Here is a 124,926-nt window from a genome sequence, read left to right as displayed (position 1 = left end):
GTGGAATTTGCACATTCTCCCCGTGTCTGAGTGGGTCTCACCCCCACAACCCAAAAAGATGTGCAGGGTAGGTGAATTGGCCATGCTAAATTGAAAAAAAGACTTGGGTACTCTGAATTTATTTTTTAAAATGATTACACAACATTCAAAATTGCTGTAAAGGTAACAGTTTTTTTCAAAGGTTAGTCCCTGTTGGGTGAGGGAAGTAATTGTCAGAAGGATTACAGGGGGGTAGGAGAAATGCAGGGGTGTTGGAACTTATTGCCTGAAAGAATATGTATATATATATTATATATGTTTGTATGATAGAGGAAAAAGATTTCCTTGCAATTAAAAGTTGCTTAGAAATGCACTTTAAGTGCTGTAATCTACAGGGTACAGAACAAGAACCCGAGAGTTGGATTAGGCTGAATATCTCTTCTTTTTGCTTGCTCAGATACGATGGCCCACAGGGCGCCTGCTGTGACCTGCTTTTCTTATTTTTATAACATAAAGAAACAAACTTCATTCAGTCATCTTAAAGCAGTGATCTTGTATTCAGCAGGCTGGATTAGCAATTGATTCAGATGCTATCTCTACCAGGAGAAGAACTAAAATTACAGAGCTTTCTATAGGTGCTTTTCAAGTTTTTCCGGTCTTGCAATTTTGCAGACATGGAAGTAAACTAGTGTGTCGACAAAGGATGAACTTCCAAAGGCTATGTTTCTTAGGTTGAGTGTGGGAGAGTAGGTGTATCCTGAATGAGAGGTACTGGTGGTGGTGGTTGGGTGTGTGTGTGTGGGATGGGGGGTTGCGGTGAATGTGAATGTGTTCCCAGGACATCTTACCAAGAACAATATCCTAGAGTGGATGTCCTGGGGTGTGGGAAATTGGGTGTCCCAGGGGTGGGATTTTTTGGGTGGGGAATAGAGTTTTTAGGTTGGGGATTTTTTAGTGACGGGGGTCAGGAAGTTAATATGTGGGTACCGCAGCGGTGACGGATTTTGAGGGTGGGTTTTGATAGTGGGGCTGAGGATGGGATTTTTGGGAGAATATTTAGGGGGGGGGGGTTTGAGTGGGGTTTTGGAGTGATGTAAATGTTCTGGGAGTGGGGATTTCAGGGTTGGGGGGGATGATGTGGATACTTTGGGGAAGGGGTGATTTGGATATTTTTGTGGGGTGTTTATCGAGTGGTAGCTTTGTGGGTGAGGTTTCGGGAAATAGATGTGTATCCTGGGGTGAGGGGTTTTGGGTGATGCATGTGGTAATGTGAATACTGGGGACTAGAGATTTGGGGGGGGTGCTTTTGGGATGATTGTGGGTTTTGGCAGGGTTGGAGGTTTTGGGGTGGGGTTTAGGGTATTGGAGTGAGATATTGGGTGATGGGTTGGCTGTCTGATTTGGGGAGATAGAGTGTTGGGATGTCCATGGGTCATTCGGACTCAAAACATTAGCTCTTTTCTCTCCCTACAGATGTTGCCAGACCTGCTGAGATTTTCTAGCGTTTTCTCTTTGGTTTCAGATTCCAGCATCCGCAGTAATTTGCTTTTATTGGGATGTGGGTGTCCTGGGCAGTGGAGATGTTCAGGTTGGTGGATTTTTCTGGTGAAGTTTTTTTTGGGGGTGGGGGGGGGGTGAGCTTTTGGGGTTTTCGGATGAAGGTGTTTGGTGAGATAATTTGTGGACTGAGATTTTGGTTTTTTTTTGAGTGAGGTTTTCGTTTTTTTCGTGGGGAAGGTTTTGTTTATTGGGGGGTGATGTTTTGGGGGGCTGAGGTTGTTTTTTTTTGGGGGGGGGGGGTTATCCGTTCATGGGACGTGGGCGTCGCAGGCTGTGCCAGCATTTATTGCCCATCTGTGAGGGCTGTGGATGTGGGACTGGAGACAGATGTGGGCCAGACAGTGGATTTCCTTCCCTAAGGGACATTAATGAACCAGATAGGTTTTATGACAATCAACATCATTAGACGTTTTAATTCAAAATATTTTATTGAGTTTAAATTCCATCACTTGTCCTGGTGAGAATCAAACCCAGGTCCCCAGATCTTTGTCCTGGGTCTCTAGATTACTTGCAACAACACCATTATGCCACTGCCTTTTTTGGAGAGTGATGTTTGGATTCTGGGGATTGAGGTTTTGAGGTGTTTTTTTTAAGAGGGAGTTTTGGAAATTTGGGCGGGGTGAGGTTTTGAGGGTGAGGTTTTGGGGTTTAGGGGAGGCTGGGGCTGAGGTGTTGGGGTTTAAGGAGGCTGGGGTTTTGGGGGTGAGGTGTTGGAGTTTAGGGAGGCTGGGGTTTTGGTGGTGAGGTGTTGGAGTTTAGGGAGGCTGGGGTTTGGGGGTGAGGTGTTGGGGTTTAAGGAGGCTGGGGTTTTGGGGGTGAGGTGTTGGGTTTTAGGAAGCTGGGGTTTTGGGGATGAGGTGTTGGGGATTAGGGACGCTGGGGTTTTGGGGGTGAGGTGTTGGGGTTTAGGGAGGCTGGAGTTTTGGGGGTGAGGTGTTGGAGTTTAGGGAGGCTGGGGTTTTGGGGGTGAGGTGTTGGAGTTTAGGGAGGCTGGGGTTTTGGCGGTGAGGTGTTGGGTTTTAGGAAGCTGGGGTTTTGGGGATGAGGTGTTGGGGATTAGGGACGCTGGGGTTTTGGGGGTGAGGTGTTGGGGTTTAGGGAGGCTGGAGTTTTGGGGGTGAGGTGTTGGGGTTCAGGGAGGCTGGGGTTTTGGGGGGAGGTGTTGGGGTTTAGGGAGGCTGGGGTTTTGGGGGTGAGGTGTTGGGTTTAGGGAGGCTGGGGTTTTGGTGTTGTGGTTTAGGAAGCTGGGGTTTTGGGGATAGGAGTTGGGGTTTAGGAAGGCTGGGGTTTGGGGGTGAGGTGTTGGGGTTCAGGGAGGCTGGGGTTTTGGGGGTGAGGTGTTGGGGTTTAGGGAGGCTGGGGTTTTGGGGGTGAGGTGTTGGGTTTAGGGAGGCTGGGGTTTTGGTGTTGTGGTTTAGGAAGCTGGGGTTTTGGGGATAGGAGTTGGGGTTTAGGAAGGCTGGGGTTTGGGGGTGAGGTGTTGGGGTTCAGGGAGGCTGGGGTTTTGGGGGTGAGGTGTTGGGGTTTAGGGAGGCTGGGATTTTGGGGGTGAGGTGTTGGGGTTTAGGGAGGCTGGGGTTTTGGGGGTGAGGTGTTGGGGTTTAGGGAGGCTGGGGTTTTGGAGGTGAGGTGTTGGGGTTCAGGGAGGTTGGGGTTTAGGGAGGCTGGGGTTTTGGGGCTTAGGAGGGTGGGGTTTTGGTGGTGAGGTGTTGGGGTTCAGGGAGGCTGGGGTTTTGGGGGTGAGGTGTTGGGGTTCATGGAGGCTGGGGTTTTGGGGGCGAGGTGTTGGGGTTCAGGGAGGTTGGGGTTCAGGGAGGCTGGGGTTTTGGGGGTGAGGTGGGTGTTGGGGTTTAGGGAGGCTGGGGTTTTGGGGGTGAGGTGTTGGGGTTCAGGGAGGCTGGGGTTTTGGGGGTGAGGTGGGTGTTGGTGTTTAGGGAGGCTGGGGTTTTGGGGGTGAGGTGTTGGGGTTCAGGGAGGCTGGGGTTTTGGGGGTGAGGTGGGTGTTGGTGTTTAGGGAGGCTGGGGTTTTGGGGGTGAGGTGTTGGGGTTCATGGAGGCTGGGGTTTTGGGGGCGAGGTGTTGGGGTTCAGGGAGGCTGGGGTTTTGGGGGTGAGGTGGGTGTTGGTGTTTAGGGAGGCTGGGGTTTTGGGGGTGAGGTGTTGGGGTTCAGGGAGGCTGGGGTTTTGGGGGTGAGGTGTTGGGGTTCATGGAGGCTGGGGTTTTGGGGGCGAGGTGTTGGGGTTCAGGGAGGCTGGGGTTTTGGGGGTGAGGTGGGTGTTGGGGTTTAGGGAGGCTGGGGTTTTGGGGGTGAGGTGGGTGTTGGGGTTTAGGGAGGCTGGGGTTTTGGGGGTGAGGTGTTGGAGTTTAGGGAGGCTGGGGTTTTGGGGGCGAGGTGTTGGGGTTCAGGGAGGCTGGGGTTTTGGGGGTGAGGTGGGTGTTGGGGTTTAGGGAGGCTGGGGTTTTGGTGGTGAGGTGTTGGGGTTCAGGGAGGCTGGGGTTTTGGGGATGAGGTTCGGGTTTTTGTTGCGACTTGGCAAACTGTGACGTCATTTCAGCCAGCGAGCATTCTGGGTAGGATTGGCATCCGGTCCTTCTATTGGTGGACAGGCCGGGAACGTGAACTCTGATTGGCTGTCCGACCCTTCCGGCTGCGGTTGCGCTGGGCAGTGAGCTGCGGAAAGATGATCGGCGATTTCCTGCTGTTCAGGTAATGGGCGGGAGATAGGACCCGGGGAGGGAGAGGGGTGCGCCAGAGGAGGGAGGGAGGGGAGGGGGCGTGCGCCAGAGGAGGGAGGGGAGGGGAGGGGGCGTGCGCCAGAGGAGGGAGGGGAGGGGGCGTGCGCCAGAGGAGGGAGGGGAGGGGAGGGGGCGTGCGCCAGAGGAGGGAGGGGAGGGGGCGTGCGCCAGAGGAGGGAGGGGGGGGAGGGGGCGTGCGCCAGAGGAGGGAGGGAGGGGAGGGGGCGTGCGCCAGAGGAGGGAGGGAGGGGAGGGGGCGTGCGCCAGAGGAGGGAGGGAGGGGAGGGGGCGTGCGCCAGAGGAGGGAGGGAGGGGAGGGGGCGTGCGCCAGAGGAGGGAGGGAGGGGAGGGGGCGTGCGCCAGAGGAGGGAGGGAGGGGAGGGGGCGTGCGCCAGAGGAGGGAGGGAGGGGAGGGGGCGTGCGCCAGAGGAGGGAGGGAGGGGAGGGGGCGTGCGCCAGAGGAGGGAGGGAGGGGAGGGGGCGTGCGCCAGAGGAGGGAGGGAGGGGAGGGGGCGTGCGCCAGAGGAGGGAGGGAGGGGAGGGGGCGTGCGCCAGAGGAGGGAGGGAGGGGAGGGGGCGTGCGCCAGAGGAGGGAGGGAGGGGAGGGGGCGTGCGCCAGAGGAGGGAGGGAGGGGAGGGGGCGTGCGCCAGAGGAGGGAGGGAGGGGAGGGGGCGTGCGCCAGAGGAGGGAGGGAGGGGAGGGGGCGTGCGCCAGAGGAGGGAGGGAGGGGAGGGGGCGTGCGCCAGAGGAGGGAGGGAGGGGAGGGGGCGTGCGCCAGAGGAGGGCGGGAGGGGAGGGGGCGTGCGCCAGAGGAGGGAGGGAGGGGAGGGGGCGTGCGCCAGAGGAGGGAGGGAGGGGAGGGGGCGTGCGCCAGGGGAGGGAGGGAGGGGAGGGGGCGTGCGCCAGGGGAGGGAGGGAGGGGAGGGGGCGTGCGCCAGGGGAGGGAGGGAGGGGAGGGGGCGTGCGCCAGGGGAGGGAGGGAGGGGAGGGGGCGTGCGCCAGGGGAGGGAGGGAGGGGAGGGGGCGTGCGCCAGGGGAGGGAGGGAGGGGAGGGGGCGTGCGCCAGGGGAGGGAGGGAGGGGAGGGGGCGTGCGCCAGGGGAGGGAGGGAGGGGAGGGGGCGTGCGCCAGGGGAGGGGAGGGGGCGTGCGCCAGGGGAGGGGAGGGGGCGTGCGCCAGGGGAGGGGAGGGGGCGTGCGCCAGGGGAGGGGAGGGGGCGTGCGCCAGGGGAGGGGAGGGGGCGTGCGCCAGAGGAGGGAGGGAGGGGGCGTGCGCCAGAGGAGGGAGGGAGGGGAGGGGAGGGGGCGTGCGCCAGAGGAGGGAGGGAGGGGAGGGGGCGTGCGCCAGAGGAGGGAGGGGAGGGGAGGGGGCGTGCGCCAGGGGAGGGAGGGGAGGGGGCGTGCGCCAGAGGAGGGAGGGGAGGGGAGGGGGCGTGCGCCAGAGGAGGGAGGGGAGGGGAGGGGAGGGGAGGGGGCGTGCGCCAGAGGAGGGAGGGGAGGGGAGGGGGCGTGCGCCAGAGGAGGGAGGGGAGGGGAGGGGGCGTGCGCCAGAGGAGGGAGGGGAGGGGAGGGGGCGTGCGCCAGAGGAGGGAGGGGAGGGGGCGTGCGCCAGAGGAGGGAGGGGAGGGGGCGTGCGCCAGAGGAGGGAGGGAGGGAGGGGAGGGGGCGTGCGCCAGAGGAGGGAGGGAGGGAGGGGAGGGGGCGTGCGCCAGAGGAGGGAGGGAGGGAGGGGAGGGGGCGTGCGCCAGAGGAGGGAGGGAGGGAGGGGAGGGGGCGTGCGCCAGAGGAGGGAGGGAGGGAGGGAGGGGAGGGGGCGTGCGCCAGAGGAGGGAGGGAGGGAGGGGAGGGGGCGTGCGCCAGAGGAGGGAGGGAGGGAGGGGAGGGGGCGTGCGCCAGAGGAGGGAGGGAGGGAGGGGAGGGGGCGTGCGCCAGAGGAGGGAGGGAGGGAGGGGAGGGGGCGTGCGCCAGAGGAGGGAGGGAGGGAGGGGAGGGGGCGTGCGCCAGAGGAGGGAGGGAGGGAGGGGAGGGGGCGTGCGCCAGTGGAGGGAGGGAGGGAGGGGAGGGGGCGTGCGCCAGAGGAGGGAGGGAGGGAGGGGAGGGGGCGTGCGCCAGAGGAGGGAGGGAGGGAGGGGAGGGGGCGTGCGCCAGAGGAGGGAGGGAGGGAGGGGAGGGGGCGTGCGCCAGAGGAGGGAGGGAGGGAGGGGAGGGGGCGTGCGCCAGAGGAGGGAGGGAGGGAGGGGAGGGGGCGTGCGCCAGAGGAGGGAGGGAGGGAGGGGAGGGGGCGTGCGCCAGAGGAGGGAGGGAGGGGAGGGGGCGTGCGCCAGAGGAGGGAGGGAGGGAGGGGAGGGGGCGTGCGCCAGAGGAGGGAGGGAGGGGAGGGGGCGTGCGCCAGAGGAGGGAGGGAGGGAGGGAGGGGAGGGGGCGTGCGCCAGAGGAGGGAGGGAGGGAGGGGAGGGGGCGTGCGCCAGAGGAGGGAGGGAGGGAGGGGAGGGGGCGTGCGCCAGAGGAGGGAGGGAGGGAGGGGAGGGGGCGTGCGCCAGAGGAGGGAGGGAGGGAGGGGAGGGGGCGTGCGCCAGAGGAGGGAGGGAGGGAGGGGAGGGGGCGTGCGCCAGAGGAGGGAGGGGAGGGGGGCGTGCGCCAGAGGAGGGAGGGGAGGGGGGCGTGCGCCAGAGGAGGGAGGGGAGGGGGCGTGCGCCAGAGGAGGGAGGGAGGGGAGGGGGCGTGCGCCAGAGGGAGGGAGGGAGGGAGGGGAGGGGGCGTGCGCCAGAGGAGGGAGGGAGGGGGCGTGCGCCAGAGGAGGGAGGGAGGGAGGGGAGGGGGCGTGCGCCAGTAGAGGTGAGTGGAGGGGGCGCGCGCCAGAGGAGGTGAGGGGAGGGGGCGTGCGTCAGAGGAGGTGAGGGGAGGGGACGCGCACCAGAGGAGGGAGGGGAGGGGGTGCGCGCGCACCAGAGGAGGGAGGGGAGGGGGTGCGCGCGCACCAGAGGAGGGGAGGGGCCGTGCGCCAGAGGAGGGGAGTGGAGGGGTCGCGCGCCAGAGGAGGGAGGGGAGCGGGCGCGCACCAGAGGAGGGAGGGGAGGGGGCGCGCGTCAGAGGAGGGAGGGGAGGGGGCGCGCGCCAGAGGAGGGAGGGGAGGGGGCGCTCGCCAGAGGAGGGAGGGGAGGGGGCGAGCGCCAGAGGAGGGAGGGGAGGGGGCGAGCGCCAGAGGAGGGAGGGGAGGGGGCGAGAGTGCCCCAGGGGAGAGGGGGGCGAGAGTGCGCCCGAGGGGGGGGGCGAGAGTGCGCCCGAGGGGGGGCGGGAGTGCGCCCGAGGGGTGAGGGGGGGGGCGAGAGTGCGCCAGTGGAGGGAGGGGAGGGGGCTAGAGTGCCCCAGCGGTGATGGGGGGGCCGAGAGTGCCCCAGGGGGAGGGGGGGCGAGAGTGCCCCAGGGGGGAGGGGGGGGCGAGAGTGCGCCCGAGGGGGGGGCGAGAGTGCGCCCGAGGGGGTGGGGGGGGCGAGAGTGCGCCCGAGGGGTGAGGGGGGGGGGCGAGAGTGCGCCAGTGGAGGGAGGGGAGGGGGCGAGAGTGCCCCAGCGGTGATGGGGGGGCCGAGAGTGCCCCAGGGGGAGGGGGGGCGAGAGTGCCCCAGGGGGGAGGGGGGGGCGAGAGTGCGCCCGAGGGGGGGGGGGAGAGTGCGCCCGAGGGGGGGTGGGGGGGCGAGAGTGCACCCGAGGGGGGAGGGGGGGCGAGAGTGCGCCCGAGGGGGGAGCGAGAGTGCGCCCGAGGGGGGTGGGCGAGAGTGCGCCCGAGGTGGGGGGGGGGGGGCGAGAGTGCACCCGAGGGGGGAGGGGGCGGGCGAGAGTGCGCCCGAGGGGGAGGGGTCGGGCGAGAGTGCGCCCGAGGGGGGAGGGAGGGGCGAGAGTGCGCCCGGGGGGGGCGAGAGTGCGCCCGAGGGGGGATGGGGGGCGAGAGTGCGCCCGAGGGGGGGCGAGAGTGCGCCCGAGGGTGGAGGGGGGGGCGAGAGTGCGCCCGAGGGGGGGGGGCGAGAGTGCGCCCGAGGGGGGGGCGAGAGTGCGCCCGAGGGGGGGGGCGAGAGTGCGCCCGAGGGGGGGCGAGAGTGCGCCCGAGGGGGGGGCGAGAGTGCGCCCGAGTTGGGGGGGGGGGGGCGAGAGTGCGCCCGAGTTGGGGGGGCGAGAGTGCACCCGAGTGGGGGGGGGGGGAAAGAGTGCGCCCGAGGGGGGAGAAAGAGTGCGCCCGAGGGGGGAGAAAGAGTGCGCCCGAGGGGGGGGAAGAGTGCGCCCGATTGGGGGGGCGGGAGGAAGAATGCGCCAGAGGGGGCGAGGGGGGAGTGCGCCAGAGGGGACGAGGGGGGAGTGCGCCAGAAGGGGCGAGGGGAGAATGCGCCAGAGGGGGCAAGGAGGGAGTGCGCCAGAGGGGGCGTGGGCACCAGCGGGGGCGAAGGCGCCAGAGAGGGGGAGGGGGGATTGCGCCAGAGGGAGTGAGGGTGGAGGGCGCGAGGGGAAGGGGGGTGGAGGGCGCGAGGGGGGGGGCGAGAGTGCGCCCGAGGGGGGGCGAGAGTGCGCCCGAGGGGGGGCGAGAGTGCGCCCGAGGGGGGGGGCGAGAGTGCGCCCGAGTTGGGGGGGGGGCGAGAGTGCGCCCGAGGAGGGAGAAAGAGTGCGCCCGAGGGGGGAGAAAGAGTGCGCCCGAGGGGGGAGAAAGAGTGCGCCCGAGGGGGGGGGGAAGAGTGCGCCCGATTGGGGGGGCGGGGGAGGAAGAATGCGCCAGAGGGGGCGAGGGGGGAGTGCGCCAGAGGGGGCGAGGGGGGAGTGCGCCAGAGGGGACGAGGGGGGAGTGCGCCAGAAGGGGCGAGGGGAGAATGCGCCAGAGGGGGCGAGGGGGGAGTGCGCCAGAGGGGGCGAGGGGGGAATGCGCCAGAGGGGGCAAGGGGGGAGTGCGCCAGAGGGGGCGAGGGCACCAGTGGGGGCGAAGGCGCCAGAGAGGGGGAGGGGGGATTGCGCCAGAGGGAGTGAGGGTGGAGGGCGCGAGGGGAAGGGGGATGGAGGGCGCGAGGGGGGGGAGAGTTCGTCAGAGGGGGGGGGCGTGTGCCAGAGTGGGGGGGCGGGGGAGTGTGCCAGAGGGGGCAAAGGGGTGGTGCGCCAAAGGGGGAACAGTGCGCCAGAGGGCGGGGGGGGGGTGAAGTGCGCCAGAGGGGGGGGGCGAGAGAGTGCGCCCAAGGGGGGGTGGGAGTGTGCCCGAGTGGGAGGGGGGCGAGAGTGCGCCCGAGGGGGGAGGGGGGCGAGAGTGCGCCCGAGGGGGGGGGGGGGAGAGAGTGCGCCCGAGGGGGGGGGGGGGGGGAGAGAGTGCGCCCGAGGGGGGGGGGGAAGAGTGCGCCCGAGGGGGGGAGGGGGGGGAAGAGTGCGCCCATGGGGGGGGGCTGGGAGAGTGCGCCCGAGGGGGCGAGGGGGGGAGTGCGCCAGAGGGGGCGAGTGCGCCAGAGGGGGAGAGGGGGGAGTGCGCCAGAGGGGGAGAGGGGGGAGTGCGCCAGAGGGGGAGAGGGGGGAGTGCGCCAGAGGGGGCGAGGGGGGAGTGCGCCAGAGGGGGCGAGGGGGGAGTGCGCCAGAGGGGGCGAGGGGGGAGTGCGCCAGAGGGGGCGAGGGGGGAGTGCGCCAGAGGGGGCGAGGGGGGAGTGCGCCAGAGGGGGAGCAGTGCGCCAGGGGTGGGGGTGGGGTGCGCCAGAGGGGGAGCAGTGCGCCAGGGGTGGAGGTAGAGAGATAGAGGAACAGATTGGGCGTCAGATCTTGGAAAAGTACAGAAGTAACAGAGTTGTCATGGGTGACTTCAACTTCCCTAATATTGACTGGAACCTCCTTTGTGCAAATGGTTTGATGGAGCAGATTTTGTCAGGTGTGTCCAGGAAGGATCCCTGACTCAATATGTAGACAGGCCGACTAAGGGGGAGGCCATATTGGACTTGGTGCTCGGCAACAACCAGGCCAGGTGTCAGATGTCTCGGTGGGAGAGCATTTCAGTGACAGTGACCACAACTCCTTGACCTTTACAATAGTCATGGAGAGGGATAGGGACAGACAGTATGGGAAGGTATTTAATTGTGGGAGGGGAAATTATACTGCTATTAGACAGGAGCTGAGGAGCATAAAGTGGGAACAATTGTTCTTGGGGAAATGCACAACAGTAATGTGGGGGTTGTTTAAGGAGCACTTGCTGCGAGTGCTGGATAGTTTTGTCTCACTGAGCCGAGGAAGGAATGGTAAGGTGAAGGAGCCTTGGATGACAAGAGAAGGGGAGCTTCTAGTCAAGAGGAAGCAGGAAGCTTACATAAGGTTGAGGAAGCAAGGATCTGACTCGGCTCTAGAGGGTTACAAGGTAGCCAGGAAGGAACTCAAAAATGGACTGAAGAGCTAGAAGGGGGCATGAAAACGTCCTGGCGGGAAGGACTAGGGAAAACCCCAAGGCTTCTACACTTACGTGAGAAATAAGAGGATGATCAGAGTGAGAGTAGGGCCGATCAGGGATAGTGGAGGGAACTTGTGCCTAGAGTCTGAGGAGATGGGAGGCCCAAAATGAATATTTTGCTTCAGTATTCACTAGAGAGAGGAACCTTGTTGCCCATAAGAACAGTGTGAACCAGGTTAATAGACTCGAACGGGTTGATATTAAGAAGGAGGATGTGCTGGAAATTTTGAAAAGCATCAGGATAGATAAGTCCCCTGGGCCTGACTGGATATACCCAAGGTTACTACGGGAAGCGAGGGAGGAGATTGCTGCGCCGTTGCCGATGATCTTTGCGTCCTCCCTCTCCAATGGAGTAGTACCGGATGATTGGAGGGAGGCAAATGTTGTTCCCCTATTCAAGAAAGGGAATAGGGAAATCCCTGGGAATTACAGACCCATCAGTCTTACGTCTGTGGTGAGCAAAATATTGGAAAGGATTCTGAGAGACAGGATTTATGATTATTTGGAAAAACAGTTTGATTAAAGATAGTCAGCATGGCTTTGTGAGGGGCAGATCATGCCTCACAAGACTCATTGAATTCTTTGAGGATGTGACGAGACACATTGATGAAGGTCGGGCAGTGGATGTGGTGCATTTGGATTTCAGTAAGGCATTTGATAAGGTTCCCCATGGTAGGCTCATTCAGAAAGTTAGGGGGCATGGGATACAGGGACATTTGGCTGTCTGGATACAATTGGCTGGCCGAAAGAAGATAGCGAGTGGCAGTGGATGGAAAGTATTCTGCCTGGAGGTCGGTGACCAGTGGTGTCCCGCAAGGATCTGTTCTGGGACCTCTGCTCTTTGTGGTTTTTATAAATGACTTGGATGAGGAAGTGGAAGGGTGGGTTAGCAAGTTTGCCGATGACACGAAGGTTGGTGGAGTTGTAGATAGTGTTGAGGATTGTTGCAGGTTACAACAGGACATTGACAGGATGCAGAGCTGGGCTGAGAAGTGGCAGATGGAGTTCAACCTTGATAAATATGAAGTGATTCATTTTGGAAGGTTGAATTTGAATGCTGAATACAGGGTTAAAGGCAGGATTCTTGGAAGTGTGGAGGAACAGAGGGATCTTGGGGTCCACATACATAGATCCCTCAAAGTTGCCACCCAGGTTGATAGGGTTGTTAAGAAGGCGTATGGTGTGTTGTCTTTCATTAACAGGGGGATTGAGTTTAAGAGCTGCGAGGTTTTGCTGCAGCTTTATAAAACTCTAGTTAGACCACACTTGGAATATTGTGTCCAGTTCTGGTCGCCTCATTATAGGAAGGATGTGGGTGATTTGGAGAGGGTACAGAGGCGATTTACCAGGATGCTGCCTGGACTGGAGGGCACGTCTTATGAAGAAAGGTTGAGGGAGCTAGGGCTTTTCTCACTGGAGCGAAGAAGGAAGAGAGGTGACTTGATAGAGGTGTACATGGTGATGAGAGGCATGGATAGAGTGGATAGCCAGAGACTCGTCCCCTGGTTTGGAAATGGCTGTCACAAGGGGACATAATTTTAAGGTGATTGGAGGAAGGTATAGGGGAGGTGTCAGAGGTAGGTTCTTTACATAGAGAGTGGTGGGTGTGTGGAATGCACTGCCAGCAGAGGTGGTGGAGTCAGAGTCATTAGAGACATTTAAGCGACTCTTAGACAGGCACATGGACAGCAGTAAATTGAAGGGGTGTTGGGTCGGTTGATCTTAGATTAGGATAAATGGTCGGCTCAACATCGTGGGCTGAAGGGCCTGTACTGTGCTGTACTGTTCTATGTTCTTAATACAGCCTGCAAAATGCATTGACCATGTGTTGGGTGGGTTTAAGTTCGGCTGCAGAGATTTGAGCATGTCACCTAGGCCCACACGGTAATGTCGCTCTCTCTCTCTCTCTCCTCCCCCGCACACAGTTGGGTGTGAAGGATGTCGTGATACAATTTCAAAGAACAGTGGAGAAGTACTTTCCAGCTTCCCGACCCATATTTAACCCTCAGCCGTCATTAAAAGCACGGATTATCTGGTGATGATACGCTGGGTAATTGGCTGCTGCTTTTGTTACATTATAACAGAGACTACACTTCATCAGGATTTAATTGGATCCTAAAACCCTGAACATTTTGGGATTGTGAAAGGTGCTTTATCAAGACAGTTCTTTTTAAAATTGCATCTGTGGTATTTACATTTTTGTTATATTTTTCACGAAAAATGTTATCCCATTGAAGTTTTGATATTTTGAGTAATTGTTTTAGCCTGAATGAATGCAGTCACTAAAAACCCTTGAATTATGTGACTGGAAAAACTTAAATCAATTAAAAATATGACACAAAGGTGCGATGCCCTCAGTGCAGAAGGAGGCCCTTTGGACCATCGAGGCTGCACCAACCAGCCGAAAGAACACGCTACCGAGGCACACGTCCCCATCCTATCTCAGTAACCCTACCTCACGTTTTGGGTCACTTAAGGGGCAATTTAGCATGTCCAATCCATCTAACCTGGACATCTTTGGACTGTGGGAGGAAACCGGAGCACCCAGAGGAAACCCATGCAGACACTAGGAGAAAGTGCACACTCCATGCAGACAGTCACCCAAGACCGCAATTGATCCCGGGTCTCTGGCGCTGTGGGGCAACAGTGCTAACCACTGCCATCGTGCCGGCAATGACAAACATTTAAGGAATTGATTCTTCATTTGTGATGATTATGCATTCCCTTCTTAAATTTAAAAAACTCAAGTACAGTGGTCCAATGTGACTAACGAGAAGTGAAAGATAATATTAGCTAGAGGGAAGAGGCTTATCATGTTGCTAAAAAGAGTAGTATGCTTGAGGATTGGGAGGATTTTAAAATTCAGTGAATGATGACCAGGAAATTGATGATGAAAGAGAAGATAGAATATGAGAGTAAACTAGTGCGGGACATGAGAATAGATTGTAAAATTGTACGTATTTAAGAAAGGAGATGAACTGGATTAAATGTGGGTCTCTTGGAGGCAGAGACAGGAGACGTTACAATGGGAAATCAGGAATTGGCAGAGACATTAAATGACTACTTTGTAAATGTCTTCACGATAGAAAACACAAAAATTCCAGAATTATTAGGGAACTGAGGGTCTAGTGAAAATGAGATGAGGAATATTATTAGCATTAGTGAAGAAATAACATTGGAAGGAATTAATTGGACTAAAATTAACATCCCCCGGAGCTGATGGCCGACATTCTAGAGTTTTGAGATCTGTATATGGAGATGATGGAGGCATTAGTGTTGGGACCTTTGTTTTTCCTGATATTTGTTAATGATCTAGAATTTGTGTACAGGGCACAATTTCAAATTTGTGGATGATACGAAACTCGGAGGCCCATTGTCAACTGTGAGGAGAAGTGGCAGATGAAGTTCAATGTGAAGAAATGTGAAGTAACTTATTTTGTCAGGAAGAACATGGAGACAATATGAAATAAAGGGGACCATTCCAAAGGAGGTGCTGGAACAGAGGACCCTGGGTTCATATGGGCATAAGTCATCAAAGTTGACAGGACACGTTGAGAGAGCAGTTGATAAAACATACAGCATCCTTGCACGGTTTTATTAATTGAGACACTAGTTTGGCCTCACCTGGAGTTGTGATCAGTTCCGAACACCGCATTTTAGAAAGGATGTGAAGGCATTGGCGATAGCGCAGAGAAGATTCACAGGAACGATTCCAGAGATGAGGAACTTCAGTTATAATAATCTTTTATTGTCACCAGTATGAAGTTACTGTGAAAAGCCTCTAGTTGCCACATTCCGGTGCCTGTTTGAGTAAGCTGGTACGGGAATTGAACACGCGCTGCTGGCCTTGTTCTGCATCACAAACCAGCTATCTAGCCCACTGAGCTAACCAGCCCTTTTGTTGTGAAGATAGATTGGAGAAGTTGGGACTATTTTTTTGGGAGAACATGGGAATGGAGACCTTGAGCTATTGAGGATACATTGTGCTCGTTGTCCTGTGGAGCTGTTAACAGTGGCTGTTAAAATACTCCCTAGAATACCCACGTCTGGGTCCCATTCAATTAGGTTGTTTATACACCAAGCACACTTAACCCAGCACACTATTCCTACAAATTGCCTCTTATACAGGCATCTAAGCCAATGAACAAAAACAAAATTTTCCCACAACAGGAATTAAGAGCAGAAGTAGGCAATTTAGCACTCGAGCCTGCTCCACCACACAATCAGATCATGGCTGATCTCTTCCTGGTCTCAAAGCCACCTCCCTACCTGTTCCCCATATCCCTTTAACCTGTTTCTTATCAGAAATATATCTCATCTCTTTCTTGAAACCATTTAATGATTCGGACTCCGCCGCACGATAGGGCAGTGAGTTCCCCAAATTCACCACCCCTGCGAGAAGTAGTTCCTCCTCATCTCAGTTTGAAATCTACCGTCTGTCAACCTATATCTGTGACATCTTGTTCTAGATTTCCCCACAAGGGGGAACATTTTGTCTACATTTACTTTTTCAATCCCTTTTAGTAATTTATATGCCTTGATCAGATCCTCTCTCATCCTTCGAAACTCCAGTGAGTACAAACTCAAACTGTTTAATCTCACCTCATGCCTCATCCCCGGAAGACCTGAGAGGAGATTTGACCGAGGGATTGAAAATCATGAGGGGTCTAGACAGAGTAGATAGAAAGAAACTGTTTTCACTCGTGAAAGGATCGAGAACGAAAGTGCACAGATTTAAAGATATTTGCAAAGAAGCAAATGAGAATCTTTTTCACCATGAGTGGTAGGGATCTGGAATGCACTGCCGGAGAGTATGGTGGCGGCAGGTTCAATCGAGGCTTTCAAAGGGGAATTAAACTGTTACTTGAAATGGAACAATGTGCAGGGTTATGGGGAGAAGGCAGCAGAATGGCACAAAGTAAATTGCTCATTCTGTGAGCCAGTGCAAACACGATGGCCAAATGTCCTCCTGCACTGTGAAATTCTGTGATTCTGTATTAGCACGGATGGGGAGAGAAAACTGAATCAGTTTATTTTCAGTTTGTCAAGCTAGAACTAGTAAAATACAGCAATGATCAGTACCTGGGCGGCAGCTATTTATAATCTGTATTAATGACCTGGATTAGGGGACCAAGGGTAATCTATCTTGAGTTTGCTGGCGATACATAGTTAATGGAGAAGTAAACAGATGCAAATTGGCTGCAAAAGGATTTAGAGATGTTAAGTGAATGGAGAAGAATATGGCAGATGGAAGAAAATGTGGAGAAATTTGCCACTTTGGAAAATTAGGAAAAGAGAATTTTAAAAAAAATGTGAGAGACTGAAAAATTTGGAGGGACGACGGAGAAGCAAAACTCGCAGGGTGTCAATGTGCAAGTGGCGTAACAATTAGGAAAGCAAACGGTATGTTAGCCTTTATTACAAAAGGATCAGAGAGCAAGTTGCAACTCAGATTCTGAAGGTTTTGATGTTCAGATGCAGCAAGATCTGGACAACATTCAGGTTTGGGCTGATAAATGGCAAGAGACATTTGCACTAGACAAGTGCCAGACAATGACCATCTGCAATGAGAGAATCTAACCAATTCCCCATGACATTCAATGGCATTACCATTGCTGAATCCCCCACTCTCAACATCCTGGGGATTACCATTGACGAGAAACTCAACTGGACTAGCTCCATAAATACAGGAGCAGATTGGAGGTTGGGAATTCTGTGGAGAGTAACTCATCTGACTCCCAAAGCCTGTCCGCCGTCTACAAGGCACAAGTCAGGAGTCTGATGGAATACTTTCCACATGCTGGATGCGTGCAGCTCCAACAATACTCGGGAAGATTGACACCATCCAGGCCAAAGCAGCCTGCTTGATCGGCACACTATCCACCAACCTCAATATTCACATCCTCTACTACCAACGCCCAGCGGCAGTGTGTACCATATATAAGATGCACTGCAGCAACTCCTTCGCTCCTTACTCCAAAGTTCCTACGACAGCAACTTCCAAACCCACAACCTTCATTACCTAGAAGGACACATATGAACACCACCACCTGCATGTTCCTCTCCCCAAGCCACAAGCCTTCCTCAGTTGGAACTATATCACCATTCCTTCACTGTCACTAGGCCAAAATCCTGGAACTACCTATCGGCACTATGGATGCACTTACACCAGATGGACTAGTGGTTCTAGAAGGTGGCCCACCACTACCTTCTCCAGGGTAATTAGGGATGGGCAGCAAATGTTGGTCTTGCCAGTGATGAAAAAACAAAATAAAGGGTAAAGTATTACTGCGATTGTATTGGGGGTAGGCGCGCCATACTTGGAGTAAGGAAGACTATATTTACCAAGACTCTCTAAGATTCACTACCCTGATTTCTGGGATGAGGGTGTTATTGCCTTATGAGGCTTACATTCTTCAGAGTTTAGAAGATTGAGAAGTGATCTCATTGCAGCATATTACATTTCTGAGAAGACACTTCACAGGACAGCTGCTGGGAGGATGCTTCCTCAGTGGGTAACACTCTTGGAATAGGAATAAAGGGTGTTTTGGACTTTGAAGGAAATGTCTTCACTGAGTGAGAGGGTTGTAAACTTTTGGGATTCTCTATCCCAGAAAGTGGAGGATGTTTGGTTGTTGAATATATTGAAGCCAGAGGATAAAGGTTTGCCTTGAGAGGGGTTCTACAGGCGGTGGCAACCGTCCCTAGACTATCCCGCGGAGCGTTAGATGAAGGTCGGACAGCAGCAGCAGCAACCCAGAGGGGGGATATCTTTTGGGGTGGGGGGGAGGTTTCTTTTTCTGGGGGGGTATCTGAGCAAGAAAATACATGAATGATCCGGAAAACTGAAATGTACGGGAGGAATCCAATGTACAAAGTTCTGTACCATATTGACTTGCCAAGTTCATGTCTTACCAAGCAAACTTTCTTTCTTTTGTGTTACGGGAGGGGGGGTTATTTGTAAGGTTGAAAATTTTGTTGAAAAATTCTTAATAAATATATATTTTTTTAAAAAGAATATATTGAAGCCAGAGGGATAATAAGGGAATGAAGGGATGTATGGATAGGGTGGGAAGGCATAGCCAAAGTAAAAGGTAGTGGGAAGGAAGGGGTCAAGCTACGTACTCTCCTGTCTATTTCTTATGTCCCCATTGTCATAACCGGCTGCTCACTGCTGGTAAAGGGAACACCAAACCGAAATAACATGTTTCACACTTCTGAATGTTTGGGAAAAGGGTATTTAAAAAATTTAGCTGCAACATTGGAACTCCCTGAACTAGCCGCTTCCCTCTTCCAGAAATGTTGCTCAGTTTTCTGTCAGAAGAAACTAACTAGAAGATGGGAAGATATGTGTCCCAGCAAATACATGCAATGCAAAAGGCAACCTGCAAGGGTGGCAAAATTACAAGATAAAATTATTCCTTCTTGTGTTCACTTTGTTTAATCTCTTGCAGCACCTTGCTGATGAATGCAGGAGCAGTGCTGAACTTCAAACTGTGAGTATGCAGGTCTGAATCAGGCTTCAAAATGTGTATTTGTCCTCTTTAAAGGTGACTTTGTTTCTAAATTTGTAAGATTTGGCAATTTCTAGAGAATTTCAACATTACATTAAAGCAGTGAGTACACTTTTTTAAACAATGTTTATTCTATGAACTCAAGTTAACCTTTTAAAAACAAACATTGAATATCTTAACACCCATTACTTCAAAGATAACCCCAAAAGACTACAACACTAAATAATCTTTCAAACTGTTCCTTTAAACATGCAAAAGACTTCAAACCTTCAAAAATAGGAGCACATTAGGTTACATTCAATATATTTATAGTCTTTGGATTGCAGAAATCAACAGACCAGCTCTGTGTTTCTTCATGCAGCTCACAGAAAACACACAGACACTCCCAGCTGCCTTCTCAAAAAGCAGAAGTGAGCTCAGCTCCCCCCACCCTCTGACATCACTTCAGTAATATGATCAGCTCCATTTCCTATAGGTACATTGCTTAAACATCCATTTCTTAAAGGTAGTCTCACATGGCCCCGCCCCCAAAGAAAAAAAAAACCCCCATCAACTTCAAGATGGTTTCATTTTTCACCTTTGCATCATCAATTAAGAAATGCACACAGTAAAAACAGTTGACCTGTTCAAAAAAAACAACACGCGCAAGCAGGTGTAATAATATAGTCCATTTCTTTTCCCGTTCTTCTTCCTCCAACCAAAATCCTTCTCAATTGACAGTCTCTTTGAACAAGAAAGTCTCTGCACAGAAATCTATCCATTTCTCTATGCCTTGGCATTTCTCTTTAAAGTTAGATACTTCAGTTCAATCTGATCACAGAGTCCCTTGCAATTCTCCAATACAGGAGCATCGGTTACCACAGCTTTCAGGCAGTCAAATGCATGTTGAAACTCCGCTGTCCATTGAAATTGTTTTAATACGTTTCTTCAGCAAGTCCATCAGTGGAGCAATCACACTACAAAACTCTTGCCAAGAAATCGCATTATTTCCCGTCGTGTCGAGGGTATCAGAAACTCCCCAATAACTTTTGTTTTCACATCCCGTGGGACCATTCGACCCCGTCCGATTGTATGGCCAAGGAAAGTGACTTGGGCTTTTCCAAATTCACTTTTGGCTAGGTTTGTCACCAAACCCGCCTCCTGACGCCGATCGATTGTCCATCAGATGTTTTAAATGTTCTTTCCATTTCTGGCTGAAAACTACCAGATCGTCGATATATACCGCACAATTGGGTAATCCTGAAACGACTGTATTAGTTAACCGTTGAAATGTGGCTAGGGCGTTTTTCATGCCAAATGGCATAACTTTGAATTGGTATATACCATCTGGAGTCACAAAAGCTGAAATCTCCTTTGCCCTTTCGGATAAAGGTACCTGCCAGTAACCTTTAAGTAAATCCGATTTGGAAATAAAAGCGGATTGTCCCACTTTCTCAATGCAATCCTCCAAACGTGGGATAGGAAAGGAGTCAATTCTTGTAACTGCATTAACCTTTCTATAGTCCACACACAACCGTTGGGAACCGTCTGGTTTAGGTACCATCACTATGGGTGAGCTCCATTGGCCGCAACCCACTTCAATTATGCCATTTCTAAGCATACCCTCAATCTCTTTGTTAACCTGTGCCAATTTTAAAGGATTAAGTCTATATGGATGTTGTTTGATTGGAACAGCATTTCCCACATCTACATCATGTATCGCCATTTTAGTACGTCTCAATTTATCTCTACAAACTTGCCCATGTGATATCAAGAACTCTTTCAGGTCAGTCCGTTTTTCCCCTGGAAGATAACTTAACAATTCATCCCAATTTTTAAGAACATCCTCATTTTCCAATTTAATTTGAGGCATGTCAAATTCACAGTCATCTGGATTTGGTTCGTCACTTTGAGTTAGAATCATTAAAACCTCCTTTTTCTCTCCTTCCCTTTCAAAGTACCTTTTAAGCATATTCACATGACACACTCGGTGAGTCTTCCTTCTATCTGGTCTTTTTACCACATAATTCACCTCACTTAATTTCTTTTCAATCTGATACGGTCCACAAAACCTAGCTTTTAAAGGTTCACCTACCACTGGTAACAACACTAAAACTTTATCCCCACTGCCAAAACTACGAACATTGGATTTCTTGTCCGCTACCCGTTTCATGACATTTTCTGCAACTTTCAAATGTTGTCTAGCCAATTCACCTGCCCCATTTAATCGTTTTCTAAAATTTGACACACAATCCAACAGTGTAATTTCCGATTTCTCACCCACCAATTTTTCTTTAACCAATTTAAATGGTCCTCTTACCTCATGACCAAAAAATTAGTTCAAAAGGACTAAATTTGGTTGATTCATTAGGTGCATCCCTAATTGCAAACGGTACAAATGGAATTCCTTTATCCCAATCCTCTGGATAATCTTGACAATAAGCCCTCAACATTGTCTTTAATGCCTGATGCCACCTTTGTAACGCTCCCTGCGATTCTGGATGGTACGCAGTTGATTTAAATTGTTTTATTCGTAAACTATCCATAACTTCTTTGAATAACTTTGGGGTAAAATTTGATCCTTGATCCAATTGAATTTCTGTGGGTAGTTCGTATCTAGTAAAGAATTTAAGTAACTCCTCCACAATCTTTTTAGCTGTAATATTGGGTACTGGAATGGCCTCTGGAAACCTTGTAGACACATCCATTATAGTCAAAAGATATTGATTCCCACTTTTTGGAAGCGGTCCTACACAATCAATTAGGACCCTTGTAAAATGTTCCTCAAATGCTGGAATGGGTATTTAGGGCGCTGGTTTTATCACTGCTTGAGGTTTCCCTATCACTTGATGAGTGACATGATTGACAACATTTAACTACATCTTTATGTAGTCCAGGCCAATAGAAATGTTTCTGGATTTTAGCTTGAGTTTTCCTTATCCCCAAATGACCTCCCACTGGTACCTCATGTGCCACTTGCAACGCCTCCTTTCTATACCTACCGGCAATACTACTTGATGAACTTCTGCCCACTTTTCATCCACTGCATATGTACAGGTCTCCATTTTCTCATCAAGAGATCACTTTTACGGTAATAACACTCTGGTATACTCTCAGATTCCTCTTCCGTATATGCTTTCTGATATATCCGTTTTATTTCTACATCTTTCTGTTGTAACTCCGCCAATTTTCCTGAACTAAACATGTCCGCCTCATCCTCCACCTGTTCTTGTTCTTTTTCAACTATTTGATCAAAAATCATTTCTGATAATTGCACTTCCACTTCATCTTCACTCTTTGATTTCTCCTCTTATCTGAACCTGTGACTTTGCGACCTTGTTACTACACAATCCGGAAAAATCCCAGGATATTCGTCTTTCAACACTGTCTGATTTTCCACTGGCTTATTAACCACAGTAGGCATCACTCCGACCTGCGATCCAGCTATATCATTACCCAAGATAAACTGCATTCTGGACAAGATAGTTTCTTCATTACTCCTACTACCACTTCACCACTCTTCACTGGACTTTCTAACCTCACTTTATATAATGGAACGCTACTCCTCTCACCCTGAATTCCACATATTATCACCTTTTCTGGCAACATTCTTCCCAAACTACATAATTCCTCATCTCTTACCATTAAAGATTGACTAGCTCCTGTATCTCTTAAAATTGTGACTTCTTTACCTGCTCCTCCTGATACACATGAGTAAACTTCACCCACACAAGTAAATTCTTTAAAGACATCTGGCACCTTCTTATCAATTACTTCTTGAACAGGCTGTACAATCATTTGCACCTCCTTTGCTTTCCAAGGGCTTTCCTTTACCACTCTAACAAACCCCACTGTCTTATCCTGTTTTACCACATCAGCCTTCCCAGTGCTTTTCTTCAACCACCAACACTGTGACTTTACATGGCCTAGTTTATCACAGTGAAAACATTTGAAACTTTTCATTTCTCTTCCACCCTCCTGGATTTCTTTTTTAATCTGAGGTACACTCTCTTTATTATCTCCCATCAGATCACCTTTACCTTTACCACTTGAGTATTTCTCATGTCCCCAGTTTCTATCCCTCACAGGCTGAAACAGATGTCGGAAACCAAGCTTTGATTTATGAATTAATTCATAATCATCTATCATTTCTGCTGCTAATCTCGCAGTTTTTACTCTCTGCTCTTCCACATGAGTTCTCACTACATCAGGAATTGAATTTTTAAACTCCTCCAAAAGTATAATTTCTCTGAGAGCTCCATATGTTTGGTCTATTTTCAAAGCCCTTATCCACCTATCCCAATTACTCTGTTTGAGCCTTTCAAACTCCATGTATGTTTGACCAAATTCTTTCCTTAAAGTTCTAAATCTTTGTCTGTAAGCTTCAGGCACTAGCTCATATGCACCTAAGATGGATTTTTTCACCTCCTCATACGTTCCAGATACCTCCTCCGGTAGTGTTGCAAACACTTCACTAGCTCTACCTACCAGCTTTGTTTGAATCAGTAACACCCACATGTCCTGTGGCCATTTCATTTGTTTAGCTACCTTCTCAAATGAAATGAAAAAGCCTTCTACCTCCTTCTCGTCAAACCTTGGCAATGCTTGGACATATTTAAATAGATCCCCACCACGTCTTTGACTATGACTCTCTTGCTCACTATCCTCATCAATCTCATCCAACTGTATGTTTCCCTTTGTGTCTGCCAATTTTAACTGATTTTCATGTTTCATAGCCATTTTATGAAGTTCAAACTCTCACTCTTTTTCCCTTTCCTCTATCTCTTTTTTTTGTTTCTTCTCTCTCCTTTTCTTTTTCCTCTCTATCTCTATCTCTTTGTTTCTTCTCTCTCCTTTTCTTTTTCTCTCATTGCATATTCAAGTTGCTTTTATTCTTTATCATTTTTGTGAGGGCCACGAAGAATCCAGCACGAGTTTTAAGGATACAAAGTAATAACATTTATTTACAATAACATATATATATAACAGCAGCAGCAACTTCCCTTGCTGCACACTCCTTCCTGCTGGTTCCTAAACTGGCCAGCTTTATTTATACTAGGAGTTTACTAATGGTTTCTCCGCCCCCCCTCATTGGGGAAGCTCATACTCCCACGGGATTGTGGGATTGTCATTAGTCCCCAGCCAATGGTAAGTAGGCAGGTTATAACATTTCCTCCCCCCCCCCCCCCCCCCCCAAGTCCAAGAAATCCACCGAAGACCCTGGCGAAGGAGGGCGTCAGACTCTTTTTGCCGCAGGCCGAACACCATTTGCACGCGGCGCTGGATCAGGCGGCGTGTAACGAGACGGAGACCGCCGCTTCTGTGATGAACGGCGCAACGGTTGTACATCCACGGCCCATGGACCCGCGGATTCCCCCTCTGATGCATCCTGTGTCTCCATCTCGGAGTCAGAATCTGCTGCCTCCGTCATGTCAGCGTCTCTATCTCCATTCGGTTCTGTAACGACCTGCGCAGGCTTCAAGTGAGGCACCAGTGTAAGATTGTGAGGACTACCTTCCCTTGTCTCTGGTCTCTGCGGCTGTAGAAATGAGCTCCGGGGGCGGGGAATCTTTTGAGGGGATAGTCTTCTGGACCGAACGTGGTCTACATGTTTGCGCTGGAGACGACCCTGGGCTTGCACCTGGTAAGATATAGGGCCCGTTTGGCGAAAGATTACACCAGGAACCCACTGGGCACCACCAGCAAAATTCCGAACAAACACTGTGTCACCGGGTGCAAACTGCCGAATCGGCCAATGCCGGGAAAATCCCTGTCCCTGCCGTTCTTGTGTGCGGCGTACTTTTGCGCCAATGTCCGGGAAAACCATACTAAAGCGGGTGCGAAATCTCAGGCCCATTAGGAGTTCTGCAGCAGCTACCCCAGTCACCGCATGGGGGGGTGGTCCTATACGTAAACAAAAAGCGAGCCAGTCTCGTGTCCATTGATCCGGAAGACTGCTTCTTTAGGCCTCTTTTGAATGTCTGCACTGTGCGTTCTGCCAACCCATTTGAAGCCGGGTGGTATGGGGCAGTGCGGATATGGCGAATGCCGTTCATCTTCGTGAACCTCGCAAACTCTGTTATCCGTGACCAGCACCTCGGGGAGGCCATGCGTACTAAACGGCAAACGCATCTTTTCAATTGTTGCGCAGGACGTTGTCCCCTGCATCTTATGCACCTCTAGCCATTTAGACTGGGCGTCAATTAATAGAAGGAACATGGATCCTTGAAAAGGGCCTGCGAAATCTGCATGCAAGCGTGCCCAAGGCCGCCCTAGCCATTCCCAGTGATGTAGGGGCGCGGCCAGCGGAAGCTTCTGATGCTCCTGGCAAATGGAGCAGTTTTGGGCCACCTTCTCAATGTCGGTGTCGAGGCCTGGCCACCAGACATAACTCCGGGCCAACATTTTCATTTTGGTCACACCTGGATGTCCATTGTGCAAGTCTGTTAGTATCAGCTCCTGGCCTTTTTCCGGAAAAATCACACGCGTCCCCCACAAGAGGATGCCGTCTTCCACGCTGAATTCTGACAGCTTGGAGGAAATCAAATGATTTTCCAAATGTTCCTGCAGGTTATAACAATCATGTTCAAATTGCTTAATCTGCAACTGGAGCTTTGCCATTTCTAATAAGAATGTATCTCAGGCAAATTTAATTGCTCAGCTACCTCATCTTTTCGCATTTTGCCAGGCAATGTTAACTGCAATGCTTTTACTAAATCTTAACAGTCTGCTTTTAGTCTCTGTCCGTAAGGTATTGCGTGTTACTGTGTCTACTCCCAAAAACTCCTGAGCCCCTGAAAGAGCCATTATCCACAACACACTCCCCACTTAAACTAAAATTCCACACCTGAATAGCAATCACAATGTGCTCACACCTCACTGTCTTTAAGTTCGTTAAGCCAATCCAATCGATAGACCTTTATCCCGGACGAGCCCCCAATTGTTATGGGTCCGTGTTTACAGAACCCCAAAGTGTTTCATGGAGTTCAACCGACCCAAAACCTTTAATAGATTGTGGTGTGGGAAGCACACGGCATACTCTCCAGGTGTGATACAGCAGAAATGGACAGGTGGTTTTTAAAACAAAACAATGTTTATTCTATGAACTCAAATTAACCTTTTAAAAACAAACATTGAATATCTTAACACCCATTACTTCAAAGATAACCCCAAAAGACTACAACACTAAATAATCCTTCAAACTGTTCCTTTAAACATGCAAAAGACTTCAAACCTTCAAAAATAGGAGCACATTAGGCTACATTCAATATATCTATAGTCTTTGGATTGCAGAAATCAGCTCTGTGTTTCTTCATGCAGCTCACAGAAAACACACAGACACTCCCAGCTGCCTTCTCAAAACTGAAACTCAAAAAGCAGAAGTGAGCTCAGCTCCCCCCACCCTCTGACATCACTTCAGTAATATGATCAGCTCCATTTCTTAACGGTACATTGGGGCAGCACGGTAGCATGGTGGTTAGCACAATTGCTTCACAGCTCCAGGGTCCCAGGTTCGATTCCGGCTTGGGTCACTGTCTGTGCGGAGTCTGCACATCCTCCCTGTGTGTGCATGGGTTTCCTCCGGGTGCTCCGGTTTCCTCCCACAGTCCAAAGATGTGCAGGTTAGGTGGATTGGCCATGCTAAATTGCCCTTAGAGTCCACAATTGCCCTTAGTGTTGGGTGGGGTTACTGGGTTATGGGGATAGGGTGGAGGTGTGGGCTTGGGTGGGGTGCTCTTTCCAAGAGCCGGTGCAGACTCGATGGGCCGAATGGCCTCCTTCTGCACTGTAAATTCTATGATTAAACATCCATTTCTTAAAGGTACTCTCACATGACAGCACAGTGGTTAGCACTGCTGCCTCACAGCGCCAGGTGCCTGTGTTCGATTTCAACTTCCGGTAACTCTGTGAGAAGTGTGCACATTCTCCCTCTGTCTGAATAGGTTTCTTCTGGTGTTCTGGTTTCCTCCCACAGTCCAAAGATGTGCCCACCCCAGTCCAACGCCGGCATCTCCACATCAGTCCAAAGATGCGCAGGTTCCTCTCTCCATTTGACATAACTAATGTAAGGGTTTCTCCGGCACCCAAATGTATATTATCCTCCCCAGCTTTCCCCCCCCCCTCCCCCACAAACAGATGCCTACTTATGTGTTAAAATAATACTGCTAACTGTACTGAGTTGCTGTTGTTGAGCTAGTGCATAATATCCTACCAGTTTCTTTTTGTGTTTTCTTCTATATATGTATGTATAATATATATTTTATTCTGTGTACATAACTGTAAATATAATTTGTTCAAAAACCCAATAAAAAACGTTTATATAAAAAGAAAAAGATGTGCAGGTTAGGTGGATTGGCCATGCTAAATTTCTACCTTACATTGTGGGTGCAGGAATAGGGTGGGGGATTGGGTCTGGGTGGAGTGGTCTTTCGATGGGTTGGTGCAGACTTGATGGGCTGAATGGCCTCCTGCACTGTAGAGAGTCAATGAATGTCATTCTAATTAAAGGTTGGGTTATTTTGATAACTATCCAGGTCTGAACTGTCATAGCATGTTTTTTTGCAGGGATTGGTTTCAGGCATTCATTCCCTTGGTTCCTGTACCTTAGCTTTTTAATGTTTAAAACAGCATTTATGGAAAGAAACAGAGTTAATGGGCTGGATTCTTCTGCCCGCTTGCCGTTAGATCACCACGGGCGAGATGGAGATAATGGAAAGTCCATTGACCTTGGGCGGGATTCTCCGGTTGCCGGACGGGAGCGGCCAGAGAATCCCGCCCAATGTTTCAGGTCGATGACCTTTCACCAGAACTGGAGGTAGATAGAAATGTAATGTAAGAGTTTTTGAGGCAGTAGAGAAGGGAGATGACAGAAAGAACAAAAGGGAAGCTCTGTGTTAGGGTGGAGAGCAGACAAAACTAAATAACATATTTCATGATGCAGAAGCCAAAGAAAATGGGAATGGGTATAGTAAAGAAATAAAGGTTGTGTCCAGATGAGGCGTGAATGGTTTTATAGAAACATCTGAATGCAAAATGAAAGGCAAGAACTCAACAAAACAAACACAACATAATGGCGGCAGAGGTTTGATCTAAAGTGGTTGGACTCCATATTGAGTCCAGATGTTCGTAGATTTGAGACATTGAGCTTCATTGCAACACACTAGCAGGCCGTTGACAAGTTAGATTGAGAACAAGATAGAGAATTGAAATGGCAAGCGACAGGAAACTCAGGGTCATGCTCGCGGATTGAACAGAGGTGCTCCACAAAGAGGCCATCCAGCTTGGTGTAGAGGAGAGGGTGAATACGGTATACTAAATTGATAAAAGTACAAGTAAGTGTTTCACTTGAAAGGAATGTTTGGGGTGTTGGCTTGTAAGAACGGAGGAGACGCAAGGACAGGCGTTGTGGAGGATTGCTCTCTTCGGAATGCTGAAAAGGGAGGGTAGGGGAGGATGGGCTTTGTAGTGGCATCACACAGGAGCTGGCGAAAACGGCAGAGGATGATTTGTTGAATACCGAGGCTATTGGGCTGGAAGGTTCCTATCGTGGTTCTGGGAAGGAAGGGAAGGGGTGAGAGTAGAATTGCAAGAAGTGTTTTTGATCTGGTGGAGAACCCTGTCAACTACAGTGGGAGGAATGAAACCATAGAGAAAATGCTGGAAAATCTCAGCAGGTCTGGCAGCATCTGTAGGGAGAGAAAAGAGCTAACGTTTTGAGTCCAGATGACCCTTTGTCAAAGCCGAAAGGTGAAATCCAGTGGGAGGAATCCTCAGTTGTGGAGAAAGGAAAACATGTGAGAAGTGTGAATGGGGAAGGTCATATATGGGTATCGAGAAACGGAATTTCCTGGCCCCTAACTTTTTCCTCTTCACGATGGATGACTCCATCACCAAATTTCACCTTTCTGCTTGAGCCACTGCTGAAACTCATCCATGCTTTTGTTTCCCCTGGACTCAGCTATTCCAATGCTATTCTAGCTGACCATCTACGTCCAATTTCCTTAAGCTTGACTTCATCCTAAATTCTAATGTCTGTATTTTGGTTCATCCCACTTCCCCTTCACCGATCATACCTGTACTTGCTGAATGGCTCCCATTCTGGCAACCTCGCCGTCCCTTTACTTCTCCCCTTCTTTGAGATGCTTCTTAAAGCATAGCTTTTCCCAAATTTTGAGTGACCTGCTCTAATATTTCTTCACGTGGCACATTGTCACACTTTGTTTAACTTTCCATTTTACTTTGTTAAAGGCATTACACCAATCCAAGTTGTTTAAATCTCTCCACTGCCTTGCCCCTCCAATCTCTCAAACATCCTCTAATCCTCTGAGATCTGTGTGCTCTTTTAATTCTGCCTTCTTGTGCATATCTAATTTCATTGCTCCAGTATTGATGCCAGTGTCTTCAGCTGCCTATTTCCTAAACTCTGGAGTTAGCTCCCTGAATGTCGTCTCCTCTTTCTTTATCTCATTCCTTCTTTAAGGAGACGGTGGTGGCCGTGGGAGAGGGGGTGTGCAAGCAGGAAAGTGAAGATACATTCGCAATCAGATTGTCCTTGATCTTATAGAATGACAGAACAGGCGGAATGGTCTACTCCTCCTGTTTCTTATGATCTTAAGATGCTCCTCAAAAACCAACTTTAACCAAGCTTTCGGATCATTTCATGTGCTTCGGAATCACCTTGTTTGGTGATGTTCATTGGATCATATTATAGGTTAAAGATGCTATGAATGTACAAGCTGTTAACAAAAGAGCCAATGTATTTCCTACTGCATTCCTCTGATCTAAAACCTGAGGATTACAAACAGTTGCAAATGTAATCTGAGATTTACAAGCAGAATGTTTGACAGGCATTGTCCGTTCAAACTACTACCCCAAGGGAGTGTTTGAGCAAAAGAGCCAGGCCAGGTTTAGCTCTGTTCCATCTCAGCAGCTAAACATCAGGTGGACTCAGACCATTAGTGAGCAATGCCACAGGTGATCCATGAGTACTGTACATTTACATTGAGTTGTTAAATAAGTGTCTATTTGAGTGCTGTGCTTGGATCATGGGAGTCATGTGACTGGATCCTGATGAGAACCTGACAAGGGGTGGCATGGTGACAGTGGTTAGCACTGCTGCCTCACAGCGGCAGGGACCCAGGTTCAATTCTGGCCTTGGGTGACTGTGTGGAGTTTGAACATTTTCCACGTGTCTGCGTGGGTTTCCTCTGGATGCTCTGGTTTCCTCCCAAAGATGTGCAGGTTAGGTGGATTGGCCATGCTAAAATTGCCCCTTAGTGTCCAAAAAGTTAGGTGGGTTACAGGAATGGGGCAGGGCAGTTGGCCTAGGGTTAGGGTGCTCTTTCGGAGGGCTGGTGCCGAATGGCCTCTTTCTGTCCTGTTGGGATTCTATGATTCGAAGTTTAGGGTAGAAACTACTGGTGACAAATGGCTTATCCAGTCATTGGAAGTGTAGGGTTTTCTCCAGGAGAAGTCTTCTATTAGCCAATCCTATTAGCACAGTTGATTATCTTTATAAGTTGGTCCTGGATGGTGGAGAAGGGTTTTTCAGTCTAACCGGACAGAGTTTGAGAAGAAGGCACATTGACTAAAAGTAGAGTCAGCTTTTTTCTGGAATGATTCTGAAGCACTTCAGGTGTTCTCTACACTATAGCAATGGAAAGATAGTCCATCTTTATATAGATGGAAGAGAACAGGTGGATGTGAGTGGTTGGACCTGATAGAGGGAAATAGAGAGAGATGATGGAACAAAAGGAGGAGAGAGGGATAGAAAGAAGGGGGAGGAGAGAAGATGAGGAAAGGGAGATATGAAAGTTGGGGGGACTGAAGCGAGAGGTTTTCTCACTAACTTGTACATAATCTTTAATATGTTTATATATTTCTATGATTAGCAAAAAAATCTCCCAGTATAATTACAAAATTCATTTTGTTCTTGCCACACTTTCTTTAAAAATAATGTAGTTGCCTGTCGAATACTCTGCTGCTCCCTGCGTATTGCACAGTTCCAGACAGAAGCCACAACTCTCCCACAAGTTACGGCATTAAGTAGATTGGTACTGCTGGATGCAAATAATGATTCCATTGAGCTATTCTGCATGCATTGGGCATGTGACCAGCCGCCAGCTCCCTCCCTTGTGCCACCCTTGAACTAGCTGCTCAATCAAGTTTTCTTTATGATGGCCTGATTTCAATCTGGGGTAATCCAGAACACAGCATCTTGCGTCATATCTCTGGTACCACTGCCTATTTCACCCATGTACCTTCCTTGATGATACATTCTTTTAGACTTCCTTATTTATACTAATCTCCCTTGTTTGTACTATAAGTGCTTTGTTTGTATTCCAGAAAGAGAAGAGAACTGCAGGGTTTTGGAGAAGATGGCCATGAACTGACGACAGGTAAAAAATGTTTTCAACCCTGTCAAACCTCCTGGTTTAGAGTTTCTCTATGCAATCTGGTTCTCCCGGTGTGTTTCGCGGTTTAATACCTCATTATCGTAACTTTGTCATTCATGGGGGAATGGTTGTCACTCTTTTTCCCCAGTCTCTTCATTCCATGTTCTTTGTTACATGTTCTTTCCCTGCACTCACTCGTGCTGTTTGTGTCGATGTTGCACAACAGTTAATGCACAGGTTTGCAAAATTATCATCATTCTGGTTTGACTTGTGGTGAAGCAGTTCTGACTCACTGCATTGTTTAGTTCTGGATGACTGGGTGTTAAGTGTGTTGTTCACTCAACTTTGAGCAGTATCACAGCTGAATTTTGTACACTTGGAGGAAAATTATTTTCATTGGGGAATCAAAAATTCACAACACCGGATAGTTTATCTGAGAGTAAAAAATGAGTTGATCTTTTTTTTTTTAAAGGGGACATTCCGAGATTGGAGATTCACAATTATGTATTGTGGGAACTATATCAACATGAATAATAAATAGTTTGAGTGCAGAATGATTTGATGAGAATAAAGAGTAAGTAATCAGCAAGGATAAACAACTCCTCCTCCACGATGGGGCCCCACAAAGCTGCTTACTTAGCCCCCTACTATACCCTAAACACATAACTGTGGCAAAATTTGGCTCCAAACACAACTACAAGTTTGCTGATGACACAAACGTAGTGGGTCGGATCTTGAACAGTGATGAATCAGGGCACAGGAGAGAGATAGAGAACCTAGTGGCATGGTGTAACAACAACAATCTCTCCCTCAACATCAGCAAAACTAAAGAGTTGGTTATTGACTTCAAGAAGCAAAGTACTGTACACACCCCTGTCCGCATCAATGATGCCGAGGTGGGGATGGTTGACAGCTTCAAATTCCTGGATGTGCACCTCACCAACAATCTGACCTGGTCTACCCAATTTGACGTTACGACCAAGAAAGCACAACAGCGCCTAAACTTCCTCAGGGAACCAAGGGAATTCGGCATGTCCACATTGACTCTTACTAATTTTTACAGATGCACCACAGAAAGCATCCTATCTGGCTGCATCACAGCCTGGTATGGCAACTGTTTGGCCCAAGACCATAAGAAACTACAGAGAATCGTGAACACAGCCCAGTCCATCACGCGAACCGCCTCCCATCCATTGACTCTGCACATCCTGCTGCCTTGGGAAAGCGGGCAGCATAATCAAAGACCCCTCATACCCGGGTTATTCACTCTTCCAATTTTTTCCATCGGGCAGGAGATACTGAGAACACGCACTAGCAAGTTCAAAAACAGCTTCTTCCCCGCTGTTACCAGACTCCCGAATGACTCTTATGGATTGATCTGATCTCTTCACACATCTTCTCTACTGAGTAGTACTGCACTCCGTATGCTTCCCTGTTGCCTGTGCCTGAGTATTTACTTGGTGTATTTATGTATGTCCTATGTTATTTTTTCATGCATGGAATGATCTGCCTGGACTGTACACAGAACAATACCTTTCACTGTACCTCCGTATACGATACAAAACAAATCCAAATCCAAAGAGAGATGTAAATTGTTTCTGCAACCTTCAATGTTGAGTGATATGACGTACAAAATGGGGCACTCTTCTCCACCTAGCCACCAGGTGGCATGCCTGGCCATGTTTCGGAAGCTCTTGCTCCATCATATTTTGTGTCTGGCTTTGCCACAGCCAAGCTTCTCATCAGGTCGGAAAAAGTAAACCGCGGGGTGCACCACGGAGATTGCATTTTCTGATTAAAGAGCGGATAACAGGAGAAAGGCTAAATTGAGGGGGCGAGGGTTGTCTAGGCGAGTACTTTTTTTTCCGTGCACTCTTTTTGAATGTGTTTTTTCAAGAACATCCACTTGTTCCTAATGTGAAGATCCCTCCAGGAGGTCCCAGTTTGCATGATTCCTACTTTGATTGGCGAGGGTTTAGTTTTTGTGAAGCATATGAGGCAGATTTAAAGTCACATTTCTGAATTTTGCAGTGACTCCATGGTAGATTGTACATAATAGATGATAGGGTAGGTGGGGGCTAGTGTGGAGTGTAAACATTGGCATGGACCGGTTTGACTGAACGACATGTTTCCATCCTGTAAACACTATGAAATATTGTGGTACCCGCATGGACAGAGTATGGCATACACCCAACTGTCGTCTTAGTTTGTAACTATTAACAGGCATGTTGTGTTCTGGCTGCCTTCATAATGACATTAGTCTGCCTTTGTCTCCAACTCTCTCTTCCTGCTTCACTAGTCCAAGATTTAATGGCTGTGGCAATGGTTAGGAACTGCACTTTACTCAGTTTGTCTATTTTGGAGTTTATAGTTTTGTCTTGTGCTCCATAGAGTGTTTCTGTCCTACATGAGCGCTCCCATTTTTGGTTTGACAGCCGAAAGGAATCGCATCCCTGTGGAATCCATGGGAAAGTAGGAATTGCTCAGTGAAGAACATGCTCCCATCTGGTTCGCCATTCTGGTAGTGGTAGAATACAGTAACAATGGAGTTGTTAACTAATCATAACAATTAATCTTTATATTAATTAGTCTGCACCAAAGGTAGACATGAGTTGAGAGAAACCCCCAGTGGTGGAGAACCTTGGGACTGACGGGGGCCAAAGTCACTTGTTCCTCACAAACATGCTACCCTTACCACACGTCATCTCTCAAATTGTTCACTTGAGAACAAATGTGCCGCCTAGCCCAAGATGGAGCAGGGGCCCAGGGGATCAGATTTGTCATGGCTGGTGTGCTTCATTGAAGTAAATGTTGTTCCAATCTCACTTTTTGAGTTGCATTTTAAAAACTGGCACCTTTCTTGCACCTTTCTGAATCCGTGTATTTATCTGAATGTTATATTCCAGTTTTGTCCGTCCGTCCACACACACACACACTTTTTCCATTGTGTAAAACTTACTGTCAAGTAGCCATCCTCATTTCTTTCTTCCCAATTTTGTTTCTGTAAATCTCTGACTTGCTCTTTCTCGCGACTTCTTTCCTTCTCCCGCCCCTCCTGAGACTTACCGGAGAGTCTGTACTCCAGCTGCTGTTATATTGGCTGCTCATTGAACAGTATGGGGATAGGGGGGGAGGTGAATAATTTACCTGACAACCGTTGGTTCCCTGGTGGCCTCTGATAAAAAGAGGAGCATTTGCAGACTGTTTAATGTCTTCACTTTGGATTTATTGTTGTCTTTAGCTAAGTGATCAATTACTTAAGCTTCCTTAACATGTGTTAGTGGTGTTCAGTACAGCCCTTCTGTTTCTGTTAATTTATTGAGACAGCACCTTGCAGAGACCATCAACTATCTGTGTTGGGTGCTTCTCGTCTAAATCTATCTTTAATCTGTTCCCCTCAGAAACCCGCCAAGCGCCTACCTGTACTTTCCCGCCCCACCCCTGTCCTTTGCTTTTCTCTGTATTAGAAATATTTCATTTTGCATTGTTGGATTCTTCCTCTTCCTAAATGTTTTCTGTTAATACACACATTTCAGTTTAATTTCCCGACATGTTTCCAGAATAGGAAGCTTTACTTCCTTGCCCCAATTTTCTGTGTGTGTTTCCAACATTTCTCTTTGAATGCTGAATAGGAGGGACAGCGCTGACTTGACGGATTTTGAGTTTTGATGTCGGGTTATCTCCAAATTGGCATCCAGCACGAGTCCAGGTTCCCATCCCAGCTGCTTGCTGGCAGGCAATCCTCATCACTGAGGAGGTATGGAACATCTGAAGTGACCTGAAAAGTATATGTTTCATGCCCCTGACTGGAACTTGAACCTGTGATTTTCAGGCAACCCCGCTCAACATTCTATACATTTCACATGTAAGAAGAAAGACTTGTGTTTATAAAGTGCCTTTGGGATATCCTGTAGTGCTTTATATCCAATTAAGCAATTTTTGACTTGAGTTATTGAGCCGTTGTTGTAATGTAGGAACCAACAACTGATTTTGATATTCATAGAATCGTAGAATTTACAGTGCAGAAGGAGGCCATTCGGCCCATCGAGTCTGCACTGGCCCTTACAAAGAGCACCCTACTGAAGCCCACATATCTACCCTATCCCAGTAACGCCCACTTACCATGTTTTGGACACTAAGGGCAATTTAGCAAGGCCAATCCACCTAACCTGCACATCTTTGGACTGGGAGGAAACCGGACCACCCGGAAGAAACCCACGCAGACACGGAGAGGATGTGCATACTCCGCACAGACAGTGAGCCAGCCAGGAATCGAACCTGGGACCCTGGAGCTGTGAAGCAACTGTGCTAACTACTATGCTACTGTACTGAGAGAGTCTACCAAGAAGCAATATGATGATGATGTTGGGGGTTGTTTGACTTCCAACTGAGACAACGGATGGGGCTTAATGTAATGTCAAATCTGAAGGACGGTACCTCTAATAGTGCAGCACCCCTTCAGTACTGCACTGGAGATTAAATTAGATTATATGCTCAAGTTTTAGGACAGGGACTTCTGACTCCGATGAGGGCACTACAACTGAGCTAAAGGCTGCACATTGATTCTTAAAAACAACTTAATTTGGTATCTTTAACATGGTAAAACATCACAAGGAGCTTCTCAGTGTGGTTGGCCATTTTGAGTGCCATTATTTTTCACTTCCATGCCTCTTTTTACCCCCCTCACCCCGCTAACTCAATTTTCCTTGAAGAAGTCGTTGAACGGCTGCCCCTCCAAGCGAGCCCCTGTAATGAACCCCTTAAGGCGAACTTAATCTTCTCTAACCTAAGAAACCCTGCCATGTCGCTGACCCACACCCTGACTTTGGAGGCTCCGAGTCCCTCCATCCCAGAAAAATCTATCTCCGGGCCACCAGGGAGGCAAAGACTAAAACGTGGGCCTCTCTCCCCCCTGGGCTCCCAGATCTTCTGACACTCCATATATTGCCATCTCTGGTCTCAAGAGTCACCCTCCCGTCCAGGACCTCTGACATGACATATGGAAATCCCTGCCAGAATCCCCTCAGCCTCCGACACGCCCAAAACATATGTACATGGTTCACAGGACTTCCCCCACACCTCCCACACCTGTCCTCCACCTCCTCAAAAAGCCTACTCATCCGGGCCACAGTCATATGAGCCCTTAAACTAAGCCTGGCACACGACGAGGATTCATTTTTTAAAAAAAAATGTTATTAAAGGTTTTCATAAAATATCAATAACAAAATGAAATAAAGAACCCAACAGGGTTAAGCACAGAACACAATCTAGAAAGGCAACCCCCCATACCCCCTCCCCTGTACATAAATAATAAATTAACATTAACACCGCGACTTAAGACAACAGGTATGTACACCCCCTCAGACCCTTCAGTGTAAATAACAAAAACAATAATAAAGTAAACCCCCCCCCCCCCCCCGAGCTGCTGCTGCCATTGACCAATGTCTATCGTTCTGCCAGGAAGTCTAAGAACGGTTGCCACCGCCTAAAGAACCCTTGTACCGACCCTCTCGAGGTGAATTTCACCCTCTCCAACTTAATAAACCCCGCCATATCGCTGATCCAGGATTCCACGCTTGGGGGCCTCGCATCTTTCCACTGAAGGAGAATCGTTCGCCGGGCTACCAGGGACGCAAAGGCCAGAATTCCGGCTTCTTTTGCCTCCTGCACTCCCGGCTCCTCTGCCACCCCAAATATTCGGTCACCTCAGCACTTCGCTTTACCGCAAACCCACGGATAACCTCATGATGCTCCACTTCTCCAGCTTCCACCCTAAACACATTAAAGAAGCCAGCCCCTATGGACAAGCGCTCCATATACACAGGATCTGCTCAGACGAGGAGGAGCGTAACAGACATCTACAGACGTTAAAAGATGCCCTCGTACGAACGGGATATGGCACTCGACTCATCGATCGACAGTTCCAACGCGCCACAGCGAAAAACCGGACCAACCTCCTCAGAAGACAAACATGGGACACAACCGACAGAATACCCTTCGTCGTCCAGTACTTCCCCGGAGCGGAGAAACTACATCATCATCTTCACAGCCTTCAACACGTCATTGATGACGATGAACATCTTGCCAAGGTCATCCCCACACCCCCACTACTTGCCTTCAAACAACCGCGCAACCTCAAACGAACCATTGTTTGCAGCAAACTACCCAGTCTTCAGAACAGTGACCACGACACCACACAACCCTGTCATGGCAATCTCTGCAAGACGTGCCAGATCATCGACATGGATACCACTATTACACGTGAGAACACCACCCACCAGGTACGCGGTACATACTCGTGCGACTCGTCCAACGTTGTCTACCTCATACGCTGCAGGAAAGGATGTCCCGAAGCGTGGTACATTGGCGAGACCATGCAGACGCTGCGACAACGAATGAACGGACATCGCGCAACAATCACCAGGCAGGAATGTTCCCTTCCAGTCGGGGAACACTTCAGCAGTCAAGGGCATTCAGCCTCTGATCTCCGGGTAAGCGTTCTCCAAGGCGGCCTTCAGGACCCGCGACAACGCAGAATCGCTGAGCAGAAACTTATAACCAAGTTCCGCACACGTGAGTGCGGCCTCAACCGGGACCTGGGATTCATGTCACATTACATTCATCCCCCACCATCTGGCCTGCGAAATCCTACCAACTGTCCTGGCTTGATACAATTCACACCTCTTTAACCTGGAGTTACCCCATCTCTGGATCTGTAAAGATTTAATCACCTGCTAATGCTCGCATTCCTAGCATTGTTTGGCATCTTTGAATTTGTCTATATATGTGTTTCTGGAACAGACCTCTTCATTCACCTGAGGAAGGAGCAGCGCTCTGAAAGCTAGTGACATCGAAACAAACCTGTTGGACTTTAACCTGGTGTTGTAAGACTTCGTACTGTGCTCACCCCAAATATTGTGAGCCCCCAGCCCGGTCTGACCCTGGATCCTACCACCCTCGACACCATCCTCGCTACGTCCTTCCAAAATTCCTCCAGCGCTGGGCATGCCCAGAACATATGGGTGTGATTTGCTGGGCTCCCTGAGCACCTAACACACCTGTCCTCACCCCCCAAAGAACCGGCTCAACCTTGTCCCGGTCATGTGTGCCCTGTGCAGCACCTTAAACTGTATGAGGCTGAGCCTCGCGAACGAAGAGGAAGAATTCACCCTCCCTCGGGCATCTGCCCACGTCCCCTCTTCGATCTTCTCTCCAAAGTCGTCCTCGTACTTACCTTTCAACTCCAACACCGAGGCCTCCTCTTCCTCCTCCTGCATCACCTGGTAAGTTTCCGAGATCTTCCCCACTCCCACCCACCCCCCCGAGAGCACCCTGTCCTGTACTGTGTGTGGCAGTAGCCGCGGGAATTCCACCACCTGCCGTCTGGCAAACGCCCTTACCTGTAAGTACCTGAAGGTGTTCCCCGGGGGGGAGCCCGTACTTCTCCTCCAGCTCACCCAAGCTCGCGAACTACCCGTCCCCAAACAGGTCCCCCAACTTTCGTATCCCTGCCCTGTGCCACCCCGAAAACCCTCCACCTGTTCTTCCTGGGGCGAACCGGTGGTTCCCCCGTAATGGGGTCCACGCCGAGGACCCAACTTCCCCCCTGTGCCGCCTCCACTGCCCCCAAAGTTTGAGGGCCGCCACCACCACCGGGCTCGTGGTATACCTCCTTGGAGGGAGCGGCAGCAGCGCCGTTGCCAGCGCCCGCAGATTCGTACCCACACAGGACGCCGTCTCCAGCCTCTTCCATGCAGCCCCCTCCATCAACCACTTGCGCACCATCGTCGCATTGGCGGCCCAGTAGTACCCACAGAGGTTGGACAGCGCCAGCCCCCCCCCCCTATCTCTACTCCGCTCCAGGAACACCCTTCTCACCCTCTGAGTCCCTCGCTCCCATGCAAACCCCATTATACTCCTGTTAACCCGCCTGAAAAAAGCCTTCGGGATAAACACGGGGAGGCACTGGAACAGGAACAAAAACCTTGGGAGCACCGTCATTTTGATTGACTGCACCCTACCCGCCAGGGACAGCGGCAACGCGTCCCACCTCTTGAACTCCTCCTCCATTTGCTCCACCAGCCTTGTAAAGTTAAGCAGGGCCCCCCAGCTCCTGGCCACCTGGACCCCCAAATATCTGAAGCTCCTCTCCACCCTTTTTAGTGGGAGCTCGCCAATCCCCCTCTCCTGGTCCCCTAGCTGAACTACGAACAGCTCGCTCTTCCCCATATTGAGCTTGTACCCCGAAAAGTCCCCGAATTCCCTAAGGATCCTCATTACCTCTGGCATTCCTCCCACCGGTCAAAGCACATTTATTATACACAGTAATCACTACTGTGGGCCGAAGGGCCTGTACTGCGCTGTATCGTTCTATGTTCATGCATAAATTCTACTTCTAAGCTACTTCTACAACTAACAGGCCTATACTTAGCTTCGGCTGGCCCGCCTGGTCAGGGGAACTTTTGTTCGGTTCTGAGTCTGCGGGATTCAAAGTTAGTACGGACTGGTAGCTAGGAGCGCCTATCTCGTAGCGAGCGTTGACTTAAGACTTATGGTCTTTTGGCGGCAGCTGCACCGGTCACTGTCAAGGGTTGGTTCGCGTTGCTGAGTGAGCCAGTCAAGAAGGACGATTTGAACTTGGGGGCTTTACTTTATAGTCCCCAGGGGCTTCCCGCCTATCAGGGCGGACCCTGTACCTGGTTTCAATAATTGGACTTCGTTCCAATCGCTTGGTTTGATTTCTCCAATACTGGAGCGGTTCCCTGCTCGATGGGCGGTCTTGAGGTGTCCGTTGACCTCTTTTGTGTCGGCTCCTGCTGGCGCCGAGGAGTCTGGCTTGGCCATGTTTATCTCAAATGTTTCGATTGTTCCCGGGGATCGCTCATTAGTATGTAGATGGCTGCTACATTATTATGCAGATGGCTGCTATATTATTATGCAGATGGCTGCTTGTATCGATGCTGTCTGGGCTTTTGCAGAGTTTAATACACAGTAAACTTGCACCTGCTAGTTTCTGCCTGTGTTGGTTGAATTTCCCTGCAGCTTTTGCTGTTCTCCATTTTATGTCGGGAGTTGGCCAACCCAGGTGGCTACAAAAAGCAATGCCCATTTATTTACACACAGTCAAATATGCTCATGCATAAAACTCTACAACCTAAACTATCACTATTACTAAAACCTATACTTAGCTTCGGGTGCTCACTCAGTCAGAGGAACAATGGCCGTTGCTCAGTTCTGAGGCTGCTGGGTTAAGCTGTTTACAGGGTAGCAACTAGGAGCGTCTATCTCGTAGCGTGCGTTGACTTGGAACTTACTTGGTCTGGAGCAGCTTTGGCGGGTCTCTCCTCGCTGAGATTCAAGGCCAGGAGAGCGATTCTCTCTTGAGGAATCCTTTTTATACCCAAAAGGGGCTTTCCACGCTTTTGGACGGGCCTTGAACTTGGCCCCAATTAATTGGGCCGTTTCCCAATCGCTCTTATCGATTCTCCTCCAATAGCGGGGTGGGTTCCCTGGTTGCTGGGTGTTGGTTTGCTTTGTTTTAGTCTCCTCTGGCGCCGGGGTGTCTGTCTTAGCATTGTTTACCTAAATGTTGCCTTTTGTTCCTGGGGAAGGCTTATTAGTATGTAGATGGTTCTGCAGTATCGGTCTTGTCTGAGAGCTACAGCTCTAATCAACAGACAGACCTTGCACCTGCTTGCTTTTTCGGTATTGTCCAATTTTCCCTGCATTCTTTGCAAAGTGTCCATTTTGTAATCGGGAAGTGGCCATCCCAGATGGCTGCACTCCCTCCTTGTGATCCTCAACGCGAAGCGTGAAGGATCACATTACTGCGTCGTCTTCGTCTTCTGACCAAACAGAGCACCCATAATCAAACTCTACTCTGCCCTATCCTATGAAACACAATTTTACCTAAATCTTTTTAAATACATACATTATTATAAAACTCTACGGGGCGCTATGACATTAATGCATGCATTACAGAAAAATAAAAAAACTGGAACCTCTAACTATCCTCAATAGACTATCCTTACTCAAAGAATCCCAAAAATCTACAACATTTTAAATGTACAAATTAGCAGCACACAAATTTCTCTGGCCTGGCAGTCAGGCACAGAGGTTTACATTTCTTTATTTAACAGAATACATAAAGAGAAAAGGATGCACTTTAATTCATGTCAAGGGTTTCAGGGGTTTGGTGGAATCCGAAAATGGGGGACCTAAACCTGTATACCGGGGTGCGAGAGCTGTAGGCTCTCTTTCGCCATTTCCCTGCACGACACTGCAAAGTATCGCCAGTACTAAGAGGGCTTCTACTACATACAATAGTGAGTACCAGGTGATAAACCTATCGCACCAGGTCGGGGTATTGTTAGCTGTCGCGGGGCTAGCTATCTCAGGGTTCTGTGTATTGCGGGGGTGGGAATCATTCACGGCTTGTGTGGTAGGGGGTCGGGGTAGCGTCCACGCGCAACTGAAGGGATCCCGCTGAGATCCAGGTGAACAAGATGGAGGTCGTCTTCATCTTTCCATCTTTCTGTCGTCTTCTTTGTCTTCCTCTGGGGTTCCTGAGGTTCCGGAGTTCTGCGAACACAAGCATAATATCTGTTATTAGCTTGCTTAAGATCTCGTATGTCTGTCTGTCTGTCCTTTGTTACCAATTACCCATTACAATTGGTCACCATCTGTGACTCACTCATTTTTTTTAAAAACCAAATATTTGAGACAAGATATCCGAGAAAAATACTGACACAGTGCGTGCCGTCTCGCAGCCTGTGCGATCTACCAGCCTAGTGTTTTAGGATGTAAAAAGCATACGGAAGCAACCTAAGGCTTGCCAAAACAAAACAAAAGAATTTCGAACTGAAAGTGCCAAAATGGGGTGCATATTTAACGGGTAAGAAATAGGTGGAACCCCCAGGTAGGACGGTGATCAATGCCGTTTGTGTTCTACCCGAGCGTAGCTGACAAGCGGGGGGTCCTCAGGCAAGGCAGGGACCAGTGCCGTTTCTCCACTGCCTGAGCAACCGGCAAGAACGGGTAAGAATGTGGTCGTCGTGGGAGTTGCCTTGTCTGCTGACAAACGTGTACCTCTGAACTGGTTTCTGTTGACAGACTAGTTCCTCTGAACTGTTGTCGGGGAAAAACTTGTTCCATTAACAGGCATTGGGCGTCAAAGGAGTGGTGACGTGGGGCTGTGAAAAACTTTCAAGTTTACAAACAACACTTAACATTAACACTTAACGAACAAACATACAACAAACATGTTGCAGGTTCCATCAGAAAGGACACCGTATCTCTCCATCGGTTCCTTTTTTCCATCATCTGGACACCTCACTGCTCAATAGCGAACAGGGTCGCAAAGGGATTTGTTTGGTGGGAATCAGACTCTATGTCATCATCTTCTCCCGGCTGCCAAACTCTTGTCTGTAGTAACCGTGCTAAAGCTGCTTGGGGCGAATTGGGGTCCATTATCATCATTCCGGATGAGCCTGAACGAATTGTCTCGGTGTCAGAATCGTGTGTCGAGGTTGGAGCTACTAAGTTTCAATCCGTAATCGTCGGGCGGTGGGTCTGGGCCAGGGGCTTTGATATATGTAATCTCAAAGGGCTCAGTGGAATCATGCTCGGATTTGCTGGGAGTGGGGCCTGGTACAGGGGGATAATCGTAACGTGGTGTGCTGTGGCCATCGTCATTGTGATTGCTATCACTGTCGCTGCTGGTTGAAGGAAGGGAGAGGCGGAGTCGTGCCTCTGGGGGTGGAGTTGAAGTCGTGTCTGAGGATGGGCTGGACTGGTTGGGGGAGGGTAGGAAAACGTCATCTGTGGGCAGGGCGTGCTCGTCTGCTGCTGCGAGCAGGATGTGGTGTGTGGCTATTCTGCGAGCCATAAGCTTGGGCTGGTTTATGTGAATCCACGCAGACTTGCCATTGGGATATGTGATCTTGTGTACCGAGGGGCTGACTTTGTCCGAAATGGAGTACGGTCCGGAGAATTTAGGGGAAAGGAATGAACTGCGGTTGTATAGGGAAAGCATCACTTGCTGCCCTACTGCAAACTCAGTGGCATGTACTGTTTTATCGAAACAAGCCTTGCTCTGTTTCTTCCTGGTCCCAAGTCTCACAGCTGCTGCGAGTTGGGCTGCCTTTATGTTCTCTATCAATTGTTGTACAACATTTTCATGTGTGAGGGCTGGCCAAATCCTGTCCTAATAAATACTCTGTCCCTTTCATGGGGCGTCCGGTCATGAGGGTGTGGGGGGTGTATCCTGTGGACGTGGATACCATGTTCCTTAGAAACATTAAAGCAAATGGGAGAACTGAATCCCAGGTGCTATTGTTCTGTTGCACCACTATCCTGAGTGGCGTTTAGAGTTCTGTTCATCCTCTCTACAATGCCGCTTGACAGGGGGTAGTATGCTATGTGAAATTTCTGCTTAATTCTGAAAATTGAGAGGACGTACTTCATTACTCGCCCTGTAAAATGGGAGCCTTGATCGGGCTTTATACTGCGTGGGAGCCCCATCTTACGAAGATGTGCTGTGTTAGTATTTTAGCTGTTGTCTTGGCCGTATTAGTTCTCGATGGATATGCTTCCACCCATTTTGTGAAGGTGTCGATGACCACCAACACATACTTATAACCATTTCTGCAGGGGGGTAGGGGTCCTATACAGTCTATCTGTAGATTTGTTTACCGTCGGTAAACAAATCCCTACCCCGGTAGGTGTTTACCGTCCGCGGAAACAAATCTTCTCATTTCCCACAGGGGTAGGAGTTCCGTCAAACTATTGCAGACGTACAAGCTGTCCGAATAGATGTCTGCTGGGGTTGGGAACAAGTCGGGATGATCTACAATGTAAGCGATCGCTGCTAGTTCTGCTACCTGCGAGCCTAAGTGTCCTGGCAACTTCAGTGAAATCTCATCTAGGGCGCGTCCCTGCGCGTCCTCTACGTAAATACCGCAACCGATACTTCTCTTTCCATTTAGCACTGTGGAGGAGCCATCCACATAAATCTTCAGGGGTGCGCACGTGTCTGTGGGCTGGGAGCTCTGGGATGTACTACCTGTTTTCCTGGGAGGTGTTTTGGGTATAAATGGGCCTGTGTTCTGTTTCGTGATGATGATCTCACATTTGTGAGGGGTGCCTGCATACTGCAGATTATCGGCAAGGAAGGTGTGGGTCTTGGTTCATTTTACTGTGGTGTCCCGTCCCTGTAAAGGAAGGGTCCAATGGACTGCGCGGATTTGGCTGACTGTGCCATACTTAAGTCGGCCGTCTAACTTGAGGGGTTGAGTCCTGTAATGTAGGCGAAGTATTGTACTGTCCAAAAAACTGCGAGCAGGTGCCTTTCACAGGCAGAAAATCCTTGCTCTACAGGGTCTAACACGCGTGAGGCGTATGCTGCGGGGCGTAATTGGTCATGGGGTTCCTGGAGGAGCACGGCTGAAAGGGTTCAGTCGGTGCTTGCTACTTCGATAGCGTACGGGGAAAGTGGATCTGGAACCTGTAGTGCGGGGGCTGTGCTGAGTGCTCTTTTTAAAGCATCCACGCCATCTGTATGCTGTGGAAGCCATTCCCAAGTTGCCTTTTTCTTGAGAAGGTTGGATAGGGGCGCTGCTTTAGTGTCAAAACCGTCATTATAGTTTCGGCAGTAGCCAACCAATCCAAAAAATGACCGGAGGGCTGAGACATTGTGGGGAAGGGGCAATTTGACGATCGAGACAATTCTCTTTTGCGCAATCTCGCGTTTACCATGTGTGATCACTGTTCCCAAGTAAATCACTTTCTCTTTCAAAATCTGGGCCTTCTTGGGGTTGACTTTACAACCAATTTCCTTTAGAAGTCCTAGGAGTTCGGCGAGAAGCAAAATGTGCTCTCCCTTTGTGTCTGTCTGTAGTAACAAGTCGTCTACGTACTGGACCAGACAATCGAGGCGGGAAAATTTTGCTAATCCATTTGCCAGCTGTCGGTGGAAAATGGAGGGGGAGTTGTGGAAGGCACGTCCACATATATTGTTGTCCCTGGAATGTGAAGGTGAATTTGTACTGGTACGCTTTAGCCAATGGAATGGACCAAAAGCTGTTGCTAATGTCTGGTAGTATGTATTAGGGGTCATGTGGGACTGTGAAGCCGTGATGCTATTGGCTGACAGATCCCGGGTCCTGGTTGGCTGTTGACTCCTGGCTCCACCCTGAAGGCGGAGTATAAGAACCCGAGCTCCCCGCCGCCGCTCCATTCTGTTGCTGAACTGCTGGGGACAAGTCTCGCTTAATAAAGCCTAATCGACTTCATCTCTACTCGTCTCTCTCGTAAGTCATTGTGCGCTACAATTTATTAAGCGAGCTTAAAGGACTATGGAGCTCCGGATCGCCCCGGAATGCCTGCGGATCAGCCCCCACGCAGCGAACTCGGCAGCAGTTTTTAAACACTGGCAAGCTTGTTTTGAAGGCTACCTCCGAACGGTCCCCGGCCGGATCACAGAAGACCAGAAAATGCAGGTCCTGCATTCGAGGGTAAGCCCGGAAATTTACCCTCTCATAGAAGACGCAGAGGATTTCCCGACGGCGCTCGCAGCACTGAAGAGCATCTACGTTCGCCCCGTGAACCAGGTCTACGCACGCTACCAACTCGCAACGAGACGGCAAAGTCCCGGAGAATCGTTAGAGGAATTCTACGCCGCGCTGCTAATTTTGGGACGGGGCTGCAGCTGCCCGCCGGTGAACGCGATTGAACACACGGACATGCTAATTCGCGATGCGTTTGTGGCAGGTATGAACTCTCCCCAAATCCGCCAAAGACTTTTAGAAAAAGAGTCGCGAGGACTCTCAGAGGCACGGGCCATTGCAGCTTCCCTAGATGTGGCCTCACAAAACGCCCGCGCCTACGGCCCCGACCGCGCGGCAGCCCCTTGGGCTCCGTGGACCCTCGTCGCGACAAACGCCCCCCCCCCCCCGCCTCACAGGCTTGCGCGGTTAAAGCGCCAGATCATCCCGGGGGGGCCCGCTGCTATTTCTGCGGGCAAGCGAAACACCCCCGGCAGCGCTGCCCAGCCCGCGCAGCTATTTGCAAAAGCTGCGGCAAGAAGGGCCATTACGCGGTTATGTGCCGGTCCCGGGGGGTCGCCGCAATGCCCGGAGAAGAACGAGCCCAGCGCATTCCAAACGCTCCCCAAACCCCCCAGCGCCCCATGTGCGACCCGCGGGCGCTGCCATTTTGGGTCCCGGCCACCACGAGGGGAGGATGGGCGCCGCCGTCTTGTGACTCCCCAGCCACGTGCGATTCATGGGGGTGGCCATTTTGTCCACCCCGACCACGTGCGATCCATGGGGGCGGCCATTTTGTCCACCCCCGGCCGCGTGCGATTCATGGACGCCGCCATCTTGGATGACAACAAAGGACCCCAGCATCGACGGCTCCACGGGGTCCGAAGAAGACGCCGAGACACTACGATCACGACTGGCTTCGGTGACGCTGGATCAATCACGGCCCCGGACGCTCCAGACGACGACAACAACGGTGCTGATCAACGGACACGAGACATCATGCCTGATCGACTCCGGGAGCACCGAAAGTTTCATTCACCCAGACACGGTAAGACGCTGTTTTCTGACCATCCATCCAAGTACGCAAAAGATTTCCCTAGCTGCAGGATCCCACTCCGCAGAGATCAAAGGGTTCTGCATCGCGAACCTAACGGTGCAAGGGAGGGAGTTTAAAAACTACAGGCTCTACGTCCTTCCCCAACTCTGCGCGCCCACATTACTGGGATTAGATTTCCAGTGTAACCTGCAGAGCCTAACATTTCAATTCGGCGGCCCAATACCCCCACTCACTATCTGCGGCCTCGCAACTCAAGATTGAACCGCCGTCCTTGTTTGCAAACCTCACCCCGGATTGCAAACCCGTCGCCACTAGGAGCAGATGGTACAGCGCCCAGGACCGGATATTTATTCGGTCTGAAGTCCAGCGGTTGCTGAAGGAAGGCATAATCCAGGCCAGCAATAGTCCCTGGAGAGCCCAGGTGGTAATAGTAAAGACCGGGGAAAAGCAAAGGATGGTCATAGACTATAGCCAGACCATCAACAGGTACACACAGCTAGATGCGTACCCTCTCCCCCGCATATCCGACATGGTAAATCGGATTGCCCAATATAAGGTTTTCTCCACCGTGGACCTCAAGTCCGCCTACCACCAGCTCCCCATCCGCCCAGGTGACCGCAAGTACAAAGCCTTCGAGGCAGACGGGCGTCTATACCACTTCCTAAGGGTCCCCTTTGGCGTCACGAACGGGGTCTCGGTCTTCCAACGGGAGATGGACCGAATGGTTGACCAGCACGGGTTGCAGGCCACGTTCCCGTATCTCGACAACGTAACCATCTGCGGCCACGATCAGCAGGACCACGACGCCAACCTCCAAAAATTCCTCCAGACTGCTAACGCCTTGAACCTCACATACAACGAGGAAAAGTGCGTTTTTAGCACAAACCGGCTGGCCATCCTGGGATACGTAGTGCGCAATGGGATAATAGGCTCCGACCCCGAACGCATGTGCCCCCTCATGGAATTTCCCCTCCCCCACTGCTCCAAAGCCCTGAAACATTGCCTGGGGTTCTTTTCATATTACGCCCAGTGGGTCCCCCAGTATGCAGACAAGGCCCGCCCGCTAATACAGACCACTACCTTCCCCCTGTCGACAGAGGCTCGCCAGGCCTTCAGCCGCATCAAAGCAGATATCGCAAAGGCCACGATGCGTGCCATCGACGAGTCCCTCCCCTTCCAGGTCGAGAGCGACGCCTCCGACGTAGCTCTGGCGGCCACCCTTAACCAAGCGGGCAGACCCGTGGCCTTTTTCTCCTGAACCCTCCACGCCTCAGAAATCCGCCACTTCTCAGTGGAAAAGGAAGCCCAAGCCATAGTAGAAGCTATGCGACATTGGAGGCATTACCTGGCCGGCAGGAGATTCACTCTCCTCACCGACCAACGGTCGGTAGCCTTCATGTTCGACAATGCACAGCGGGGCAAAATTAAAAATGACAAGATCTTAAGGTGGAGGATCGAGCTCTCCACCTTCAACTACGAGATCTTGTACCGTCCCGGAAAGCTGAACGAGCCGTCCGATGCCCTATCCCGCGGCACATGTGCCAACGCACAAATAGACCGTCTCCAAGCCCTCCACGAGGACCTCTGCCACCCGGGGGTCACTCGGTTCTACCATTTTATAAAGTCCCGCAACCTCCCCTACTCTGTGGAGGAGGTCCGTACAGTCACCAGGAACTGCCACATCTGCGCGGAGTGCAAACCGCACTTTTTCAGGCCGGATAGAGCGCACCTGATCAAGGCTTCCCGCCCCTTTGAACGCCTCAGTCTGGATTTCAAAGGGCCCCTCCCCTCCACCGACCGCAACACATACTTCCTGAACATGGTGGACGAGTACTCCCGTTTCCCCTTCGCCATCCCCTGCCCCGACATGACAGAGGCCACAGTCATTAAAGCCCTTGGCACCATATTCACACTGTTCGGCTGCCCCGCATATATCCATAGCGACAAGGGGTCCTCCTTCATGAGTGACGAGCTGCGCCAGTTCCTGCTCAGCAAGGGCATAGCCTCGAGCAGGACGACCAGCTACAACCCCCGGGGGAACGGGCAAGTAGAGAGGGAGAACGGCACGGTCTGGAAGACCGTCCTACTGGCCCTACGGTCCAGGGATCTCCCAGTTTCCCGGTGGCAGGAGGTCCTCCCGGACGCTCGCCACTCCATCCGGTCGCTGCTGTGTACCACCACTAACCAAACTCCCCATGAGCGCCTCCTTGTCTTCCCCAGGAAGTCCTCCTCCGGAACATCGCTGCCGACCTGGCTGGCGGCCCCAGGACCCATCTTGCTCCGGAAACATGTGCGGGCGCACAAGTCGGACCCGTTGGTCGAGAGGGTTCACCACCTCCACGCAAACCCGCAGTACGCCTACGTGGCGTACCCCGACGGCCGACAGGACACGGTCTCCCTGCGAGACCTGGCGCCCGCCGGCAACACACACCCCCCCCCGACACCGATCATCCCTCCCTGCCACCGGCGCACCCTGCGACCGCCCCCTTCCCGGGAGGATCGGTCCTCCTCTCGTGTCTGCCCAGGAGTGAAACAGGAACAAACACCGAAACGCTCCCGGAGACGACAACGCCGGAACAAGCACCTGCACCACCACCGGGGCTGAGGCGATCGACGAGGAAGACCAGACCGCCCGCTCGACTCGTGGCATCGGCGTGACACCAAGAATGTTGTTGGACTGTAACAAAAAAATTTTCTCTTACTAATATTGTAAATAGATTCACAAACCTTGTACATAGCCCAGTGTAGGGCTAAAACTGTAATGATATGCCCAAAATTATCCTCCCAGGACCAGCCTTGTAAACCCCTACCACCATGCGAACCACCACCCCGCCGGGTTCATTTTTAACAAGGGGTGAATGTGGTAGTATGTATTAGGGGTCATGTGGGACTGTGAAGCCGTGATGCTATTGGCTGATAGATCCCGGGTCCTGGTTGGCTGTTGACTCCTGGCTCCGCCCTGAAGGCGGAGTATAAGAACCCTAGCTTCTCCCCGCCGCTCCATTCTGTTGCTGAACTGCTGGGGACAAGTCTCGCTTAATAAAGCCTCATCGACTTCATCTCTACTCGTCTCTCTCGTAAGTCATTGTGCGCTACAATGTCCAAAACCGAAATGTTTTTTGACTGGAGTCCCTGTTTGAGCATGGTCTCGGGACTCGTGGCTACGGTGGGGGCTGCTGCTGGGGTTACTTTGTTCAGTTCCCGGTAATCAATGGTCAGTCGCCATGATCCATCCGGTTTCCTGACGTGCCAAATTGGTGCGTTGTTTGTGGAGGCTACCAATCTGAGTACGCCTTGATCCAACAAACTCCCTATTACTTTGGAGATTCCTCCCTCTGCTTCCTGGGGAAATCCGTAATGCTTCTGGGGTTTAGGGTCGGGACCTGTAATGTTCACAAAGCCAGCCAATTTGCCACAGTCGTGCCTGTGTTGTGCAAATGCTGCTTTATGTTCCTGCAGATAATATGGCCAATTGCACTGTTTCTGCAATTTCTCAATTTGTTGCTCGGTCTCTTGTCTTACCAAGACCGCACGTTGCGTGTCCTGGTAGGCCTTATCGTATTGCGTTTGGAAACTACTCAAATGCGCGAGACAAGACTGGTGTGCCCACTTGGCATCATCCACCTCTCTGTCCTTTGCTGCTAACTGCTCTCTCAAATCTCTATTCTCCTTCTCTACTTCGCTCACGTCTACCTCACTACTTCTGTCTCTCTCCTCTATCTCTCTACGGAGCGTCCTAACGACCTCCTCTGTGCCTCGCAATTGTGCCAAAAAGGACACTATTGCCATCGGCTTGCGAGCTTTCCCTAAGCTCTTCTTGTGTATCTCTGACAGGTTCTTCCACCAAGTATGTCCTATACTCCCGGGACCTGTTTCATCATTGGCGCAGAATTCACTCCAAAGGGGCCATCCTTTCCCTTTGGGATGTTTCCTGATCTCATCTTCCCAAACGGGACACTGTCCTACTCTACTGGTCGCTTCGACCTCGAATTCCTGGGGGTTCATAAGGCGTTCCATTGCCTTCATTGCCATTTTCTCTATCTAGGATCTCTACTGAATTTGGAACAGGGGGTGATTAAGTGGTGATGTAAACACGGGTACGGCTTATGCTAATTTCTGACCTACAAAACTCCCGACAGTTTTAGGCAACAATATCTCTCAGGTTTACCTTATATCCCTGTTAGTACGCATGCATTAACACACTTCCGAATCTCGGAGGCTTGATCAGTACTGTTCTTACGCTTGTGGTTTTTCTGTTTCCAATTCGATTTTCAATTCAAGTTTTGGGTTCTCTGAGTGGTTAGGCCACTTCTAAGTCGAGTCCCGTCAGATGTCGCCAGTAAATGTTGCTAACTTGCTGTTGTCTTTTAATGTGGCTCTGTTTAATTACGTTTGCTTAAAAGTCGCCAGGTATCTTTTGATACCGCCACAAGGTTCAAAACCGAATACTGATCAAAGACTTGATACACCAGTTAGTAAGTTCAAAAGCAATGCTCATTTATTTACACCAGTCAAATATACTTATGCATAAAACTCTACAACCTAAACTATCACTATTACTAAAAGCCTATACTTAGCTTCGGGTGCCCACTCAGTCAGAGGAACAATGGCCGTTGCTCGGTTCTGAGGCTGCTGGGTTGAACTGTTTACAGGGTAGCAACTAGGAGCGTCTATCTCGTGGCGTGCGTTGACTTGGAACTTAGTTGGTCTGGAGCAGCTTTGGCGGGTCTCTCCTCGCTGAGAGCCAAGGCCAAGAGAGTGATTCTCTCTTGGGGAATCCTTTTTATACCCAAAAGGGGCTTTGCACGCTTTTGGATGGGCCTTGAACTTGGCCCCAATTAATTGGGCCGTTTCCCAATCGTTCTTATCGATTCTCCTCCAATAGAGGGGGGGGGGGGGGTTCCCTGGTTGCTGGGCGTATCCCAGGTGGCCGTTGGTTTGCTTTGTTTTAGTCTCCTCTGGCGCCGGGATGTCTGTCTTAGCATTGTTTACCTAAATGTTGCTATTTGTTCCCGGGGATGGCTCATTAGTATGTGGTTCTGCAGTATCGGTCTTGTCTGAGAGCTACAGCTCTAATCAACAGACAGACCTTGCACCCGCTTGCTTTTTCGGTATTGTCCAATTTTCCCTGCATTCTTTGCAAAGTGTCCATTTTGTAATCGGGAAGTGGCCATCCCAGATGGCTACAAAGGACAACCTGAAACAGGGAACCCATAGTGAGGTGGGATGGGGGGAGGGGGGACTGTGGTGACTGTAAACGGATCGATGGAAGAAATGAAAATAAATTGATGGAAATAAAAATGGGGTGATGGTGGCGGAGACCGTTCACAGTCTGACTCAATGTTGAATCCAGAAGGCTGTAACATGTCTAATATGCTGTTCCTTCAATTTGAATTGGGCTTCTCTGGAACATTGCAGCAGGCCAAGGACTGATATGAGGGCAGGACTGTGAGCTGAAATGGCAAGCGACAGGAAGATCTGGGTCCAGCTTGCGGACAGACCAAAGGTGTTCTGACAAACAGTCTATGTTTAGTCTCTCCAATGTAGAGTAGACCGAATTGGGAGTAGTGAATGCAATAGACCAGATTGAAGGAGGTGCACGGGAAGTGCTGCATCACCTGAAGCAAGTGTTTAGGCCCTTGGATGTGAACAGGAAGGAGCTAAAGGGGCAAGTGTTGCACCTTCTGGGATTTGTTTATTTGTTTTTATCACTAGAAATTGATAATTCTATTAATAAATTAATGATTAAGTGTTGTCTCTAACTTGTTCTGAACTATTTGGCATTTGTTAAAAGTATTTAATCTTATTCAAGGGCCATAGTTAATGACCACGCCTGATTTCCATCTTGCAGCCCACTGAGATGAAAAGGGAGCCACTGGTACAGCTTACTCACTAGCCTAGGTTGCCCATCACTGCATTACAGAAACATGGCTGAAGGATGCCAAAGGCTGGGACCTGAATATGCAAAGGTGCATGACATCTCCGAAGGACAGGAAGCTCGGAAACAGAGGAGGAGTAGCTCTCTTAATTAAGGTTGACAGTACAATAGAGTGAGATGACAGTTCTAAAGATGAAAACGTAGAATGAGTTTGGGTAGAGACCAGGGGTAGCCAATAATAGAACTAACTATTATTGGTAGAAATAATGGCGGATTAGGAAAAAGGTATGGCGATAATCATGGGTGATCTTAATTTACATTAAGATTGGGCAAATCAGATTGAGAAACGTCGCCTGGAATATGAGTCCGTTGCGTGTTTTCAGGACAGTTTCTTAGAGCAGCAAGGTCTAGAGCCAATCGGGCAGGAATCTATAACAGATTGGTAATGTGCGATTGATGAAACTATATTGATTAATTAATGACCTCATAGTAAATGGGCCTTTAGGTAGCAGTGATCTAAAATGATTGAATTCTGTTTGAGGGTGACACGAGTGGGTCTGAGACTAGTGTTTTAAACTTAAGGGAAATTATGTGGGTATGAAGATAGAGCTGCCCAAAGTGAAGTAAGAAGTTAGGTTAAAGGATAGGTCTATAGAGATGCAGAGGCAGACATTTAAGGAGATATTTCATAACACTCAGCAAAGACGCATTCCAGTGAGAATAACTAATTGTGGCTAACTAAGGAAGTTGAAGATAGTATCAGGTTGAAAGGAAAAGCATACAATTCCATGAAGATTTGTGGCAGATCAGAAGATTGGACAAAATAAAAATAAAAAAGCAAAGAATGACTATAAATAAATTAGAGTATGAGAGGAAGCAAACTAGAAATATTGAAACATTGTCTTTCCATGTGTTTATAAAGGAAAAGAGTAACTAAAGTGAGCGCTGGTCCTACAGAAAGTAAATCTGGGGAATTAATAATGGGAAGTAAAGAAATGGTAGATTAATTGAACATACATTTAGTATCTTCACTGTCGCAGAATCAAATAACGTGCCAGAAATAATAATGAATCAGGAGATGAAAGGGAAAGAGGAACTTTAAATAATTACAATCACCAGGGAAAGGGTACTGAGAAAATAATTAGAACGAATAGCTGACGGACCCCAGGTCCTGATGGACTTTATCCTCGATTCTTAAAAAGAAAAGTGGCTGCTGAGATAGTAGACACATTGGTTTTAATTTTTCAAAAGTCTAGATTCTGGAAAGGTCCCGTCAGATTGGAAAATAGTGAATCTAACATCTTTATTCAAGGAGGGAGGCTAAAAGCAGGAAACTATAGGCCAGTTAGCTTAATATCTGACATGGGGAGAATGCTAGAATCTATTAAGGAGGTTTATAGCAGGGCAGTCAGAAACTCTTAATGTGATCCAATAGAGTCATCATGGTTTTGTGCATATTGGTTGGCTAACTTGAAACAGATAGGCATAAATGGGTCATTTTTGGGTTGGCAATATGCATCAAGTGGAGAGCCAAAGGGATCAGTGCTGCGGCCTGAGCTGTATACAGTCTCTTTCAGTGTTTTTCAAACCTTTTTGCCTGGGCCATCCAACTGGCCATCCTTCCCGGCCCACGCCAGCCGGCCTTTCAATGCGACAGGTGAGTCTGCTTGGCACTCACGATCTCACTTGCTTTGTCGTTCAATGTTACATATCTGCTGCAGACTTCAGCTGATGATTTAAGTTCTCGCTGCATCCTTTGAAAAAAAAATCAAGAGATTGTCCTCGAACTCGCCCTGCTTGGTCTTCAAATGCCTTTGAAGTTTTAAGGGTTTAAAAAAAATATTTTTATTCACGGCATTTTACATACATACTTAAAGACCAAACATTCTGTGGAGGGAAGACCTTCAGAGGGGGAGAGGTTAATCATAGTCGTGGAGACAATGGCGGCTTGATGTTTGGTGGGGGGGGTCATCATCCAGAGGGAGAAGTGTCTGAGAGTTGGTGCTCAAACTCTGCAAGGCAGAGGTCCGTACATCAAACAACAACAGCACCACTGTTGTCAGCAAGTTTAATAATAAGGATGAGGTTTGACCTGAGAGAAGGGAGTGCAGCAAATTCAGAGGGAGATGGTTAGAGTGAATGCATGAGGGGGAGCAGAGAAATTGAGATGGCCGATGCCATGCTGTCAATTTTCAGTGAGAAGATCAAGAGAAGGAAAGTGGCCAGAAGCAGAGGTCCAAGTGGAGGGAGAATACTGGAGGCGGGTGAAATGGTCAGGAGGAGGACTCCTGCTCAATGGGGACAAAGGTGACGGAAGACCACAATGTCACTCCAAGCCCGTAATCCATTGAGGTGGGGACGTAATGAGCACAGATCATTCAGCATCAGAGAGTGGAAGGTCAGAAGATACAGCGAATACATGGCAATAGGGAAAGTTAGAAGGGATGGGGACAGAGCAAAGGGAGGGGAATGGGAGGAAGGATCTGGAAGGGCACCAGAACACAAGGAATGCAAGCTCCAACAACTTGTTAGAGTGGGTCTGGAATTGTGCTGGAGGCAGTTTCAATCGAGGCATTCAAGAGGGCATTAGATGATTACTTGAGTAGAAGCAATATTCAGGGGTATGGGGAAAAGGCAAAGGAGTGGCACTGAGTCATGATGCTAGTTTGGAAAGCCGGTACAGCCACGATGGGCCAAAGGGCCTCCTTCTGCGCATAACAATTGTGATTGAACTTAACATTTGAAAGGAAGAATAAAGGACGGTTGAAGCATTGGATGAGATTAAATTAAACGTGGCAGGACAGCTTTAGTTGGGGACTTCTCTGGCTCAATTTCTGGGAAAAGACTGTCTATTAATATTCACTGCCGATTTCCAGATACCTTGACGACACTTCCTCACACCATTCCTGCAAGGACTCCACTCCATTCTCTCAGTTGCATCTCTGCTGATGATGCCACCTTCTACAACACTGCTTCTGACTTGTTTTCCTTTTTTCCCCCCCGCCTCTTCTCTGCAAGTGTGGTTGACAGGGTCGCTCAACCACGTCTGTCACATTTCTGCTCTTGCCTTCGCCTTTCCCTCCAGAACTCCAATAAAGTTCCCTTTGTCCTCCCTTTCCACACCACCAGTCTCCACATTTAAAGCATCACCCTGTGCCATTTTCGCCACCTCCAACATGATGCCACCACCAGACACATCCTCCCTTCTCCTGTGCATTCTGTAAGGATATTTCTCTCTATGCTACCCTGGCCCACTCCTCCATCACTTCCAACAGCACCTTCCCATGCAATGGCAGGAGCTGTAACACTTGTCCTTTTAGCACCCCTCTCTTCACCACCCAAGACCCCAGGCATTCTTTCCGGGTGAACCAGTGATTGACTTGTACTTTCTTCATTTTAGTATACTCTATTCACTGATCGCAATGTGTTCTCCTCTACATTGTGGGGACCGCATGGAGACTGGGTGACATCTCTACGCTGTCTGCAAGCATGATCCTGACCTTCGGTTGCTTGTTATTTTAATTTGCCACCTTGCTCACATTTCTGCTGCGATGTTACATTGAAAGTCTATGCAAGCCAGCACCTCAACATCTTATTCCGGTCTCTGGACTCAGCGTTGAGGTCAACAATTTCAGGCCATGAACTCTGTCCCCATTTTGATTCTTTTGTTAGTGTGATGCCAGGCTCCTGTCTGTGTCTTGTTCTCATGTTTTTGCTTTCAGTCAGAGATAATCTTTATTCTGCCATTCACACCTATTCTGGGCCAATGCTTTATTTGTACTACAACCGTTACCAGTCCCTTTGTCTTTTGTTCTATGACATCTTTGTTTTTTAATCTAACCCTAACCCTCTAACCTGCCCCAGATAATCTCTAACTTTCCCTTTTGTTCTATTTGCTCTGTATCCTTTTGAAACATTCGAGCGAATACTCTGATATAAAACCTCGACTCTCAGGAGTCCAGATGCAGTGTTCAAGTGGTTTTATTACGCATGTGGGGACTCAACGGTGAGCAATCCAGGTGCTTCTCACCTAGTTTCAGAATGAGCATAGTTTATCTATGTTTTATTACCAGTTACAATTAACAGCATTAGGTAGACAAAGATCATAGCACAATGGCCTCCGGTGGGCTGATAATTATGTTACTGTACAATCCTATTCTGGTAATTGCATTACAGAGACTTGGTATTGTTTTTCCAGAGACAGCAAAGAATATGTGTTTATTTTGTGTGAAATATTTAGAGGTAAATGTATGTCGCTTGGGGCCATCAGGCTGTGTGATGGTGGCCTCCATTTCTTAATGAGGTTATCCAGTTTCATTATTTGTGCTGTTGGAATGCATGAGATTAACCCCTGCCACATCCTGTCTATCCATTTGTTTTGAATATGGGATATAGTAGGTTACTTTGAACGAGCGTCAATTTGTTATTTGCAATTTTTTAGTTGAGCTCTTTGCAAAATTCGAGCTCTCCAGTAAGGCTGTGGTTGTCCACGAATATTTTGGCACCCTAGCTGCTGGTCCTAACTAACACTCTAAAACTACTCTGCACCTTCACTTTCAAGAGCATAAAACCCATCACATTTCTATTTCCCATCAGCTCTGAAATAGTCAATTAACTTGAAATGTTAACTCTGTTTCTTTCTCCATAGATGGTGGCAGAGTTTTTTCAGAACTTTTTGTTTTTTCTCACCGATTGATTTTGGTTGTTTGATAGTTGAGAACTGAGTTTCGCTGAAAAAAGGTACATTGAATATTTTCACCTTGCATTCATCAGGACATTCGCAAGAATACCAAACGTAAAGGTAACAACAATTTACACTGCATGCGAAGAGTGTGCTGATCGATTGGCTGACAAGTAGACTCTATTAGAGGCATTTCCATGGCGAAAGCACCAGTGAACTGATGACTGACATTTAACTGCAAAGCTTTGACCGGTACAGGCTTGGAGGGCTGAAGGGCCTGTTCCTGTGCTGTATTGTTCTTTGTTTCAATTGAAAACCAGGCAGACTAATTCTGATTGCTTAAAGCATTGCCCTGGGGAATGAACCAGAGAATGGCGGTTACCTATTTTCTTTCGTTGAACTAGGCGTAATGTGTGTACACGTTCTTTCTGTTTGCAAAGAACAGGGCCCTGTGTATTAATATATAGCTTCTGGCACATGTAAGTGTGCCACACTATTAACTGGACAACTTAATTCTTAGCACACCCAGGATTGTTCAACAATTGTTGTCCAGTTGTGGAATCACATCTAATGTTGGACTTTGTGTTTTGAGGTTTGCAAGCATGGGCTACTTCAGTATGGCCAGTACCTTGCCTGTTGTGAACAGCTGAAGGGACATGATGTTTGATATGATCTTCTAATGTTTGGGATATAGGTCCAAAACGTTAGGTGGGGTTACGGGGATAGGTTTGGGGCGTGGGCTTAGGCAGGGTATGCTTTCCAAGGGACAATGCAAATAGCCTCCTTCTGCACTGTAGAGATTCTATGATTCTATCTGGCCTACATATCTAGCATCACACCAGCACTGAAATTCATATATCCATTACTCATTTGTGTGATAGGCAGAAGGTCTTTTTGGCTTCATGGCAGCATCCACTTAGTGGTGAACTTCACTTCTGTTGCTGCTGCATAGTCGCAGCGTAAAACGGCTGCTTTGATCAATTGGAGTCAACCTACTTGGTTTGAATTTAAACAAAGCTTGGCAGTTAGCTGTCGGTCATTAGTCAACTAGTGCATTCTCCAATGCAATGCCTCTACCAATCAGAGTTCACTTTTCAACCATTTAGCACTCTCTTCTCATGCAGTATAAATTGTGCCTTTTGCATTTGGCATTCTTTTATATATTTTATTCAAGTTTTTTGGCCAAACATAACAATACGTAGTGTTTCTTTTACACAACAATAAAGCAATATAAATAACCGTGGCCAGTTTTAAACAAATAAATAAGTAATATATAAACAAAAAAAAAAAAAAAACTAAATGGCAACTGCCTTGTCCAAAATAAATACTCTCCAAAAATACAATCCAACAATCCAATATACAATTACATATACCAAATACCTATACATATACAATAACATTCCTGAGAGTCCGTCCGATTCCTCCCACCCCCTCCCCCCTGGGTTGCTGCTGTTATCTACTTCTTTTCCATTCCCTCTATCTTTCTGTGAGATAGTCGACGAACGGTTGCCACCGCCTGGTGAACCCCTGAGCCGAACCCCTTAACACGAACTTAATCCGTTCTAACTTTATGAATCCTGCCATATCGTTTATCCAGGTCTCCACCCCCGGGGGTTTGGCTTCCTTCCACATTAACAATATCCTGTGCCGGGCTACAAGGGACGCAAAGGCCAACACGTCAGCCTCTCTCGCCTCCTGCACTCCTGGCTCTTCTGCAACCCCAAATATAGCCAACCCCCAACTTGGTTCGACTCGGACCCCCACCACCTTCGAAAGCACCTTTGCCACCCCCACCCAGAACCCCTGTAGTGCCGGGCATGACCAGAACATGTGGGTGTGATTCGCTGGGCCTCTCGAGCATCTCGCACACCTGTCATCTACCCCAAAAAATTTACTAATCCGTGCTCCAGTCATATGCGCCCTGTGTAGCACCTTAAATTGTATCAGGCTTAGCCTGGCACACGAGGACGATGAGTTTACCCTACGTAGGGCATCAGCCCACAGCCCCTCCTCAATCTCCTCCCCCAGTTCTTCTTCCCATTTCCCTTTCAGCTCATCTACCATGATCTCCCCCTCGTCCCTCATCTCCCTGTATATGTCCGCCACCTTACCGTCCCCCACCCATGTCTCTGAGATCACTCTATCCTGCACTTCCTGCGTCGGGAGCTGCGGGAATTCCCTCACCTGTTGCCTCGCAAAAGCCCTCAATTGCATATACCGAAATGCATTCCCTTGGGGCAACCCATATTTCTCCGTCAGCGCTCCCAGACTCGCAAACGTTCCATCTACAAATAGATCTCTTAATTGTACTACCCCAGCTCTTTGCCATGCTCCAAATCCCCCATCCATTCTCCCCGGAACGAACCTATGATTGTTTCTTATCGGGGACCGCACCGAAGCTCCCATCCCTCCCCTATGCCGTCTCCACTGCCCCCAAATGTTCAATGTAGCCACCACCACCGGGCTTGTGGTGTATTTCTTTGGTGAGAACGGCAACGGCGCCGTCACCATTGCTTGCAGGCTCGTCCCCCTGCAGGACGCCCTCTCCAATCTCTTCCACGCCGCTCCCTCCCCTTCTCCCATCCACTTACACACCATTGAAACATTGGTGGCCTAGTAGTACTCACTTAGGCTCGGTAGTGCCAGCCCCCCCCTGTCCCTACTACGCTGCAAGAATCCCCGCCTCACTCTCTGGGTCTTCCCAGCCCACACAAAACTCATAATGCTCTTCTCAATTCTTTTGAAAAAAGCCTTCGTGATCACCACCGGGAGGCACTGAAACACAAAAAAGAATCTCGGGAGGACCACCATTTTAACCGCCTGCACCCTACCTGCCAATGACAGGGACACCATGTCCCATCTCTTGAAATCCTCCTCCATCTGTTCCACCAACCGTGTTAAATTAAGCCTATGTAATGTACCCCAATTCTTGGCTATCTGGATCCCCAGGTACCGGAAGTCCCTTGTTACCTTCCTCAACGGTAAATCCTCTATCTCTCTGCTCTGCTCCCCCGGATGCACCACAAATAGCTCACTTTTCCCCATGTTCAGTTTATACCCTGAAAAATCCCCAAACTCCCCTAGTATCCGCATTATCTCTGGCATCCCCTCCGCCGGGTCCGCCACATATATAGCAACAAATCATCCGCATACAGAGATGCCCGGTGTTCTTCTCCCCCCCCCCTAAGTACTCCCCTCCACTTCCTGGAACCCCTCAGTGCCATGGCCAGGGGTTCAATCGCCAGTGCAAACAATAACTGGGACAGAGGACATCCCTGCCTCGTCCCTCTATGGAGCCTAAAATAGTCAGACCCCCGTCCATTTGTGACCACGCTCGCCATCGGGGCCCTATACAGCAACTGTACCCACCTGACATACCCGTCCCCAAAGCCAAATCTCCTCAACACCTCCCACAAATAATCCCACTCCACTCTATCAAATGCTTTCTCGGCATCCATCGCCACCACTATCTCCGCTTCCCCTTCTGGTGGGGGCATCATCATTACCCCTAGCAGCCTCCGTATATTTGTATTTAGCTGTCTCCCCTTCACAAACCCAGTTTGGTCCTCATGGACCACCCCCGGGACACAATCCTCTATCCTCACTGCAATTACCTTGGCCAGAATCTTAGCATCCACATTCAGGAGGGAAATGGGCCTGTATGACCCGCATTGCAGCGGGTCTGCATTTGGCATTCTTGATGAGTACAAGATGAAAAGCTTTAACATGTGTCTTTTTTTCAATGCTTAATTATTGATTTATTTTAAATTTATCTTTTGGATGAGATGCTGAGCCAAAGCTGCCTCATCTTTCTATGGTGGATGTAAAAGACATAGCAATAATTTGAAGATGAGCAGGGTAGTTATCCCCAGTGTACAGGCCAATATTTATCCCTCAAAAACAAAATTTCAAGAAATTTTATTTGGTCATTGTTCATGGAATCTTGCTGAGCAAATTTTCTATATTCCCACAGTTATTATAATTCAGAACTATTTCATTGGATGTGAAGCGCTTTGGGACATTCTGAGGCCATTAAAGGCATTATACAAATGCAATTTTTTTTCCCCCTCAGGTGATAACGTCAAAGAGTTTCTACTGAGTCTACGCTACTTCCGGGTCTTCATTGCCCTGTGGAATATCTTCATGATGTTCTGTATGATTGTGTAAGTTGAGAAACTACAATAAACTAATTAATATAGCAATCTATACCATATTATCAGTTGCCCTTGAAAATCTTGTTTGGATTTCACATTTCAGGGTTCAAATATGTTCACATCTTTTTTTTTCTTTAAAAAAAATTTTGAAGTGCCCAATTCTTATTTTTTTCCAATTAAGGGGCAATTTATCATGGCCAATCTTCCTATCCTGCACATCTTTGTGTTTGTGGGGGTGAGACCCACACAGACACTGGGAGAATGTACAAGCTCCACACGGACAGTGACCTGGGGCTGGGATCAAACCCAGGTCCTCAGTGCTGTGAGGCAGCAGTGCTAACCACTATGCTACGTGCCGCCCCTTAAAATATGTTCAAATCTAACAGCACTTGACTGCAAGCGAGTTTCTGTTGTATTGTTATTGATCTTGGTCCTCCTGTATTTCATTAGGGGGAGTATTTAGGAGGATGGCGGTGGAATACTACTTGTGTCACAGGCCCTGCCCCGGTGGAATTTAAATTCAATTGTACAAAAGCTAGTCTCAGTAATAGTATTTACTCCCTCCGCCACTGGCACACAATGGCAGCAGTCCGTACCATTTACAAAAGGCCTTGCAGCAACTTAAACTCCTTTGGCAACACCATCACAACAGATGACCTCGATACGGGCATCTGCTGCAAGACCAGGAAACACCAAGACTGGTTCAATGAGTACTACGACACCATCGAACATTTCGCTGACTAGCACCACACCTTTTTCAGTCCCACCAAGGCAATATATGGATCCAGTACCCTTGGCCTCAAGCCAGTGCAGAATAAGGAAGGAACCCTCTTGAGAAATAGAGAAAACGTCAGGCTTCGATGGAGAGAACACGTGACTGAGTCAAAAGCCTTTGTCAAATCAATGAAGGCCATATAGAATGGTTGATGTTGTTCCTAGCATTTCTCTTGAAGTTGCTGAGCTGTGAAAATCATTTCCACTGTTCCACGGTTTGGTCGGAAACCACACTGGCTTTGCTGAAGGATTCCTTCAGAGACTGGGAGAAGGCAGTTAAAGAGGATTTGGGTGATGATCTTCCCGGCGATGCAGAGTAGGGAGATTCCCTGTAGTTCCCACAATCTGCTTTGTTTCCTCTCTTGAAGATGGTGGTGATGGCAGCATCCCCGAGACTGGCAGGAATTTCTTCTTCATCCCAGATTTTCAGCAACAACTGCTGGGGATGACGGGTGATCTCTTCTCCCATCCCGTCCACTCCTGCACATTTTCCATTTTTTAACTGTTTAATGGTGGCTTTGACTTCATCCATGCTTGCTGGGAGTCCAAGATCATCTTTGATGGGGAGTTGGGGTATTTTCTCAAACACGTCCTGATCTATGGTTGTATACCCGGTTTAGGAGTTCTTTGAAGTGTTCTCTCATAGATGTAAACCCTCAAGAGAAATGCTAGGAACAACATCAACCATTCTATATGGCCTTCATTGATTTGACAAAGGCTTTTGACTCAGTTAATTGGGAAGTGCTATGTCACAGGCTGGCTTTCCAGAGAAATTCATCAACATCCTCCAACTCTCCACAACAAGATGTCAGCGAACATCCACGCCAATGGAAATAAGACAAATGTATGAGGTGAAGACTGGAGTCAAACAAGGATGTGCCATTGCCCCCGCCCTTTTCTCCATCTTCAATGCCACCATCCTTCACCTTATCAAGAACAAGCTTCCCAGTGGAGCGGATGTCGTCTACAGGATAGGCAGAACTTTTCAACCTCCAGGTTGAAATCCAAGAAGAAAACGACACTGACATCGCTCGTTGAACCAGTATGCGGATTACATCACCATCTCCACTCATAAGAGAATCTCCAAGCCGTGCTTGACATCTTCGTGGAAGCATACCAAAGAATCAATCACAGCCTCAAAAAGTCTTCAGTCCTTTTCCAAGCCGTCCCAGGGCAAGATCCTGGTTTCTTCCGCCATCAAGATCAATGGAAAAACCCTATCAAACATGGAACATTTCCCATACCTGGGGAGCCACCTCTCCTCTAAGGCTGACATCGAGGTGGAGACCCAACATGGTATTCAATCCGCAAGTGCCTCCTTCGGATGCCTAAGAGTCTTTGACCGCACCATCTGTGCTGATACCAAGATCCTCATGTAGAAGGCCTACGTCTTCCCAACTCTTCTATACAGCTCAGAAATTTAGACTACGTACAGATGCCACCTCAGGGCCCTGGAGAGGTACCATCAACTCTTGAGACGCATTCTCTGCATCAGTTGAGAGGACAGGTTTACAAACATCAGTGGTCCTTGATGGACCAAGAGCACCAGCAATCAAGGACATGATCACCCAAAACCAAATCCACTGGACTGGCCATATATTTAGGATGTCCGAATCCCAACTGCCAAAACAAATCTCTTTGCCCAGCTGAAGGACGGCTTCAGAACAAGAAGAGGACAAAGGAAGTGTTTCAAAGACACCCTGAAGGCTTGCCTCAAGAAATGCAACATAGACATCAATGCCTGGGAGACTCTTGCTCAGGAGAGACCTACTTGGAGCAACCTCCTGATTGAAGGGACACAATTCTTCGAGGACACCCGACGGCAAGAGAGAGCCCGGAAAAGTATCCTGAGAAAGGAATACCAGTGATCTCACGTCCAAGGATCGATCCCACCTCCCGGAAACAACTGCCATATTTGCGGTCGAAGATGCAGCTCCAGGATCGGGCTCATCAGCCTTGCAAGGACTCTCAGAACCAATGACCAGTAACACAGAATTTCTTAGGTGGACAATCACACTCGTTAGCGAGTGATTGCCGACGAAGAAGAGAAGAATACATGACCTCGAACAGCTAGAAAGATGACGGCAGCAGATGCATGGGAACACCACCAGCTGCAAGTTCCCGTTCAAACCACTCACTATTGGCACTGCATCACCATTCGTTCACAATCATTGGTTCAAAATACCTTTCCTAACAGCATTGTGGGGGTACCTACACCACATGGCTGCAGCAGTTCAAGAAGGCGGCTCGCCACCACCTTCTCGAGGGCAGTTCGGGAAAGACAATAGATGCTGGCCAAGTCTGTGATGTGTATATCCCATCACAAATTAATCATTTTTGAAAATTGAAAAGCTGAGATCCACTTTGCTGCAGCTGGTGAGGAGCCTTTAACAGTCTCCTCCGCTGACGGCTATGACTTCAGCTTTCAAGGCTTCAACTTCTGGAATTCCCTCCTTGAAGCTCCCTATCTCTCACTGCCATTCGCCTCTTATAAGCTCTTTAAAACCTAGCTCTTTGACCAAGCTTTAGGTTACCTGTCCAAATATTCCCTTGTGTGGCCTGGTGTCAAATCTTGTTTGATAAGATACCTGTGAAGTGCTTCAGTTTTATAATATTCAAGTCTCTAGTGACATAGGAAAGCAGGCGTAGGCCATTTATCCCACCGAGCGTGCTCTACCGTTCAAACAGATCATCTACCTCCAACACCATTTTTCTCCACTATCTCCATATCCTTTGTAAATAGTATCCAGAAATCTATACATTTTGAACATGCTCAATAATTTAGCTTCCAGTTTACACAGTCCTCAGGTAGAGAATTCAAAGACTCACCACCCTCTGAGTGAAGAAATTTATAAGAACTAGGAGCAGGAGGAGGCCATCTGGCCCCTCGAGCCTGCTCCGCCATTCAGTAAGACCATGGCTGATCTTTTTGTGGACTCGGCTTCACTTACCCGCCTGCTCACCATCACCCGTAATTGCTTTACTGTTCAAAAATCTATCTAGCTTTGCCTTAGAAATATTCAACGAGGCAGCCTCAACTGCTTCACTGGACAGGGAATTCCATAGATTCACAACCCTTTGGGTTGAATCCTCGGCTCAGTCCTAAATCTGCTGCCCATTATTTTGTGGCTTTGCCCCCGAGTTCCAGTTTCTCTCACCAGTTGAAACAACCTCGCTGCTTCTATCTTATCTATTCCCTTCGTAATTTTCTATATTTCTATAAGATCCCCCCTCATTCTTCTAAATTCCAATGAGTATAGTCCCAGTCTACTCCGTCTCTCCTCATAAGCCAATCCTCTCAACTCCGGAAGCAACCGAGTGAATCTCCTCTGCACCCCCTCCTGTGCCAGTACATCCTTTCTTAAGTAAGGAGATCAAAACTGTCCACAGTACTCCAGGAGTACCCTATACAGCTGCAACATAACCTTTTTAAACTCCATTCCTCTGGCAATGAAGGACAACATTTCATTTGCTGATTTAATTACTTGCTGCATCTGCAAACCAACGTTTTGCGATTCATGCACCATGACACCCAGGTCCCTCTGCACAGCAGCATACTGCAATTTTTTACCATTTAAATAATAGTCCATTTTGCTATTATTCCTTCCAAAATGGATGACCTCACATTTACCAACATTGTACTCCCATCTGCCAGACCCTCATCCACTCAGTTCAACTATCTATATCTCTCTCAGAACTTTGATACATTACACTTGGTCCTCAACTCCAAATCATCTATGTAAATTGTAAACAATTGCGGTCCCAATACTGATCCCTGAGGCACTAGCCACTGATCGCCAACCAGAAAAACACCCATTTATCCCCACTCATTGCTTTCTGTTAGTTAACCAATCCTCTATCCATGCTAATACATTACCTGTCATGTCTTGCACTTGGTATCTTGTGCGGCAGTCTTTTGTGCGGCACCTTATCGAATGCCTTCTGGAAATCTAGATACACCACATCCACCGGGTCCCCATTATCCACCGTGCTCATAATCCTCAAAGAATTCCAGTAAATTAGTTAAATATGACCTGCCTTTCATGAGCCCATGCTGCATCTGCCCAATGGGACAATTTCTATCCACATGTCTCCCTATTCCTTCCTTGATGATAGATTCAAGCATTTTCCCCACTACAGAAGTTAAGTTAACTGGCCTATATTTACTCGCTTTTTTTGTCCAATTCCTTTTTAAAAATTTGGCGTCACATTTGCTGTTTTCCAATCTGTCGCAACTGCCCCAGATTCCAGCATTTTTCGCCATACAAAGAAATAAACCAACAACAAAACAACCCCAACAATATAAAACCTAAAACATGGACTCTTAAATCAAAAATTAAAAACAACCCCTCCCCTCCCTCTCCCCCTTAGCATTCAACGACAACCAACTCCCGAAAGTGCATGATAAACAAACGCCAAGTATTGTAGAACTCCTCCTTTGCCCCCAACGCCCCTGCTCAAACTTCACTGACTCCAGGGTCAAAACTCCAGCAAGGTACCCCCGCCATGCCGAGGCACAGGGTGGAGAAGCTGACCTGCACCCCAACAAGACCCTACCGCCTACGAGCGATAAGTGAGGCGAAGGCTAAAACATCTGCCCCTGCACCCGACTGCAACTCGGGCCGGTCCGACACCTCAAAAATGGCTTCTTTAAAAAAAAAAAAAATTCAGAGTACTCAATTCATTTTTTTTCCCAAGTAAGGGACAATTTAGCGTGGCCAATCCACCTACCCTGCGCATCTTTGGGTTGTGGTGGTGAGACCCACGTAGACATGGGGAAAATGTGCAAATTCCACACGGACAATGACCCAGGATCCTCAGCGTCGTGAGACAGCAGTGCTAACCACTGTGCCACCCCAACCGAAAATGGCTTCTAGGAGACCAGGCTGCACATCCATGTGCAACCCGAGACAATGCTAAACATCTTTCCAACTTCGGGCAGGACCAAAACATAGGAACATGGTTTGCGGGGCTCGCAAATGTCCTCCACCAGCTCAAACAGATGGCACATCTTTGATTTAGTGAGATGTGTCCTATACTCGCTTCGCAGCACCTCACACCACAGACCCTCTTCCAGCTCCTCCACCCATTTCACCGTAACCCCCTCCATGGGCACCCTACCCTCCTCCAGGATGCTCCCATAAATCGCTGATGCCACCCCCTTCTCCAACCCCCCACCAACAGCACCGCCTCCAACAGCTAGGAGCCAGGCATTATCGGGAAGGTCGGGAAAACCTTCCTTGCAAAATCTCAAACCTGCAGGTACCTAAATCCGTCCCCCTGCAGCAAGCCATGCTTCTCTCCCATCACCTCCATGCTCGCAAATCGTCTCCCAAGAAACAATCTTAATTTCCTTAATCTCCCTCTCATCCCATCTTCGAAACCTCCTATCCATCCTCCCTGCCTCGAACCCATGATTCCCCCTAATCGGCATTCCCCCCTGACCTAGCCCCCAGCTTAAAGTGCTGCCTAAAGTGCCTTCAGATCTTCAAACGCGGACTCCCCGAATACTTATCGGTGCCGTCCGGAGCGGTGCCGAATCCCAAGCTCCTTAGCGCATTGAACAAAGACTTTATAGCCAATGCAAACAGCAGGGGTACGTAGGACACCCCTGCCTCATACCCTGGTGCAGAGCAAAGTAACCTGAATTCGTATTATTAGTGCAAACACTCTCCATCGGCTCCCTTACAGCAGCCATACCCATGCCGCGAACCTCGGCCTGATTCTAAATCTTCCTAATAGCGCCGTCAAATAACTCCATTCTACCCAATCAAACGCGTTCTCTGCATCCAGTGCCACCATCACCTCCATCTCCTTTCCCTCCACCGGTGACATGATCACATTTAACAACCTTCTCACATTCGAAAACAGCTACCTTCCCTTCACAAACCCTGTCTGATCCCCTCCCATCACCTTCAGGAGACACCCCTCCAAACTTGCCACCAGCACCTTTGCCAATATCTTGGCATCTACATTCAGTAGGGATATGGGCTTATACGATCCACACGCCATCGGGTCCTTATCCTCCTTTAACAGCAGGAAAATCGAAGACTGCCCTAATGTCTGGGGCAAGACCCCTCTACCTATAGCCACCTCAAAACATTCCCACCATCAACGGCGCCAACTTGTCCTTAAACTTCTTATAATATTCCACAAGGAACCCACCTGGTCCCACCGCCTTCCCTTTTAAAAAAAAAAAAAAAAAATTAAAATATTTTATTACAAACATGTATCAATACAGGTTACAGCGAATAAACACCCCGGGAAACATACTACCCAACATTCAACTATACAGTCTGTACAGGTTTTTCCCCTTTTTCACCACCCCCTCCCCAGCGACAGACATCTCCCCAAACACGTTCACCTTTCCTCAAACCCCCCTGAAGAGCCCCTTAACTCATACTTTATCTTCTCTAATCGCAGCAAGTCGTACAGGTCACCCAACCATGCTGCTACCCCCGGTGACAATGCTGACCGCCACTCCAGCAAGATTCGCCACAGTGCAATCAGAGAGGCGAAGGCCAAGTCATTGGCCTCCTTCCTCTCCATGAGCTCCAACTTCTCTGAAACCCCAAATATCGCCACCAAAGGGTCCGCGTCCACCTCCTCCTCCACTATCCAGGCTAAGACTGCGAACACTCCCGCGCAGAATCTTCCCAATTTTTCGCAACCCCAAAACATGTGCGCGTGATTCACTGGCCCCTGCCCACACCTCTCACACTCATCTGCTACCCTCTGAAAGAACCCACTCATTCTCGCCCGAGTCATATGCACCCTGTGCACCACCTTAAACTATATCAGGCTCATCCTTGCACAAGAGGAGGTCCCGTTTACCATACGCAGTGCCTCAGTCCATACTCTCCAATTGATCTCCCCTCCCAACTCCGCTTCCCATTTCTCCTTGATCTTCACCATCCGTTCGCCTCCCTGCTCCCCCAACCCCTTGTATATATCCCCAATTCTTCCCTCCCCATCCACACCCGGAAGCAGCATTCGCTCCAGCAGAGTGTATCCCAGCAACTTGGGGAACCCCCTCCAGACCTTTCGTGCAAAGTCCCCAAACTGCAGATACCTGAACTCTCTACCCCTCGGCAGCTCTATCCTCTCCCTTAGCTCCTCCACACTGGCGAATCTTTCCTCCCAAATATAGATCTCTCACCATGACCAGCCCCACTTCCCTCCACCTCCTATATACACTATCCATCCCCCCGGCTCAAACCCATGATTCTCGCACAGCGGCGTTAGCACCGACATCCCTTCCACCCTAAAATGCCTCCTCAGCTGATTCCATATCTTCATCGTGACCCTCAAACTAGACCCCTTACAAGATTAAAAGCAAATTACTGTGGATGCTGGAATTTGAAACGAAAGAGAAAATGCTAGAAAATCTCAGCAAGTCTCCTCCTCCATCCTAACACACTCTACCCCTTCTCCTTCCCACCACTGCTGCACCTTATCCACATTCGCCGCCCAATAATAATGAAGCAAGTTTGGCAACGCCAACCCCCCCCTGCTGTCTCTGCCTCTGTAGCAGGGTCCTCCCCACCCTTGGCACCTTCCCCACCCATACAAAGTCAGAAATGATTGTGTCCACTTTCCAAAAAAACACCTTTGGTACAAAGATCAGGAGAGCTTGAAAGATCAACAAGAACCTCGGCAGAATATTCATTTTCACCACTTGGACCCTCCCTGCCAGCCTTAAGTGCAGTGTATCCCACCTCTTAAAATCCTCCCTGGCCTCCTCCACCAGCTTCGTTAAGTTCCACTTATGGAGCCCCGTCCATTCCCTTGATACCTGAATCCCCAAATACCTAAACCTATCCCTCGCAAATGGCATTCCCCCTAAATTAGCCCGCTGTGCCAGCTCATTCATTGGGAATACCTCGCTTTTCCCTACATTCAGCTTGTACCCCGAGAACCCTTCAAACCTCCCAAGCAGGCCCATAATCCTTCCCATACTCTCCAACGGATCTGAAAGATACAGCAAGAGGTCATCGGCATAGAGCGACACCTGATGCTCCCTCTGTCCCCTCATAATCCCCCGCCACTCTGCTGACCCCCTGAGAGCCATCGCCAATGGCTCTATGGCCAGCGCAAACAGCAACGGCAACAGCGGGCACCCCTGTCTCTTACCCCTGTGTAAGTCAAAGCTTCGTGAGCTCATATCATTCGTCCTTATCCTCACCCTTGGTGCCACATTTAGCAATCGTACCTGCCACAAATCTCGGCCCAAACCCAAACCTTCCCAAAACCTCGAACAAGTACCGCCACTCCACCCGATCAAATGCTTTCTCCGCGTCCATGGACACCACCACCTCCGGTACCAGAGCCCCCAACGGATCATCACCACATTCAACAGCCGTCTTATATTCCTCACGAGCTGCCTGCCCTTCACGAAGTCTGTTTGATCTTCTGTAACCAACACCCGGGACACAATCCTCCATCCACCCTGCCCACAACTTAGCCAATACTTTCACATCCGTGTTCAATAGTGATATGGGTCTAGACGACCCACATTCCATCGGGTCCTTCCCCTTTTTCGGGATGAGTGTGATTACTGCCTGCGTCATCGTCTCTGGCATCTCCCCCTTCTCCAGTGCTTCATTAAACGCCCCCAACAGATGTGGTGCCAGGTCCATCGCAAATTCCTTCTAAAATTCCGCCCATCCGGCCCAGGGGCCTTCCCCGACTTCATACTCCTTTTTTAAAATTTATTTTTAATTTTTAAAAATTAAGAGTATCCAATTTATTTTTTCCAATTAAGGGGCAATTTTTTTCCAATTAAGATGGCCAATCCACCTACCCTGCACATCTTTGGGTTGTGGGGGTGAAACCCACGCAAACATGGGGAGAATGTGCAAACTCCACTCGGACAGTGACCCAGAGCCGGGATCGAATCTGCGACCTCAGTGCCATGAGGCAGCAATGCTAACCTTTGTGCCACCGTGCTGCCCCCCAACTTCATACTCCTGATACTATCCAGCACCTCCCTCAGCCCCACGGGCTCCTCCAACGCCTGCCTCTTTGCTTCCTCCCCCTGGGGACATTCCAGCTCGTCCAGAAGCCGCCCCATGTCCCCCTCCTCTCCTCCCCGGTCTGCCTTATAAAGTCCCTGGTAGTACTCCCTAAATGCCTCATTTATCTTCCCTGGCACTGACAACGTGCCCCAGTCAGCATCTTCAATATTTACCTGGACGCAGCCTGCCTCCGCAGCTGGTACGCCAGCATGCAGCTCGCCTTCTCGCCATACTCACGTTGCATCCCCCTTGCCTTACGCAGTTGCCCTAGCGCCCTCCCTGTTGTCAGACTGTCAAATTGCCCATGCAACTTTTTCCTCCTTGCCAATCTCTCCATGGTGGGCACCCTCGAATACTCCCTGTCCGCCTCCACTATCTTGCTCACAAGACGGTCATGCTCCTCCTTCCTTACCCTGTCCACACGAGCCTTAAACAAAATAATTCCCCCTGGACCACTCCCTTCAGTGCTTCCCAAACAATGGTCGCCGACACCTCCCATTCTGATTCAACTCCATATACTCCTTAATCGCCGCCCACACCTTATCACAAAAACCTCCATCCGCCAACAACCCCGGTCAAACCTCCACCCCGGCCCCTGCTCTCGTCCCGTACTGAACTGAATATCCAGCCAGTGGGGCACATGGTCCGAGATAACTATCCCCGCATACTCTGCCTCCTCCACCCCAACCAAAATCTAACGACTCACTGCAAAGTAATCAATCCTCGAATACACCTTATAGACGTGTGAAAGGAAGGAATACTCCCTTCCCCCTGGGTTCTGAAAGCGCCATGGATCCACCGTACCCTCCTCTCCATTAACCCCCCCCCCCAACTCCTTTGCCATTCGTACCCTACCCATCGACCTGGGCTCAATCTATCCACCCTCGGCTCCAGGACACAGTTAAAATCTCCTCCCATGATCAACTGGTGCGTGGCCAAATCCAGGATTGCTGCCAGCAACCACCTCATAAAACCCACATCATCTCAATTTGGGGCATACACATTTACCAACACTACCGGTGCCCCTTCCAATACCTCACTCACAATCACATATCTCCCACCTGGATCCCTCACCTACTCCCCACACTCAAATCCCATTTTGTTTGCTCATTAAAATCGCCATTACCCTCGATTTCGAATCAAACCCTGAGTGTAAAACCTGCCCGACCCACCCCTTCCTTAACCTAACCTGGTCCTTCACACAGAGGTGCATCCCCTGCAGAAAGACCACCCCCGCTTTAAAGCTGCTGAGGTGCGCGAACACCTGCAACCTTTTAACCGGCCCATTCAGTCCCCGGGCGTTCCACATTACCAGCCTTACCAGAGGCTTGGTCCTCCAGTCTCCACCACCTTCCCTGACTGCATCCTCCCAATTGCCTCCTTTACCTCCTGCTCCCCCACCAGCCCCTCCAGCCCTGCCCTGTCTTCCCCCAACCTCGATTTACCTGTGGGCAAAGAGCCAAACTTTGCCAGAAGCTCCTTCCTCCTGGCCAAAAGGGCAACACGGGTCCTATCCACCTCCGGCATCTCCTCTTTATCAATTTTTGCCGCTCCTCTCTCTCTCTCTCTCTCTCTCTCTCTCTCTCTCTCTCTTCCTTCCTTGTCCACTTAGCCTTAAATGAGATCACCTCTCCCTTACTACTGCCTTCAGAGCCTCCCACACCACCAACTGCGAAACTTCCCCTGTGCAATTAAATCCCACATATTCCTCGATCACCTTCCCAATCCCATCGCAAAAACTCCAGTCCCCTAACAACCCCACATCCGTTCTCCACCCTGGCCTCTGAGCCTTCTCTAGTACCACATCCACCCAATGCTGTGCATAGTCCAAAATCATTACCGCTGAATACTGCGACCCTTTGACCGTGGCCAATAACGCCTTCCCCACCATAAAAAAGTCATAAGTACACTTTATGTACCAGGGAGAAAAACAAATACTCCCTCTCCCTCGGGTGCAGGAACCTCCACGGGTCCACTCCTCCCATCTCCCTCATGAGCCCAGCGTGCGGCTTCGCTCCACCCCCTCCATGACTGGGCCAGGGAGCGTGGCTGAGACCTGTCCACTTTCGGCTCCTGCACCATATTCACGTCCGTCCCCCCTTACTATTAACTCGTGGGTGTCCAAATGCGGGTTGGCACCCAGCACCCTCTTCACAAACCCTGCATCATCCCAGTTGGGGCCATATACACTCACCAGCCTCCCTCATCTGATCTTTCACCCTCAGATAGATCTTCCTTCAGCATCACCACATTGGCCTTTACACTCTTAGTGCAAACATCCTCGACCTCTTCACTGGTCCCCCTAACCCCCTCAGGTTCCACCTCACTATTCTGACCAAGGGTCTCTCACCACCCCCTCCCCGCAATCTGCCATCATCATAACCCTGAGTCCTGCCCACCAGGCCTGACCTGCACCATCCCTTTGTTGCCATCAAATGCCTTCCCCTCCATCCCAGAATCACCCATTCACTTCCTCTTGAAAACACCTCTCCCAGAATCGATCCCATCCCCCCACCTTTCAGACCTCCCAGGCCCATCGAAACCTGTTCGACCAGGTTCCAACGACTGCAGCCCCTCCCCCCACCACACTCCTGTTCACTAGTCCTCCTTTGCTTCCTAGTGTGGAGGCTCCTGCCCAGCCCCTGAAAACAAGGACAATCAAACAAAACCAGTGCAAAATTCCGAGCCCCAGAAAACTGCCATAACCCCAAAGTTCAATATTCCCATACCCACTGTAACCCATAGCAGAGAGTACACTCCCCTTCCCCATCAACCACCCCAAAACCAAATCCCCAACTGTTCCCCCCACGCATACAGAACAGATAAACATCCTGAAACAAGAAATAAGGCTGTATACAGCTGTATATTTCATCCCCCTTCCCTCAGTCCAGAACCAAACCCCAGTCCCGTCTCTCATTGTAACCCCAGTCTTTAGCCTTCAAACCGCCTCCGCCGCCTCCACTGTCTCAAAGCAGAAATCCTTCGAATTGTAGGTCACCCTCAGCTCTGCCTGGTAGACCATGCCAAATCTCACACCATTACTGTAGTGCCGCCTTCACCCGACCAAAGGCCACCTTCTCGCCAGCTCCACAGTTAAGTCCTGGTGTATACTGATGTACCGTCAATTACCACGAGACGAGAATAGTGAAACAATCGAGGCTTTATTGCACAAGATGTTGCGCCTCCTGCAGCTGCAACCAGAATGGAAGCAGCGCAGGAGAGCAGACACTTTTATACACTGGGAGGAGCCAGCAGGCGGGGATTTACTGTTGTACCTGTAATACAGGGGCAGTATCGTAATACATGCAACGTTACTAGTGGTGTTTACCACATTCACCCCCTGTTTAAAAAAGAGTCCGGCGGAGTGAAGAAAAACATTACAGATTAAGTCTGTCGGGGGCTCTGACCCTCCGCTGCGATCGCCTCAGTCCTGGCGGTAATGTGGGCGCCGACATGGTCACCTGCGACTCCAGGAGGGTGTTGTCCTCTGCTTCGTCACCCCTTAGTGGATCCAGTGAGGGGACGGATCCTGCTGGGGTGGGGGCTGCGGTGAGGTTTGCTGGTGGGAGGGTGGGTAGCGCAGGGGTGAATGAAGCAACCGGGGGGAGGAGGGAGCGGTATCAGGTCGGGGGTTGTGGGTGGGGACCCAGCGGGTGCCAGATCCCGGAGGGAGACTGTATCCTGTCACCCGTCGGGGTGTACCACGTAGGCATACTGCGGGTTTGCATGGAGGAGTTGGACTTTCTCAACCAAGCGATGCGATTTATAGCTCCGCACATGCTTCCGGAGGAGGACGGGCCCAGGAACTGTCAGCCATGTTGGGAGCGAGACCCCGGAGGTGGACTTCCGAGGGAAGGCAAACACACGTTCGTGAGGGGTCTCATTAGTGGCGGTGCACAGGAGCGACCGGATGGAGTGGAGCGCGTCGGGGAGGACCTCCTGCCAGCGGGAGACCGGGAGATTCCTAGACCGAAGGGCCAGCAGGACGGCCTCCCAGACCTGTCCAGTTCTCCCTCTCCACCTGCCCGTTTCCCCGTGGTTGTAGCTGGTCGTCCTGCTCGAGGCGATGCCTTTGCTGAGCAGGAACTGACGCAGCTCATCACTCATGAAGGAGGATCCCCGATCGCTGTGGATGTAGGTGGGGAAACCAAACAGGGTGAAGATGCTGTGCAGGCCTTTGATGACCGTGGTAGAAGTCATGTCGGGGCATGGGATGGCGAAAAGGAACCGGGAGTACTCATCAATTACGTTGAGGAAGTACACGTTGCGGTCGGTGGAGGGGAGGGGCCCTTTGAAGTCCACGCTGAGGCAATCTGCGCAGACTTGGCAGTCTCTGGTTATGGTCCTGACCACCTCAATGGAGTAGGGCAGGTTGCGGGCCTTGACAAAATGGAAGATCTGGGTGATCCCCGGGTGGCAGAGGTCCTAGTGGAGAGCCCGGAGTCGGTCCACTTGTGCGCTGGCACATGTACCGTGGGATAGGGCATCGGGGGGCTCATTGAGCTTCCCCGGGCGATACAAGATTTCATAAGTTATAGATGGAGAGCTCGATCCTCCACCTCAAGATCTTGTCATTTTTTATCTTGCCCCGCTGTGTATTATTAAACATGAAGGCAGCCGACCGTTGGTCAGTGAGGAGACGGAATCTCCTGCCGGCCAGGTAATGCCTCCAATGTCGCACAGCTTCCACAATGGCTTGGGCCTCCTTTTTGACAGAGGAGTGCCGAATTTCAGAGGCATGGAGGGTGCGGGAAAAGAAAGCCACGGGTGTACCCGCCTGGTTGAGGGTGGCGGCCAGAGCTTCGTCCGATGCATCGCTCTCCACCTGAAAGGGGAGGGTCTCATCGACCGCGTGCATTGTGGTTTTGCCGATGTCCACCTTGATGTGGTTGAAGGCCTGGTCGTCAGGGGGAAAACTGTGGACTTGATGAGTGGACGGGCCTTGTCCGTATAACTCGGGACCCACTGGGCGTAATACGAGAAAAATTCCACGCATCGTTTCAGGGCCTTGGGGCAGTGGGGGAGAGGGAGTTCCAGGAAGGGGCGCATGCGTTCGGGCCCTAGGACTCCATTTTCCACAACGTAGCCAAGTTGGTGTGGAACACGCATTTCTCCTTATTGTAGGTGAGGTTAAGGAGTTTGGCGGTTTGGAGGAATTTTTGGAGGTTTGCGTCGTGGTCCTGCTGATCGTGGCCGCAGATGGTGACATTATCTAGGTACGGGAAGGTGGCCCGCAGCCTGTACTGGTCAACCGTTCGGTCCATCTCTCGCTGGAAGACCGAGACCCCATTGGTGACGCCGAAGGGAACCCGAAGGAAGCGATAAAGGCGGCCATCTGCTTCGAACGCAGTGTATTGGCGGTCTTCTGGGCGGATGGGGAGCTGGTGGTAGGCGGACTTCAAGTCAACTGTGGAGAACATAAGAACTAGGAGCAGGAGTAGGCCAACTGGCCCCTCGAGCCTGCTCCACCATTCAATGAGATCATGGCTGATCTTTTGTGGACTCAGCTCCACTTTCCGGCCCGAACACCATAACCCTTAATCCCTTTATTCTTCAAAAAACTATCTATCTTTATCTTAAAAACATTTAATGAAGGAGCCTCTACTGCTTCACTGGGCAAGGAATTCCATAGATTCACAACCCTTTGGGTGAAGAAGTTCCTTCTAAACTCAGTCCTAAATCTGCTTCCCCTTATTTTGAGGCTATGCCCCCTAGTTCTGCTTTCACCCGCCAGTGGAAACAACCTGCCCGCATCTATCCTATCTATTCCCTTCATAATCTTATATGTTTCTATAAGATCCCCCCTCATTCTTCTAAATTCCAACGAGTACAGTCCCAGTCTACTCAACCTCTCCTCGTAATCCAACCCCTTCAGCTCTGGGATTAACCTAGTGAATCTCCTCTGCACACCCTCCAGTGCCAGTACGTCCTTTCTCAAGTAAGGAGACCAAAACTGAACACAATACTCCAGGTGTGGCCTCACTAACACCTTATACAATTGCAGCAGAACCTCCCTAGTCTTAAACTCCATCCCTCTAGCAATGAAGGACAAAATTCCATTTGCCTTCTTGATCAACTGTTGCACCTGAAAACCAACTTTTTGCGACTCATGCACTAGCACACCCAGGTCTCTCTGCACAGCAGCATGTTTTAATATTTTATCATTTAAATAATAGTCCCTTTTGCTGTTATTCCTACCAAAATGGATAACCTCACATTTATCAACATTGTATTCCATCTGCCGGACCCTAGCCCATTCACTTAGCCTATCCAAATCCCTCTGCAGACTTCCAGTATCCTCTGCACTTTTTGCTTTACCACTTATCTTAGTGTCGTCTGCAAACTTAGACACATTGCCCTTGGTCCCCAACTCCAAATCATCTATGTAAATTGTGAACAGTTGTGGGCCCAACACTGATCCCTGAGGGACACCACTAGCTACTGATTGCCAACCAGAGAAACACCCATTAATCCCCACTCTTTGCTTTCTATTAATTACCAATCCTCTATCCATGCTACTACTTTCCCCTTAATGCCATGCATCTTTATCTTATGCAACACCCTTTTGTGTGGCACCTTGTCAAAGGCTTTCTGGAAATCCAGATATACCACATCCATTGGCTCCCCATTATCTACCGCACTGTCAATGTCCTCAAAAAATTCCACTAAATTAGTTAGGCACGACCTGCCCTTTATGAACCCATGCTGCATCTGTCCAATGGGACAATTTCCATCCAGGTGCCTCGCTATTTCTTCCTTGATGATAGATTCCAGCATCTTCCCTACTACCGAAGTTAAGCTCACTGGCCTATAATTACCCGCTTTCTGCCTACCTCCTTTTTTAAACAGTGGTGTCACGTTTGCTAATTTCCAATCTGCCGGGACCACCCCAGAGTCTAGTGAATTTTGGTAAATTATCACTAGTGCATTTGCAATTTCCCTAGCCATCTCTTTTAGCACTCTGGGATGCATTCCATCAGGTCCAGGAGACTTGTCTACCTTTAGCCCCATTAGCTTGCCCATCACTACCTCCTTGGTGATAACAATCCTCTCAAGGTCCTCACCTGTCATAGCCTCATTTCCATCAGTCACTGGCATGTTATTTGTGTCTTCCACTGTGAAGACCGACCCAAAAAACCTGTTCAGTTCCTCAGCCATTTCCTCATCTCCCACTATTAAATCTCCCTTCTCATCCTCTAAAGGACCAATATTTACCTTAGCCACTCTTTTTTGTTTTATGTATTTGTAGAAACTTTTACTAGCTGTTTTTATATTCTGAGCAAGTTTACTCTCATAATCTATCTTACTCTTTATAGCTGTTTTAGTAGCTTTCTGTTGCCCCCTAAAGATTTCCCAGTCCTCTAGTCTCCCACTGATCTTTGCTACTTTGTATGTTTTTTCCTTCAATTTGATATTCTCCCTTATTTCCTCAGATATCCACGGTCAATTTTCCCTCTTTTTACCGTCCTTCCTTTTTGTTGGTATAAACCTTTGCTGAGCACTGTGAAAAATCACTTGGAAGGTTCTCCACTGTTCCTCAGCTGTTTCACTATAAAGTCTTTGCTCCCAGTCTACCTTAGCTAGTTCTTCTCTCATCCCATTGTAATCTCCTTTGTTTAAGCACAAAACACTAGTGCTTGATTTTACCTTCTCACCCTCCATCTGTATTTTAAATTCAACCATACCGTGATCGCTCCTTCCGAGAAGATCCCTAACTATGAGATCATTAATTATTCCTGTCTCATTACAGAGGACCAGATTTAGGATAGCTTGCTCCCTTGTAGGTTCCATTACATACTGTTTGAGGAAACTGTCGTGGATACATTCTATGAACTCTTCCTCAAGGCTGCCTTGACAGACCTGGTTTGAACAATCAACATGTAGATTAAAATCCTATGACAAATCCCCTAACCATTTTTACATGCATCAGTTATTTCTATGTTTATTGCCCACCCCACCGTGATGTTATTATTTGGTGGCTTATAGACTATGCCTATCAGCGACCTTTTCTCACTATTTCTAATTTGCACCCAAATGGATTCAACCTTTTTTCCATAGAACCTATATCATCTCTCACTAACTCCCAATGTCAGATCTGCACCACCTCCCTTACCTTCCTGTCTATCCTTCCGAATAGTCTGATAACTCTGGATATTTAACTCCCAGTCATGACCACCCTGCAACCATGTCTTTGTGATGATCACTAAATCATACTCATTCGCGATGATTTGTGCCATCAACTCATTTACCTTGTTTCGAATGCTACGAGCATTCAGGTTCCTCCTCATCTCGGTCTTAAATGACCTGCCTCTTATTCTGGGTTTGTCTCCTGGTTCTAGACTCACCAGTCAGGGACAACATTCCATCTACATAGAAAATAGAACATAGAAAATACAGCACAGAACAGGCCCTTCGGCCCACGATGTTGTGCCAAACTTTTGTCCTAGATTAAGGACAAATTAATCTACACCGCATCATTCTGCCGTAATCCATGTACCTATTCAATAGCCGCTTGAAGGTCCCTAATGTTTCCGACTCAACTACTTCCACAGGCAGTGCATTCCATGCCTCCACTACTCTCTAGGTAAAGAACCTACCTCTGACATCCCCCCTATATCTTCCACCATTCACCTTAAATTTATGTCCCCTTGTAATGGTTTGTTCCACCCGGGGAAAAAGTCTCTGACTGTCTACTCTATCTGTTCCCCTGATCATCTTATAAACCCCTATCAAGTCGCCCCTCATCCTTCTCCGTTCTAATGAGAAAAGACCGAGCACCCTCAACCTTTCCACGTAAGACCTACTCTCCATTCCAGGCAACATCCTGGTAAATCTCCTTTGCACCTTTTCCAAAGCTTCCGCATCCTTCCTAAAATGAGGCGACCAGAACTGTACACAGTACTCCAAATGTGGCCTTACCAAAGTTTTGAACAGCTGCTATCATCACCTCACGGCTCTTAAATTCAATCCCTCTGCTAATGAATGCTAGCACACCATAGGCCTTCTTCACAGATCTATCCACTTGAGTGGCAAACTTTCAAAAATCTATGAACATAGACCCCAAGATCTCTCTGCTCCTCCACAATGCCATGAACCCTACCGTTAACCCTGTATTCCACATTCATATTTGTCCTTCCAAAATGGACAACCTCACACTTTTCAGGGTTAAACTCCATCTGCCACTTCTCAGCCCAGCTCTGCATCCTATCTATGTCTCTTTGCAGCCGACAACAGCCGTCCTCACTATCCACAACCCCACCAATCTTCGTATCGTTTGAAAATTTGCTGACCCACCCTTCAACTCCCTCATCCAAATCATTAATGAAAATCACAAACAGCAGAGGACCCAGAACTGATCCCTGCGGTACGCCACTGGTGACTGGGCTCCAGGCTGAATATTTGCCATCCACCACCACTCTCTGACTTCTATCGGTTAGCCAGTTCGTTATCCAACTGGCCAAATATCCCACTATCCCATGCCTCCTTACTTTCTGCATAAGCCTACCATGGGGATACTTCTCAAATGCCTTACTAAAATCCATGTACACTACATCCACTGCTTTACCTTCATCCACGTGCTTGGTCACCTCCTCAAAGAATTCAATAAGACTTGTGAGGCAAGACCTACCCCTCACAAATCCGGGCTGACTATCCCTAATCAAGCAGTCTACCCCATCACACCCATAAGAACTTCCAAGTTTCAATGAGATCGCCTCATTCTTTGAAATGGTACATAAATGCAAATTGTTGTCGATGGGTTCCAGATGACCTCATAGCCGAAGTCAATACCCACTATTAAGTTGTCTCCCTAGGTCAAGTTGCACTCCGAAGTGCTTCCATACAATTGTGATAGATGTAATGTTCACTGTATACATTCAATGTGAGTCATACAGGCTGAGGAGGTTCTATACAATGCGCAACCTCTGTTACCAACAATGATGAAGTGCAGAGCAGAGGCCAGCTTCCACATTACAGGAAACAAGAGAGACTCCCAAGTGCCAAAGCTTAGCTAGGGGCATTGTGCAGCGAGTCAAGTGGATAATGGTGTCTCTTCCCCACCACAGGTGGTAGGAAATACCCCAGGTCCAGATCTCCTCCACAACCTGTTAAGCTGAACATCTTGGCTGTTGAGTTTCTTTTTGAAATAATATATTTTATTCGTAAATATCTGAAAGAACATTATAAACATTTCAAAATGTCATCCCACAAAGTGCCATAGTATTCAGGTTTTCTACATGGATCATGTTACACTCTTGAGATGCTTCAATACAGTCAAAGAAACATGACAGACATTTCAAAATGGTCATTGCAAATGATGCAATTGTATTTAAGTTGTCTCCCTAGATCAAGTTGCACTCTGAGGTGCTTCCATACAATTGTGATACATGTAATATTCATTCTATACATTCAATGTGAATCATACAGTCCGAGGGGGTTCTATACAATTCCCACCCTTCAGTTCACTGTGGCAGAAAGATCTTAACGACCTTTCCCCATTGAGCTCCTGCGGCAGTTGCCCGAAGCTTTGGTGTGTCCCTCATCATGTAGTCCTGGGCTTTGGAATGTGCCAGTCTGCAACAGTTGGTGGGGGACAATTCCTTGCATTGGAAGAGCAATAAGTTTCGGGCGGAACAAAGAGCATCTTTCACAGAGTTCATGATCCTCCAGCAACATCTGATGTTTGTTGCAGTGTGCGTCCTTGGGAACAGCCCATAGAGTACAGAGTCCTGTGTCACAGAGCTGCTCAGGGTGACCCTCGACAAAAAACTCTCTCTCCAGATCTTCTTTGCACAGACACATTCCACAAGGAGGTGGGCAATGGTCTCTTCCCCACCACAGCCTCCTCGAGGGCAACGTGCAGACTGGGTGAGACTCCAGGTGTGGAGGAAGGAACTAACGAGGGGTGCTTTTCTCACCACCAGCCAAGCCACATCTTGGTGAATGATTGAAAGTTCTGGCGATAAGGCATTCAGCCAAATGACTTTCACAGGATGTACGGTGATCCATCCGAAAGGAACCATCATCTCCTTCTCCCACAGGGCCTCAGGAACTTGTGTGCAGACCACCTCCTAATGAACTTGTCAAAGGTGTTTCTCTGCATAAACGTCTCCACAAGGGACAAATGGTACGGCATGGTCCAACCACCTGGCCAGCATCTCAGCTGTGAAGTAGTGAGACCGGAGGTCGTGAAATGTCACTGTACAAAACTCAAGTTCATATTTCATTGCATTTCAGAGGAAGGTACATGGGCTTGTGAGAATGGGGCACCTTGAGGTGTGAGAGTCATTAAGCCATAGTGTTTTAAAGTGGTCAATTTTGTGAAAAAATACAGCTGATCTTTTTTATTTGTTTATTTCCAGGCTGTTTGGATCTTGAAACTTATCGATGCTGTGAAAATAATGAAATTCAGGACAGCCCACTCGACTGGATTTTTAGCAGGCTTTATCCCTTCTCCATTATGATTACTACATTTGTTCATTCTTGAGGGTCAGACATGTGTTTTCTCTACCTACAGCAATTGTACATAGTCCAAAGTCTGGTTCTGCAACAGCAGCTACAAAGGTGGTAGCAGCTGTAACTATCTCAAAATTTCCCCCTCATTCTCTGGACAATTTGAGTGTTTAGAAAGTTTCCCACACACTTTCACACTGCACAGTTGGAAGAGCTGGTAGTTATTGCGTAGACTTATTTTAGTTTATTCCAGGTAAAAACTGATCCAGATCTAGAAAGTCAGCCTGTGACAAGTTGTAGAATTTTGCCACAAGTAACATACTTAGTGAATATTAAAATTATGTTGAATACTTAAAAGGTTGTAGCTATCTTAGCAAATTTATTCTGCATTTTAAAAAAAAAATTAAACAGGACAATTGTGTTGATTTAAAATTTTAAAAACCTCCTTGTTTTCATGCCAGTTTGAACTGTTAGTAGCTGTATCTTAAGTCTCTCCTTTGTGACCACACATGAACAATACAAAATACAATCTGCAAGTTTGGAAAGCACTGTGCCCACCATTATCACACTCTTCCTGACTGGCACAGAAATAACAGCTAATTAACCCACGTTTTTTTGTAGACTCCAGAGACGGTGGAGGTTCTTTGCACTGAAATCTCTGCTGATCTGTAACTTGCAAGCAATGCGCCCTCTTCCAGTGATATTGTGTGCAGTGACAGAGAAATGAAACTGCATCACAAAAAATGATCCTTTTAAATTCTTGCAGTAGAAATGTATTCAAATTTAACCTAATGGACTGTCTCTAACCATTTATCTGCTGCCACATACACAAGGTAATCACAGTTGACTTCCCTTTGCAGTATTGAGTTATACAGCTGCAGCAGAACAGTAGCCCAAGTAGCAATTCTCATTAAAGCCTGAAACTGATGGTCATACTTGTCCCCTTCGCCTGCAGATTTAGTACCAGCAGTTAGCTAGCATGAGTCTGTGAAATAAACACTTCAGTGGGCTATTGTTTAAAGTGCCACTAAAAGTGCTCACTCCATATTGTTCCCCTCAATAAGTCAGCAAGGGTATTGAAAAGGTTCATGTCCGGTACCTAAATATTTTAATATATCCACTCCCAACCCACATGTTCAGCCACCACATTCGGGATCAGTGTTTATTGATTGCCTGCCTTGGATTCTCACCAGCGAAGCGAGTTTCAAAATGTAATTATTTGGTTGACCAGTGGTTTGTGCAGCATGGGCACCAGCAGGTCTTTGCTAGAATTACTGCCCATAACTTGGGCACCTGTAATTCGTAAGGTAATTGTTCACATCCACCAACCATTTGAAGTGTCACAGTTGAAGGACAATGGTTATAGCCAATGCACTGCGATTGTGTCTGAAGGTGTGTTTGATACACCTGCTTTGAGGTGTGGCAAAATAAGTCACAGGAGCAGCCCCTCACAGGTGCACTGAGAATGGACTCCATTTCATAGGACAGGAATTGCTAATTTGCTTAATTGTCCTCTTATCTGGGGACATGATGTGATTGTGGGCAGCATGGTGGCACAGTGGTTAGCACTGTTGCCTCACAGCACCAGGGTACCGGGTTCGATTCCGGTCTTGTCTGTGTGGAGTTTGCACTTTTTTCCCGTGTCTGCCTGGGTTTCCTCCCATAGTCCAAAGATGTGCAGGCTAGGTGGATTGGCCACACTAAATTACCCTTCATGTCCAGGGATGTGCAGGTTAGGTACGGGGATAGGGCTGGGAGTGGAGTATCGGTGCAGACTCAATGGACTGAATGTCCTCTTTCTGCACTGTTGGGATTCTATGGAAATGTTCTAAATTGGGGTGGGTGTAGTACGCAGCCTGCTTTTAATTTTTTCCCCAATTAAGGGGCAATTTAGCGTGGCCAATCCACCTACCCTGCACGTCTTTGTGTTGTGGGAGTGAGACTCATGCAGACACTGGGAAATATGCAAACTCCACATGCACAGTGACCCGGGGCTGGGATCGAATGGGCCCTCAGTGCTGTGATGCAGCTGTGCTAACCACTGTGCCACCTGCTTTTATTTCTGGCCTTTCACAGTGACATTTGCATGAATCTCCATAAATGTGAACCATTTACACCACTAAAATGAAACTCCACTTGAAACTAAATTTCTACAGTGAGCACAAATTTTAAACAAAATCCTGTCAACGATTTAAAATCCCTTTAATTCTCAGAAGGCTATTAAAATGAGTTCTCACTGGGCATATCTCTGCTATCCATTTGTGTGCAGGCTGGTTATTTATTTGAAATTCTGCTAATAATGAGATTGGGAAGTTGGGCATGTAGCTCATGGAGCATGACAGACCTAATACCATTCACACTATTGCAGTGTCCCAAAGTCATTGCATCTGGTACCTGATCACAGACACGAAACATGAAGCAAAAGCAGTTTCTGAGTGAATTTGTTCTTAACCACACTTGTGCATTGTCTCTGATTGGGTGCAGTGAAATGATTTAAAGTACTTGTGATCTGTCCACTGTGGTGAATGTATTGCTGTAACAATTCACCATGTGCATATTTGTATTACGCTGTTGTCCATGTGGGCTCCACCTATGGACCATTATAAGGTATTACCTATGATGTAGAATGTTGGGGCCTGTGTGGGCTCCGCCCCTTGAGGGGAGATATAAAGAGCAGTCGCCCTGTAGGCGGCTCCCACTAACAGATCAGTCGCAGGCAGGCACTGTTCTAGTTGATTAAAGCCACAGTTTACTTCTACTCCTGGTTTCGTGTGAATTGATGGTCGCATCAATTTAATCAACTGCAACGCCACTATGGAATCATCCCTCAAACCTGACCGACTGGAACTCGATCTGCAGGCTGCGGAGGCGAAAGAGATTTTTTTCGCACTGGCTCCGTTGTTTCAAGGCCTACCTCGCCGCCAGCGTCCTGGGGAAACCGCTGGAAGAGTACTTATGCGACCTCAAAGTCCTTGCAGGAAGCTGCAATTCCCAGGCCGTTACGGCCACTCAACATATGGACCTCGCCATCCGGGGCACCTACGTGGCTGGAGTCAGGTCCAACTACGTGAGACACCGCCTACTCGAAAAGGGTGCCCTAGACCTGGAAGAGACGGTAAAATTTGCCTCCCCTCTGGAAGTAGCGTTCCAAATACGTTAATACGTTCCCGTCCGATCACGCGACCCCCTCGTGGACCCCCGACCAAAGAATACCCCAGGCCTGTGCCGCGCGGCTGTCCACCCACCATGGTGGGGCTACCCTGTTATTTCTGAGGCCAGCCTCAACACCCCCGGCAGCGCTGCCTGGCCTGGAACGCGAACTGCAGCGACTGCGGAAGAAAAGGACATTTTGCTAAAGTTTGCCTGGCCAGGTCCAAATACAACGCCCCAGCACCTCCGACCACGCCGGCTAGCCGCAACTCAGCGCGGTCACCCTTGACCAGTCATGACCCAAACACCTCCGGAGCTCTATGATGACCGTCCAGGTAAACGGACACAAAACGCCCTGCCTCTTCGACTCCGGGAGCACAGAGAGCTTCATTCATCCAGACATGGTAAGGCGCTGCTCTCTCCCAATCTTCCCGGCGCATCAAACCATCTCCCTCGCCTCCGGGTCGCACTTGGTGCAGTTCCGGGGGTGCACTACCGCAACCCTTGCAATACAGGGCGCCGAGTAAGGCAATTTTAAATTATATGTACTCCCCGACCTCTGCGCTCCTCTTCTATTGGGACTGGATTTCCAATGTAACCTCAGGTGCCTAACTCTGAAGTTCGGCGGGCCCCTACCCCCACTCACCGTATGTAACCTCGCGACTCTAAAGACCGACCCTCCCCCGCTGTTCGCAAATCTCACCGCCGTCTGCAAACCAGTTGCCATCAGAAGTAGGCGGTACAGCATCCAGGACAGGACTTTTATCAGGTCCGAGGTCCAGCGACTCTTGCAGGAGGGAATCATCGAGGCCAGCAATAGCCCCTGGAGAGCTCAGGTGGTGGTCGTCAGGACCGGGGAGAAGAACCGGATGGTTGTAGATTACAGCCAAACCATAAACCGGTACACGCACCTCGATGCGTCCCCCCCTACCCCGGATTGCAGACATGGTTAATCAGATCACGCACTACTGGGTGTTCCCCACGGTGGATCTGAAGTCTGCGTACCACCAGCTCCCAATCCGCCCGGGGGACCGCCACTACACGGCTTTTGAGGCAGACGGCCACCTCTTCCGCTTCCTCCGGGCCCCCTTTGGCGTCATGAACGGGGTCTCGGTCTTCCAAAGAACGATGGACCGAATGGTGGACCAGCATGGGCTGCGGGCCATATTTCCGTACTTGGACAACGTCACCATCTGCGGCCATGATCAGCAGGACCACGATGCCAACCTCCAGAGATTTCTCCAAACCGCCCGAACCCTTAACCTCACTTACAACAAGGAGAAATGCGTTTTCCGCACAACTAGCCATTCCACGTCATGGAAAGCGGGGTTCTAGGACCCGACCCCAACCGTATGCACCCCCTCCTGCAACTCCCCCTTCCCCAAGACCCTGAAAAGGTGCCTCGGGTTCTTTTCCTATTACGCCCAGTGGGTCTCCAACTTTGCGGACAAAGCCCGCCCACTAATCACAGCCACCATCTTCCCACTGGCGGCTGAGGCCCGGCAGGCCTTCAGCTGCATCAAGGTGGATATCGCCAAATCCGCAATGCATGCGGTGGACGAGTCCATCCCCTTCCAGGTGGAGTGCAACCCATCAGAGGTTTCCCTCGCCGCTAGCCTTAATCAGGCAGGCAGGCCAGTAGCGTTTTTTTCACGAACCCTCACCACCTCCGAAATTCGACAGTGCTCAGTCGAAAAGGAAGCCCAAGCCACCGTGGAAGCTGTGCGGCACTGGAGGCACTACCTCGCTGGTAGGAGGTTTACCCTAGTCACCGACCAGCGACCGGTAGCCTTCATATTCGATAATAGGCTGCGGGGCAAGATCAAGAATGATAAGATCTTGAGGTGGAGGATCGAACTCTCCACCTATAATTACGATATAGTATATCGTCCTGGGAAGCTCAACGAGCCCCCAGATGCCCTGTCCTGCGGCACATGGGCCAGCGCACAAGATGACCGACTACGCGCTCTCCACGATTACCTCTGTCACCCGGCTTCTCCACTACATCAGCAACAACCTGCCCTACTCCACTGAGGAGGTCAGAGCCATGACCAGGGACTGCCAAATCTGTGCGTAAGCCGCACTTCTATTGACCGGATAAGGACCACCTGGTAAAGGCATCCCGGCCCTTTGAGCGCCTCAGTATCGATTTCAAAGGGCCCCTCCCCTCCACCAACCGCAACACATATTTCCTCAACATCATCGACGAGTTCTCCCGCTTCCCCTTTGCAATCCCTTGCCCCGCATGACTGCGGCCACCATCATTAAAGCCCTACATAGTGTCTTCACCCTGTTTGGTTTCCCCACGTACGTTCACAGTGACCGGGGCTCGTCGTTCATGAGCGACAAACTGCGTCAGTACCTGCTCAGCAAGGGCATCGCCTCGGGCAGGACTACCAGTTATTACCCCAGGGGAAACGGGCAGGTGGAGAGGGAGAACGCAACGGTCTGGAAGACCGTCCTCCTTGCCCTACGGTCTAGGAATCTTCCAATTCCCCACTGGCAGGAGGTCCTCCGCGACGCACTCCACTCTATTAGGTCCCTACTTTGCACGGCCACAAACGAGACCCCTCATGACCGCCTATTTGTTTTCCCCAGGAAATCTACCTCAGGGGCCTCGCTTCCGTCCTGGCTGAAGACACCGGGGCCCGTCCTGCTCCGCAAACACGTCAGGAGCCATAAGTCTGACCCCCTGGTCGAGAGGGTCCAGCTCCTTCACACCAACCCCCAGTACGCATACATCGACCACCCCGACGGCCAACAGGATACGGTCTCCCTCCGGGACCTGGCACCCGCAGGTTCCACTACCACCGCCACCCCATCTTACCCCGCCGAACCTACACTGACCAGTGCCCCCACCCCTACATGGCACCCGCACCCCCTCCCGCCCGCCATTCCTCCTTCACCGACCCACAGGAATGAAGCTCCAGAAGACATGCTCCCGGAGTCCACACCTGTGCCCGCACCGGCGACTTCACTATCGATGCCAGCACGGCTGAGTTCGACGCCTAGGCCAGCTGCGATACCAGAGCTTCGGCGATCACAGCGCACAATCCGTGAGCCGGACAGGCTGAACTCATGAACCCTTCACCCCCTCCGGACTTCATTTTTTAACAGGGGGTGAATGTGGTGAATGTAATGCTGTAACAATTCACCATGTGCATATCTGTATTACGCTGTTGCCCATGTGGGCTCCATCTATGGACCATTGTAAGGTATTACCTATGATGTAGCATGTTGGGGCCTGTGTGGGCTCCACCCCTTGAGGGGAGGTATAAAGAGCAGTCGCCCTGTAGGCGGCTCCCACTAACAGATCAGTCGCAGGCAGGCACTGTTCTAGTTGATTAAAGTTACAGTTTACTTCTACTCCTGGTTTCGTGTGAATTGATGGTCACATTATCCCCATTTTTGAGTTCTTGTCCAAGTTGAATTGTTCTATTTCCCATTTCACTTTTAGAAATAACAGTTTTGTGAAATTGGAAGAGGAGTAAAATGGGGTAATTGAAATACGTTAGTTTGTTCATTGAACCCAGCTTAAATATGCAGACCACATTTAGTTCTAAAAGCTACTGGCCAACACTCTTGGCCAAGCACAGTTATGGAAACTTTCCAAAAACCTGGCTGGCAGGATGCTTGCATTTGTTAGTTTGACTAATTCCCTGGATAACTGGGATGCAATTCAATTCGATGTGTGAAATGGCAGTTACAATTTCCTTCGAAGTAGACATACTCACACACCACAATACTTCCAATATGCTGCAAGTGGAATATGTCAAGTTCAAATGTTAGAATTTGAAAAGTATAACATAAGAATATGGAGGAGCAACTGACTGTACAAACCTGTTTAGGGAAAATTTCACAGTGCGTGCTATCTGCGTAGGCCCAGCAGGATTTGTTAAAAGTAAATTTTGGGAGATAGTCCACAGCTAGACTACCGGGTAAATGCTATTTCTACAGCTGCAAGGATCCAACGTCTTGGCTGTTTCCAAACCCACAATATACGAGACCTTGGCGTACTTAATGCTAACACTGTGTTCAAAGCAGAAATATATTTAATTCATTCATGAAACACATATTTGATTTTAATGTAGCAATTAATAGTGAGAATCCTTTTGGAATTTAAGTTCAGTGCTGATTAATGTCTGTCTAGTACTCCGTTTACGATCACTCAGTGTAAACACCAAAGATTAAACTGTGTTTCACTTACCTGTTTCTGAGCGACTAATGGATAATGCTGAGTTCCAGCTTCATAAATCATTCACAAATATTCAATTTCTAACGAACTTCACACAACTTCTCATCCACGTTTTAAGGTTTTTGTTCAGCATTGTCTGTAGTCAGTTGACAGTTTTGCTGTGCTACCTCTAGTCTACACTATTGAACCATTGCTTGCATGACTGCACGATGCCTCCCCCACCCCTCATGATAAGTATAGTGTGCTGAGGCTGGCCAGAGCAGGTGGCCTGTTTTTAAGCATGCTGCCTTGCCTGGTAAATGTGGCCCTCAGTTGCCTATGTAAATGGTAAATCTCTGGCAATTAGTATGGGTTACTTACCATAGGCAAGATTCTGCCTTAAACAGCTGCTGCATAAATTATGTCCTCTTTGAAAATCTACATTGCCAAATTTAATATTAAGATTATTTAAGATTCTAAAAGTCAGCGACCCAAACTCGGGACATGCTGTTCTTGAGTAATTGTGCAACCAAATCATTCATTCGAAATTGCCTTTTTGTGAGGCTGGTGCATAAAGCAAAATTAAGAACTGAAATGTTTGCGTGAGAAAAGACCTGAGGGACCAGACATAATAAGATTAAACTAGCTGTGCCTCTTGGTTATGGGTTTATGCTCTAAAATGTAATGTGCTGTAATTTATCTGTACTTTTCACAATTGCATTGTGTTAATTTGGCTCCAACAGATGTGATGTCTGGAACAGCCAACAGTAAAACTGGAAGTGTTCAATTTTAAAATTAAATCACTGTGCATTGCAAAATTAACATGGTCTTTTCTGGAGTGTTAAGAATGTAGATTTATATCTGTGATTTGGTACAGTGGATTTCCGATCATTGCCATGCAACGCTTGTGGAGTGAAAAATACGCATTGAACAGGAACCTCTGTGGATTCCTCCTGGCTTATGCTGCCTTATAAATGGGCTAAAGAAAATAGGTGTAGTAAGCCACTAGTTATGCACAGAGGTTTGATTTTGTAAATGGTTCTTTTTCCTCCTCTTTGCATTTTTATTGCTGATCCAAGTTAATCATTCCTCAGCCAAGAAGCCAGGTTAGCTTCTTTGAAGACTTTGCTGACACTACCCTCAAATGAACTGCTAGAAGGCTTGCAAGTTGTTGGGAAACTATCTCGTTGAAGAAACACTTGGCTTCTCATTACCTCCTTTCCCTGGTCCAGCATTTAGGAAATCATGATGTCACATTTGGAAAGTCAAACTTGAGAGTAATTTTATTGATCATAGATTCATCATTCCACTGGGTATGAATATGAAACAGTTCAATTAGTCAACCTGAGGAACAGGAGTGGAACTCTTCAAACGCTGAGGTTACTATCCTAACTAATAAAAATGCTCTTTTATCCCATTTCTTTTGTTGTATTTGTTGTTGACCAATTGAAAATATTGTTACATCAGTATTTTTCAGTTGTGCTTTGAATAATGATGTAATATGTTCCTTTAATCTCTTGAGATTGCATGCTAGTAGCACTATCAATGTTTAAATTTAAATACTGAATGATTTGGTCCTGCAACACAATGTTTATATTTTGTGGCCATCACTAACTTTTCAATTTGTGACCTGGTAATTTCAGCAATTGTTCAACATGCACAAGGAAATATGCATATTTTTAAAACTAGCAATCCAGGGGATCAGTCTATCAACAAATTACCTTGATATACCATGTTGGTATATCAATTAATTGTGTCATAGAATGGTAGATCTGAGTTCTTTTTCATGCTGTTCCATCTCAGCAAGGTAATTGAGTCAGTTGATCAATCCAAGAGGGAAGATAGTCATGGAGTGAGTTAATTCAGCTTGCTCTCAAATTCCCAATGGATAATTATCGCAGGGATAAGGGAATAAACCATTGCTCATTACTAAGTAACAGAAAAATATGAACACTTGGTTCCTGTAAGCCAAACTTAAGAGTTGGACTTATTTTGTAAGTTCAGTGACTGTTAAGAAAGCCATAAAAGAAAGTCAATCTGCATGAAGTTTGAGAGATGTGATAAGGTGCTAGGTTTTGTTTTAAGTCCCTTAAATAGATGGAGATGGAAGTAATCTACAACAGTAAAGAGGGAATCAGTGATTATTTAAACACTTAACTAATGCAGACTGGTATTGGGTAGAAAGTTAAGTTTGTAAACTTGCAATTGACAGGAAGAATAAAAAAAAGTATTATCTAAATGGTAAGAGATTGCAGAGTTCTTGAGGTGCCGAAAGACCTAGGTGTCCTAGTGCAGGAATCTGTGCAGGTACAGTAACTAGCAAAGCTAATAGAATGTTCTTATTGCGAGGGGAATTGAACACGAGTAGGGAGGTTATGTTTCAGTTATGCAGGGCATTAGTGAGATAACATCTGGAGTGCTGTGTATAGTATTGGGTCTCCTTATTTAAGGAAGGATGTAAATTTGGATTGGGTTTGTTTATTGTCACGTGATTGATACAGTGAAAAGTATTTTTCTGCGAGCAGCTCAAAAGATCATTAAGTACAGGAAATAAAAGAAAATACATAATGGGGCAATACAATGTAACTACATAAGCACTGGCATCGGATGAAGCATGCAGGGGTGTAGTGTTAATGAGGTCAGTCCATAAGAGGGTCATTTAGGAGTCTGGTAACAGCGGGGAAGAATTTGTTGGAAGAAGTTCATAGACTATTTACTAGGCTCCCAGGTTCGATCCTGGCTCTTGGTCACTGTCCGTGTGGAGTTTGCACATTCTCCCCGTGTTTGCGTGGGTTTCGGTCCCACAACCCAAAAGACGTGCAGGGTAGGTGGATTGGCCACGCTAAATTGCCCCTTAATTGGAAAAAATTAATTGGATGCTCTTGAAAAAACAATTAAAGCTTTATAAAATGTGCTGGAGCAATGTTGTGTGATATGTTCAATTAACATCCATACGAAATAGGAGGAGGCCACTCAGCCCGTAGAACCTGCTCCGCCATTCAGTATGATCATGACTGATCTGACTTTAACCTCAATTCCACTTTCCTACCTACCCCTGATAGTCTTTCACCCTCTTGCTTATCAAGAATCGATCTACCTCTGCTTTAAAAATATTGAGTTTAAAATGTTGTCGAAACTGCTTCCAAATTCTAAGCGAGGAGATCACCACCGAGTTTGAGGAAAATCTACCGGGAGAAAAAGGGCAATGGTGCAGCAACAATGGCTAAGAGAATGGATGAGTGGATGGACAGCAAGAGCAAAACTCCATTTGGCCCCAGATTGAATCGGGATCGCTGATCCACAGTAAGATTTTTTGGATATTGGCAGCTCAGTATTAATACAATAAGTTTGAGACGGCCAAGCCCCCTGTCTTTCCCTCTGGAATAGAACACTCTGAATTCTGGGAATCTTGCCCACCCAGATAAAAGTGGATATCAATTTATTAACCGTGATGAAAAGCATTTGGGCAAGAAAATGGGGAGGCATTGAAATGAAAATCCAGGGAGTAGGTTCATTTTTATTGTTTGAATCTTGCCAGCCAAAGATAGCAGAAGGTTGTTCCATATCTGTGGGACGTTCTAACATTGTTGATCAGGCTGGAATAATTCAATTTGTGAAGTGAGGCCCAATGGTGGGCCACACTGACCCTCAAGTAACAAAAACCTGTACTAGAGTGGCAAAAGGGTAACATGCCTAAATGGGCTTGTCTCTCAGGGGGGTTGACTAGAAAATATTTGTTCTCACCTAGATGTAATTTATAGCCAGAGAAGGAGACATTGGTGGTGGGAATTGGGCCTGTAATGTATAAAAGTAGGTAATCTGCATGATGAGATACCCGATATTCCCCCCCCATCCTGATTAATACCCCTTCATTGATTGGAAGTTCTCAAGGCTATAGAGAGAGGCTCTATTGCCCAGGGAGAGTGGCGGCCCTGCCTAGTGCCCCTATTTAAGGGGAAGTAGTGTGATAAAATATTTGTGTGAACAGTCGCAGTTGGCACATTGTATAGCAAACAGATCCATGAGATAAATTTTTATCCAAATTCAAATCATCCCAAGAATCTCAAACAAATAGTCCTCATTCTACTGTCAATGCTTTCTGTGAGTCTAGCAATACTATCACTTCTGGCTCGGATGCAGGAGAGGGAGCAAGTATCATACTCAAATGGCGACACACATTAGCTGATAGCTGACAGTCCTTCACAAAGCCTGTTTGGTTCTCTGAAATTATGCTTGGGAGGCAAGGTTCCAAAGGGAGCACAGACCTTAGTGAGCAGCTTAACATCTGCATGGGTTAAGTAGGGGAACTCACAGGAGGCCGATTGATGTTGAAGTTGATGTGCCAAAATATACACACAGACAGTGACCCAAGCCTGGAATCGAACCGGGCCCCTGCCGCTGTGAAGAGATGACTGGTTTCCCCATATTCGTAGAATGTATCCCTGGAGAACTGTAGCAGACATGCGGCTTTATTTGTGGCCAGTAGCTCAAACTAGGTCTGCAACATTTGCCTGCTGGCATATAGAGGGGCGGTACGGTAGCACAGTGGTTAGCACTGGTGCTTCACAGCACCAGTGTCCCATGTTCATTCCCACTTGGGTCACTGTGCAGAGTCTGCACATTCTGCCTATGTCTGCGTGGGTTTGCTCTGGTTTCCTCTCACAAGTCCTGAAAAACGTGCTTGTTAGCTGAATTGGACATTCTGAATTATCCCTCTGTGTACCCGAACAGGCGCCGGAGTGTGGCGACGAGGGGATTTTCACTGTAACTTCATTGCAGTGTGAATGTAAGCCTACTTGTGACACTAAGAAAAATTAGATTAGATTATAATCCCAGAGTGAGTACCGGCGATCTACCTCTAGAATGGAGTCCATCAGCTTTTGCTGTTCTAATTTCTTCATCTTTAGCCCATGTGCTGTAAGAAATAATTTCCCCGAGGACGGCCTTAAGAACCTCCCACAGTGTGGAAGGGGAGATGGAGATGAAGTCGGATCTATTTAATTGAATGTAGTCGTCAAAGAGGTGGACAGACGCTACAAAAAAAATTTTGGCCAACAAAGTAGTACCAACCTCCAGGGTGGACGTTGGGTGAAACCCGATTTCAGCAACAGATCAACAAAGTGTGGGGTGTGGTCAGAGATTACAATTGCTGAGTACTCAGCCGCCACTGCAGTTGGGAGGAGAGCCCTATACCCAGAATGAAAAAAATCAATGTGAAAGTTTCCATGGTGAACATGAGAGAAAAAGGAGAAATCCCTGTCATTCAGATGTACAAAATACCAAAAATAAATATCAGAATTTAGGCTTTCAAGATGAGCAAATGCTCCCAATCATTTTTTACAGGGCCATTCCAACCCCTAACGTTCCAGGTAATCAACTAGATTGGAGATTTCCCACCACCCCGGAAATTGGAGTCAGCCATTGCCAAGGAGGGATGTTAAAGGGCACTGAGGAGACAAAGCAAGAAGACCAACCCAAGATGGCCACCGAGTCAAGGCACGTGACACGGCAAAGTGAGACCAGCAGACACTATCAGCAAACTAAAACTAACCCCCCCACCCCTTCCCCAACCCCGTGTAGGCAGCACAGTGGTTAGCACTTTTGCTTCACAGTTCCAGAGTCCCAGGTTCGATTCCTGGCTTGGATCACTGTGTGGAGTCTGCACATTCAGTGTGAGCGTGAGTTTCCTCCGGGTGCTCCGATTTCCTCCCACAAGTTCCGAAAGACGTGCTGATAGGTCATTTAGACATTCTGAATTCTCCCTCTGTGTACCCGAACAGGTGCCGGAGTGTGGCGATTGGGGCTTTTCACAGTACTTCATTGCAGTGTTAATGTCAGCCTACTTGTGACACTAATAAAGATTATTTTAAACAAAAAATACAGCATCGCAGTCGAGCATAATCACACCCAAAAGCAAATGGAACGGTGGTAAACAATAACAACCTAAAACCTGCAACTAACAGAACACAACTCAATACAAAATTCTAAGCTCATTTTAAAAAGTATTATGAGCTGTAGAAGACCCTTTAATATCTCTCCCATTAACTAACACACCTTGTTAGCAGGTAGACTCCCAACTGGGGAGTAAAATCTTATTTAACTTACACAAGGGCAACTGAAAGTCATGCCAAATGGTAAAAACCTAGGCTATGGTAACGAGAGAACAGTAAAAATCCCTTGTATATAGCTACGGTCATCAAGAATATACCCGACAGACATGAAAAGTGTCCACATAATGAGCCACAGGTCAAATTAAACAGCCCAAATTGTGGTTCTGAACAAAGGAGTCTGCACCTCCCAGTGAATACTCTTTTCACGGAATGTTACATGAAGGCGGGCTAGATAAACATTCCAAAGTTGACTCCATTCTTTTCAGGGAAGATTTCACTTTGTTAAAGGCGGCCCTTTTCTTGGCCCTGTCTGCACTCATGTCCTGGCCTTCCAACGTAAAATCTCAGCGCTCTCTTGCCCATCGAAGCACCGACTCCTTCTACTTAAAGCAGTGAAACCTTACGATTACAGCACAAGGAGGACCTCCACAGCAAGGCTTGGGTTGAATAAATACTGAACGGGTGCAGCCTTTCGACCCCCTTCAGTGACCCCACAACACAAGCATTTTGACTTCTGGATCTGGTCTCCAGGTCCTTCAGCTTACATTAATGCCCTATTATCCTTCATCACAGCGACAAGGTTGGATTCCCAAGGAGGTGATCCTATTGCTATGGTCAGACAATGCAGTCTCCATGCCCTTGATTGCGGCCCCTTCGACAGTCTGGCTGGTGATTTCAAGAGCAGAACGAATGGGGGCCAAGGCCTCCTCGATTGATCTTTTAAGATCTGAAGTCAGCTTTCAGTGGCGTCTATGAGTTGAGTGGCCGCACGGAAGGTGGCTCTCACATAAAACCTTCTACAGCCTTTTAGCCCCAGCAAACGGGCACCAAAAGTACCTCTAATCCCCAGCCTAACCCTCGTCGACCACACAACTGAGTAAAATGGTAAAAAGTCAGCCGCCCAGCCGAAAGGCCAGCAAAGACGAGGGGAGGGAAACCTCAGCCTCGGAACCGTCAGCCACTCGCGGTGGCATACAACCAGGGAGGGCCGGCCCCACACAGTTCCCAGCGCAAACCCAGGCGCTGATGGACAATCTTACGGGCTTCATCACCCCCAGGCTCCAGAGACACAGGGAGGACTTGAGAAGAGACCTCCTGGCAGTCATTGAAGCAGCAGTGGAATTTGCAACGGCCCCCATGAGAAAAGCAATGATCAAGATGGAACGGAGGCTAAGGCCCAGGAGACAACGGCAGGAGACCTTGAGAAGGCAGCCATAGACCAAAGGGACCAAATCGAGGCACTTAAAGCTGAGGTGGCTAAAAGAAAAAGTCAACGACCAGGAGAACAGATTCCATCGGCAGAACTTGAAAATCATGGGGCTGCCGGATGGATCAAGCGGAGGAACCCACCGGAGTGCGTAGCAGCAATGCTCAGGAAGCTGGTCAGCGAAGAAGATTTCGCCAAGCCCCTGGAGGTAGACCACGCCCACAGGTCACTTCAACAGGGGCCCAAAGCAGTTGGGCCACCGCGGGCGATGATTGTGAGGCTCCACAAATACCAGGACAGAAAACAGATCCTGAGCTGGGCGAAAGGCGCGAGAGAGTGCAAGTGGGAAGGGCATTCCATCCACTTGTACTAAGGCATTGGGGCAGATCTGGCCAAGCATTGAGCAAAATTCAATAGTGCCAAATCTGCCCTGTACAAAAGTGGGGTGCGATTTGGCATACTCTACCCTGCCAAGCTATGGGTTATATACCAGCTGATGCCCTGGAGGAAGCCAACAAGTTTGTCCAGAAGAAAGGACTGAGCAAACAGCGATACAGCGCAATGGCCAGAACTCGGCGGGCTGCAAAAAGACGAGGGTAGCAGAGACGAACACAGGCAAAGCGCGGAGAAAGTGGAGGTGAGGGGAGAATATCCAGATGGGGGGGGGGTTAAATAGGGGAACCCGGCTAGTAAGAGAGCTACTACAATAGCGAGCAGACATTGTATGGGAGTGCAGTGAAGGAGGAGGCCGTGCGCACCTCCAGGTAGGGACACGGAAGGAAAAGACAGGCATTCAGGAGAAACAAAGGGCAAAAATAATTCACACTACAATGAAGTTACTGTGAAAATCCCCTCGTTGCCACACTCCTGCACCTGTTCAGGTACACCGAGGGAGAATTCAGAATGTCCAATTCTTCCAACAAGCACGTCTTTCAGGACTTTTGGGAGGAAACCGGAGCACCCGGAGGAAACCCACACAGACACGGGAGAAGAGGGGGATCCAGGGTTGCAGAGAAGGGGGTGAAGCCAAGGAGGGAGGGTGGGACAAGGTGGGGGAGCACAAAGGTGGGAGTACAGGAGGAGAAACAGAGGGGGGGATGGGGAAAGCAAGGGGGAGAGTAGGGCGTTGGTTGCAACAGGCAACACGTGGTGATGCCAAAAAAGAGGAAGCAGTCATTTTGAATGGCCTGTGAGTGAGGGCAAGCCCAAATGAACAAGCAAGGCCAGGCCCACAGGGTGAGTATGGTTCACTGCACAGGAGGGGGGTGGCACACAACCCCCCCCCCCACCCCCCCAATCCGGGTAGTAACATAATACGTGAGGGGCCGGTGAAGAGATCCAGAGTTCTCGCCCATCTCAGGAGTCTGAGGGTAGACGTAGCCTTCCTACAGGAGACACACTGAAGAGAGAGGGACTGACAATGGGTAAGGAAGGGCTGGGTGGCACAAATGTTTCATTCATGCTTCAACACCAGGACAAGAGGGGGGCCATACTAATCAACAGGGCAGCTTCACTTAAGACGACAAACACAGTGACGGGCCCAGGAGGGTGATACGTATTGGTCAGCAGGACCCTGGAAGAGGCCCCAATAGTCTTGGTAAATGTATAAACCCAGAACTGAGATGCCGTTTAATTCGTCAAGAAAATGATAGCCGAAATCCCGGACCTGGGCACCCACTGATTTATCATGGTGGGGGACTTTAACCGTGTACAGAACTCGACAATAGACAGATCGAACCAGCGGGTGGTGAAGATCAAGGAGAAATGGGAAGCGGAGTTGGGAATGGAGATCAATTGGGGAGTATGGAGTGAGGCACGACGAAGGATGAACGGGACCTCCTCTTGTGCAAGGATGAGCCTGATACAATTTAAGGTGGTGCACAGGGTGCATATGACTCGGGCAAGAATGAGTGGGTTCTTTCAGGGGGTAGCGGATGAGTGTGAGAGGTGTGGGCGGGGGCCAGCGAATCACACGCACATGTTTTGGGGTTGCAAAAAATTGGGAAGATTCTGAGCGAGTGTTCACGGTCTTAGCCAGGATAGTGGAGGAGGGGGCATCACGGTGGCACAGTGGTTAGCAAGAGGCTGTTTAGCACAGGGCTAAATCGTTGGCTTTGAAAGCAGACCAAGGCAGGCCAGCAGCACGGTTCAATTCCTGTACCAGCCTCCCCGAACAGGCACCGGAATGTGGCGACTAGGGGCCTTTCACAGTAACTTCATTGAAGCCGACTTGTGACAATAAGCGATTTTCATTTCCTTTCATTTCTGCCTCACGGCGCCGAGGTCCCAGGTTCGATCCCGGCTCTGGGTCACTGTCCGTGTGGAGTTTGCACATTCTCCCCGTGTCTGCGTGGGTTTCGCCCCCACAACCCAAAAGATGTGCAGGTTAGGTGGAATTGGCCACGCGATATTGCCCCTTAATTAGAAAAAAAATAATTGGGTACTCTAAATTTATTTTTTTAAAGTATGAGTTAAGGGGCTCAGCAGGGGGGTTTGAGAAAAGGTGGGGGATGTTTGTGACCGTGTTTGAGGAGCTGTTCGTCGCAGGGGGGGTGGGGGAAGGGGGAGGTGGGGGAGGGTGAAAAAGAGGACAAATCTGTACAGACTGTATAGTTGATTTTTGGGAAGTATGTTTCCTGGGGTGATATTTGCTGTAACCTGTTTTGATACATGTTTGTAATAAAATACATTTTTAAAAAATAGACAGATCCAACCACAGGAAAGGAACCGTGCCCGGCATGGCACGAGAATTGAATGCCTTCATGGAGCAGATTGGAGGGTTCACCCATGAACATTTCACCTCCCGAGAGAAAAATAATTCTCCTTCTTCTCCCATTTGTGGACAGACATTTTTGCTGTAAGGAAAAGGGTGCTTCCACAAGTAACAAAGGCGGAATACTCTGCAATTGTAAACTCCAACCACGCATCGCATTACATGGACGTGTGGTTGGAGGAGGCCACAGGCCCAACTCACCGCCCCCACCCCCCCTCCCCCATGGAGGCTGGATGCAGCTCTCCTCACCGATAAGGAATTCTGTACTAAAATGTCCCTAGTCATCGACGATTATGTATCCTGCAACCAGAATGGGGAGATCTCACCCTCCACTTCTGGGAGACACTGAAGGCGGTGATCAGAGGTGAAATCATAGCCTTTGGGCCTTTAGGGACAAGAAAGAGAGGGTAGCCAAACAACGGCTGATCGACTCAGTACTGGAAGTGGATCGGCAGTACTCTACAGCCCCGACTGTGGAGTTGTTGGCGGAAAGGAAAAAGCTGCAGATGGAATTTGATTGCTCTCTACACGGAAGGCAGTCAACCAGCTCTGCCAGGCACGGGGTGCTTTCTAGGAACATGGAGACAAGGCCAACCATCCAACCATATGCTGGCAGACCAGTTGAAAAGGCAGGCAGCCGCAAAAGAGATGGTAGGATGGTAGAGGACCCAAACAAGGTTAATGAGGCCTTTATGAACTTTTACTAAGAGCTATACACCTCCGAGCCCCGGAACAGGCTCTGGGATGGAACAGTCCCTCAGCAGACAGGATATACCGGTGGTGGGTGGGGACAGGAAACACGGGCTGGAAGCACCACTCGGACTGGGCAAAATCGTGGAATACATCAATTCCATTCAGTCAGGAAAAGCGCTGGGACTGGATGGGCTCCTGGTAGACTTTTACATGGTTGTGGGAGATGTTTAATGACTCACTGTCAAAGGGGGCCATGCCATCCATGTTGGCCCAGGCCTCGATCTCATTAATCCCCAAAAAGGCAAAGACCTGACAGCTCTGGATTGTACAGACCCATCTCTCTCCTAAAGACTGATGCCGAAAGCCCGAGCGAAAGCGCTGGCGAGGTGCCTGGAGAGCTGCCTGCTAGAAGTGATTGCGGAAGATCAGACCGAGTATGTCAAGGGCAGATAATTAACAGCGAACATCAGACGCCTGCGGCATGGTAGCACAGTGGTTAGCAATGTTGCTTCACAGTGCCAGGGTCCCAGGTTCGATTCCCGGCTTGGGTCACTGTCTGTGCGGAGTCTGCATGTTCTCCCTGTGTCTGCATGGGTTTCCTCCGGGTGCTACGGTTTCCTCTCACAAGTCCCGAAAGACATGCTTGTTGGGTGAATCGGACATTGTGAATTCTCCCTCAGTGTACCCGAACAGGTGCCGGACTGTGGCGACTAAGCGATTTTCACAGTAACTTCATTGCAGTGTTAATGTAAGCCTACTTGTGACTATAATAAAGATTATTATGATGTAATAATGACCTCATCTGGGGAGAGGATACCAGAGGTGATCATCTCCCTGGATGCTGAGAAAGCCTTCGATCAAGTAGAATGGAGGTACCTCATGGAGGTCCTTGAACAGTTTGAGTTCGGAGCAGGGTTCACCATGTGGGTGAAGTTCCTGTACAGAGCTCCTAAGGTGAGCATACAGATGAATTCCACCAGCTTCGAATACTTCAAGCTGCACAGGGGAACAAGGCCGGAGTGCCCACTATCCCTACTCCTGTTTGCACTGACAATCGAACCACTCGCTATCGTCCTTAGATCAGCGGATGGGTGGACGGGCATTCAGAGAGGGGCAGAGAGCACAGAATCTCACTCTATGCGGATGACTTGCTCCTCGACATGTCAAACCCCTTAGCCAGCATGGGAAAGATAACTGGACTCCTTTGTGGGTTTGACGCCAACTCGGGTTATAAACTCAACCTGAACAGCGCTGAGGATTTGATCCCGATCCCCAGATCACTGTCCGTGTGGTGTTTGTACATTCTCCCCGTGTCTGCATGGGTCTCACCCCCACAATCCAAAAACATGAGCAGAGTAGACAAATTCGCCACATTAAATTGTCCCTTAATTGGAAAAAAAAAAGAATTGGGTACACTAAATTAAAAAAAAACTCAACCTGCGAAAGAGTGAAAGGAACTGCCGTTTAAAATGACCCAAACCAAGTTCAGGTACTTGGAGATCCAGGTGGCCCACACCTGGAAGAGGCTCCACAAATGGAGGTTCCCCTCCAAGTCACTCACCACCCTGACTTGGAAATATATCGCCGCCGATCCTTCACTGTCGCTGGGGCAACATCCTGGAACTCCCTCCCTAACAGCACAGTGGGTGTACCCACACCTCAAGGACTGCAGCGGTTCAAGAAGTCAACTCACCACCACCTTCTGAAGGGCAACTAGGGATGGGGAATAAATACTGGCCTAACCAGCAGCACCCACATCCCGTTAGTGAATTTTTAAAAACCTCTCCAGCCTTAGTCTGGGTGGGACGGGTTGCTAAGGTACGTAAGACTATTTTACAGCGGACGCAGCACATGGCGGGGCTTGACCCTACCGAGCCTCCTATTCTACCACTGGGCAGCAAATGTGGAGAGAGTGAGGGGATTGTCATTCAGGTGAACAGCACAGCACATACATACATACACACATAATGATGGACAGATCAACGGACCAATCAACACACACAACACGACAGCCAATCACGGACAAGAGCATACACAGTACAAAGCAGGGAACACGACACTTCCTGGGCACTCGAGCAGGAGAGAGCTCAGGGCACAGACCTCATTGCCAGCCACTCAGAGGTTCACCATGTGCTGAATGCCAGAGTTTACTATGTTTATAGTTCAATGAAATAAAACTGCGTTGTACCATACGCAACCGTGTTGGTTCGTCTGTGTGTCAGAGTACCCAACACATCATGGAACCAGGAGTGAATTGACACCTACCCACAAATCTGCCATCCTGCGCCATGGACACCGTCAACACACCACAGCTGCTGCAAGTCGCTGAGAACCTCGGTGTAAATTGGAAGCTATTCAAGCAGCGCTTCCAGCTCTTTCTGGAACCCAACGAAAGAGGGAGCGCCTCGGACACCAGAATGATCACCATCCTCCTCACCACCGCAGGGCAGCACGCCATCCATATCTACAACTCCCTGGTGTTCGCGGAAGGCCAGGACAAATCCAAATACGAGACGGTCCTTCTCAAACTCGACCAACACTTCAACGTCGAGGTCAACGAAAGCTTCAAGAGATATGTCTTCCAGCAGCGCCTGCAGGGTAAGGATGAGCTCTTTCAGTCATTCCTCACCCATCTCCGCATCCTCGCGCAGTCCTGCGGTTACAACACCAGCTCGGACTCCATGATTCGGGACCAGATCGTTTTTGGGGTTGCCTCGGGCACCCTACACCAGCAGCTTTTGAAAATAAAAGGCCTCACCTTAGCCTCCGCAATCGAAGCCCGTGTCCTGCACGAAAACGCGACTAGCCGCTATGCACAATTTCAGGCGACCGAATCGGCGAGCCAGGTGCCCCACGAGGCCGAACGGGTCCAGGCGATCGAGTTCCTCCCGGCCCGCGGCCCGGACGACGTCGGCCATTTCGCGCGCTTTTCGGGGCCTCCCCAAAACCTACAGCAGCACTGAGGGACGTGATGCGCAGGCGCGCCCGACGCAAGACCGAACTGCGCATGCACAGTGGCGCAACGAACGTCATGACGTCACGACGTGCGGCAACTGTGGAGCCGCACATTTAAAGCGGCAATGTCCCGCAAGAACCCGACAATGCCTACGCTGTGGCAAGGTGGGCCACTACGCTGCTTACTGTCGAGCAGCTCAACCTGTCAATCTTCCACAATTCTGATAACCTCGCAGGGACGTGCGGACCATTCAGCCTCCCCATTACGAATCTTGCCCAGGCGACATCCAGACCGGTGACATAGATGACCGAGACGCCTTCCGTGTTGCGGTCATTGATGGGAACCGAGTTAACACGATCAATCCGGGTGATGAATGGTGTGCCACCCTGACGGTCAACCGATCGCCAATAACTTTCCGCCTGGACACTGGCGCCTCCGCCAACCTCATAGCATGGTCAGCCTTCTACGCCATGAAGGTCAGACCACCAATTCGGCCGTCCCGGTGCAGGATGGTCGACTACAACGGGAACGTTATCCCGGCTATGGGATCCAGCCAGCTCCAGGTGACACACAACACACACACGGCCACACTCTCATTCGAGATAGTTGGCTCATCGAAGGACTCCCTGCTGGGTGCACAGGCATGTAAGGCTTTCCACCTCGTGCAACGAGTCCACTCTCTCTCTCCAGACGGAACGTCTGACTTCCCGGATGCAGAATTCAGGGCACAGCCCAAATCGCTCCTCGCCCACAACCAGGAGGCATTCGAGGGCATGGGAACACTGCCATACACCTATAGAATTCGGCTCAAACCAGACGCCACCCCGGTCATTCACGCACCTCGCAGGGTCCCTGCGCCACTCAAAGACCGCCTCAAGCAGCAGCTGCAGGATCTCCAGGACCAAGGGGTCCTATCCAGGGTCACGGAGCCCATGCCGTGGGTCAGCTCCATGGGGTGTGTCAAGAAGCCCTCCGGCGAGCTCCGGATCTGTATTGGCCCAAAAGACCTCAATAACAATATTATGAGGGAACATTACCCCATACCCAAACGGGAAGAGATCACAAGTGAAATGGCCCAGGCGAAAATATTTACCAAACTGGATGCTTCTAAAGGCTTTTGGCAGATCCAACTAGATCCGTCCAGCCGAAAGCTGTGCACTTTCAACACCCATTTCGGCAGGTTCTGCTACAACCGAATGCCATTTGGCATCATCTCGGCATCCGAGGTCTTTCAGAGGATCATGGAGCAGATGATGGAAGGCATCGAAGGGGTGCGCGTCTACGTGGACGACGTCATCATCTGGTCCACCACACCACAGGAGCACATCTATTGTCTCCAACGCGTCTTTGCACGCATACGTGAAAACGGCCTGTGCCTCAACCGAGCCAAGTGTTCTTCCGGCCAAACCGAGCTGAAGTTCCTGGGGGACCACATTTCCCGGTCACGGGTCCGTCCGGATGCAGATAAGGTGAGCGCCATCACAGCCATGCCGCAGCCGGCAGACAAGAAAGCAGTACTACGCTTCCTAGGCATGGTCAACTTCCTGGGGAAGTTCATTCCCAACCTTGCCTCCCACACGACATCTCTGCGCCACCTCGTCAAAATGTCCACGGAGTTCCAGTGGCAGCACACACACCAGCAGGAATGGGAGGAGCTCAAACGCAAGCTCACCACTGCACCGGTACTGGCGTTTTTCGACACGTCTCGTGCCACTAAAATCTCGACTGATGCCAGCCAGTCCGGCATTGGGGCAGTGCTCCTGCAGCGGGATGACACTGCGTCATGGGCCCCGGTCGCCTATGCCTCACGGGCCATGACCCCCACAGAGCAGCGCTACGCGCAGATCGAAAAGGAGTGCCTGGGCTTGCTAACCGGTTTAGACAAGTTCCATGATTATGTGTATGTTCTTCCCCGGTTCACTGTTGAAACTGACCACCGCCCCCTGGTCAGCATCATAAACAAGGACCTGAATAAGATGACCCCTCGCCTCCAGCGCATCCTACTTAAACTCAGGAGATATGACTTCCAACTGGTCTACACCCCAGGGAAGGACCTTATCATTGCGGATGCCCTCTCTAGAGCAGTGAGCATGCCGCCAGACTCGGAGGGGTTCGTATGTCAGTTTGAGGCGCAGGTGGCCTTCACATCGGCAAATCTGCCAGCTGACGACTCCAGTCTGGCCCGCATTCGCAGAGACCCCCTTCTACAACGTGTGATGCGCCACATGACGGGAGGGTGGCTCAAAGGGCAGTGCCCGCAGTTCTACAATGTCCAAGACGACTTGGCCGTCATTGATGGTGTCCTTCTGAAGCTGGACCGGATTGTGATTCCGCTCAGCATGCACAAGCTGGTTCTCGACCAACTACACGAAGGCCACCTGGGGGTCGAGAAGTGCCGAAGGAGGGCCCGAGAGGCGGTATACTGGCCGGGCATCAGTGACATTGCCAACATGATGCTCAATTACCCAACCTGCCAAAGGTTTCAGCCAGCGCAACCTCCTGAAACGCTTCTGCCCCATGAGCTGGTGACGTCCCCATGGGCGAAGGTGGGTGTGGACCTCTTTCACGCGCTCGGCAGGGACTATGTCATTGTTGTTGACTACTTCTCCAACTACCCAGAGGTCATACGCCTACACGATTTGACGTCGTCCACTGTCATAAGGGCCTGCAAAGACATCTTCGCTCGCCACGGCATTCCGATGACGGTCATGTCGGACAATGGGCCCTGTTTCGCCAGCCATGAATGGTCATCGTTTGCTGCCTTGTATGGCTTCACACACGTGACGTCTAGCCCTCTGCACCCCCAGTCCAACGGAAAGGCGGAGAAGGGCGTTCACATTGTCAAGCGGCTCCTCTGTAAGGCTGCTGCTGCAGGATCGGATTTCTGCCTCGCCCTGCTGGCCTATTGCTCGGCCCCACTAGCCACTGGTCTCTCACCAGCCCAGCTGTTGATGGGTTGCGCCCTCAGGACCACTGTGCCTTCCAATCTGGCACACACAACCAACCATGCTCCGGTACTGCACAGGATGCAACTGCAGCGCAGACGGCAGAAGATGGCATATGACACACGGGCAACTGATCTTCCCGCCCTGGCCCCTGGAGACGAAGTCCGCATCCACCTACTAGAAGGTGGCTGGTCAGCACCTGCCGAAGTTCTCCGATGCGTGGCTCCCCACTCGTTCCTGGTTCGCATGCCTGATGGATCCGTTCGTAGGCGCAATCGCCGGGCTCTTCGCCTGCTTCCACGCTCGCTACGAGACCTTACACCGACACCGTGCCCTCCTGTTGTTCCTGATTTCGACTTCGTGGAGCTGCCTGCTACCATGCCCCTTCCGTCGTCGCCCGTGGCCAGGCCCGTTCCTCAGCCGGTGGTTCCAGACCTACCCTTGAGGCGGTCAACCCAAATTCGTCGCCCACCTACTAGACTGGACTTGTGAGACTGTTTATACATTGGACTCATGCAACCACTTTGTTAATATGTTTATGTTCTTATCGTTACAGGAATTCGCTTTATCGTTCAACGTTTCTCCGTTCTTTGTTCATGGTACAACCTCGTTGTTATGTCACACCCGACATTGCCCCTTGTATATAGTTAAACCTCATGTACATGCTGTAAATATTGCACACACACACATTTAGCTACACTCAGTACACATCTCTATTTATAACCACGTAGGCACATAATCCTGTTAAAAAAGGGGGATGTCATGATATTCAGGTGAACATCATAGCACATACACACACACATAATGATGGACAGATCAACGGACCAATCAATACACACAACACGACAGCCAATCACGGACAAGAGCATACACAGTACAAAGCATGGAACACAACACTTCCTGGGCACTCGAGCAGGAGAGAGCTCAGGGCACAGACCTCATTGCCAGCCACTCAGAGGTTCACCATGTGCTGAATGCCAGAGTTTACTATGTTTATAGTTCAATGAAATAAAACTGCATTGTACCATACGCAACCGTGTTTGTTCGTCTGTGTGTCAGAGTACCCAACACTTCAGGGATGGCTAAGGAAACCGGAGCTGGACTGGATCCGAATGGAGGAGGCCTCCTGCACAGGGATGTCTCTCCGAGCGCTGGCGACCACATCACTCCCGGCCCCCCACATACACATACTCCAGGAGCCCAGTGGTAGTAGCTACCCCAAGAACATGGAACCAGTTCAGGCACCACTTCGAACTTGGTGAGATGTCCATAGAGGCCCCCATCTGCAACAACAACAGGTTCACACCAGCGAAGATAGATGCCACATTTGGGACGCGGAGGGAGGACAGAGGGACACTGACAGTAGAGAACATGTACATGGATGATAGACTAGCAACCCTGAGGGACGTCACAGAGAGGCTCCAACTCCCAAAGGGAATGAGCTCCGAACCTACAGCTGCATGGCTTTCTCCGTAGGGAGTCAAAAACATTCCCTCGGAAACTCGGACACACATTTCTGGACACAATAGAAAATAGAAGCAGGAGTAGGCCATTCGACCCTTCGATCCTGCTCTGCCGTTAATTATGATCATGGATGATCGTCAAGTTCAATACCCTGAACCTCTCCCCCCCCCATATCCCCAAGGGTTATGTCTAATTCCTTCTTGAAATTATACTACATTTTTGTAGTGATCTGCACATCTGTACATACATCTGCACATACATCAGGGACTGCAGCACAGATGTGACAGCCACAGCATCACTAGACGGCAGCATTAGAGACGGGTATAAAGGGTCGAGCCCAAGGCAGGATCCACCTCTTTGAGAAGCACAGAGTTAGGGAGCAGCAGCACACAGGGATAGCTTAGCATAGGCAGTTTACCTTAGTTTCACTGGTGATACCTCTTGACTGTTTTACATCTAATTGAGCTCTGGAAGCAGAACGAACCCTTTGAATAAAGTGTTTGTGTTAACTGTAAGTCTACAGTCGTTAATCAGAATTAGAGAATAACATATAGTACCAGGAGTGGTTTCAGCAAGCCAGCTAGACACCAGCAAGAGAAGAGAACTTAAACCAGACATTCGACCAAGGAAGGCCTTGCAGTATTCGGACCCTTCAGATACCAATCGGCACGATGGACCCAATCCGACCTCCACGCCTGCTCCAGATCACTGGTAATATGCATTCCAATTGGAAACCTTTCATACAACAGTTCAAAATATATCTAGAAGCTAAGGATCTAACCTCCGCATCTGATGCCAGGAAGATAGCCTTGCTCTTAACCCTGGCAGGTCCGCAGGCATTAGAAATATATAATTCCTTTACCTACCTGGAAGGGGAGGACAAGGGCAAGCTGGAAATAATCATCAAAAAATTTGAAACCCACTGTCAATCTGAAGTCAATGAGAAATTTGAAAGATTCAAGTTCACCAGGCGTTTACAAAACCGGGAGATCCTTTCAGCAGTTTTGTAACTGATTTAAAATTACCAGCTCAATCCGCCAACTTTGAAAACCTCCGTGGCTCCCTCACCAGAGACCAGAGAGTCAATGGTATATCGATGAGGGACATAGAAAATCCTTATTAAAACAAAAAGACCTAACCCTAAAAACAGCCATGCAAAGATGATCTACTTATGTAAAAAGTAAAGAAGAATATGAGGAGTTTACCTACCGGGACCAAGGCCTTCACCACGAGGTCGAGCCCGTCAGAATGGTGGCCCAGGCGCCCAGAAGGCGCTCCTCTAGCGGCAATCCCGCGCGAGTGAACCTGGATGCAGGCCACACGCATGCACAGTTCTCCCGAAGATTTGACATGGAAGAAAGTCCTACTGCGCATGCGCGAGTGTGGAGCGACAGCGTCATGACGTGTCCCCGCTGCGGACATGCCCACTTAAAAGGGCAATGTCCAGCTTCTGGAAAACAATGTTTAAAGTGTGGCAAATACAACCACTTTGCCTCACAGAGCAGAGCTGCACTGCTAATGAAGGCAACAAGACAGAAACACATGAACTTCAACATAAAAAACATAGATTCAACGGAGCACAAAAAAACCAACGATGCGTATTCCTCGGATGAGGACAACCTCGCTTGCGACAACTCGTTTGTCGTGGACACGATCGAGACAATTGAGGAACATGACGCAACAATCGCCACTCCTCACCCGGTCAACAGCATTGATTCCAGCAGTGAGTGGACTGCGACTGTGCAAGTCAATGACTTTCCATTAGTCTTCAAGCTTGACACTGGGGCCTCAGCGAACCTCCTCACTGGCAAGGATCTCCATTCGATTCCAGGAGACCATGAAATAATACCCGCTGCATGTCGGTTGAAGGACTACAACGGCAATCAGATCACCTCAAAGGGATCATGCCATCTCCGGGTGGACAACAAGACGATACGCAAGCAGCTACGATTCGAGATTGTAGACGACAATAACTCATCACTGTTAGGCGCTCAGGCCTGCAAAGACTTGCGGCTGGTGCAACGCATTTACATGCACACCCAGGATCCATCAAGCCTGGAAGCTAAAATCCACAGCATGCTACAAGAATACCCCGACGTATTCAAAGGCGTCGGCACCCTACCCTGCCAAATCAAAATCATGCTGAAGACAGACTCCAAACCCGTCATTCAGCCGCCCAGGAGGGTTCCAACTCCACTGCGGGAGAAGTTGAAAGCGGAACTCAACAGACTGCAGTCACAAGGCGTAATATCGCGAGTCACACAGCCGACTGACTGGGTTAGCTCCATTGTCTGTGTTAAGAAACCTCCTGGAGATCTTCGCATATGCATAGACCCGAAGGACCTGAACCAGAACATTCACCAGGAACACTACCCCATCCCCAAGTGTGAAGAGATCGCATCTGAGATGGCGAATGCTCGTATCTTCACCAAACTCGACGCCTCACAGGGATTTTGGCAGATACAGCTCGATGACTCGAGCAGATTACTGTGTACGTTCAACACGCCATTCGGACGTTTCTGCTTCAATCGCATGCCCTTTGGCATTATCTCTGCGTCAGAGATCTTCCACAGGATAATGGAGCAAATGACCAAGGGCATTGAGGGTGTCAGAGTCTATGTGGATGATATCATCGTATGGTCCACTACTGAAGAAGAACACCTCTGTCGTCTGAAGAAGGTGTTTCAGAGGATTCTTAAATATGGTTTGAAACTGAACCAGGCAAAATGCACATTCGAGGAGTCTGCAACCTTTTTGGGTGACACCATGTCATCTCAGTGTGTCAGCTCTGATGAGGTGAAAATCGCTGCGATATGGACCATGAAGACACCACACGAAAGAAGACGGTGCTACGATTTCTGGGCTTCGTCAACTTCCTCGGCAGGTTCATCCCAAACCTGTCCGCACGGATGGTAGCTTTATGCAATCTCCTACGAAAGACCACTGCGTTTGAGTGGACACAACGTCACCAAAATGAATGGGTGGATCTCAAACAGCAACTAACGAGGGCACCGACCCTTGCTTTCTTTGACGCAACCAGACCCACCAAGATCTCCACTGACGCCAGCCAGGATGGGATTGGCACCATTCTCCTCCAACAGGCTGACCAGTCTGACAGGCTCCCGGTGGCATACCCGTCCAGGGCCATGACCGCAACTGAGTGCAGATATGCACAAATCGAAAAAGAATGTCTCGGACTCCTCACTGGGATTCTGAAGTTCCATGACTATGTGTACGGCCTGCCCACGTTCATAGTGGAAACCGACCACAGACCGTTGGGCCATTTCATAGACACGGATCTAAATGATATGACACCTCGTCTGCAGCGCATCATGATGAAGCTGCGAAGGTATGATTTCACCCGAGTATATACTCCGGGAAGAGACCTTGCCATTGCCGACGCACTGTCCCGATTAATTGGCACTGACAACGCACCATCAGCCCCTTTCAGAGAAATCGAGGCCCAAACACAGTTATTCATGGCGAATTTGCCTGCTTCAGATGAGAAGCTTTGCCTAATCCGACAGGAGACGCAGAAAGACGCAACCTTACCGAGGGTGCTGCATTTACTCCAGCGCGGTTGGACGAGGGGACAATGTTCACAATTTCAGAATGTCAAGTCAGAACGGTTTGAAGTTGATGGCCTGCTGCTACGCAATGCGCAGATTGTGATTCCGGCCACGCTCCGCACCGAGATGCTACGTAAGATTCATGAAGGCCACCTAGGAATTGAGAAATGCAAAAGGCGAGCACGACAGGCTGTGTACTGGCCCGGCATGAATCAAGACATAACGGACATGGTCATGACATGTGACACCTGTCAAAGACATCAACCCGCACAGTGTAAAGAACCACTGCAGCAACACAAACTCACAATGGCGCCGTGGACAAAAATGGGCATTGACCTATTTCATGCCATAGGGCGTGATTACGTCTTGATCATGGACTATTACTCAAACTATCCGGAGGTACTGAAACTCCATGATCTCACGTCTTCATCTGTCATCAAGGCGTGCCAGGAGACATTCGCGCGACATGGAATCCCACGTGTGGTGATGTCAGATAATGGTCCCTGCTTCGCGAGCTGGGAATGGAAAGACCGCTACAGCTTTCGGCATGTAACATCCAGTCCACGCTATCCACAGTCAAATGGGAAAGTGGAAAAGGGTGTCCACATTGTTAAACAACTTATTAGCAAGGCAACAGATTCACGCTAGGACATCAACCTAGTGCTGTTGTCCTACCGAGCAACCCCATTAAGCTCAGGACTGTCGCCAGCGCAGATGCTCTTCGGCAGGGACATCCGGACAACTCTCCCGGCGATTCAATTCCGAGACCCCGATAGCGCTCTGGTACTCGACAAAATGCGGGTACTACGGTCCAAACAAAAACAATAACCCGCACAATTAGAATAAAAACCCTTAGATTAAAAGTGAGTCACTTTAGAACAGAGATGAGGAGAAATTTCTTCAGCCAGAGAGTGGTGGGTATGTGGAATTCATTGCCACAGAGGGCGGTGGAGGCCGGGACGTTGAGTGTCTTTAAGACAGAAGTTGATAAATTCTTGATTTCTCGAGGAATTAAGGGCTATGGAGAGAGGGCGGGTAAATGGAGTCGAAATCAGCCATGATTGAATGGTGGGGTGGACTCGATGGGCCGAATGGCCTTACTTCCACTCCTATGTCTTATGGTCTTATGGTCTTAATACTACGATCAACATGTGATCCCACTCAAGCCACTGGACATGGGCGACATCGTCAGGATCAGGGACCCAGAAGGCGGATGGTCTGAGCCAGCCACGGTGATCAGGCAGGAGGCACCGCGGTCCTACATTGCCAAGTCGGCGGCGGGAGTACTCTTTCGCCATAACCGCCGGGATCTGTTAATGCTTCGGCCTACAACGCCAGTATTTCCCACACTGGGCTTGACCGAGTCCATCTGTCCACAGGACGTTCCTCGCCACACAACGCCAGACAGTACTCTTGATGACATCAAACCGTCATCCCCACCACCACCATTAAGACGCTCCAGCAGAAGCCGTAAGGCACCCGACAGGCTAGATTTGTAACGACACTTCAACACACGCACAAGACGAATATGGACATTTCTCACGATGGACTCATAACACTGTTAATTGTTTCTGTATTACTTTATCATTTTCGCAGTGTGCAGCTTTGCTTATTCTCACCACTTGTTATGTACAATTTTCTTGAGGCCAGTCTGAAAACATATCAAGTCAAAATGGGGGGGATGTAGTGATCTGTACATCTGTACATACATCTGCACATACACCAGGGACTGCAGCACAGATGTGACAGCCACAGCATCACTGGAGGGAGCATCAGGGAATGGGTATAAAGGGTCGAGCCCAAGGCAGGATCCACCTCTTTTAGAAGCACAGAGCTAGTGAGCAGCAGCACACAGGGATAGCTCAGCATAGGCAGTTTACCTTAGTTTCACTGGTGATACCTCTTGACTGTTTTACATCTAGTTGAGCTCTAGAAGCAGAACAAACCCTTTGAATGAAGTGTTAACTGTAAGTCTACAGTCGTTATTCAGAATTAGAGAATAACATAATTTTTGCCTTAACTACTTTTTGTGATATTGAATTCCACAGATTCACCACTCTCTGGCTGAAGATATTTCTCCTCACCTCAGTCCTAATAGGTTTACCGCTTATCCTTAAACTATGATCCCTAGTTCTGGACTCCCACCATCGGATTCTTTCTGAATCTACCCTGTCTAATCCTGTTAGAATTTTATACGTTTCTATGAAATCCCCTCTCACTCCAATAAATATAATCCTAACCGACTTAGTCTCTCCTCATATGACAGTCCTGCCATCCCAGGAATCAGCCTGGTAAACCTTTCTTGCACTGGCTCCATAGCAAGAAGAGCCATACTCAGATAATGACACCAAAACTGCACACAATATTCCAGTGTGGCCTCACCAATACCCTATACAATTGCGATAAAACATCCCTATTCCTATGCTCAAATCCTCTCGCTATGAAGGCCAATATACCATTTGCCTTCTTTACTGCCTACTGTAACTGCAGCGACTTTCAGTGACTGATGCACGAGGACACCAAGATCTCACCGAGTATCCCCCTTTCTCAATTAACACCCATTCAAATAATAATCTGCCTTGCTATTTTTGCTACCAAAGTGGATACCCTCACATTCAACCACATTATACTGCATCTGCCATGCATATGTACACTCATTCAGCCTGTCGAAATCACGCTGAAGCATCTCTGCATCCTCCTCACAGCTCACCCTCCTACCCAACTTTGTATCATCTGCAAATTTGGAAATAATACATTTAGTTCCATCATCCAAATCATTAATACATAATTTGAACAGTTGGGGTCTTAGTACAGGTTCCTTCAGTACTCTACTAGTCACTGCCTGCCAATCGGTAAAAAACCTATTTTATTTCCTTTGACTACCCAATTTTGTTTTTCCAATTAAGGGGCAATTTAGCATGGCAAATCCAACTAGCCTGCACATCTTTGCGTTTTGGGGGAGGATGGACTGGTTAGGAGACGACAAGTATGGCGACATCTGCAGATGACTCAAAGAAAAGGTCAGATTCCACTGGTCGAGACCAGACGAAAATTGGGGGAGGAGCTGGGCATGGAGATAGGAGGAAGACTGGATCAAGGTGCTGCACAGGATCAACTCCACCTCCTCCTGCTCTGGGCTAAACCTGATATAGCTCAAGGTGGTGCACAGAGCACAGCTCACCAAGACACGCATGAGCGGGTTCTTCCCAGAGGTGGAGGATAAGTGTGAGCGATGTCAGGGGGGCCCGGTCAACCACACCCACATGCTCTGGTCCTGCCCCAAACTCGGAGTTCTGGATGGCTTTTTTCAAGGTTATGTCTAGGGTTGGCGGGATCGAGCTAGAACCGTGCCCATCTGTGGCGGTCTTCGGGGTGTCAGAGCACCCAGAGCTCTGAACAGGGAAGGGGGCGGACGCCCTAGTCTTCGTCTCACTAATTGCCAGGCAGAGACTTTTGCTAGATTGGAAGTCGTCAGCGTCACCCAGAGCCTCGGAGTGGATCTCTGATCTGGCCGAGTTCCTGAGGCTAGAAAAAAATAAAATTTGCAATAAGAGGGTTCGAGGAGAGATTCCACGGCACATGGAAAAAGTTCACAATCCTCTTCACAGATCTATTTGCAACCAGCAGCTAACTGGGAGGGTGCAGTTAGAGAAGTGGGGTGGCAAGGAGGGTAGGAAGGGAAGGGGAGTAGGATGGGGGAGTAGAAAGAGGGGTCTGGGGGGGCTGTCTGGATGGAAGGGAGCTCTCAAATAGTGGAGAAGGAACGAGGAGGGGGCCACGCACAGGAAGGAACACAAACCCCTCCCACATGGGCTAAACTGAGAAAATGGACCGACCCACCCTCTCTCGAAAACTTTAGGGGGCAACAGGAGCTCTCCCCCACCAGCGAAACGAAGACAATTGGCAAGCAAGGGGAAGGATCCCAGCAACCTATGTAAATACATGGGCAAAATTGGGTGCAACTGGTACCACTAAGCGGTAGGAGCCCCAAGGAGAACCCTTCAAAATACTGCATGTACACTTGTAAATAATGTAAACCAGTACTGGGACCTTGGTCGCGGACGTGGTGACAGTGTGGGGCTCATGTTTTGTCGTTTTTATTGTGTTCACTTCTATTACCATTGTTCTTGTATTGTGCTTTGTCTGCAAAGCTCTTTTTAAATACAAATGCCCCAAATTGTTTTTGAAGATCTGGGGCGTGATTCTCCGACCCGGCGGGGGGGCGGCGTGAATACCGCCCCCGCCAGCCGCCGAATTCTCCGGCACCTAAAATTCGGCGGGGGCGGGAATCGCGCCGCGCCCATCGGCGGGCCCCCCTCGCCGATTCTCCGACCCGCGATGGTCCAAAGTCCCGCTGCTGTCATGCCAGTCCCGCCGGCGTGAATCAAACCACCTACCTTACCGGCGGGACTGGCGGTGCGGGCGGGCTCCGGGGTCCTTGGGGGGGGCGCGGCGTGATCTGGCCCCGGGAGGTGCCCCCACGGTGGCCTGGCCCGCGATCGGGGCCCACCGATCCACGGGCGGGCCTGTGCCGTGGGGGCACTCTTTTACTATGTGTCGGCCGTGTAGTTCTCCGCGATGGTCGACGCGTAGGTGACCCCCCCGCGCGCATGCGCGGGGATGACGTCAGCAGCCGCTGACGCTCCCGCGCATGCGCGGCCTTCCGCCGGCCGGCGGAGTCCCTTCAGCCCCGGCTGGCATGGCGCCAAAGGCCTTCCATGCCAGCCAGCAAGATGGCAACCACTCCGGCGCAGACCTAGCCCCTAAAGGTGAGGGCTTGGCCCATAAAGGTGCAGAGGTGCAGAGAAATCCGCACCTTTGGGGCGGCCTGACGCCGGAGTGGTTCACGCCACTCCATCCCGCCGGGACCCCCCACCCCGCCGGGGAGGGGAGAATCCCGCCCCTGAAGTCAAGAACTGTCGATATTTCTCGAGCTCAACCTCCAAAATTCTTCTGAGTGTTTCAGCCATTTGTGGAATGGCTGGAGAAGAATCAGCTGTCGACATTCTAGTTGATTTGTGGGAGGCATCAGAGTCTGCCTTCCACATTCAGGCCGATTCCTTTCCAGCCTTGCCTCCCTTGGGCTTCGCAGAGATGAGGGAACTCTATATAGTTAATTTACAGGTTTTGTTCGGCAAGCTGAAGACCCAAGACACCAGGATAAAAGGTAGAAAGGTCAGGTTTCCAGCAGGAGCCATATCATGCGTGCCTTTCCCTCACATCACACCACCCGAAGTCCCGCATTCCATGTCTAACATCTAAACTCAAATATTATTTCCCTCCAGTAAAAAAAGTAGACTTTCTGAGTTGGAGTAATTCTAAAATCCAATGAGACAAGAAGGGCTCACAGTTTTTCAACTCGTGGTGTTGCGCAGGGATCAGTACTGGGGCCTCTGCTGTTTGCAATATATAAAAATGACATGGAAAAAAACGTAGCGGGTCTGATTAGCAAGTTTGCGGATGATACTAAGATTGCAGGGGTCGCAGATAATGATGAAGATTGTCGGAGAATACAGCAGGATATACATAGGCTGCAAAATTGGGCAGAGAATTAGGGATCTCTTTATTGATGAGGGTTTCCCGAGCCTGGAGGAGCTGGAGGAGGAGTTTGAGTTGCCGGGGGGAGGAATGGGTTCTGGTATCTGCAGGTGAGGGATTTTTTGCGGAGGCAGGTTTCGACCGTCCCGCACCTGCCGCCCCAGGGGCTACAGGATAAGGTAGTGTCGAGGACAGGAGTAGGAGAGGGGAAGGTCTCAGAGATCTATAAGGAGCTGATGGAGTGTGAGGGAGCCCCAATAGGGGAGGTGAAGAGAAAGTGGGAAGAAGAGCTGAGTGGGGAGTTGGAGACCGCGTTATGGAAGGAGGCCCTGAGGAGAGTTAGTGCGTCCTCGTCGTGCGCCAGGCTCAGCCTAATACAGTTTAAGGTGGTCAACAGGGCACACATGACTGTGGCCCGGATGAGCAGGTTCTTTGAAGAGGTGGAAGATAGGTGTGGGCGCTGTGCGGGGGGCCCTGCAAACCATGTCCATATGGTTTGGGGTGTCCGAGGCTGAGGGGTTCCTGGCAGGGGTTTGCTGATGTCATGTCAGAGATCTTACAAATGAGGGTGGTGCCAAGTCCAGAGGTGGCGATCTTTGGTGTGTCGGAAGACCCGGGAGCCCAGGGGATGAGACAGGCTGATGTCCTGATCTTTGCCTCCGTGGCGGCCCGGAGACGGATCTTACAAGGGTGAAGGGACTTGGAACCCCCGAAGTCAGGGCTATGGGTTAGCGACATGGCGGGCTTTCTCAGACTTGAGAAGATTAAATTCGCCTTGAGGGGATCGTTGCAGGGGTTTGCTCAGAGGTGGCGGCCGTTCTTCGACTTCTTTGAGAAAAATTAAGCTGTCAGCGGGTGGGTGGGGGGGGGGGGGAGGGGCGGTGAAGTGGAGGCATAGGAGAGATGAGTAAGGACAGGATGGTTGGCTGGGGAAGGTGGCACTGTTTGTGTAAGCCATGATAGCTGGGGTTTGTGCTCGGGGGGGGGGCGGGGGTTTGTTGGTTATATTATTGTGCTTTTGTTTTTGTTGACATTTGATGTTGAAAATTGTTAAAATTATAAATGCCTCAATAAAATATTTTCTAATTCTGATGCATTTTGGTAGATCCAATTCAGGCGGGAGCTATAAAATAAATGGTGGAACCATCAGGAGCATAGAGACATAGTGATCTGGGCGTGCAGGTCCACAGATCCTTAAAAGTGTCAGCACAGGTGGAAATAATGGCAAAGAAAGCATATGGCATGCTGGCCTTCATCGGACGGGGCATCGAGTATGAAAGTTTGCAAATTTTATAGAACGTTGGTTAGGCCACATTTGGAATACTGTGTCCAATTCTTTTTTTTTTAAATATATTTTATTGAAATTTTTCATTCACAATTTTTCCCCTTACACATCAAACAAAAAGAAAAGTTAACAGTACAAGTAACATGATAACTACAATCTAATAAAGAGTAACTAACTAACATGGTAAACTAACCAAATAACATAAAATGAAACTTCCCCCCCCCCCCCCCCCCCCCTCCCCCCCCCCCTCCCCCTCCCCCTGGGTTGCTGCTGCTGGTCATCTATCTTCCCTCTAACGTTCCGCTATGTAGTCGAGGAACGGTTGCCACCGTCTGGTGAACCCTTGAGCCGATCCTCTCAGCGCAAACTTAATCTGCTCCAGTTTAATGAACCCCGCCATATCGTTTATCCAGGCCTCCAGTCCGGGGGGTTTCGCTTCCTTCCACATGAGTAAAATCCTACGCCGGGCTACTAGGGACGCAAAGGCCACGACATCGGCCTCTTTCGCCTCCTGCACTCCCGGCTCATCCGCAACTCCAAATAAAGCTAACCCCCAGGCTGGTTTGACCCGGACCTTCACCACTTTCGAGATCACTCCCGTCACTCCCCTCCAGTGCCGGGCACAGCCAGAACATATGCGTGTGGTTTGCCGGGCTTCCGACGCACCTCCCACACTTGTCCTCCACTCCGAATAACCTGCTCAACCTTGCTCCCGTTATGTGTGCTCTATGCAGCACCTTAAATTGAATCAGGCTAAGCCTGGCACATGAGGAAGAGGAATTTACCCTGCTTAGGGCATCCGCCCACAGACCCTCCTCTATCTCCTCCCCGAGCTCTTCTTCCCATTTTCCTTTCAGTTCGCCCACCAGCTCCTCCCCCTCTTCTCTCATCTCTCAGTATATCTCTGACACCTTGCCCTCTCCGACCCACACCCCCGAGAGCATTCTATCCTGGATCCCCTGTGTCGGGAGCAATGGAAATTCCCTCACCTGTTGTCTTGTGAACGCCCTCACCTGCATATACCTAAAGAAATTTCCCCGGGGCAGCTTATACTTTTCCTCCAACGCTCCCAAGCTCGCAAACGTCCCGTCTATAAATAAATCTCCCACCCTCCTAATTCCCAACCGGTGCCAGCTCTGGAATCCTCCATCCATTCTCCCTGGGGCAAATCTATGGTTGTTCCAAATTGGGGACCCCACCAAGGCACCCAGCACACCTCTCTGTCGCCTCCATTGCCCCCAGATATTTAATGTTGCCGCCACCACTGGGTTCGTGGTAAATTTTTTTGGTGAGAACGGTAGTGGCGCCGTCACCAGCGCCTCTAGACTCGTCCCTTTACAGGACTTCCTCTCGCATCTTTTCCACGCCGCTCCCTCTCCTTCTATCATCCATTTACGGATCATCGCCACATTGGCGGCCCAGTAGTAGTCGGCCAAATTCGGCAGCGCCAGTCCCCCTCTGTCTCTACTACATTGTAAGAACCCCCTCCTTACCCTCGGAACTTTCCCTGCCCACACGAAGCTAGTGATGCTCCTGTCTATTTTTTTAAAGAAGGCTTTAGTGATCAGTATAGGGAGACATTGGAATACAAATAGGAACCTTGGGAGGACCATCATCTTAATTGCCTGCACTCTGCCCGCCAGTGACAGTGGCTGCATGTCCCACCTCTTGAAATCCTCTTCCATTTGTTCCACCAATCGTGTCAGATTAAGTCTGTGCAAGGTTCCCCAGCTCCTGGCTATCTGAATCCCCAGGTATCGGAAGTTTCTTTCCACTCTCCTTAAAGGCAGGCCATCTATCCCTCTACTCTGGTCCCCAGGGTGTATCACAAAAAGTTCACTCTTTCCCATGTTAAGCCTATATCCCGAGAAATCTCCGAACTCCCTCAATGTATGCATGACCTCTGTCATCCCCACCACTGGGTCCGTCACATACAGCAGTAGGTCATCTGCGTAGAGTGACACTCGGTGTTCTTCTCCCCCTCTAATCACCCCTCTCCATTTTCTGGAGTCTCTCAGCGCCATGGCCAGTGGTTCAATTGCCAACGCGAACAGTAATGGAGATAGCGGGCATCCCTGTCGTGTTCCCCTGTATAGTCGGAAATACTCCGATCTTTGCCGACCCGTGACCACACTTGCCGTTGGGGCCCCATAGAGGAGTTTGACCCAGCTAACAAACCCGGCCCCGAACTTGAACCTCCTCAGCACCTCCCATAGATACTCCCACTCCACCCTATCAAATGCCTTCTCTGCATCCATTGCCGCCACTATCTCTGCCTCCCCCTCTACTGGGGGCATCATTATCACCCCTAATAGCCGTCGCACGTTGACATTTAGTTGTCTCCCCTTTACGAATCCTGCCTGGTCTTCGTGCACCACCCCGGGACACAGTCCTCTATCCTCGTTGCCAGCACCTTTGCTAGCAATTTGGCGTCTACATTTAGTTGTGAAATAGGCCTATAGGACCCGCACTGCAGCAGATCTTTATCCCGCTTCAAAATTAGCGATATCGTCGCCTCCGACATTGTCGGGAGTAGAGTCCCCCCTTCCCTGGCCTCGTTAAAAATCCTCACCAACAGCGGGGCCAACAAGTCCACATATTTTCTCTAAAATTCCACCGGGAACCCATCTGGTCCCGGGGCCTTCCCTGCCTGCATGTTCCCCAGCCCCTTGGTAACCTCGTCCACCCCAATTGGTGCCCCCAGGCCTTCCACCTCCTGCTCCTCCACCTTCGGGAACATTAATTGGTCCAAAAACTGCCGCATCTCCTCTTTTCCCTCCGGGGGTTGGGACCTATAAAGTCTTTCGTAAAAGGTCTTAAACATCTTGTTTATCTTCCCAGCTCTCCGCACCGTAGCTCCCTTTTCGTCTCTAATTCCCCCTATCTCCCTCGCCGCTGTCCTCTTTCGCAGCTGATGGGCCAACAGGCGACTAGCCTTTTCCCCATATTCATATCTCATCCCCTGTGCCTTCCTCCACAGCACCTCCGGCCTTCTTCCGGTCTTAGATCTAGATCTATCTAACCCTGGGTCCAGCACGGTGTTGAACTCTCCCCATTATCAAATTTCCTACCTCCAGGTCCGGGATATGTCCCAGCATCCGCTTCATGAATCCCGCATCATCCCAATTCGGGGCATATACGTTAACCAACACGACCTCCGTTCCCTCCAGCCTGCCACTCACCATCACATATCTGCCTCCACTATCTGCTACAATGCTCCTAGCTTCGAATGATACCCGTTTCCCCACCAGTATGGCCACCCCTCTATTCTTTGCATCCAGCCCTGAATGGAACACCTGTCCCACCCATCCTTTCCTTAACCTAACTTGGTCCGCCACCTTCAGGTGCGTCTCCTGGAGCATAGCCACGTCTGCCCTCAGTCCTTTCAAGTGCGCGAACACTCGGGCCCTTTTAATCGGTCCATTTAGGCCTCTCACGTTCCACGTGATCAGCCGCACTGGGGGGCTACCTGCCCCCTTCCCGTGTCGGCTAGCCATCACCCTCTCTAGGCCAGTCCCACGTCCCGATTCCGCGCTCCCACCCGTTTCCCAGGTGGCGCATTCCAGCCCCGATCACCCTTTCTTTAACCAGTTCTTCTTTGATTTCTGCAGCAGCAACCCAGTTATCCCCCCCCCCCCCAACCCCCCCCCCCCCCCCCCCGCCCCAGCTAGATCCCCATCTAGCGTGATTGCTCCCCCCATATTACTTCCGAAAGTCAGCTGACTTCAACTGACCCCGGCTTCTCCCGCTCACTCCTTGACCCACCCGTGTGGGGAACTCCCATCTACCTTGCGCCTATCTTCCCGCCATCACCTTTCTGGCGCGGGAACAAGGACAGTAGGCCCCGTATTCTCTGTAGTTGTCCCGCCTCTTGTGGCGCAGCTCCCTCTACCGCCCCACTCCCATTCCTCATCCCCCGCCTATGTCTCTTCTTTCCCCCCACCGGCGCCCACATTTCTTAGTGTCCCCCCCTTCCCAATTTACATCCCTATATACATCAACAGAGTCATTTCCTCTCTAAGATCAGTCCCTCAGTTCCGATCCAGTTTCTCGTCTTTAATAAAGGTCCATGCTTCTTCCGCCGTTTCGAAGTAGTGATGTCTCTCCTGGTACATGACCCATAGTCGCACCGGCTGCAGCATCCCGAACTTCACCTTCTTCTTGTGTAGCACCTCCTTGGCTCGATTAAAACTCGCCCTCCTTCTCGCCACCTCCGCACTCCAATCCTGGTACACCCGTACCACCGCATTCTCCCATCTACTACTCCGTACCTTTTTGGCCCATCTCAGAACCACTTCTCTATCATTGAAGCGATGAAATCGCACGATTGTCGCCCTAGGTGGTTCTCCCGCCTTTGGTCTCCTCGCAGGGACCCGATGAGCCCCCTCCACTTCTAAGGGGCCCGAAGGGGCCTCAGCTCCCATCAGCGAGCTTAGCATCATGCTCACGTAAGCCCCGCAGTCCGCTCCTTCCACTCCCTCAGGAGGACCCAGGATCCGAAGGTTCTTCCTTCGTGCTCTGTTTTCTAGGGCCTCAATCCTTTCAATGCACTTTTTGTGGAGCGCCTCGTGCGTCTGTGTTTTGACCGCCAGGCCCAGGATCTCGTCTTCATTATCCGTCACCTTCTGCTCCACCACACGGAGCTCCGTTTCCTGGGTCCTTTGTGCCTCCTTAAGCCCCTCAATTGCCTGTAGCATCGGGGTCAGCACCTCCTTCTTAAGTAGCTCCACACACCTTCTTAAGAGTTCGTCTTGATCGGGCCCCCATGTCGCCTGGGCTTTCTCCACCGCCATCTTGCTTCTTTTTTCCTCCTGTCCCTTTCCTCGAGGATTCTTCGCGATGTAGCCACCGCCGCCGATATTTTTCTGTTTCGTTGGGAGGGACTCCCTGTTAACTCACCCCACACCGGGTTTCGTCCTGAAAAAATTTCCTGTTGGGGCTCATAAAAGAGCCCGAAGGTCCGTTTGAGCTGGAGCCGCCGAAACGTGCGGCTTAGCTGGGCATCGCCGCAACCGGAAGTCACCACTGTGTCCAATTCTGATCACAGTATTCTCTAACACCGAGAAGAACAAGGGTTGGTGTCACAGTACAAAGGAATATGGTTGTGGTTGTTCATGACCAAACATCTCAGCCCCAGGACATGGCTCAACTATCTTCAGCTGCTTCATTCAATGGCCTTCCTTGATCATAAGGTTAGAAATGGAGAGAGTACAGAAAAGGTTTACCAGGATGTTGCCTGGTATGGAGGTATTAGCTATGACGAGAGATTGAATAAACTGGGATATTTCTCCCTGGAAAGACGGAGGCTGAAGGGCGACCTGATAGATGTTTATAAAATTATGAGGGGTATAGATAGGGTGAACAGTTGGAGGCTTTTTCCCAGGGCAGAATTAAAAATGACAAGGGGGCACAAGTTCAAGGTGATGGGGGGAATAGGTTCAGTAGAGGTGTGCGAAGGAAGTTTTTTTACACAGAGGGTGGTGGTGGCCTGGGATGCACAGCCAAGTGAGGTGGTTGAGGAAGATACGTTAGCGACTTTTCAGACTTTTATCCTGATAGAAACATGAACAGACAGGGTATAGAAGGATACAGCCAGTTGGTCTAGATAGGACACGTGATCGGCACAGGCTTGGAGGGCCGAATGGTCTGTTCCTGTGCTGTACTGTTCTTTGTTATTGTTCTTTTTTAAAACAAATTTAGAGTACCCAATTCTTTTTTCTTTCAATTAAGGGACAATTGAGCATGGCCAATCCACCTAACCTGCACATCTTTGGGTTGTGGGGGTGAAACCCACGCAGACATGGGGAGAATGTGCAAACTCCACACGGACAGTGACCCAGAGCCGGGATCGAACCTGGGACCACAGTGCCGCAGTCCCAGTGCTATCCACTAGCAAGATGCCACCCCTTTGTTCTTGTTCAGTAGTTAGGAGACTATTGTTTGTGATTCTGCTGATGGAAGTTGGTTAAATCAGCATGGGTTATTGCTTCAAATTTTTCTCTGCCAAAGAAAAGAGAGATTAGTTGAGAACAGCATCAAGATCATGGCTAAAAGGCTATGAGAACTGACCACCTGCATATGTAATTTTTTTCTCTATAAATTTAGTACCCAATTATTTTTTCCAATTAAGGGGCAATTTAGCGTGGCTTTTACAACAATTGACAATGGTTTCATGGTCATCCTTAGGCTTTTAATTCCAGCTTTTTATTGAATTCAGATCTCCCCTTGACATGGCTACAATGTATATCATCTACATAATGCACTAGTCAACTTGTCAAGTCTCCTTCTGCAGCACCTTCCAAACTTGTGATCTCTAACACCGAGAAGAACAAGGGTTGGTGTCACAGTACAAAGGAATATGGTTGTGGTTGTTCATGACCAAACATCTCAGCCCCAGGACATGGCTCAACTATCTTTAGCTGCTTCAATCAATGGCCTTCCTTGATCATAAGGTTAGAAATTGAAATGTTTGCTGATGATTACAAATTGTTTAGTTCCATTTGCAATTCTTCAGACAATGAAGTCTTGCCAATCCACCTAACCTGCGCATCTTTGGACTGTGGGAGGAAACCAGAGCACCCGGACGAAACGCTCGCAGACACGGGGAGAACGTGCAGAGTCCGCACAGTCATCCAAGGCTGGAATCAAACCTGGGTCCCTGACACTGTGAGGATGAAGTGCTAGCCGCCGCGTGTGGTGGTATGTATTAGGGATATTAAGGTACCCTGTGATGCCGAGAGGCTATTGGTGGATAGACGCTGGGTCCCGATTGGATCAGCCGCCTACTGGCTCCACCCAGTAAGGCGGAGTAGAAGAGTCCGGGTTCTCCCAGCAGCCGCATTCTGTAACTGTGCTGCTGGGGAACAAGTCTGCGTAATAAAGCCATCGTTCGACTCC

The 124,926-nt window shown here is 49.6% G+C and overlaps 1 protein-coding gene across 1 annotated transcript; it reads left to right on the top strand.

Moving 5' to 3' along the window:
- The first annotated feature begins 4,110 nt into the window (after nt 1-4,110).
- Nucleotides 4,111-90,311, top strand: smim7 (small integral membrane protein 7). The gene is made up of 5 exons (XM_072482855.1): nt 4,111-4,246; nt 18,177-18,218; nt 30,561-30,613; nt 60,842-60,932; nt 82,075-90,311. The coding sequence occupies exons 1-5, from the start codon at nt 4,221-4,223 to the stop codon at nt 82,088-82,090; spliced, it is 228 nt and encodes a 75-aa protein (XP_072338956.1). The 5' UTR covers nt 4,111-4,220; the 3' UTR covers nt 82,091-90,311.
- Nucleotides 90,312-124,926: the final 34,615 nt, after the last annotated feature.

This window comes from Scyliorhinus torazame, chromosome 18 (genome assembly GCF_047496885.1).
Source record: "Scyliorhinus torazame isolate Kashiwa2021f chromosome 18, sScyTor2.1, whole genome shotgun sequence".
In the NCBI taxonomy this organism is placed as follows: domain Eukaryota; kingdom Metazoa; phylum Chordata; class Chondrichthyes; order Carcharhiniformes; family Scyliorhinidae; genus Scyliorhinus; species Scyliorhinus torazame.
This window is presented reverse-complemented; position numbering and strand designations above follow the sequence as displayed.

Bases quoted from the DNA above. Each gene is read 5' to 3' on its own strand.
- smim7 (XM_072482855.1), top strand. From the start codon at position 4,221: ATGATCGGCGATTTCCTGCTGTTCAG. The intron at 18,219-30,560 runs GTGAGTATGCAG...TTTGTATTCCAG, and splicing joins GCAGTGCTGAACTTCAAACT to AAAGAGAAGAGAACTGCAGG. The intron at 30,614-60,841 runs GTAAAAAATGTT...TTTCCCCCTCAG, and splicing joins TGGCCATGAACTGACGACAG to GTGATAACGTCAAAGAGTTT.